The following is a 114,313-nucleotide window of genomic DNA, read 5'->3' as shown; positions in this document are numbered from 1 at the left end:
TAGAAACACCTGGAGAGCTTTTTAAACCACCAATGCCAAGGTCACACCTCATACCAATTACATCAGAATGTCTTGGGATCCAAGCCTGACATCAGTTTTTTCGTTTATTTGTTTTCTTAAAGATCCTTAGCTGACTCAAGTGTACAACTCAGTTTGGGAACTGCTGCATTCTATGTATTTCCACGCTATTTCAATACTTTATTTCATTTTTATTAAATAGAAAAATGCAAGAAAAATTGTCTAAGTTAAATAACCAGACCATATTTTTACATGAAAAGTATGAATGTGAATATAATTCATACTGGCTTCAAACTAACTCTTGGGCCAAATAAATACTAAATATGAGAAAGTGAAAAATTCCTCCTTAAGCAATTCTTAGGCCCAAATTTACACTCCCCCACAGACTTGCTTTAATACTCAAGGAGAATAAGTACAGTGAGGGCAGGCAAATTGCTACTCAGTCCAAAGTCCAAGAACAAAAGTTTTAATGCTCTTTAAAATCTTTGAAAAGAAGCATAAAAATGCACTCTGCATATCTAGTATATGCAAAAGAGAAGGTATGATCCCCAGGAGTTTTAAATTCAATCAAAGTGAACAATTAGTTAATACAGGAATCATTTTATGAGAAAAAAATCATTATTCCAGATTAAATCATAATCACTTTTTTAAAAAGCAAAGACGTAAATATACAATAATAGCAAAGTATCAAGAAAATTACCACTGGAATATCATCTCATTACTTGCGTGAGGAAAAAAAAACACAAGTAGTCATGACATTTACTTCCTGAGGACTAATTTTACTCAAGTGAGTAGATGTGGTTTTATTTTTTGCTAAAATCTTACTTTATTCTAGTAAAATCTAGAGAATTCCATTTAGAACATAAATCATAGAAAGTATCAATGTGTTTGCCATGCCATATGGTTGAATTTCCTTTGTCCAAATTAAGTAATGTAGAGCAACTCCTGTTATGATGAGTTTGAAACTTTAAAAATTGGGATTTAAAAAAAAATCAAGTGTAGAACCAAAGATTTATTTTGCGTGATGTTTATATTTTTGAACTTCAGTAATTAGCACTTATTTAATACTTATCATACCTTGTGTATCAATATCTATTTTTCTATTTCTTACTTTATTGCTTAATAGAAAACAATCTTCATAGAAAAAAAATTAAAATGAGTCAACCCACTAAGTGACAACAATAAAACACCCAAACCAATAATAGAGAAACATCTAGTAAATTAGGATTGAGTTTCTAAATTTGGGTAATTCATAGCTTAATGAGAATAAAAATCAGCCCTATGTTACTTAGCAGGAAATGAAACAGCAGTGAGGTTAGATATCAATTTTCTTATCTATAAAAATGCTTCCTCTTCTTAAATTGCTGTACTTCTCTCCAACCCCATTAATTTAGTTAGAACTGCCTTAAACTGCCACAAAATATAATTTTCCTAGATGACTATCCACACCATCCACCCCTGCCCAAACCTGGTATCATGCCAAACCACATTGTATTCGGGTGACAGCACCCACAATGCTGCTAGAAAGCTACCTCGTTTTAAGAAAACATTGACTTCAAAAAATATCTAACAAATGAGTATGTATTTCCAAACCACAGCTGTTTAACTTTTTAATGGCAGATGGAAATTAAATTATAGCTATGTATTGATAATAGCTATGCAGGAAATTACTTTTAGTCTTACGTAGAAGTTTTTTTAAAAAAAATTCTTCCAGTCACATAGATTAGCTTTTCAGAAATATTGCCTCAGTATGATTTTAATTTATGTTGATTTTCATTGTATTTTTAAATGACTATTTTATAGTTCTTTCTTGGGCAACTGAGTCACAATTTGAATTCATGGGGACAGGGAAATTTTCCAGGGTGCCTTGGCAGGATAAGGGTCAATAAAATTAGGATTTTCAGTAAACTGTCTTGTATTCAAAGCTACAGAGTTTGATAAAGTTTATTATTGTTGTGTAACTCCAGCCCCATCCCAGATTTCCTGAAAGTAACTTACAACTAAAAGGGAACCATGTTCACACAAGGCCATGGTCATGTATTCCCCCTTTGTGCACATATAGAAGTTCCCAGGGGGTGAAAACATAGCTACAGTTTAACCTAGAGAATTGGTACTTTTTATATTTTGTAGATACATTTTTATATTTGTAGAGACATCTGTTAAAGACAAAACTAAGTTTCAAATATGTCACCATAAGTGAACTTTGTGATAAACACTTTGAAGAGAAAATATTAGTAGAGTAATTTAGGAATTTTAATATACTTATTGAAAGAGAAACTAGGCAACAGACATTCCTACCTGACTTGCAACAGTGATCTACTGGGTTTTGTTAAATTGATTGTCAAATATGATGTTGAAATTTCACTTCATTCTAGTGACATCTTGAAAGTGCTCTCAGTTTAATGAGAACATATTCATAGAAAGCGTAAAGCATCCACCAGGCTGTATATTTGCATTTGCCAACATTAGAACAAAGCAAAGCAAGTCCTGCTATAGTTAGTGAAACTATTACGAAAGTAAGTGTTTTTCTGACCCCCAAGCCTATCTCTTTACTTATGGAATAAAACATTAAAAAAAATTTTTTTCTCAATAAAAAGTGGTTATAATATATTCTATTGTCCCCCAAATTTCCAACATTTTAAAAGCCAGCTTCTTCTTACAATGTTGATACAGAATATAGAATGAACAAGTTTAATAGGGAGAGCAATGGATACCTTGAACACACAGACTCATTTATGGGAAACAGCAGTTGCATCATTTGCCCTCAGTTTTCCTAGGAAAGATAAAAGAACACCTTATACTTTAGGTAATAGTGAAGAGAAGTTCATAAGCAATCTAGAAGTAAAAAGCAACTAGGAAACCAGAAGCCTTCATTCATTCAAAAGTGCCTGGAATAAAATATAGAACACTTCTGCATCTACCTCTCCCTTGTGGACTTCTCCCCTATTTTGAGAGAGAAATCAAGAAAAAGGATATACTCCATTCTCTCTTCACATGTGTTACTTTGTCTAAGGGGAGGAGAGACACCAAGAAAGCTTAAAGAAAGTTAGCTGCCAGCAGGAATTTCTTGGAGACAGAAGAGCATCCACCCCACTCATGGTTTAACAGCATCTCTCTGGAGTGACAATACATCCTGGTTTGCCAGGACAGTGCAGGCTTACGTCTGTCGTCCCACTATCAATATTAACAATCAACAATTGAAATGAACAATTGTCCCCCCTACTCTCAAATTTGTCTCAGTTTAGACAACAAATTATACAATGACCCCATCTTTGTGGCCTTTTGTTGTTGTTGTTGTAGAACTGGCTTTATCTTCTCCAAAGCAGACACAGCTTAAACTAAAAGGCCCTGCCACTTCTTTCTGACTGGGGCAGAGCATGGTGAACACAGAGGAAAGCATCATCATCTCCTCCACCGTTACCCTCAACCTACTTCCCATCTAGTTGACCCTCTACTGCCCCTTTCTGGTCCTAGTTTTCTTCCTACTGCCCTTGGGCTCTGGGTCCTGAGTTCTGCCTTTTGTTGACAGAGCTAGCAGCCACTTGGCCAGGTGGTGCAGAAGACAAGATGAAAAATAGCTATTGGGGTCATGTGCTTGCCCTGTCAAGGTCAAGAGGGTCCTAGTGCATTCGCTGGGTTCTCTCTTCTTTGAGCCAAGCAAGCTACCTACACCTCAAACCAAAAAGGACTTCTTATGTAAATCTTCACATTAAAAGGCACGTTGCCTTTTCCCTTCCTTCAGTGTTTTACAGATTTGCCCAAACACTAACTCCCTTGCATTTAACCGTGCCATTATGGCTGCTCATCACCTGTTCTTCACCCCAGATGCTCATATAATCCCATGTAAAGATTCTATTATTTTTAATGAAAAATAATATTAACAGTTTCCTTTTTAACAGGCATTCCTTTTTCATTCTTCTCTTTACTAATATTGAGAGTTAAACAAATTTTACAGTCTCCATTGATATTAACTCACAGAGTTATTCTTCATAGAATGTATGCTCAGTCTGTGTTTACTATGCAACTATTCTTATGCCAGAAACTGTGCCTACAAATACATTTTTAAAAATTTCTTCCCTCGGTGGGGTACACAGTATAGTGATCCCTTCTGCAGTTTTTAAAACCGAATACAATTGCATGCGTTTGAGTGCATCAGCTGGTAGGTTTTGTCACTTAGTCAGAAACCCTAAAATAAACCAGCTCTGTTCCCAACCTCGTTCCCACCATCACTGCCAAACACTAGGTGGGTACAGTAAGCCTTTTTAAAGACGAATTTAACTCTTGGTCTATCATTATTGCTGCTTTTAAGCAAAATGAGTTTTCAAACATTTTCCCCAGGAGAAATATAACAGACCATGCAAAAATTTAAAAAGAAGAAAAAATTGTAGTTAGAGACCCAGAAGGAGCTTTAAAACGTGGAGCTGACAAATTCACATACCGGTTTATGACGTTACTGAGCAGGGACCCGTGCTTTTTACGTACTTGAAGACAGTTTGGTTGTTAACTATTTCCATTTTCTAAATATACCTGTGTTTATGAACTTTAAAAATCTGCTTAATAAGCCTTATCTATACCTACATATTTTGCAATAAATGATCTACAATGAAGTATACATACCTTTTTTCAAATATAAATTTTATTTTGAAACGGCATTTTCTATAATAATTTATAAGAGATATTTAGGCTCACAGGCTGCAGATAAGTCTACTTAAATCAATCTTTCATTACCAGTGGTTTCAATATGTAATGTAATTACTGGCATTTTTATCCCTATTTCTTCATGAGTTCTTTTTTTTTCCTCTACTTCTCTGACCGCAATATAGCCAGATATTATCTCTTCTCTTAGTGAAAAACAGGCTGTCAGCAAAGTGCATCTTTAGTTTCTAGATGTTAAACAATCTCTTATTTTCCTTTTTGTTATTACTGACATTATTTATGTGAAGTTAGTTAGCTGAGGTACCAAAGAAACAAAAACAGTATTAAAGAGTGTGCATAAAGCACTTATTTTTGTACTTTGAGTACAATGTTTTATAAAACTCTCTGATCTACCGAAATATACTGAGTAAAATTACAACATTTATTCACTGGTAAAACAATCATTGGTTTGGAAGATATAATAGGCACTGTACAATCATAAATCACATGAAATGAGAAATAATGCAATGTTTTGATGACGAGTATAATTCCGGGATGGTAAAATGATTTTAATTGAATTTTCAAGCACCATTATAAAGTTTTAAAAAGTATCAACGTGTGTTGCTGATTCATTTTTTTCTTTCCTGAAAACTAAAGTTTTACTCTTTTTGAGTAAATACCTAAATATTAATGATCCATAATTGCAGTGTCCCTTTGGTGACTTCTTTACATTCACAGCTTTTATAAAAGTTCCCTCTGGTGCATCTTCTGAGAGTAAATGTAACTTTTAATGATTGAGTGCTTTATTTTCCACTCAATAAAGAAAACAAGAGGAATACTCAGAAACAAAAAATAGTGAGAAAACATGATGCCAGAAAGGTAAGTGGGCTTTGAAGTTAAGACTTACCCTGGGGGTATCTGTTGATCCCTTAATGGACGAGAGCAGAGATCAGCAAACCATCCCTGGAGGACCAGATCCAGCTGCCTGTGTTTTGTTGGCCCTTGAGCTAAGGATGGTTGTCATATTTTTAAAGGACTGAGCTAAGATTTTTTTACATTTTAAAAAGCTGTTTTGAAAAAAAGGAAGAATTTGTGACAATGACCATAGATGGCATACAAAGACTTTACCATCTGGCCCTTTACAAAAAGTTTGCCAACCCTGCACTAAGCGAATACCACACACTTTGACTTTTGTTACAGGTAGCCTCCCACTTCTAGGTACCAAATTCTGAATTAGCTAAAATTAAGTTTGGCTGCCAGTGACAGTACCCAAAATAGCAGTGGTTTAAATAAGATAGCAATTTATTGTTCCTCACCCAAAGTCTCAAAAGGCAGTACAATGCTGGTACTGTGCTTACAGTATCATGAACAGGAAGTATCTCTTCTTACTGCTTTACCTGCCTGGTCTCAATCTCATGATCTAAGATGATGGCACCTACATTCCACATAGGAGGACAGAGGATGGACAAAGAAGAGGAAAGGACACCTACTAGCTTTCTCTAAAGGAGATTTACTGGAAGCTGCCATACAACACTGTGGCTTCCATCCTATTGGCCAGAACTTACGCTCATAGCCACCCCTAGCTGCAAAAAAAGAATGGGAAATGTAGTCTTCAGCTGGGCAACTATCAAAAATTATGTTACTATGAAAGAATGGAAGAATGAATATTGAGGGAAAGCTAGTGGAGCCTGCCACAAATACCGACATCACAGGAAAGATGTGAGAGTTAAATAACTAAGGCACATGAGATCATTCAACACTGGGCTTGGCACATGCTTGATGCCTATGACCCTTGGCTCCTTCCCCCTCACCAAACAAAACTGTCTATTCACCTCAGAATTTCTTGAAGTGTTATCAGCCCTTGAAAGTATAGTTGTGATAGGGAGAGTTCCACTGATCCCACCTTCCGGTATTCACACCGTGAAATAATTCCTTCTCCTTGAGTGCAGGGTGGACCACGTGGCTCACTTCTAATGCAAAGAATATAGGGTATCACTTCGGAGATAAGGTTATAAAAGATTACAATTTCCATCTTGCTGGCTCACTCTGATGAAGCCAGCTGCCATGTTGTGAGCTGTGCTCTGGAGACGGCCATATGGCAAGGGACATCCTGTGAGGAACTGAGTTGGGCCAAGAACCACACGATTGGGCTCAGAAGCAGATTCCTCCTCAACAGAGCCTTGACAGGACTGCAGTCCAAGCTAACACGGTAAAGGGCAGATGATGAGAGATTCCGAAGCAGAGGACCCAGCTAAATTGCATCTGGATTCCTGTTCCACATAGGGTAAAACGTGTTATTCTAAGTTGCTAATTTCCAGGATAATTTGTTGTGAAGCAATAGATAAGTCATAAAACAGTGAAGAGTTATAAAGTTATCATGAATGCAAATGTGCTTATCATCTGAGAGTCCTTGAAGCTGTTATGCAAAATCAGAGAAACCAGCTCAGTTTTTGAACTTATGAATAACTTTGCTGTTCTCCATATGCAGGAGCATATGCCCAATACTAGGGAGGATTAAAGCTAAGGAGCTTGGAGATACCTGATTGGAGGTGCTCAAAAATGCTGGTTGAGTGGAGAGAAGAAAGGAAGGGATGGATGAAGGGAGAGAGTAAAGGATGGAGAAAAGAAGAAAGGGAGAAAGGGAGGGATAGAGAAAGAGGAGAAGGGAAAGAGAAAGAAAGGTAAGAGAAGGGAAGACATTAACACCTCTACTCTCACTGTATTGTCCCCCTTTCTCAGCAGGTCCATCTGTCTATCATTGCTTCAGTAGAGGTATCTGGCCAAATATCAACCAGAGATTCCATGCAAGGCTTTCTGGCTATGGTTTACCAAAACCTTTATCAATTCAAAGAATTTACAGGAAGCGAAAGAGTAGGAGATAGTGATTCATCATATAGACAGAGTATCATGGAGAAGAAAGAGGAATGATGTGTGCCCTCATCTCCAAAATAGAATGGGGAGGAGGAGAGAGGATGGTGAGATCTGAAGAGCCAAGGATGTAGGGAATTTGGATTCTGCATCCAAGCAGCACCCACCAGAAAGTAATAAGATCTTACCTAAAAGCACAAGCTTTGGAGCCAGTCAGAATGAAGTCTGCCCTGGAAAAAGCCCAAACGTCCATCAACAGATGAATGAATGGATAAACAAATTGTGGTACATTCATACAAGGAATTTTGCTCAGAAATAAATAGCATGAACAATTGATACATGCTACATGATTGAAGCTCAAAGTAAGTATGCTAAGCAGAAGAACTCAGACAAAATATTCATTTATATAAACTTCCAGAATATGCAAACTCTTCTATAGTGAGAGAAAGCAGACAGTGGTTGCCTGGAGGGTGGAGGTAGGGGAGAGGGAGAGCAGGAGGGATGGATTACCAAGCAGCATTTGGAAACTTTGGAATGTGATGAGTATGTTCATCATCTAGATGATGCAATGATGTCAACATGTATCAAATTGTATACGTTTATTATGTGTAGTTTATACGTGTCAACAAAACCTCAATATTAAAAATAGGTATGAAATAGTAAAAGCAGGAGGGTAATTAGAGAAATCAAGGGATGGGGATTTTGATGATCTGAGTGCAAGAAAGTATTGACAGAAGAAGAAAAAAAGGAAAAAAAGTATTGGCTCAGCTAAATTGCTGTGTAACCATCAACAGGTACCCTATCACCTCTGGGCCCCCATTTCTGGTTGTGTGATGTGAAAATGGTTGGACTTGATGCTCTTTAATATTTGTTCCACTTCTAACAGGCTATGCTACTATTTTTGATAGTTGATATCAGGATTCTTCAAAATAGACTTTAAAGAGACTGCCAGTGAGCTTCCTTTAGAACCTTCACAATCCTTATCAACTAAAGAGATAAGCATCTTCACCCTCCACACTTCTGGTCCCCTCGGAAGGGACCACACCCTCCCCAAACTGTGCAGAAGTTCAGATCCTAGGCAGTAAAATGTTTTCAAGGGAAACCTGATTTACTCTTACCTTGGTGGCTCCTACAGGCCTGAAATTCTGCTGACACAGTCCCAGAAATAATCTTCTGCTGTCCTAATGAGAACACAACCAAGGAATCTAAATGTGAGAGATAATTACCCTCTCTGACCTGGTTTTTCCAACAGTGGTGGGTAGAGTATGAACAATATCAGCCTATCTCCTCCATCTGGTAGTTATGAAAATTTAAACTCCTGTGTGGTTGTGTACAGGTTATGTTATAACTTATTAGCACTCAGAGTGAGCCCTCTAGGCTTGTTTTTTCTGATAAGAGCTGGGATAAATCATGACCCTTGGCTTGTCTTACTTATTTCCTGTTAGAGGTTGCGGGCTTTATTGCTAGCCTAAAGTGTCTCTGCTAAGTGCTTTGGGAAACATGTTCCAATGTCCAAACATAGTCCCAATCCCTCAACCAAATTCATGAGATAAAACACACCAATCTAGTGCTATTGTGAAAGTCAAAATATTCTGAGGCTTGTGAATGAACAGAGCTTAGGAGAGAGCTAGAGTCAGATAATGATCCCTCTCATCTGCTTCTGCAGAGTAGAAATTTCCAAAAGGTGCATAACCTTGATGTAACTCTAGGGTATCTGGCTCAATGCCAGGCACCAACTGGGGGTTCAAGTGGCCTGAGTTCTAGTCCCAGATTTACCACCAACTTAACCTATGTTGTTGGTCAAACCATGTAAGGTGTCTGGGTTGTCAGTCTCCTCCTCTATAAGATGAGATCCGGTGCTCCACACCCCATAGCCTTGAGGAACCAGGTGGCTAACCCCACTGAGTGAAGGACCCAAGTAAGGCTCTACAGAGTAGGGCAGGGCACCCTCTGCATGAGTGTTGCAGAAATCGGTCCGTTGAGAAACCAAGCACCACACTCGGAGGGATGGAGAACTCAGCATTATTAAGCTGGAGGCCCCAGACAAGCTAACACTCCAAAGTTCTGGGCCCCGAACTCAGGGTGAGCTTTACTTTTATAGTGGACGTGTTTACAGAGCATGGAAGTTTCCAAACAGAAACTTACAAGAGCAGGTGCAGAACATTCCATTTTTTTAGCAAAACATCTTAAAGTTACATTGGATTGCTAGGTCATCCTGTTTTTTTTTGTTTTTCTCGGAGCAGCAAGCGTATTTCACAAAAGCAAAACAAGCATGGAGTTATTTCTGGCTGAGTGTAAGTTTCTAACTTTCCTCTTCATGAGTGCACTCAAGTTCCATTAAAACTGCAAAAAAAACAAAACGTGTGCAAGACAAATTTGGCTGTGGCCTGCCGTTTTCAAACTCTGGCTCAAACTCTGATTCAAAGATCACTAAGGTTCACTTCAGCTCTAAAAGCCCAAGACTATCCAAACCAAAGTGCACTGGACAAGGTACATGTGGTAGCTTAGATCAAGTGTGACATCCAGTGGCCTATTTGGCTAATGACACTCAGAGACTTTCAATAGCCTGGGGAATTCTGACCTCTTAGGCACTTAATCTTGCTGAAAAGATATCCATTGAAGAAAGGGAACTGGAACTAACAAGTATTCTTCCCTGGCTTATAGGCACTGTGAGAGGAACTTTCCCCATTTATCCTACCCAAACTCCAGAGTGAAACCAGTGTTATTATCCACCAAAATGGAAAAGAAAACAGAAGGCATAGAGAAGAACTAACTTGCCTAAGCAACCTGCCAAGCTTGCAAGTAAGAAATGGTAAATACAGTCTGACTCCTGACTCCACGCTGCATCTATCATTCTGGGACTGTAGAGAACATGTTTCCAAATTTCTATTTTTAATGTGGAAATTAGTCTGAGGAAGGTTAAGTGATGCCAAATAGTTAACTAGCAACCAGGGAAAGGGCTGCGGCTGAAACCTAAGTCTTGCAGAAGATCCACCAATTAATTTTTCCATTATAAACTGCCCATAACAGAAACATCATTTACCTCCACCAGGGCCTGTGAAATACCAAGACCCTTTGCTTTACTTCAGAGAAAAGCCCCCACTCTGACCACTGGAAGATTAGAAATGAGCTTCATCCAAGAGTTGGCAGCAGAAAGAAGAGAAAAAAACTAATAATAACGAATTTTAAAAACCTGAATGTGTAGCCAGTACCATTAACACAGGGGCAGAAAGTCTGACACACTTTAAGCTCCCAAGGTCTCCCTCTGTACAAACTGGCATAATAATTGATGTCCATAATGATGACCCTGAGTCATTAAAGCAATTAAATTATTCTTAGAGTCTTATGTTTAATCAAGTAAGGCAATATGTAATCTAATTTAGAAAGATTTAACATCCAAAATAATAAGAGTGCACATTTTCTCCGCAGTTAAATAGCTTATCTTGAAGACTGGCTTTGGGTTGCCACGTCCTAAGCCCTTGAGAGCAGTCTACAGGAGTAGTCAGATGACATCTCCTGTCTGGCCAGAAATTCTTCTACCATTAGTCTTTGGTTTAGGCTACAAATATGGGGGCACCACTCCCAGATAAGAACTATTTTTTCATACCCTTTGCCTGTTTTGCCCTGATAAAATCTAATGCCTTTCAGTTCAGTCTCAGAGCAGAGTCACATTCAAGAAGCAATTTATAAGGAATTTCACTCCTTATATTTCCCAAGTGACTTTGAAGGGCATTAAACTATAAAGTCTACAGTAATCTTGGTAAAAGGTATCACCTGTCCTTCCTATTTACTTTTCTCACACACGGCATCTTCTCTGGGAACTACCTCTTCAAAATCCCCGGGGAAAAGCTCTCTCTGCTTCTTTACCAGCCATGCATTGTCTTCTGCCTGGAATTTCTCCTCCATATTCACCTCCCTTCTAGTCTTCTTTATGATTTCAGTCGCTTCCACTTGTCACAAGTTAACTCCTCCTTTAGGGTTTGACTGAAACACAATAAAATCTCCCCTTCAAAGAACTCCCTGTGCCTCTCATTGAGAATGAATTCCTTCTACTGCATCACAACTGCAACTTTAGTTCATCCTCATTCATTCTCTCAATTATGTCCGACATTTCAATTGTTCTTCCCATGCTCTATCTCCCTGTTAGAATCTGAGTTCCTTGAGTAAAGGAACTATATGTCTTCCTCTGTTTTGCACATAGTAATCAAACAAGAAATACTGATGAATTTTTGAATACTTAGAAGTTGCTGAATTAAACTAAGCATTTCAGAGAAACACAGAGAAATCTCCAGTAAGTGTTTTACTTGCAACATTTGTCATTGTAAAATAAGTCTGTCTGCTTTGCTGAATTATGGCATCATTGAACTCCTAACAAATAATGCTCTTTGAGGATTCTGGGTCCTTATTCATTCAACACTTATTGAGCACCTACCATGTGCCAGATTGTTCTAAATGCTCAAGATCCCATGGTAAACAAAAATTCACTTTCTCTTTTTCTCTTGATAATTACACAAGCTTAGAATGTATAAAGTTGGGCTTGAAGTTTATAAACTAATATTTACACTATATGTCAGCTTTTCTTCTATGAAATACAGACCAAAGGATGCAGTTAAAGGAGACTTCTGGAAAGCTAGATTCCAGTTAGCCGAGATTTTCCACGTTTGTCATCAAACGGAACGGAACTACCATTTCTGGAGCATCTCCTTTACTTAGATTATTTGCTAAATAGTTTTACTTTATTTATTTATACATTACAACCACTCTATGAGGTACTTGCTATTTTTACTTTGTAGATAATTAAGTTGATCTTAGTTGAAGTTAGGAAAACTGTTTAAAGACACACACTTGGCAGGTTTCATAGGCGATTCAGACCATGCCTAGTGTACAAGTGATTCTTTCCTGAAGACTGCTGCCTCTCTAACGCAAAACTGACAACAGGAAAATCTTTGGAAGTAAAATTTTCCTCTGTTTAAACTGAACAAGGAGGCCATTGGACTAATGTGGCTGTAATGCTTTGGTGGCCTATGTATGCAAACCAAAATCTAAGCCTGTAAATGCCTAGATTTGAAATAGAAACCTACAGAAAACTAACCACTAGGCTTAGGCTGTAGCCAATCAAGTAATTTGCTTTGGCGCTTTCTCTATATAAATCTTTTTCTGGGTTCCTGTGGGCAGAGAGCCCACTTCCAGTCTGGTGTGGCCAGATTCCAGTTGATTTTTCCTCAAATAAACTCCTAAAATTTTTAATATGCTTCAATTTCTCTTTTCACACCTCTAACTTAAATCAAGAAAAACCTGACCATCTAGAAGAATAAAAGTCATCCCATGTGAATCCACTAATTTTGTTCAGGGTCCTGTCCTCATTTGTTCCCTTCTCCTAAGAAATGTCTACTTGGGGATTTCCCAGGTTGTCCAGTGGTTAGGACTCTGTGCTTTCACTGCCAAGGGTGCCGGTTCAATCCCCAGTCAGGGAATTAGGGTCCCTCAAGCCACACATCGTGGCCAAAAAAAAAAAAAATCCGGAATTTCTTCTGATGAGAAGAAGTGCCCCATTCAGGCCCCTTTACCTTGTAGTTTAATTGGAGGACTACACTGTGTCTGGCCAGTTAGGAAAAGTAACTGGCCTGACAGTGTAACTATTTCTAGCACAAAACTCAGTGCTTTCCAGGGATTTTATTGTTAATCTATTGGAGTATCAATTTGACAAGTGCTATTCCATGTTGGCTTTGGATGTAAGACTGCTCATATTCATTTTCTGTTAATTCTAACAAGGGATTCTTTACTCCACCACTGCAAAAGTGATAGGTTGACTGGCTAATAATTTAGAGCTAAAACAGCAAGGAACCACTATAGACATCACCAACAAACATGGAAAGCACGTATTACTTGCATTGCCAAATCACTTTACAAACATGTATACATACGACCCTAAACTCTTATCAGAGTCACTGTGCATACACTTTGTAAGCCATGGCATCCCCAGCACTGTTCCCAAGATACTATTTGCAAAGGGGCTTTGGAAGAAATATATTAAGAGGAATGTGCTGTTGCTGCAAAGGCTTCTGAGGTGCTTCAACTGCAGTCAAGCATCTAATATTCTCTAAATGTGATTTTGGATTTGTCCCTGCTATCTTTTCATTGAAGTCTCCTGGGAAACTTCTCACTACATCCTTTTGTCTTTGTTCATGGCTATTCCTCTAACTGGGCTTTTTGCATTACATTCTGAGTAGTTCCCTTTTCTATCTTCCCCTGGAGACTAGAGCTTCTGAGTGTTTCAATCATCATCTTACTAATATTTTATCCTCACTTGCCTGACCACTAACTAGGCACTTGGTAAACACTCGAGGAATGAAATAAAATACATGTGAATTAATTCAGCTTTGTATAGTATCAGGAGATAGGAACAGCTTTAAATTTCAAACTCCTGGAAAGAACTACTTGAGATGTTGACGTGCGCAAATGAGATTTTTCTCTACCTAATGAAGACCATAAATGGAAAGAGCTGAGGAAAGAAGTAGAAAGTGATCCTGTGTGGTAGCCACACAGTTTATTAGGATTTCATAGAACTCACTCCTGAGTTGCACAAATCCTAAAATAGCACTATTAGAGTCAGCACCGTTATATGCTGTGCCTAGGAGACTCAGTAAATATTTGTAAAATAACTACAAGAGGAATAGAGCAGACACCCTATGATATTTGCAAGAGGAATTCGCAGACTAAAAGAAGAGAACAGGCTCTAGACCACCAATTCTGCTTTGTTTGTTTACCTACCACTTACTGTTCTGTGTGCCAATCTGTGTTCTATGCATTTCATATGTATTAACCCCTTCACTCCTCACAGCTTGCCTTGAGATCGTTACTATAAACCTCATGATTTAAGATGTGATAACCAGAGAAATGAACTACCTTGACAATAACCTCATAGCAAATAAGTGGCACACTCAAGTTTCAAATCTTCGCACCCTGGCTCCAGAGCTGAGGTTATTAACCACTGCCATGGCCATGGAGGGCTGCACTCAGACCTTCTTTAAGAGAACAGCAAGCATGTCATTCATGACAAGGCCACACTTCCCCAAGGCTGCCCTCAGACAGTGAGCAAAGCGGAGGTATTAGAAATGAGCCAGCATTGCCCAGCACAGGACTCCTCTATGAAGCAACCTTGGCTCAGAGATCCCCTATCAGCCTAACGAAGACTTTCTCAGGAATTCACTGTTGTCTGAGAATTTTCCAACGTAATCATTCCTTCCCTCCCTCTCTCTTTTCAAAAAGGCCAGATCTGCACCACAGCCTGAAGGTTCTTTAATCTGCTTCTGTTACCTTCCCTTAAATCCTAAACAGGTGTTTTCCCCAATAAATCTCTTGCATGTCTAATCTCATCTTAGTATCTGCTTCTTGGATGACACAGGTGATACCAGAAGTGGTCCAAGGAAACAGGCAGTATTATGCAGTTTCAGGACTGGCTCACTCACTGCTCAAATGGCAGGAATGACTCCATCCTGAAGAGAATGCAGAGCATAGGTAGTAACTGGTGCAGGTGGCAGTCCAGCTGCTGCAGGTTTCACCGGTGCTGACCTGGAAGGAAACGCTCTTAATGGTACAATGACTCAGGTATTTGAAAGGTACTGGGGGAAGTTTCCTACAAAGACAAAAGAGTTAGTCATTACCAAGTTGTCCTAATGCTCCACAGAGGAATAATGTGAAACAGGTTTGGTAGCTACTGGCTGAGTGAGAGAAGCAGAGGGCCTCTTTGGTAGCTTATCTCTGGCAGTGGAAAAGCAAACACAGCTGAGGAGTATGTTCAGCAGTTAACAGACTTGCGGAACTCCAGAGACATTTCAATAATGAACAAACAGCATTGGTGGCTCTAGAATCTGTTCTCATGTTTTGTTCGCGTCTACGTATTACTCTTGGAAGGGTGGGGCGTCCACTCTATTTCGCTTTATTCCATTAATATTAAGTGTTTACTATGCACAGTATATAACTCTGCTGACGCTTGTAGTGTGATCCTTGGATTTATGCACTTACTCCCATTTAAATACCCAACCAAAATACGTCAGGTAAGCTAAAGCCTGGGCTCTGCTTGGGAAAACACGGGACCCTGGAATATGGGATGGAGACATCTGGGTGGATTCCCTCAAGGACCTTCTCCCAAGAGCTTCCAGAGGTCACCTCCACAAGAAGAACTCCCATTTCTCCTGTATGGGAAGACGCTGCCGAAGGCTTCTCCTCCACAAGGCAACAGCTAACTCCCTAAGGTGATGCTCCCACCTCCTCCCCCGACGGCCAGGATGATAGACAGGGTTAAATGCCGCATAACTCAGCTTGGACCATGTTGGGCTTGATAAGAGAGAAAAGAAATTCTATCCCCAGAAGGAAGAGCAAGAATTACCTAGTAGGTACAAGCAGGAGGCAAAGGAGGATCCTGGGGTTGGATCGTGAGTGTGCTTGATCAGAGGGCCAACGTGTGAGGCTGGATGAGAAACAACCGATTCTAAGGCACTTTTGAGACATAGGGATTTAACACTTCGGGAAAGATCCCTAGAGTAGGGGGATACTCACACTTAGGACAGTAAACTGGTTTGCTAGCGTTGCTGTAACACATTAGCACAAACTTAATGGCTTAAAACAACTCAAATTTAGTATCTTACCCATATAATCAGAAGTCCAAGATGGCTCTCACCAGCTAAAATCAAGGTGTTGGCAAGCCTGCATTCCTTCCGGAGACCAAGGGGAAATCTGTTTGCTTATCTTCAGCTCCGAGAAGCTGCCAGCATTCTTTGGCTCACAGCCCCTTTCCTCCATCTTCAAAATCAGCAGTAAAGCCTGTTCAGACCTCGCTCTCTGACCATCCTGCCTCCACCTCTCACTAATAAGAACACGTGATTACACTGAGATACACCTGCGTAACCTCTCCATCCTTAATGTTAATTAAGGCCCTAATTTAATCACTCCTGCAAGGTTCCTGCCATGGAAGATAACATATTATCAGATTCCAGAGATTAGGACATAGACTCTGGGGAGGGGGGGGCGCCTCATACAGATGGCTCAGGTTTTTTTATTGACTTGACTATGATTCACCTCCCAAATGAGACCTACAGTTGTTTACGCAGATGACTGTAGACTGCAGAGAGGAGAACCTGAGACTCTGAAGACTATTGGACACAGAATATAAGCTGACATTTACACCCAGAGACCCCCAGAGTCACCACTGGCTCCTGTTAAAGTGGGGCCTATCAAGTGTCAGGTAATAAATGGAGACCTACTAAAGTCAAGCCTCTACCAGGTCCACAGACCCACCCAATGGTCACTGCCGTTCACCTGAGCCAGTGGTGCTGAACAATTGGCTTTCTGGGCAAAGAAAGAAAAAAAAAGTATAATGCCTGATAGGCCTCTCTGGGATCTGGAGACAGCACACCGCTGACTTAGAAATACTGCTCTAGTCAATATACGAGGTGTCAGGAGGCTGCCCGCTTGAGTGGGACCTGGAGTAAGAAAGGGCTCTGCAGCAGGTCCAGGCTGAAGAACGAGCAGCCCTGTCCCTTGGGCCATATGAACCAGCAGACCCTGTGGTGTTGGAGGAGTCGACGGTGGTAAAAGACATAGTGTGTAGGGTATGGCAAGCCCTAATGAGGCACTTGCAGTGCAGGTCCATGGGGATCTGGAGCCAGGCCATGTCATCTGCAGCGAAGAATCAGCTCTGGGCTTGTTACTAGGCCCTTGTAAAGATGAAATGCCTGGCGCCTGCTTCTCCTATGATCCGAACTAACGCAACCACTCTGTTACATTAAATCATTTGTTACAGCTCCTCTCCTGCAAGGACAAAGAGGTGGTCTGCAGGAAGCCAGGCTAGAAGCCAAGCTGAGGCCCTCACAACCTGAGGCATTCCTTAGCCCCTCCCTTGCAACTGCTGTTATCTCCCCAGCAAGATGGTGCACTGCGACCCCCTTCAGAGTGAGCTTCTTCCCCATCAAGCGCAGGTTCTGTGTTTAAATGATTCCCCCAGAACCAAAAGGAGTTCTGTAAAAAAGCTAAAATGCAAGGGTCAGTTTTCCCTCACCCCAAGCACCTGGATTCCTCAGGCAAGTAGACCTCTGGCAGGTTTGACCTTGAATCTCTGTAGTTTTGTACTTATTGCCATTTTGTTTCTTGTTTTCTGGTCATTTTTATAGTTCTTGTTTCTTTCTTCTTCTTTGGTTCACTTCCCTTATGATTTGATGACTATCTTTAGTGTTATGTTTGAATTCCTTTCTCTTTCTCATGTGTGTATTATGGGTTTTTGGTTTGTGGTTACCATGAGGTTCATATATAACTATATATATATAACTATTTTAAGTTGATAATCTAATTTGTATGCATTCTAACTACCCTACATTTTTACTTCTCCCTGCACCACATTTACTATTGTCAACATCATATTTTGCATATTTTTGTTTGTATATCCCTTAACTACTTATTGTGGATACAGAAGATTTTGCTACTTTTGTCCTTCAACCTTCCTACTAGTTTTGTGAGTCATTGATCCGCTGTCTTTACTGTATGTTTGCTTTACCAGGAAGATTTTTCCTTTGATAATTTTCATATTCCTAGTTGTGGCTTCTTCTTTACCACTTAGAGAAGTCCCTTTAACATTTCTTGTAAAGTCTGTTTAGTGGTACTGAACTCTTTCAGCTTTTACTTGTCTAAAACTCTTTCAAATCTGAATGATTGTCTTGCTGAGTAGAGTATTCTTAGCTGTAGGGTTTTCTCCTTTCATCACTTTGAATATATCCTGCCACTCCCTTCCGGCCTGCCATGTTTCTGCTGAAAAGTCAGCTCATAGTCTTATGGGAGTTCCCTTGTGTGTAATGAGTTGCTTTCCTCTTGCTGCTTTTAAGATTCTATCTCTAATGTTTGCCATTTTAATTATAGCATGTCTCGGTGAGGACCTCTTTGGCTTCATCTTGTTTTGGACTGTCTGTGTTTCCTGGACCTGGATGTCTGTTTCCTATCCCAGGTTAGGGAAGTTTTCTGCTATTATTTCTTCAAATAAGAATACCACTTTCCCTCTCTCTTCTCTTTCTGGGATCCCTAAAATGCCAATGTTAGTACACTGGATGTTGTTCTAGAGGTCTCAAACTATACTAATTTTTTAAAATTCTTTTTTCTTTTTCCTGTTCAGCTTGGATGATTTCCCCTACTTTGTCTTCCAGTTCACTGATCCATGCCTCTTTATCATCTAACCTACTGTTGATTCCTTCTAGTGTATTTTTTATTTCAGTCATTATATTTTTCTGCTCTGTTTGCTTCTTCTTTATATTTTCTCCTTGTTGACATTCTCAATGTTCATCCATTTTTCTCCTGAGTTCAGTGAGCATCTTTATGATCATAACCTTCAATTCTTCACCAGATAGATTGCTTATCTCCACTTTTTTTTAGTTCTTTCTCTGAGGTTATGTCTTGTTCCTTTTTTAGGAATGTATTTTTCTGTATCCTCGTTTTGCCCAATTCTGTGTCTGTTTCTGTGTGTTAGGTAGGTTGGTGTTATATTTCCCAATCTTGGAGACGTGGCCTTATGTAGAAAACATCCTATGTGGCCTAATAGCACACTCCCCTCTGGTCACCAGGGCTATGTGCTCTAGGGGTGTCCTCTATATGGGTTGCATGTGCCTTTCTGTTGTGGTGGGCTGACTACTCTGGGCGTGCTGGTGGGTGGCACTGGCCTCTGGCCTGGTTGGTTGTGAGGCTGTGCCTTTTGCAGTGGCTGCAAGCCTGCTGGAGGTAAGGGTAGGCTTCCTGCATGGTTGGCTGTGTGGCCTGGGCATAGAGGGGGAAATGGAGCTCATGCCAGCCTTCTGGAAGGTGGGACTGGGTCCCTAGGGCTAATAGTCTAGAAAGAGAATTCTACAATGGTACTTGCCAGAGTAAGTGTTATTATGGTAGAATGAGCTCTCAAACACGGCTGCTACCAGCATCTCCATCCCCAGGGGCAGCCCTCATGCCTTCTGGATCACCAAGTGGGTCTGACCCAGGCTCCTTTCAAACTATTGCCTCTGTGCTGGGACTTCGAGAGTGTGAGATTTTGCATGTGCCCTTTAAGAGCAGAGTCTCTGTCCCCTTATAACCCTCTGGCTCTCCCAAACATAGGCCCTACTGGTTTTCACATCCAGACATTCTGGGAGCTTGTCTTCCTGGTGCAGGACTCCTCAGGGTGGGGAGTCTGATGTGGGAATTGGACCCCCCATTCTTTGGGGAGGACTTCTAAAATTGTCATACTCTCCCTGTTTGTGGGTCACCAACTCAGGGGAGTAGGTCCTGATTATACCATATCTGCACCCCTACCTGTCTAGTGATTCCTTTCTTTGTGTTCAGCTGCGGAAAATCTTTTCTGCTAGTCTTCAGGTCATTCTCATAGATATTGCTCTGTAAGTAGTAATTTTGGTGTGTCCATGGGAGAAGGTGAGCTCAGGGTCTTCCTACTTCACCATCTTGGCCACCTCTTTCCTGATCAGACTGTTAAAATTCATTTTCTTTTTAATCCACCATTTAAGATGGGGGAAAATCCAAAACATCTTCTACAACATTGGTCAGACATACAAGTTTCCTCCACTGTGTTAATAAATCTTGTATTCCTATGTCATTGTCTTTGTTGGGTTTTATAGACTCATAAGAAGTTGGAATGGGAGAATATAGATATTTAGGATCTCATTTGGTACTCAATTCAGCCTCAAAAACTAGGTACATTCACTTCCTTTTAACACTGAGGAAAATGAGACTGAGAATCACACAGAAAGCGAGAGTAGAGCCAGCATTCAAAGAGCCCATCTTTTTCTTCCTCTGTCCTAAAGGCCTGCTCTCATCCAACTTTTCTGTATAAAGTACCCAAAATAGTCTGCCTAAAAATAGCTTCTGGACAAGTGACCTGCTGGAGTTACCTGTTCTTCAATAGCTGTTCTTTATTGGTAAGGTACAAAATCTATGATCCCTTCGGGAAAGTGACTTTGAAAATTGAATCTCAGAGAATTAGACTATAAATTCTGCTTTCATGGCTAAGAAACCCAGTGCCTAGTACAGACCTGGGAAGAGACTAGAGGTGAAGAATCTTATGCAAATTAAAAATTCCCTAGAGACATCAATTCTCTCCAGGTATTCTCTAAAACAATGGCAGCTTTAGAAGTAGATGGTTAAGTTTTTGAGGAGTAACACACAAAGACCATTTAGCACGGCAGGCCACAGTTTCTCAACCTCCAGGAGAAGAGAATCACTTGCTTCTACAAGAACAAACTTTAAAAGTGTCTCTACCCCAGGGAAAAGCCAACAACCGCTGGGCTCTTGTGACTCCCACCCCCTTGCCAAGCAGAAGATTCAGTCCTTAGCCATTTGATACCTGAAAGGCCCTGTTGAGAGACCATGTGATACAATTGGAAACAGCATGTTCTTAGGAAACAGTCAGGCCTGGGTTTTAAGTTGAATGCTGCCACTTTCTAACTATATGCTCTGCAAAAGTTGCTTCCACCATTTCCTCTGTAAAACAGCAGTAAAATTAGATGCCTAAAATGAAGCATAAATCAGTTAACACATGGGAAGCACCTGGCACTCTGTCTGGCATATGAGAGACCAATATTTGAAATGCTTTAAAATAAATAAGCTATGTTCCACTAAACTTAGGAAACATTGATTAAACAAAGTTAAATAGATTTCTTGCCTTGAGAGTGTCTAAAAACCTCTATGATCCTAATGTACACTGTAAATCTGTTGAGAGAGGGGTTGAGCATATAGTAGTTCCCAAAGTTGTTGGATCATGAAACTTTTTTCATGACACTAGTACATACAGTACCGGGAATATCAATTTGGAGCAAAATCTAATAGACCCTGAACAAATCTTACAGTGGCTACAAGGACATCAGAAATGGACGTTTGGGTTTTGAGTTTTTAGTCTTCAACTCTATCACTTAAAATAGTAATTTTAAAAAAGGGAAACAAGTGATTCAACATGTATTGACAACTACTCATGATTGTTGTTTATATGGAATTAAAAATGGTGTGAGAGTTTCTCAAAAGGGTTTACCTATAAAAATATTATAATGAAAGCGCAGCTAAATTATGAGATTAAAATATGTGGTCTGAAATGAAAAGCAGATTTCCTCTCATGTCATCTGCAATGCTTTTATAGTCTTTGTATTATTTCCTACCTGATTCAGTAGATGGCACTGCAGATTTAACACAGAGAAAATCCCAAAGAATAAATATATATTCATCCTGGAATAAATATCCTGCCTTATTTCCCCCCTCTCTCTAGTGTCCAGTGTTATCTATCAGCCAAGAGGGGAACTTGTATATTTTGCTGGGGGGGGAGGAGGGTTGAAGTAGGGTAAGAAATGGTTTTCTTCCCCTTCTGGAAACTCTACCTATATATCTTATCCCTGAAAAGGTGCAGTTATAGAATTCTGTAGATCAGGAAGGCAAAGATCATTATTTGGCTGCTAATCTGGACCCCACACGTCAGACGGTGCAAATCAATGAGATCACGCTTTCCCACTGGACCCAAACACCATCTCTCAATTCCTTTCCATACATTTCTCCAAGTAGCTACTATGAGTCAGTCTAGAAAGTCACTAAAAATGAAATCTATTTATAATACCAGTCATAGAGTTCAGAGACTTTCAAGATCAAATCCTTGATAAGACTCAGAGATACTAAGAAACTTACCCAAAACTTACCAGATGGTTTATGACAGAACCAGGACAGGGATCCAGGCCTTTTGACTCTCACTGAAGAGTTTTTATTCCACCCAGTGTTCCTCATCCTTCTGCTAAGAGCCAGGCTATTTAAGTACAAGCCCTGAGGACCAAGTCCAGATAATTAAGTGCTAGGGGTCTATCTGGTCTCACATGGACCAATTACCCACTTGGAGAGAGATGGGCTGGGAGGAGGAGGGGTAGGTAGGCAGAAGTTAAACCCAAAAGCTGTCTGTGGGGGCCTAGTATTATTTGTGCCACCAACCTGACAGGCCAACTTTATCTTGGTCCAAGAAAGGCCTGCTGTGTTGACTCAGAATGACACTGCCCTCCAGTTGCTCCTGCCCCAGAGCTCACCACCTCCGTATGCTGAGGTTTTTAATCTCAGCATTTAAGGCAATCAGGTATTAATTTTGAGTCAAATGGCAGGTCCCTTCATTAATATTGCTTTTTCAGGAACTTTTCACAATTTTTCAGCTTCTAATTTTGTTGCTTCAAAGTACATCATGAAAAACTGAGTGTGAAGCCCTTAAACTATATCCTGATACTTTTTTTTCTCAAAACTGATGACATCAGAATGAACATTTCCGGTAGGTTTGGGGGCATTTCTAGATGAAATCCAGCCAGAATTTTAAATGTCATGCATCCAAAAGTGGTGCTGTTACCCTCTGTTTCATTCCTGATTTCCATTTAGTAATTGCAACTCTTAGAGTTATTGCTATTCTCCAATCACCCAGATTTGAAATCTCAGTCATTCTCATCAGTCATATTAATTTCTGTCTGTTTTGCATCTACTCTTTTTAAAACTGTCAATACAATATTCCAAGCATATTGAAAAGGTCAAAAGAATAACATAATGGACACCCATATATCCACCATTAAGCTCTGTCAAATGTTTGTTTTGCCATTATTACCTATTTTTTTTAAGAAATAAAAGTACCATTTATAGTTGAAGACCTTGCAAATCCATTCCTGATTCCATTTCCTTCCCATTTACCGATTGTTTCAGCCAACAAATATTTTTCAAGCATCACTAAATGCCAGGCACTGGTCTAGGGTTAGAAGTATATCACTAAATGAAACAAAAACACCTGCTCCGTAGAACTTACACGCACAGAAGTATCACCATTCCATTTTTTTCTCACATCTTTTCTCATGTATCTCATTATGTACATCCGAAAATAGAATACATTGTTTTGCACATTTTCAAACTTTATAAATCGTGCTTTATACTAACATGCAGTACATACGATCTGCAACTTACCGTGTTTGCCTCATATTTTGGTAATTATCTTGAGACAGGCCACTCTAATTCACACATGTTAACTTTTCTACAGCATTCCCTTGCATGGAACACCATAGTTTATTGATCCATTTTCCCTGTTGAAGGACAGTCAGGTTATTTTGCAATTTTTCACAATTAAAAATTACACTGTAATAAATAGCCCTTCTCCCCAGTATCATATTCATATGTGTTCTTTCCTATTCCCCACACTTGGTATGATGCCTTGTTCCTAGGACCCCAGCCAATATGTGCTCTCTTGAATTTTCTGGGGTTTTTTAGGGTTGAGCAGAAATTTATTAGTGGACTACTCTAGCTTCTAGGGAGAGCTCCAGACTCCCTAGATATCTTCAGAAAAGAATTTACATACTACAAGCATAAAATTAAAATTGTGCCCCATTACTAAAAGATGGGATTGTTTTGGAAGAAGTGTAAATAAGGTGAATAGGTGCAAGGTATCGCTTGTTATCTTTGGCACAAACTTCCTTGTGTCCATCCCTCCTTTATTCTTCTTACCAATAGAGTAATAATATCTAGAACAGTGTTTCTCAACCTGGGCTGCCCATTAAAATTACCTAGGAGATGTTAAAGCCCACTGACACCGGGCCTCTTATCACAGCAATAAAATGAAAATGTCGGGGGTGGGTCCAAGGCATAAGTACAGTTTTAAAGTGTTTCTCGGGTACAGGCAAGGTTGACGACCTCTGAGCTAGGGCAGTGGTGAGCCACTACACACTGCTGTGCTGCCCTCTCTGCCAAATGCTGCTCAATGTGCAGTTATTTGGGCTCCAGCTAAAGATACATATTGTTCTTACATTCTCATTGATCACTTTTAGCAGCCTATCGTTAACTGTGCAGAACCGTTTACTGCCCTGACGGTGTACTTATATACTCCCAAAGCTAAGTCCTTCCGGGTTCCACTGATCAAGTGATATTTCTTTGGCGTTAGCTGAATGTTGTTGATACCTCTTACCTGCAGAAGGTTAAATGCCCTTTACTGCCCTACAATGTCACACAAATCCTCACTCAACTCCCTGTTCTACCTGACAGGTACAATTATTATGGCTTGTTTCCTCGTCACTAGTAAAAATAAATTGCACACATTTATCGAAGTATATGGTGTTGTCTAATCTCTCATTCTGGAATAAATACAATTTTTTTCTCATCCTGAAATTTGCTCTTTATACCAGTGATTACTTTTTTTTAAATTAATTAATTTATTTATTTTATTGGCTGTGTTGGGTCTTCGTTGCTGCACACACGCTTTCTCTAGTTGCGGCGAGTGGGGGCTACTCTTCCTTGTGGTGCGTGGGCTTCTCATTGCGGTGGCCTCTCCTGTTGCAGAGCATGGGCTCCAGGCACGTGGGCTTCAGTAGTTGTGGCTCACAGGCTCTAGAGCAGGCTCAATAGTTGTGGAGCACGGGCTTAGTTGCTCTACGGCATGTGGTATCTTCCTGAGGCAGGGATCAAACCCGTGTCCCCTGCATTGGCAGGCGGATTCTTACCCACTGTGCCACCTAGGAAGTCCCCAGTGATTACTTTTTGATATCTTCAAATGTATTACCAAAACGTTTAGTATTCTAAATATACTGTGAACCTTGAAAGATTGGAAGCCACAATCTAAAGGGCTCATATTTGGTTGTAGCAAGAAAAATCAGTCAAAATGGCTATTTTATCTGTTTTTAGTTTAGGTCAGTATTTTTCAAACTGAGGCCTTTCCAGAAGTTCAATAATAACCTTTATGAATTTTACATTTTGTATTTCAATGCCAAGCAAAGTCTTACAATGTTTACATAAGCAATGATGGACTACATTGAGTGCTTGCTATATGGTAGGCACTCTGGTAAGTCTTTAACATACATACCTTATTCATCCTCACAACAGCCATGAGATAAAGTACTCTCTCCTATTAGAGATGAAGGAAAAGCATAGAACACTTATTAACTTGCCCCAAAATGCATAGCTGATAGCTGGTGAGGCTGGGATTCAAACCCAAGCCATGTAGTTTCCAGGTTTACCTTGTAATCAGTAGTTTATGCCATTACTTGAATTATTAATAGAATGGTATTACTTTGTCCCCAGTTACTAAGAAAAGAAGACAGGCTTAACTTGTAATTGGTGCTTTGTGCCATGTGAAGACCAAGTGATTCCACAGCATTTGCTCAAATACGAAACTTTGCAATAGAACATACAGAGAAGAGTAATGATTAGAAGTGAGTCATCACCGTTCACTATAGCAGAGACAGGCAGACTCAAAAGAGCCCATGCAAGAGCAATCAAAACCACATACAAGTGGCAATTTAATTTCAGCAAAACAGCATCAGGCATCACATTTAATAACTATTGTTATTTGATTCTTACTGGTTTGTGGATTTTCAGTATATTTAAAATTTTAAGGTTTATTTAGTTTTTAGAGGTACGTAAGATTGATAAGTAAAACAAATTTATGCCTAATTTTGTTTCTGCATACTTAGCTAGTATTTTACTGAGACTTTAAGTAAAATTATGGTACCCATAAGAAATTTGTTTTTCCTTTTAACTGCAGTTAATGTATTACTCAAGTTTGATAAACACTGATATAGACTTAAAAACAAAGATGCATTAAAGTTCCCACACTTCACACAAGGTACAGTCCTGATCTCTAGGGTTTAGGACCCAAAGCCCCTATGTTGACTTGACCAGCCTTGTTCTCTCTGCCTAGATGTACTTAAACAAATTATCGGAGGCCGCTGACTGAGCATCCAAGTTTGCCAGGATCTTAACTACTTTCTTCCATTTTCTTTCCTACTTAGCTTGTCCACGGAGCTAACCCACAATCTCAGGTGACTACACTTTGAAATGAACACCTCTGTATTTGGAAAGAACTTCAGTTTCAAAGATACACCAAGCCCTGGACAAATGATTGACCTCTCTCTTCTACAGCAGACTAAGGAACTATATAATTTCTGCCTGGAGAAAGGCACCAAAAAATGCAACAGAAATTGTAGTAATCTTCTCTTCTCCTAAACTTGCATCTGTCTCTGGGCACATAAAAGACACATTCACTCATTCATTTACTCATTCATTTCATAAAAGTTATTAATCAGGCCATGATCTAGGTACTGAGACCACAAGAGTAAACAAGACGAACAATTTCATAGGTCAATTTCATAAGGTGATAAATGCTGGGAAGGAAATAATACAGACTAGAGAAAAAGGGGGAGGGAGCTACTTTAGATTGGGTAATCAAGGAAGGTGCCTCTGATAAGGGGAAATTCAATTACATGACAAGAAAGAGATAGAAGTACAAATATTATAAAGAGCAAGTGCAAAAATAAATTATTGAAAAACCAAAGGAAATTTTTCGGATAACACAAGACAATGCATTGTACAATGCTATCAAATAAATGTAACAACCCAGATAAAGTTGATAATTTCCTCGGAAATCAGTAGAGATAGACCAATCTCCATAGAAGAAATAATGTCATCAAAGAGCTTCCCACAAGCTTAAAAAAATAAAATAAAAATAAAGCCACCAAGACCAGATGTTTCCACAAGAGAATTATATAAAACATTTAAATATCATGTAATCCCTGAAATCCACAGCACAAAAAAAAAAGAAAAACATCTTCAAATTTTCAAAATTCTTTCTATAAAGTTAGTATAACATTGATACTAAAACTAGACAAATACTGAAAACATATACACAAAACAGACCAATTTCATTTATAAGTATTGTTGCAGAAATCTTAAATATTTTGAGGACACAATTTTACAATATATTAAAAAGTGTATCGAATGCAATGATTGATCATATTCATAAAGATAAGAAATGGTTTCATTTTAACAAGAAAATCTGGCACATCATTATTCCACAGTAATGTGGTCCAGTTACTTTCCTTAGTTGGGGAACCATACAGGCAAAGAGTGATAAATGAATGCATTTTTAATGCAAGTTATTCAGAAACTTTAACTTGCATGGCAAAATAATAGCTGAGTAGGATTCAGAGTAATGACTCAGAAGAACCTGAGGATAATTTTTATATTTTGTACCAAGTGAAAAAATGCTGTTGTTTGCAAGGATCTTTATTGATGTATTTATTATACCAATAACTAGAACACATAATCAAATAAATTATCCCCTACTTATCAAAAAAAAGTACATCATTACAAAATTATTTTTATTTCAGAAATGCAAAGGTGCTCAATATTAGTTAAACAGAAAAATCATACAATCACTCTACAGATGTCAGGAAGACATTTGACAAAAAAAAAATCATGTTAAGAATACTCAATAAAATAAGAATTGCTATATGTTCTTTAACCTAATAAATATATATGCATCAGCAAAAAAACAACATAAGGCAACATTAGAACAAGACCAGAATGCTTTCTTTTCCCTTGTTCTTCAATACTGTATTGGAGAGCTTAGCCAATCTAATTAGACAAGATAAAGCAATCAGAAGTATTAAGAATCAGAAAGGGAGAGATAGAACTATCTCTAGATGCAGATGATATTTTTATATTTAGAAAAGTCAAAATAATCAATGGATAACTACTACTAACTGTGAGAAAATTTAGTAAAGTAGTAGGATGTAAAATTAGCATACAGAAATCCATTAACTTTCACATATGAGAACAATAACCAGTTGGAAAATAAAATGAAAGAGAAAAGCAATAACAACAAATAGACATAATAAGAAATATGTAAAACTCTTGAGGAAAACTAGAAAACACTCCTTGAAAGACACAAAAAGAGACTTGAAAAACAGAAATTCCTACCACATTCCTAGATAGAAGGACTCAACATCATAAAAATGTTGATTCTCCCTGAGTTTGCTTATAGAATTAATGAATACTAACAAAATAACTTCTACTTTCTTCAGGATCCTAAACAAGTTGACTAAAGAGCTCATATAGAAGAAAACAACAAGCCTGAATATCCAGAAGTATATTGAAAAAGAACAGTGAAATGGAGAGCTAACTCTACCAGCTAGTAAAATTTACTATAAAAATCTCTATATTTAAAATTGTGGTATTGTAGCTTAAAAAAAAGGATGAGTGGACTAGAATATTGTTGTCACTTTGTTAAATTAACACTTAAGTAGACTCTGGGGTGTGGAATGGTGAGCCATCAACTTTCAAAAAAAGATCACAAGGGGAATTAAAATAGAGAAGTTTATTACTTCTGGACACCCTGGCAAAAGTTCACAGCATGCCTCCAGGGGCCATGCAAGGAAGTCAGGGCAGAGCGGCAGAGAAGGAGCCCTATGACCTGAGGCACATGCCTTTATTAAGGTCCTTTGGTGGGGTGCTTTGGAGTGCTTAGGCTAAAGCCAGTTTGGTTAATTAAAAACCCGAAAGACCAGGGTTTTGGTGACCTCTACAGGGTCTTACCTAAGGGGCACAAAATGTGAGAGCCCTGGGAAGCAAGGGACATTGTCTATCAAGGGGCCATTGGGGGAATCATATAATTTACATTTACTAGTGACTCTGTGGGCAGTTATCTAGAGCATGTGCTGAAGGGTCTAGTGTCAGTTGATGGCCCCTGCAGGCCACATGGCCACACAAAATGGATGCCAAGGCAGAAATATAATGAAGTTTAACTAAACCCTCAACAAATATCTAGAAGTCCTAGTGCGTTAGATCCAAGTGCATTAAAGATTTAGTAGTTAATAAAGACAGAATCTCAAATCAGTGAAGAAAAGATGGACTTCTTAAGTTAGTATTAGGACAACTAGACAGTCATTTGAAAAGATAGATTGGTGTATGATCCCATTTATCAAGGGAAATTCCAAATGGATTAGATTTCTAAACGTAAATAATGAAGCCAGGTAAGCACTAAAAGAAAATTTTTTAAAAATTCCTTTAAAGCTTAGAAGGAGAGAAAATTTTCTTTACTTTCACTCAAAATCCATGCACAATAAAATAAAAAGTAATATGTGGGTAATAAAAATTTAAATTAGCTTGGAAAAAATTACTATAAGCAAAGTCAAAAGACAAGTGACAAACTGGGAAAAACTTTAATTAAATTCCTGATGAAGGGCCAATACCAAATACATAAAGATTGTCTAAAAATTAAGAAAAGTATCCCTGATTTCAAACTATACAAAGTTATAGTAATCAAACAATATGGTATCGGCATGAAAACAGACACATAGATCAATGGAACAGAACACAGAGCCCAGACATGAAACAATGCACATATGATCAAATTAATTTACAACAAGGAGTCAAGAATATATAAGGGGGCAAGGACAGTCTCTTCAATAAATGGTGTTGGGAAAACTAGACATGCAAAAGAATGAAACTGGACCACTATTTTACACCATACACAAAAATAGATTCAAAATGGATTAAATACTTGAACATAAAGCCTGAAACTTCAAAACACCTAGAAGAAAACTATATGCAGAAAGCTCCCCAAGTGTGGTGAGGATGTAAAGGGAACACTTGTGTACCATTGGTCGGAATATAAATTGGTGTGGCCCCTATGTAAAACAGTATGGAGCTTCCTCAAAAAATTAAAAATAGAGCTACCCTATGATCCAGCAAAATCCACTTCTGGGTATTTATCCAAAGAAAATGAAAACATTAACTTGGCAAGATATATGCACCCCTGTGTTTATTGCAGCATTACTTACAATAACCAAGGTATGGAAACAACATAACTGTCCATCAATGGATGAATGTGGTATACATATATATGTACATGTGAATACCACATTTTATTATTAATGATATTTTATTGCATATTTGAGACTTGCTAGGAGAATAGGTCTTAAAAGTTCTAATTACAGGAAAAAAGTTTTTTAACTATGTATGGTGACAGATGTTAACTAGACTTCTTGTGGTCATCATTTCACAATATTTCACAATACATACAAATATCAAATCAATATATTGTACACCTAAAACTAACATAATTTATATATATTTATACATTAATATAATTTATACCTCAATAAAATAATTAAATTTTTAATTTAAAATTTTTAATTGAATAAAATGAAAAGAGAAATAAAGACACACAACTAATTAAAAAATGGAAAAAATATATCAACAGTGAATAGGGGGAAATGTAAAGGAAATGTGATCTCAGTCTTAATAAGAGAAACCCCAAATAATAGCATTGAAATACTGCCATTAGCAAGAATTCAAAAGCCTGATAGTGTATACTGTTAGCATGGCTCTAGGAAGACATTCTCATTCAATATTGAAGAAAATGTGAAATGATACCAACCCTGTGGAGAGAAATTTGGAAATTTATCTTTATATCTTTATTCTCTTTATAGCTTTACAATTGCCTATGCATTTATCTTTTATCTAGCAATCTCATATCTAGGAATCTATCTCAAAGATATACAGGCAAAAATATACTTGATTTGTAATAACATAAGACTGGAAACAATCCAAATGTTTAACAACAGGGAGTGACTGATTAATACATTACGGCATATGCACAAACTGTGGTACATATTGGGAAGCTATAAAAAATAAGAAAAACATCGATATACTGAAATGGAATTATCTCTTGGTGTATTTTAAGTGAAATAAGGAAGATACAAAGGAGAATGTATAACATGCTACCTTATGAATAATGAAGGAACACTCCCGAAATCATAATATAAGGCCAGCATTATTCTGTTATCAACACAAAAAGGACACTGCAAAAAAAGAAAACTATAGGACAACAACCATGTTGAATATAGATACAATAATTCTCAACAAAATATTAGCAAATTGAATTCAAAAGCACATTAAAAGGATCATACCAAAAAAAAACAAAAAACAAAAAACTAGCCAAGACTAAAAAAAAAAAAAAAAAAAAAAAAAGGATCATACCCCATGTTCAAGTGGGATTAATCCCTGGGATGCAAGGATATCCCTGGGATGCTTTAATATCTGCAAATGACACAATGGACCTGGAGAGCATTTTTCTAAGTGAAATAAGCCAGACTGAGGAAAAAAAAAAAAAAACACAAAACTGAACAGTATCACTTATATGTGGAATCTGAAAAAAAAAAAAATTGAACCCATAGAAACAGAGTAGAATGGTGAATTTTGCTAAGATAAATAGTCTGAGGATCTAATGTATAACATGGTAACTATAGTTGATAGCACTATATTGTATAGTTGACATTTGCTAAGAGAGAGTAGAATTTAAGTGTCTTCACCAAAAAAAAAAAAAAGTAAAAAAGGTTAAATGTGTGAGGTGATGTATGTGTTAATTAACTCAATGGTGAGAATTCTTTCACCATATATACATATATAAAAGCATCTTGTTGTATACTTTTAATATATTACAATTTTGCCAATTATACCTCAGTAAATGTAAAAACTAAAATTACTATTTTGTAATCCCTAAAGAAATAATGGATCTAATTAATACATCTGTGGCTGTGAAAACCAAAGACCAAAGGTTGACAGGGACTTTTAAGATGGATGGATCAGGCTGACAACTCTTGAATGTCATGTCAATCCAAACATAAATGGGACAACCAGACATTCTGTATCTCATGTTTTATGAAATAAAAAATAGTCCTATAAACAAAATATTCTTGCCAAAAGAAAAAAATTAACTTTTAGATTTATCTATTGTTTATAGGAAACAGCAAGGATAGACAAAAAAGTTAAAACACACCAAGAGAAAGCAAAAGGTCAGAATATGGGAAAATATGTTAGACAAACACTTGTGGTTTCTTTATTAAACAAGCAGCATGCAGAGGGGGTAGTATGAAGAGAAGTGTTATGTATTAAGAACAGTATGAGATAAGTAAACCAAATGCCACATACAGAACTTTTGACCCTTAATAAGCAAACCCTCTATAAAGCATTTTTTAGACAATCAGGAAAATTTAACCATGGACTGAATAGTGGGTGAAATTAAGGGGTTATTGTTCATTTTGTCAGATATGAGAGTGCCCTTGTGGTTGACTAAAAGAAAAATATCTTTTTCTGTTAACGAAATATAAGAAAGTATTTAAAAGGGAAATTGTGCGGCTTGAACCCACCCTGACCACAGAAAATGTGAAGGGATAGGAGAAATGAGATCGGGAAACTTTATAATTTCTGCAGCTAGATGATGGAGTATATGGGGGTATTATTGTACTATTCTCTCCATGTGTTTATATGTTTCAAATTTTCCATAAAAAGTTTTTTTAAGATCTCAAGAAATTCAATGATAGTCTAACCTTGGAATCATGGTGGGGGCACAAGAAGGACAATTCCTATGGGAGCAGATGATCGGACTTTACTGTGTGGGCTTCACAGCCCCCACCAGAAGGAACCATCATATTTCCCATGGGATCCCATTAAATTTTATGCTAAAATTGGGCACTGAGATGCTACTTGGTTAATCCAAAGAAAATAAAATGCCCTCCAAAAATGGGAAGATTTCTCTTCAATAGTCTTGAAAGCATTCTCTTATTCATAAAAACATTTCTTGAAATAGAAACTATTCATTTATTTAAACATCAAGTTAATCACCCATAGAGAGAAAAACTTCACTAACTGCTTTGTGCAATAACTTTCTACAACACGAATACAACCATATTCTGCCTTCATGTAAAATTGGCACAAATTCTTGAAGTCTATCATGATTCCTTTCTAGCTCTGCCTCCATGTAAACAGAAAATATGGACTCTACACTGATCTGTCCCCTATTTGCTGCTGAGCTTATAACACTTGCATCATAAATTTGAGAGGAAAAAACCAACTCAGTTCAATGAGAACTGAGAATAAACATGCATAATTATGTGTCCTCATTCTGTCATCTTACAAGCATATATATAGATACTCAGAGTCTTATCCATAACCCATGAAAGATCAATTCCCAAATTATAGAATGTTTATTCTCCATCAAATTTTAGTTAGAGCTGCATCATAGCGGATTCATTTGGCTTTTCATTATATGTAAATTAGTTTCAGAATTTACTATAGTCTTTAACAATGATAGAGAAAACTCATAGGCAATCCATGATCGATGAGACCAGTTGCCAAAAAGTGACCATATTATCCGAGAGAGTAAAGGACATAGCTTCTAGGTCCTCTAAACTGGGAGGCTCCCAAGAATCTCTTTTGTCAAGTGGCCTAAGGGGTGGACGTTAATCCACCGGCCAGCATATTTGTTTCCTAGGACTGCCGCCACTAAATACCACATGCTGGGTGGCTTCAACAACAGATATTTATTGCCTCATGGTTCTGGGGGCTGCAAGTCCAAGACTGAATAGTCACCAGGGTCGGTTTGTTCCAAGGGCTATGAGGGAAAATCTGTTCCTTACCTCGTTCCTGGATTCTGGTGGTTTACTGGCAACCTTGGCATTCTTTGTCTTACAGACACAGCACTCTGGTCTTCGTCTTTGTGTTCGCGTTCACATTGTAGTCTCCTATGTACATCTTTTTACACGGCATTCGTTTTATAAAGGTACCAGCCACTTTGGATGAGGGACATACGCTACTCCAGTATGACCTCGTCTTAACCGATGACATCTGCAGTGATCCTATTTCCAAATCCCGAGGTACTGGAGCTGAGGACTCAGCATACCTTTTTGGGGAATACAATTCAATCCGTAACAACCAGAGAGTCAAAACATAGAAAGAGGTCACCACACTATTTTCTCCAGGTCAGCTAGTAAATATCTGCTTTCTGATTTTGTACAAATATGTTGATACTTGTTCTAGCCACAGCAGAAGAAAGAGCCTAAATTCTAGCCCTCAGGGGGGTTATCATCAGTATAGCAGTGAGAATATAGCAGGTGCCATCTGTTCTAATAAAGAAATGTAGCAGTGAAAGGGGAGGTGGAAATTCATTTTCTTTTCAGTTAACGATCTGAGCATAAGCAGTCAAGGGATGATTTGACTATCAGGTACTATCACGGACCCAGGCAAGTGTAGAGTGGTAGATTGCCTGTTCTCCTCTGACTAGTGTTGAGCCAATACCCCAAGTTTCTAGTTTTCTTATTATCTTAAAACACAGCCAGAAAAAAACAAAACAAAACAAAAAAACACACAGAAAAAAACCAGAGACGAGTAATTATGCATGCCAAAGTACTTTGAAATTTATGTGGGTGGATCAATTTTTTAGTATTGGATTGGCCAGAAAGTTCATTTGGGTTTTTCCTACAGAATGAACTTTCTGGCTAACCCAATACTTTTAAGTACTTATGAGATCTAGGATAGAACTCTGGAATCCATGCAAAGGGAGAGAGTGGTCTTCATTGACAGTACTTGACAACTCAGCAGGTATAAAAAAGCAAAAGGAACTCAAGATTTGAAAACATGAGGTGCACAGAAGCAAAGAAGTATCTTACATTCAATTCTAAGAGACAAGTTTACAGTCCATGAAGACAGGACAGTGACACCCAGTATCACTAGATACTGAGAACCAAAATCAGTTTCCTTGGTTATAAACTATGTCTTTTACTAGTATAGCAAAGGGAAAATACATTCAAGCACATTTGTGTTATAAGTGAAGAGTTTCAAGGAGGAAAAATGCTAATACAAATACAAAACCAAATTGCTATTTATGAAGGCAAAGTTCAATGCTGCATCTCTGACCTCTCTGCCCTTGCACTCTAACTACAGCCTTGATAAACTACTTGATGTTCCCTCTACCTGGAATAGTCTACTTCTCTTACACACATGCAAGTACACATGTACAGGTACACACACACACACACACACACACACACACACACACACACACACATACTCACACACCTCATTACCTTCCTCCTAGCTAATATCCTTCAGGTCTTAGCTTAGATGTTACTTCTTCCAGGAAACCTACTGCAATATCCCAAGACCATCTAAGGCGCCATCTCTAACACCCTAAACTTCTGTAGCAGCATAGGTCACTCCACACAGAATTGCTTTTTCCATTAAACTCCAAGTTCTTTGATAGCAAGAACTCATGGTGCCTTCATCATTATTATACCCTTAGGGCTTAGTGTAATGCTTGCCACAAAGTATGTAAGAGCTCAGCATAAATTTGCTGAAATGACTGCTTGCATTTTGCAATATAGAAAGCAAGTCCTGTCATTCAAACATCCCTTATGTTTGGGTGGTTACTTACAGAGGTCATTTATATCACTTTTCAACCTGATTTACATGTAATCTACAACCATTTCTTCCATCTCTTAAAAAGAAAAAATGGCTCATTTGTCTACACCTCTCATTAGAAAATAATGTCCCAAGTGTAATTATTAATTTATTAAACATTCTATTGAATACTGACAATTTACATAATACTCATTGAAAAGTATAGATGGATCATTCAATACTTTTTAAAGTCATAGCATCCTTAAAACCAGAGTGGACAGAGTATAAGAAATAAAACACAGACACTTTGACATGAGAAACAAAATCTTCTCCAAAAGAATTCTCCCACCCACCCAAACCCCTTTTATACATTCACCACCAGTTTCAATTTTCTCCGCATGCTTTGGCTTCAATGAGCCAGGAACAGCCCCAGACACAGATTGGATCTGTTTTTATATTAACAGATCAGATTGGCCTTCATGTGATTTTTTTTTTATGCTCAAGTGAAAAGCTACAGTGTTTATGATAAAGGGATCTGGTCTTATTTTTACATACTGCAGAAATGGAACTTTATCAGTTGGAAGAGATGGCAGGTAGTGAGAAAACAGGTTTCCGTTGGTTATGTGGGGCCAAGAGCACTGGTGGCAGAGGGTGGGGTGCAGAAGGATCAGCAGTAGGTAAGAGAATGGCTGCCTTGGCACAGCTGCAAGTACACAATAGGGAATCATAGGCCGGCTGAGAAAAGCTGCAATGGTAGGTATGGAGATGGTGGAAAATAATTCAAAAAGTCTTCTGAGTTGTAAGAAATACTTTTAAAAATATTGTCATCCTTGAAGACACGGGGTAGGAGGCGAAGGGGAAGCTGGGACGAAGTCAGTAAGTAGCATGGACATATATACACTACCAAATGTAAAATGGCTAGTGGGAAGCTGCTGCATATCACAGGGAGATCAACAAGATGATTGGTGATGATTTAGAGAGGTGGGATAGGGAAGGTGGGAAGGAGTCATGAGAGAGGGAGGGGATGTGGGGATATATGTATAAATACAGCTGATTTACTTTGTTGTACAGCAAAATCTGACACAACAGTGTAGAGCAATCACAATCCAATGAAGAGCTTAAAAAAAATATTGTCCTCGATTCTAATATAATCTGTCTTTCTGGGGTCAACTACTTTCAGAAGCACTGCTCTTTTAGACCTTTGAATTTTTATCCTAAATAATGTGGTGTCATTAGGAAAAATGATCACTACCCATTGAATGCTAATTAGTTAATTCTCCAGCAATTAACCTGCACAGAAACAGCCTCTAGAGTACTGATTCATCAAAATATGTTCCAGGTTCATTCTAATACAATATAGCATGTTTAAGTCTTACATCAATGGATGCAAATGTTACTATTAATATCATTATTTTCAAACTTGAAAGCTTTTCTAAAATAAAAGTTGATTTTTCCCCCAAATTCTAAAGCTTTCACATACATACAAAAGCATGACTCAGTTTTTGGAAATTTATTTTGCAGCCTGGGAGCTTCTAGTTAACTTGAATAATTTTAAATGCAATTAGTACTTTCAGGCAATCAATGTCAGATTGTCATATATCATTCTTTGGGATATCAGACTGGGTATTTCACAATACCCCCAAATAACTTTCAAAACAGCTTTTTCCAAACTGTCTGAAGCCTATTTACCCCCAAATTAGAGTATCCAACACAGGTGATATGCAAGATGTGGCTTGAAGATTACTGATTTTTCAATGCCTCCCCAGAATTTACGCATTAAATTGAATATTTTCTCCTTTAAAATAGTCCCATTTTGACACTTACACATTCATCCTAAATATGATCTCACTAATTGTCAGAGTTATACTGGTACATGGCTGGGTATGAGAGTAAGCCTTAATAAATATTCCATGATTGAATGGGTCCATGAGTGAGTGAGTGAATAGGTAATGACAGATAAATGAATTCAGAGCCTCTTCTTTGAGGACTCCCTTTCAAGCCAGTATCACTTTCATTTTAATATCTATACTAATAGCAAAACTTTGTGGGTTTGAGGGAATTTGATTAGTGAAAACAATCAAAAATCACTTAGAACAAGGCTTGGGAATGTGAGACACAATTCAGTGTGATAAGGCCACTTCGGGAAACACAAGGCATGATCAAAATATTACAAGTGTGACTTTCTCATAATTGGGCTCTGAAGGCAACTTCAGGAATGATTTGAACATCCACAAAACTCTGTATCAGCCATATCAACTCTGGGGTGACTGTTTTGAAAAGCTACGCTCAGTGTAGAAAATCTGACATGCTGATTTTCTCTAACTGGACTTATACATTTATGGTTGGTGTTTATATAATATTTCTTAAATGTGGCTGAGGGGAAAGGTCCTAGCCTTATGCTAATCTTAAATCCATAAAACTTCATTTTCCCATCTGTAAAATGAAGGAGCCAACTAGATGACCCCTTCAGATTTTTTAAGTGCTAACATTCCATAATTCTATAAATAAATAGTTTAAATATTGTTCACACATTTTTAACCACTCTTACTAATATTTTGGAGGTTTCATATTGAGGGGAACTGTCTTTTTAAATAGCCACAGGGCCCCAAGGGAAATCATGCTTTAGGCAGCAGACCATGAGGTAAAAGCTACTAGAGCAAGGTAAATGGGACATACACATCTCTCTCTCCCTCTCTCTCTCGCTCTTTCTCTCTCATGCACACACACCCACACATACCTGTCCCATTAGCAGTAAACTATCTGTCCCCAAACAAGGACAATTATTGAAGTCATCATAATAGGTTACATTCACATGAAATCAGTTATTTAAATTATACAGAGAAGAGCTGCTCTTTATATGATTTGTCAACTTTTCACCAAGTAGTTACAACTTCAAAAGTGGAGGGAGTGCTTTCAAATGAAAATATGACAGCGGTCTTGAGTAAGTCCTGCTTCCGATTGTGTCCAAAGTATCTTATTCTGTAGGTTCCAGGTTGGGCAGTGTCTGGAATGTGCCATTGTATTGTTGCATTGCTAAGACCCCATGATCCCTTGTGCCAATAGAAACTGTTGGTAGGAAACAAACAAACCCAGTTTTACTCTTAAAAATGTGTGATTAGAAAAGTGTATGATTACCCATTAAATAAATATGAAGGGAGTACCTATCATAAGCAAGGCACTATACTAGATATTGAGAGGATAGCAACGAACAGCACAGAGATAAATACTTCCTAGAAGCAGACGTTGGAGAAACAACCATTTGTAGAAATATCTTTATTTGTTCTACCTAACTGCCTATATTCTATCTATCCCAGGTAGCCTTACCTGATACTCAGAACACAGGCTGTCCCCTGCTTTAGAACTGCCATAACATCCTTTTAGCCCTTGCCATCCTCTGCTTCAGCTTGACACTTCTTTTTGCATCTAGAATTATTTGTTCAAAATACATATCTCATGAGCTCATGGGCCAGGCTCTATGCTGGAGGTACTGAGAATTCAGTAGTGAGTGAGATAGACATGGTCGAAAGTTTCACGGAGTTTATGTTCTACTAGGACAAGGGTAGGAAGAAAGCAATAAACAAGTAAACCAACACATGATTTTAAAACTGGTAAGTGAAATGAAGAAAGTGAGAGAGGTAGTCCTAAGGAGATGTTATTTAAACTGAACCCACATGTGTCTAGAGGAAGAACATTCTAGGAAGAAGGAACAGAGAATGCAAAGTGTCTGAAGCAGGAGCACACTAGGTACAATCAAGGAACTGGACACAGGTGAGTAGGATCAGGGCAGAGTGAACTGAAGAAGAGTGGCTGAGATGACAGAAACAGATGGAATCAGATCACGTTGGTCCTTGTAGACCATGGCAGGAAGTTCAGCTACTCTTCTAGATATAGTGAGGCATCCTGGGCTAACTGATTGATACCCTCAGTTATGTAGAGGGTAAATCCCCTGGGCAGAGAGGGTGCGCTCAGCATCCTATGTTTCCTCAGTGACAGGTCCAGTGCTCTCAGTAAATAGCTGGTGATGCTGCTGCTGGTGAAGAAGGCTGAAGACTATACTGACTGCTATTCTGATTGTGGGCTTCTGAAAATAAATCATCCTTTTTTTGTTATCTATATAACCTTTAACAATAAATATGTATATGTATTACTTGTTTAAAGATTACCTGTACCCTAGAGTCCTAAAGATCAGAAGAAAAACCATGCCTATATTTCTGTATGGCTATCAAATAGGCCACAAGTTCAAATCTCTATTTTCAGTCAACCATGGGAACCAAACCAACATACAAATAATCACTTCCTTTGAGGTGATTTGAATTAGACACGAATAGCCAAAAAATTTGCCTACGTCCATGCTACTGTCATGTGGTATGAAATTTATAGAGTTCGGAATGGAAACATTTTCTTATTTCAAATATATTTTCAAATCTTCACATTGTCTACTTAGCTTGGGTATCTGATAACAAAAAGCACAGAGAGATGTTTCTCTGAGGAAACTCCATAAGCACATTCCTTTCCTCTTTGGCTCAGTAAGAGTTAAACAAACACTCAAGCTTCTTGTGTTTTAGTAATTGAAATGAAGAATCACTGACCATATAGGAACATGCAATACATGGTAGGTATAGACTTGTTATTCTCCCAGAAGGAATATCGGGCTCTACAGAGCCATCTCAACACCTTCACCCAGCACCACTTTCAACCACGTTTCAGGAAGCCTGGCCAGCTTTTAGGGGTAATGTCTGTGCCCATGGAAAAAGACAAAACTAACAGATGTTTATAAGAATGGAGGTCATAACCTCATTAGCACCTAGTCTTACAGAAGCACACACCACATTGTTTTGTAGAAAAATAGGATCAAAATAAAATCTAATGAATCAACTAAATATGGCCAGAAGGCTCCTTGGGACTTTGATATCATTAATATCATGTACTGAGCCAGTCTTCCCATTTGTCTTCTCTGTATTACTAATCAACTCGTTTCAGGGCTTGAAAGACAAAATTTTCAATAGACATGCTCACCGAGTCTCCCAGGAGGCATCATTATACATTATCTGCCATGTTGCTGATGTGGCCTCATATTTCTCCACAGTGAGGAAGGTCTGATGGGTCTGAAATACAATTAATATAACTGACCAGACACTGCACAGTCACAGAAGAAACCTGTCTGTACATACCCCTTACTCCCCTTTGTTGACCACTGCTAACCTCCCAATACCTGGTGTGAACATGTATTGGAATTTCATGCAAATCCTCAGGTGTTCCTCTTAACATTCTATGCAATGTCTTCAGACTGTTAATTCATCCAGTCTATTAAACACTGTGACTTTTCTTTAGAAAAGTGAATGAAGCATAATTTTAGTGCTGATAGCAAATTTTGGAAATGAGGGCAAAGAAGAGATGAAATAAAACAAGATTTAGAAAAGGCAGCAGTCAAACGTTTCACGACATGTTTATTAACCTATATTCCAAGACTTTCTCTAGTCACCTCAAGATTTAGGAGGGAAAATGGGAAAATTTCCTCATCTTTTCATCTCCAGGTAAATGAATTATTAGTAAACATCCCTGCTGGAGTAAAAGAATGGAAAAGGATGAATAAAACTTCCTGCTCCTGGGGTGCTAAAAGCAACCCTTACATTTTGTCATAATGGGTTCCTAGAAACCCACATCATAAGCAGATTTTATTTTCCCAGTGGAAAATAAAAATTTCCACATTGGTTTATAGTAATTTGTTTTAGACCAAGAATTCAGCTTCAAATAAAGTATATATTTAAATAATACAATAAATTAAAAGATACAAAGGCCATAAATCTAAAATTTTCCTTAAAAATCTTTAGATTGTGGTCCTTAAGGGCAGGACTGTGTCTAATTCACCTTTATCCATCACAGCCCTGTCATTTACAGGTGTCCAAACAAACCTTTGCTGAGTAGATCACCTATTTATAGCTGGACCATGGGATTATTTTAAATGCTTCAATGACTCATATAATGAATTATATTCAATAAAAAAAGTTTTCATAACCGTGGTGATTCTCAAAGACAACTGCTCTTGGCCATTTAGGGTAGAGTGACACTGGGAAGCCCTTCGATGGAGAAGGAGATGGGGTGGGCCCCCGTGTATAGGTCTAGAGTGCAGATCAGAGAACAACGGGAGGCTGCCAAATGTGTGAACTATGTGACATCCTCTCCCTGCCTCCCAGTCTTAATCTTTTTCAGATACACAATTAGTTCATACAAGTCACTTAATCTCTCTAAGCCTCAGTTTATTCATCTGTAAAACTGGGATAATAAAACATAACTCATTGGATAGCAGGGAGGATTAAATTAGATTCATGTGATGATGTATATAAAGCCTTTAGCCTTGTACCTGCAAATAGTAAACATTCAACAAATAGTGGTGAGGATGTGATGATTACTAATAATAAAGGGTACCAGAAATTGTTTTATGCCAAGTCCCAAAACATTCTTAGAAATTAATTTTATTCTCATTATAGGGCTTTAAGCAGTTTAGTCTCTTGCTTCTCCATGGCAATAATGATGATAGTATTTCTCTACCCTAAGGATGTCAGATGACAGCTAATCCTGCAGTCTTGCTACAATACTTTAATATCTTTAGAAAATAACATTGTAAACATGTAAATATCCTGACATGTTGACTACCTAGAGAAATTATTTCAAACAGGTGCATGCTAACTACCCAAGCAGTAGAAAAATTTTCCCCAATATTATATTTGACAATGTTATATTGTCACAATTTTTATCAAAGGAATAATCATATTTTAATAAACAGAAATGGGAAGGCTTATTTGGAAGAAAGGTATTTTGGACTATAAGTGACAATGGGCTCTGGGAAGAATGGCTCATGGATAAAGTGAATGCATTCTCCACCACAGTAAAAAATCTGACCTTGAAATCACTTTCATAAACTTACTTTCTTTCTCCTTTACATATTTTTTTGTTGTTTGAGTTTTTACAACTAGAATGTGTCTAGTTATTGCTTGTGTAGTTATATGAACATTCCAAGGGAGTTAAAGAGGAATAAAATGACTTCACTTTATTCATAGATACATATACTTTATCATATATATAAATACATATATATGACAAAAACAAAAACTACGAAATGATATGTTACAAACTGTCGACAGCGATTACCTCTAAAAATGTTTATGAAAGGAGAGGTACTTTCACATTCTATTTTAAGCACTTCTATACTGTCTGTTTTTACATGGGATCTGTATTTCTTGTGTCATTTTTCAAGATTAATAAATAAATACCCTATTAGTGCCAGTAGCAAAGAGTAGGGAAATGGCCAATGCAAGAAAAAGTAAAGTACATGGGCCAGGGCTCCAAGCCAGTAGAGCATCCACCCAGGGAACCATGACCATTCCACAACAGTAGAGTCAGGACCAGAGTCAGGATTTCAGGAGAAGAGGAGAGGAGACAAAGAGTGGTAAGAAGCAAACAAAGATACATGTCATTCTGGCCCTTGGATTATTTTACCAACTTCAGTAGGGTTTTTAAACTGGAATACATAAATGGGAATTGTATGCAAATCTACATCATCTCAACAGACAATGCAGTTCTCTATGCATTGTGCTATGTGTGGTCCTAAGTAGAGCCAGTTAAATGTTTCCTGTGGGCTTTTTTTCCCAGACTCAGCTCTACATTAACTGTTCCCACTGAAAATTCTCTCACATCTACAAAATAAGATGAAAAGCAAATTGGAACATTTTATCTTTATGTTGTTAACCTCCATTGGGATACTCAAGAGAATGAAAGGCTAAAAAGTGGACTTAAATTTGTACAAAGAATCATTGGTGCTTACCCGGTTTTCTGCTGAATTCTTCGGGTTAGCACCTACAAATGTAACTTCAACAACTTCTCCCTGAAAATAAAAACTCATTTTATGAGTTCTAATAAAAATATTTTTTGCTGTGCTCATATTTGGGCCATTACTTATGAAACATTTCTAGGAATCTGGGTTACCTGTAGAGATCGTACTCTGTTGGGTTGGCAAAAAAGTTTGTTTGGGTTTCTCATAAGATGTTAAAGAAAAATCTGAATGAACTTTTTCGCCAACTCAGTATTTAATCAAGTGTGTTATCTTCTGAGAATATTAGAGAAAACACCCTTGTAACTATGGACACAGGAATTTGGGGGCAACAAATTACTTCAGAATTTTGGGCCAATGAATTTGCTTTTGGTAGATTCAGGTGAAGATATAGAGCTATGGTTCAAATTAGTGACAGCACATTAAAATGGCTTCTTCAGCCTTGGATATTTTCTTACACCTCCCTCCCACACACATTCAGGAAACGGACTAAATTAAATAAGGAAAGTCAAAACTTTCCATGGATGACTTTTACTTGCACATATACTTACACATAAAGATACAAGATGGATTCACAGGTTGTGTATTTACCTTTCCACCTGAAACAACTAAAAACACTAGACAAATATGTATTAAAGAATGGTTTTAAAGACAGTAGGCATGAAAACAGTGATCCTTGAGTGACAGAAAATGAAAAAGATGAGCCCTATAATTGCCCCAGTTTTAATCCTTCAGAGAGTTTACAAGCCACAGCACAAGGAAACAGAATCAAGCAATGCTAGGCAGTTTATGTAAGTTAAGGAATAGATGTGGGAGCCCATGAAGACCAAGTGGTCCTGAGTTCACAGGGTAGAGTAACACAGAGAAGAGAGGACCATAGAGAAGAAAGCTACACAGAGAGAGAAATCTGGAGATTTGCAGAAGGCTCCCTTCAACTCTGCATGCATATAAGGGAACTACCGAAACATAGGAAAAGAATCATTTAAAAGAACTAGAGAGAAAATACAGGCCCATAGAGAATTGTGAAAAGTTCCTGTTCCCACCAGCCAGACTGGGAAACTTCATAACTCAAAGGAGTTCTACCTCAGGTGCATGGTGGAGAGATTTTCCCTAGAATAAAAACAGCTCTGGCCCTGCCTAAAAACCTCCAAATCAAACTCTTCCCAAATAATTCAATAACACCCTAAAACAAAGTTAAAAAATATTTATAGGAATAGGAGAAGATCTAGCACCTAACAAAATAAAACTTCACAATGTCTAACATCTAAATTATCAAGCATACAAAGGAAAGCAAAGCACTTCTCATAATGAGAAAATGCTCAATCAAAACGACCCATAGGGACCTTCCTGGTTGTCCAGTGGGAAGACTCCATGCTCCCAATGCAGGGGGCCAGGGTTCAGTCCCTGGTCAGGGAGCTAGATCCCACATGCATGCTGCAACTAAAGATCTCACGTGCCACAACTAAGACCTGGCACAGCCGAAATAATAAATAAATATTTTTTAAAAAACTGACCCATGAATGAATTAGATGATAGAATTAGTAGACAAGGACACAAATAGTTCTTATAACTATTCTGTGTTTTCAAAAAGCTAGCAGAACAAATGAACATGTTAAGTACACATGTGGAAGATTTTTATTAAAAAAGACCTAGTACAAACCTCTAGGGATGAAAACTATAGTATCTATAAAGAAAATACACTAGATGGAATTATCAAATTAGACATTGTGGAAGAAAAGATGACTGAATTTGAAGACATAGCAGTAAAAACTATACAAAATTAAAAAGAAAGGGGAAAAGATTGAAGGAAATGAATAGAGCAGCAGTGAGCTGTGGAACAACTTCAAGCTGCCTAAATATATGGGTAATTAGAGTTCCCAAAGCATAGAAGAGGAGAAGCAATTCAGAAAAAAATAATGAATAAATAATGGCCAAAATTTTGCAAATTTGCTGAAAACTATAAGCCCACAAATCCAAGAAGCTCAATAAACCCCAAGCACAAGAAACAAGAAACGTAAAGAAAAAGACATCAAGGATTCTTAAAATCAAATTGCTTGAGACTACAAATAAAAATTTAAAAATTCTAAAAAACAAGAGAAAAAAATGACACATTACAGAGAAGACCATACACAAAGGTGACAGCAGAATTTTTTTTCCCACAGAAAACAATGCAAACCAGAAGACAGTAGAGCAACATCTTAAGGTCTTAAAAGATAAAACTGCTAACCAAGAATTCCATAAACAGTAAAAATATTCTTAAAAAATGAAAGTAAAATAAAGACATTTTTACATATATAAAAGAAGAAAGAAAAATGTTAAAAGAAGTCCTTCGAGGAAAGAGAAAATTACACTAAGTGGAAATTTGGATCTACAAAAAGAAATGAAGGTCCCCAGAAATTGTTAATGTGTTGGTTAATATTTTTCTCTTATTATTTAAATCTCTTTAAAAACAATCTACTGATAAACCCATGCACATATGGGCACCTTATCTTTGATGAAAGAGGCAAGAATATACAATGGAAAAAAGACAGCCTCTTCAATAAGTGGTGTTGGGAAAATTGGACAGCTACATGTAAAAGAATGAAATTAGAACACTTCCTAACATCATACACAAAAATAAACTCAAAAGTCATTAAAGAGTTAAATGTAAGGCGAGACACTATAAAACTCTTAGAGGAAAACATAGGCAGAACACTCTATGACATAAACATAGCTAGATCCTTTTTGACTCACCTCCTAGAATAATGGAAATAAAATAAAAAATAAACAAATGGGACCTAATTAAACTTAAAAGCTTTTCCACGGCAAAAGATACCATACACAAGACAAGAAGACAACCCTCAGAATGGGAGAAAATATTTGCCAACAAAGCAAGGGACAAATGATTAATCTCCAAAATATACAAGCAGCTCATACAGCTTAATACCAAAAAAGCAAATAACCCAATCCACAAGTGGGCGGAAGACCTAAATAGACATTTCTCCAAAGAAGACATACAGATGGCTAACAAACACATGAAAAGATGCTCAACGTTACTAACCGTTAGAGAAATGCAAGTCAAAGCCACAATGAGGTATCACCTCACACCAGTCAGAGTGGCCGTTATCAAAAAATCTAGAAACAAATGCTGAAGAGGGTGCAGAGAAAAGGGAACCCTCCTGCGCTGTTGGTGGGAATGTAAATTGGTACAGCCACTATGGAAAACAGTATGGAGGTTCCTTAAAAAACTAAAAATAGAACTACCATATGACCCAGCAATCCCACTCCTGGGCATATATCCTGAGAAAGCCATAATCCAAAAAGAAACATGTACCACAATGTTCATTGCAGCACTATTTACAATAGCCAGGACATGGAAGCAACCTAAATGCCCATCAACAGATGAATGGCTAAAGAGATGTGACACATACATACAATGGAATATTACTCAGCCATAAAAAGGAATGAAATTGAGTTATTTGTAGTGAGATGGATGGACCTAGAGTCTGTGATACAGAGTGAAGTAAGCCAGAAGGAGAAAAATAAATATCGTATGCTAACTTATATATAAGGAATCTTAAAAAAATGGTACTGATGAATCCAGTGACAGGGCAAGAATAAAGATGCAGATGTAGAGAACAGACTTGAGGACATGGTGGGGGTGGGGGATGAAAGGGAAGCTGTGGGTGGGGGGAGGACAAAAGGGAAGCTGGGATGAAGTGAGCGAGTAGCACTGACATATATACACTACCAAATGTAAAATAGATAGCTAGTGGGAAGCTGCTGCATAACACAGGGAGATCAAGTTGATGATGGGTGATGATGTAGAGGGCTGGGTTAGGGAGGTTGGGAGGGAGTTGCAGGAGGGAGGCGATATGGGGATATATGTATAAATACAGCTGATTCACTGTGTTGTACAGCAGAAACTGGCACAACAGTGTAAAGCAATTATATTCCAATAAAGAGATAAAACAAACAAACAAAAAACAAAACAAAACAAAAAACAATCTACTGTTTAAAAGTAAGAACAATCTGTGATGGAGTCTGTAATTTACATAAAAGTAAAATGTATGACAATAGCACAAAGACCAGGAAAAGATAAATAGAATAACACTACTGGCCACAATGATCAAGAGAAAAAAAACAGAATTCACAAATTATCAGTACCAGGAATAAAATAGGGGACATCAATACAGATTCTACAGATATGTAAAAGATAATAAGGAAAAATTGGCAATGACTTTACACCTGCAAATTCAAATAACTTAGATGAAATGAAATGGACAAATTCCTTGAGCTATAGAAACTACTAAAGATCACTCAAGAAAAAGTAAACGGCATTAATAGTGAAAACTTACCAAACTGTACACTTTATATATGTAGTTTATTGTATATCAATTATCATCAATAAAAATATTTTTTAAATAACTAACAAACAAATAAGTCTTCACGTGACTTACCGTGGTATACAAGACCTTTTACAGGTAATTTCCCACCTGCTACTCCACCTTAATCCCTCTATAGTCCATGCACCTAGAGGTGGTATGTTTTCATGTGCTCTGTGAACTCCTACTCATCTTCCAAGACCTAGCTCATACTAAAAACAATTTTTAATAAAAACATCCCATGGATTCATAATCAATGATGACCATCTAAACAGAGATGTGCTGCTCAATTATTTACTGTTAACTCCCCTGAATAACTATCATCAATTTATTTTTTCTAATTTTCTTCATTTTCACCAGTGGGATCATCAAATTAGCCAGTCTCACCAATGGCTAGCAAAATGTTTCAACAACAATCAGAATTTTCTGCAAAAATCGGCATGTTCTTTATATAGAGCAATTAGCTCTGCAGCCAAAATCATGGTTCACTTAAAAAATAAAATTTGTATCTGGTTAGCCAGATTTTCCTAATCCTTAAAAGTGTTCTTGTCCTTGATTTTTTTTCCTACCATCACAATTTCCTGTTTACTCACACTCATCTTAACAATGAGAGACAACCCCACTACAAATATAATGTGCCAATTCAAATGGTAGTGGTATAGAACAAACATTTCTTATATGACAAAGTGAGAAGGTCAATAGGTCCTCTCCCTAAAAAGCAACTATATATATAGACAAAACTGTCAGAAATTACCATTTTAAAATTTTATTTCTTGAAATACGCTTGACTTATAATGTTATGTTAGTTTCTGGTGTACAGTGATTTAGTTATATATTTTTTTCATATTTTTTCCATTATGGATTATTATAGGTTATTATAATACATTGAATATAGTTCCCTGTGCTATAAAGTAGGACCTTGTTGTTTATCTATCTTCTATATAGTAGTTTGTATCTGCTAATCACAAACTCCTAACTTATTCCCTCATCCCTTTCCCCTTTAGTAACCAAAAGTTTATTTTCAATGTCTGTATGTTTCTCTTTTGTAAGTTCATTTGTATCATATTTTAGATTCCACATATAAGTGATATTATATGATATGTGTCTTTCTCTGACTTACTTCACTTAATACGATAATCTCTAGGTCCACCCATGTTGCTGCAAATGGCATTATTTCATTCTTTTTTATGGCTGAGTAGTATTTATTGCATATTGTATATATCACATCTTCTTTATCCATTCATCAGTTGATGGACATTTAGTTTGCTTCCATTCCATATCTTGTCTATTGTAAATAGTGCTGCTATGAATATTGGGGTCACTGTATCTTTTCAAATTAGAGTTTTCTCTGGATATATGCCCAGGAGTGGATTGCTGGATCATATGTAACTCTAAAAATAACCATTTTGGCACATCAATTATCAACCAAAAGCTGATAAATGTTTGTTCATTAAAACTACTAAACTTAGGGAAGCACAGTGCAAGTTTTGGGTGTTCTTACCAGGGTTGCCCTCATCCTCTGTGGTACTATATTTCAACCTATGGGGGAAGGCCATAAAATCAACAGTTTTTCTGCTGCTGCCAGAAGGAAATCACTTAATTTGGAACATAGTCATTTAAAGTGGTGATCTCAATGGAAGGCAAACATGGAGGGATAGTAGCTACACTGGTAATTGGTGATTTAATAGTCTGGGGGGAAGTAAGATAACTATCATGGTTTTAATAAGCTCTTCTCCTATCCTGGACTAACCAGAGGCTATGATCATACACAGCAGAGAACACAGCAGGCCCAAGCCACTCATATATCCCTTGCCAATGTCTGGATGTAGGTGCAGAGGAGATATAAGAGAGCCCAGTGGAAATTAAAATTTGGAGAAAACTGAAAATGTTCTGAAGTTTGAATGCATACCCTAGACCACACTGTTCTATCAGCAAAGATTGAAATTCTTACTCCTTGAGGCACCTAAGTAAAAACTCTGACCAATATTCAGCTGAACGTTAATTTCTATGATTACAGAAGTACCACTTGAGAGCCAGACTTAAAATCAAGAATAAAAAAACTGAGCAAAAGATATTAGTAGCCATACATTGTAAAAGAGACAGACTTTACTAATTAGTCAAGTTTTAAATGAGCAAACAAATAAAAATAACAACTCTGGGGTGGGGAGGTCAAGCTAGAATCCAGAGTTACTACAATGTATCAACAAACATGCAGTATTCAAACAACAACAACAAAATGAGATGTGCTTACAAGAAAGTATCACCCTTACCAAGGGGGAAAAAGGAAGAATTGAACCTGCCTCTCTGTGCCCCAGATTTGGATTTAGCAAAGACTTCAAAGCAGTTGTTATTAAAATGTTCTAAGAACTAATATAAATCATGTTTAAAGAACTAAAGGAAAGTATAGTGATAATGATTTAGCAATAGAGAATCTCAGTGGAGAGAATTTTCTGCAGTTGAAAATCACAACTAAAGTGAAAAACTCACTAGAGGGGCTTCACAGCAAATGTGAGATGACAGAAGAAAGAATAAGTGAACTAGAATTTATCAATATAAACTATCTTATATGAAGAATAGAGAGGGACAAAAAGATTGAAGTAAAAGTAACAGAGCCTCAGAAACATGTAGGACAAACCAAGTGTATTGACATTCACAAAACAGAAGTTCCAAAATTAGAAGAAAGAGAGAAAAGGACAAAAATATTTTTTTGAAGAAATAATGGCTCAAAACTTCCCAAATTTGATGAATGTTACCTTATAGATCCAAGGAACTCAAGAAATTCCAAGTAGGATAATCACAAAGTGATTCACATTTAGATATATTGTAGCAAACTAGTGGTAGACATAGACAAAAAGCAAATTTTGAAAGCAGCAAGAGAAAAGTGATTCATTTCTTACAGCAAAATTATAAAATTAACAATTGACTTCTCATTAGAGAGTAGAGTACAGAAAGTAACAGGATAACATATCTGAAGTAATAAAAGAAAAAAATTTTGAATAAAAAATGCAGCAAAACTACTCTTCAAAAATAAAATAAATCCATTCCAGATAAACAAAGTCTGAGAAAATTTGTTATTAGCAAAACTGTCTTACAAGAAATACTAAAGAAAATCGTTCCAGCTAAAAGAAATGATGCTGGATGATAATTCAAATTCTTAAAAAGAAATAAAGAGGGACTTCCCTGGTTGCACAGTGGTTAAGAATCCTCCTGCCAATGCAGGGGACACAGGTCTGATTCCAGGTCCGGGAAGATTCCACATGCCGCAGAGCAACTAAGCCCATGCACCATAACTACTAAGCCTGCATGCTAGAGCCTACACCCCACAACTATTGAGCCCGTGTGCCACAACTACTGAAGCCCATGAACCCTTGAGCTGACATGCCACAACTACTGAGCCTGAATGCCACAACTACTAAGCCCAGGTGCTGCAACTACTGAAGCCCATGCACCTGGAGCCTGTGCTCCACAACAAGAGAAGCTACCACTATGAGAAGCCTGCACACCACATCAAAGAGTAACTCCTGCTGACCACAACTAGAGAAAGCCTGCATGCAGCAACAAAGACCCAATGCAGCCTAAATAAATAAATAAATAAACTTAAAAAAAAAGAAAAGAAATAAAGAGTACCAGAACTGGTAAATATGTAGGTAAGTAAAGATTTTCTATAAATATATTTTTTATATCTTTTCTTAATGTCTTTAAAAGACATAAGATTTTATATAACAATAATTATAACACTGTATTATTACATTTACATGTAGATATAATATGTGACAATAATGTCACCAAAGATGGGAAAGGAAAAAAAAGATATATGGGAAGAATCTTTTTGTATTTTTTGGAATTAAGTTAGTATTATATTAAAGTAGGTTGTGATTAGTTAAGATGCATATTATAGCCCTGTGACATGAGACTATAGGTATATATATGTATAGTCTGCCTCCATTTCCTGGCACACAGCTTCAAAAACCCTTGGAATCTCTGCTAATGTGTCTTTTTGTATGCTAATAAGATGACTGTTGGCTAGGGGCTTCTACCTAACCTCAGAATGGGAGCTAGTTGCCAGGGGAACAGATCCCGTGATTAGAGGTTTAGAACTTTCAATTCCAACCCCCAGACCTCCAGGGAAGGGAAAAGAGCTGGAGGTTGAGTTAACCACCAATGGCCAGCGATTTAGTCAATCATGCCCACGTAATGAAGCCTCCATAAAAATCCCCAAACTATGGGGTTTGGAGAGCTTCCAAGCTGGTGAATGTGCGGAGATCCTGGGAAGGTGGCATGCCTGGAGAAGTTCTGAGTTCCTTCCATACCTTGCCCTATGCATCTCTCCACTGGTTCTTCCTGAGATGTATCCTTTTATGATTAACTGGTAATCTTGTAAGTAAACTATTTTCCTAAGTTCTGTGAGCTGTTCTAGCAAGTTATTAAACCTGAGGAGGAGATCATGGGAATCTCCAGTTTATAGCCAGCCTGTTAGAAGCACAGGTGACAACTTGGGTTTGCCATTGGTGTCTGAAACACATACGTATGGGGAGCAGGAGGTGAGGGTGGTGCAGTCTTGTGGGACTGAGCCCTTAACCTGTGGGGGTCTGTGCCAACCCCAAGTAAATGGCATCAGAATTGAACTGAATTGTAGGACATCAAATTGGTGTCCACAGAGAACAGGAGAATTACTTGGTTGGGGGGAAACCTCCATGCATCTGCAGTCAGAAGTATTGAGAGTGGAGTGTTAAGAGATGGAAGAGTTCTTTTCCAAATCCCTAAAATAACTACCAGGAAAATAGCTAAAAATATACATAGTAAAAAAAAAACAACAGAGGAATCAAAAAAGGACACTAAAACATAAAAATAACCTAAGCATCCACCTTGAGAAATGAGAAGAAGAGCAAAACAAAATCAGAGCAGGCAGAAGGAAAGAAATTAAACACTAGAGCAAAAATCAATGAAACAGAGAAACAGATAAAATCAATGAAGCTAAAAGATGGCTCTTTGAAGATGAAAGTCAGCAAAATCAGGAAGAAAGAGGGGGCATCATTACTGACCTTACAGGAATTAAAAGAATTATAAGGGAATATTATGAACAAGTTTATCCCAATACATTAGACAATTATATGAAACGGGAAAAATTCCTAAAGACAAATTAAACTCCTAGAAAGACACATAATTGACTCAAGAAAAAATAAAAGGACTGAATCAAAAAAAAAAGGAAGGAAGGAAGAAAGAAAGGAAGGAAGGAAGGAAGGAAGGAAGGAAGGAAGGAAGACAAAATAGAAAATCTGAATAGGCCTAAAACAAGTAAAGGAATTGAATTAGTGATTAAAAATTTTGCCTTAAAGAGAAGCCCAAATTCACATGACTTTGCTGATAAATCTGATCCAATATTTATAGAAGAAATAATACCAATCTTTTGCATACATTTTCAGAAAATACAGGAGGAAACACTTCGTACTCCTTCTTTGAGACCAGCGTTACCCTGATACCAAGGGCAGACAAACGCAACACATGAAAAGAAGACTACAAATGCCCCTCATGGACGTGAGTACAAAACTCTTTAGAAAAATATTAGCAAACCAAAGTATTACATACCATTACTAAAGGGTATTTATTTAATATCTGAAATCAACGAATACATCCTATTAATAGAATAAAAACTAAAAACCACATGATCACCTCAGCAGACACAGAAAAGCATTTGAAAAAGGTGAGCATCCTTTCTTCATAAAAACTCTCAACAAACCAGACACAGAAGGGAATTTTTTTAACCTGGTAAAGGGCATCTACAAAAATTCTAAAGAAAACACTACACTTAATGACTGAATACTTTTCCTCCTAAAATGAGAAACAAGATAAGGATGTCCAGTCTTATCACTTCTTTTCAACATTGCATTGGGCACTCTAGTCAATGCAATAAGGAAAAAAATAAAAGGCATCCAGAAAGGAAATTCAAAAAGGAATAAGTAAACCTGTTTTTATTCTCAGATGACCTATTATATAGACATTTCTAAGGAATCCACACCAAAAAAAAAAAAAATCTATTGGAACTAATAAATGATTTAGCAAAGTTGCAACACACAAGATCTATATAAAATAGTAGTGGTAGAAATCCTGCTTCAATTGTGTGCTTTTCCTATCCTGGATTTAAGAGACAACTTTTCTATGCTACAATGAATGGTTCCATGACGATCCCTTTAAAAAGAAAAGGGATAATTTGAATTTTAGAAATTCAATTTTCCACAATTACCAACTGAAAAATAAATACTTCTCCCATTCTCATGTTTGCAGAGCGTCTGTAGAGATAAGAACAATTTTCTAAATTATTGCTAACAGCTGGTCCGAGACATGATTCCAGGCGGGTGGTGACATTAAGCAATATCTTTCCCCCACCCCCACACAGGCTTCTGAAGACCTCCAAGACCTCTTTGCAAGTCTTACCACTCCATATTTTGGGTTCGCTGGCTGCAGGATATCCCCAAAAGTTGTGCCTGCAGGTGCTCTATCCACAACATCAAGAATTAATGGGGCCATCAGGCCTGTGAAAAATGGGGGCTCCGGACCACTGCTCAGATTGGCTACTGTGTCCTAGAACAGACAGCATTTGCTTAAGAAGCATGCAATGTAGAGTCAAGACCCTTTCACCAGACCCCAAAACAAGCCTTCATTAAAGCAAACACATACACACTCTCCCCCTTCCCAAGAGCTAACAACTGTAACAAAATGTGAGGGGAACTTGGCTGAAATGGGAGCCTAGATGTCCATAATTTAAACTTTTGTGACTAGAAGAAAGTTTCACTCACAGGTAACACGTTCACTCCCCTAGGCAGTATAATCTAGAGCATAAGCTAGGAATCATGCTACATGAGTTTAGATTCTGGGAGAGCCATTCTCTAACTGTGTAACTCCAGACAGGAACACACGATAAGCCTCTGTAACAAGACACTGTAATTATTCTTTTCATGTTTAAAAAAAGTGTTGAGTCTCCCTTATGCAAAGTCACTACCAAGTTTTTTCCTAAATCCTGCTCTGTGCTAGTTAAGGAATATAATAAATATATTTTTAATTTAAAAGTTAAGATCAGCCTATATCATGACTGGTTCAATCTATGTTTTCCACAAAACTTGCCACCTTTAATAGTGTCATCAAAATTCTAATCTCAAATTATAAATAGCCCTTCATATGTACTTAATGTACTTTAATCCTTGCTTTATACGTTTAATCTTTACAACAGCCGTATAATCTACGCGGCATTGCTCTCATTTTGAAAATGGGAAAATAGGCTTGCAGATAGTGTTTTTTTCCCCAAGATCACATAGATAGTCTTAGATACATAACCATAAAATTCTGAAACAAATTTCCACAAAATGAATCACACTTTTCTTCCTAAATATCACTATAAAATTTGATGACTCTACTTCCATGGGAAGAGATATAAACCTGTAATTGCATTGAAAGTTAAACAGCGGTTATCTCTAGAGATGGGTTTTCTTTATAATCTGAATATTCTACAAATAGCTATAGCTTTTATGATGAAAAATAAAAATAGTTCTGCTTTGAAAAAAAAAAAGTATCAGACCACTCAATTCTGAAGCAACTGGAGAGAAACCAAGATTAGAAAGCACTGGTTCAACTCCCAGTTACAGTAAGCTTGATCATTTCTCGTCTCTGAACCTATCTGCTCACCTGAAAAATGGGGGAAATGATACCTCCACACTTCACATGATGATTGGGAGGATAATATGAGATAATATGTATGAAAAAAAGTGGTCACTACCAAAAGATGTTAACTGACTCAATTTATGTTACCAGTTTCATTTCTTAGAGATACCTCACAGCTACAATATTTTTAAATATAAATATTTTCAAAGAAACTGAACACTCAAAGCTAAGGTCTTTTTTGCTTCCCTCTGCATCTCCCCAGCCCTGAGACACACACACATACAGTTTTTGATTACCGTGGCAATGGCCTTAGCAAGGACTCTGAAAAGCTGGATGTAAGCAGACAGAGTATGTGGTCCATAAATTGTGGACGCCGCCTCATACCGCTGAGCCTGCAGGAGAGGCAGAGTAGAGTCATACACCATTCTGCTTATTTCGATTCATTTACAGAGGACTGCATTTCAGTGAGGGCTGGTGATTGGACATCGTGCATCATCAAAACTGACATAAATCAAGACTAATTATGACAAAGGAGAGAGGGCATTTCCGTTTACCAGCTAAAGTACATGGCTTCCGTCAACTACCTGTTAAAGGCAGGGAATTCTCTTGGCTATGCCATTTGGACTGTCAGTCCAGTTAGTCTGAAAGACGGTAATAGCTCCTGAGTTTATGTCTATTTTAAGTACTTGTAATAGAAATGTGTTCCCCCAAGGAGTATAGGAGGAAAAAAAAATGAGGGAAAACGAGAGTCTTAGTAACTCCTGGATAAACTGGGTGGTGTTGGAACTATCTGGAGAACAATTAACTCATCATAGAATTACAAAATAGGACCAAATACAACTCCTTTTACCTGAGCACCAAGGCTTTGGTTGTTCCACAGAAACCTCCAATTCATCAAATCTAATATGGAACTCATCACGCCAAATATATCAGCTTTCCCTGCAACATTCTTCATCTCAGTGAAGGCCACCCTTCCAGTCTCCCATGCCAGGATCATCTTGCAGTCACCTTAGACCCTCCTCTCTCCTTCATCCTATATCCTATAAGTCTCCAAGTTGCCATTCTTTAACATGTCTTGAATTCTTTCATTTTCCTCTTTCTTTACTGCTTTTACCTTGGTCGATCCCTTAGCTCTTACCCAGGTCATAACCACAGCTTCTTAATCAGTTCTCTGCCTCCACACTTGCCCTTCCAATTCACTTTCTACACTGCCATCCTAGTGACCTTTCTAAATCACAGATTTCATCAGAGCATTCTTTCCTTTGAATTCTACTGCAGTTCCCCAAAATCTTCCTCATTGAGTCAAAGCTCTGCAGCACAGCATATAAGATTCTCCACTGACTAACCCTTGCCTCCCACTCCAGCCCCCATCTCACTACCCTCATCATGCTTATTCCATGCTACTCAACTAATTATGGCCCCTTAAATATACTAAGTCTGCCCTCTGGACCTGTGTGTATGTAGCTCCCTCAATATGGAACACCTTCCCTAACTTTTATTTTCTTAATTAGTCCTTACTCATTCTTAAGAACTCAGTCAAATGCTACATCTTCATGAAAATCTGCCAGCCAGTCCTCAACTTCAACTACCCAGTCTAAACTGCTGCTCTTTCTCTTTGTTTTCATAACACCTTGTGCATCCCTTTCATAGAAATATAATCATCTACTTTTTTCTATGTCTTTTACTGGCACATAAATTCTAGTGGTCTTGAGGGCAAGGCATTGTTATGCCCAGAGAGTGGCCAGTACAGTATCTGTCACAAAATATATCTGTTGAATAAATGAGTGAATAAACAAATAAACTAATACTAATGTTTGCCTGTCCCTAACCAGGAAACAAGCTAGTAGGGGTTCCTAACTTTATTTGTGCCTCAACTTTGGCAGTCTGTTGAGGCCTGTGGGACCTTTTCAGAGCAACGTTTCTAAACACATAAAATAAAATACATGGGTTGACAAAGGAAACCCATTCAACTGAAATCAAACAACAATAAACTAATTTTGTGACAAAGTTGTGTTTGTGCTTCCGTATGATGCTATTAAATAACAAGCTCTAGTAGCAGATCTAATAACTACTTTTAAAATAGCAATGAGAGGAAAAGATATTTCCAGATGTGCAGTAACTATGTGTGATGTGAAAAATATCCATGGTTCTTGTTGGTGACAAAAGTCAGAGGTGCTGCTAATATTACTGTCATTTGTTGCCTACATTCATAATTGAAAGAAATGATAAATGACAGTTACAGATAAATGAAAAAATGGATCCATGAAAACTTATTCCCTTCCAAGTTTAACCCAGTTAAGAACCTTTATTCAACAGGATTTTCTAGAAGGCAGAGACCTTCAGTAAAGTCAACAGAGGGCAGCAGGACAGACTCTACTGCTGGAGTTACTGAGTATTTGTCAAGGGGTAGCCTATATGCCACAGTACAGATTGTCAAGTTATACCTGCAGATGAATTAGAAACCATTTGTTGTGGAATTCTACACTGTTTTCACATTTGTTTGTTTTTTTTCACGTTTTTAACTACTGTTGTTTAAAAGTACTTGGGTTACTTTCTGTACTATTTGTAAACAAAAAAACATTTCCAGCCACCGGCCTCCCTAATTTTTTTGAGGCTCTGTTTCTTAATCTGTATCATGGATATAATAATACTCTACTTCAGTCAGGGCTAATTGTGAGGATTACATAAGATCACATTTGCAAGACGCTTAGCCAGTGTATTCAATAAATAGTAGCTATCAATGGGAATTTTCCCAGGTTCTACAGAAGCTTAAGGCACCAGAAGCATTATGGATGGAGTTAGGAAAGCTGTATGCCATAACCCAGGCTTATTATCAGTGCCCCTGACAAAGTAATTTATTTGAGGGAAAGTGGAAGTCAGTGAGACTAGAATTCTGACCTGAACTTGGAAATGGTCAACCTAGATCTCCCAAATACAACCTCTGGCTTATCCTTCTCCTCCCTGCCCTAAAACAAAATCATCTCTCAAAAACATGATTAAGGACGTCCAGAAAGAAAATCTGCATTTGACACAATAGACTTAACCTGGGTATAATTCATTCAAATGATGAGAGCTTTTTACTTTACCTGGTATTCTTCATAGGTGGTAATGTAATGTGTATAAACATTGCATAGACCTGAAATAACGACAGTCATATTTGGCATCCCATAAGTTGCAAATTCCTAGGGGGAAAGGGAGAGTGGAATAAAATTACTCTTCATCTTAAAGTGTATTATCATCCTAGTTATACTTAATATACAATTATAAATGTGAATCATTAGTGTATGATACCTATCTTAACAATATTTTTCCTAATGATCAAAACTGCCTAGGAATACAGGAGAATTAAAGGGTCCCTTATGAAAACTTAAAGCCATAACTCTGCATCATAGTTGGGCAAGCCAATGGCTCTATGAACATCTTAATGATTGCATTTGTAGATGCAGAATCTTCTTATTACCAAAATACAGATATTTTATCAATTTCCTAAAAAGTATAATGGGAACATATAAGCTAACCACAGTAGTTATTTCCAGCTCCAAATAATAAGGCATTTGTTGGGCTTCCTAGGTGGTGCAGTGGTTAAGAATCTGCCTGTCAATGCAAGAGACACGGGTTCAATCCCTGCTCTAGGAAGATCCCACATGCCACAGAGCAACTAAGCCCGCACGCCACAACTATTGAGCCTGCGCCACGGCAAACAGCAAAAAGAGACCCAACACAGCCAATAAAATAAATAAATAAATTTATTTAAAGAAAAAAGACATTTGTTGATTACATCATTTTAGAACCATTTACAATACTTTCTGAATATAAAGAAAATCACAAATATAGGTAAAATACAGCATTTTCAATGTGTTAGATTTTTATTTACACAAGACTTTAAGGTATTAACGTACTTGGGTCATTTACCACTGAATCCATAAAAACCATTATCAATTTTTAAATTATTAGTACGTAAATACAAATAAAATATTTTAATCCTACTATAGTTCCTTATATTTTTTAAGTTGGTTCTTATGCCATCAATATTTCATATTCACCTCTGTAAAACTCTCATCATCTTAGCTAGAATTAATTTAAAAGGTACCAGATCACAGGGCTAGGGAATTCTTTTCTCTTTTCCAAATAAAAATGCATAGACATTTTATTTCATTTTTAACTTACTTCTCTAACTGCTGCCCGAAGTCTTCGTCCAGACATGGTCCTGAGTCAAGAAAACAGAATTACCTGAGTGTTTTCCTATTCAGAATGGGCGCAAGGTATACAAAAAGACTTGTAGTGAAAACCAAAAAGTTAGCCTGACTCATCACACAATAGTAAAGTGTGTAGAAAGAATGCAAGTTAAAGTTGAACTTTTTTTCTCACTTCCTTACCATCAAAACAAATCCTAAGATAAACAGACAACTTGAAGGAGGAAAACAGAATCAATGAATATCACTGGCAAAAAAATCACAATCATTTTTCATTCGCTGAGTCAACAATTGGTTGTGATCTATGCTAATAAGAGCTGAGACAAGTATTCCTTTCTACAAAGAACATTCATTCATTTCATCCTTCAGTAATATACTGGACACCTACTACATGCCAGACGCACTTCAAACTGCTAAGGATTCCAACAGTGTGGCGGTGACATTCCAGAGAGGGAAGATGGTCAACAAGCAAATAATAAAGTGAGATGACAATAAGTGTTATGGAGAGTAGAGAGTAGGATAAGGATGAAAGAGAACGGTGGTGGTCAATGTGGTAATGGTGGTAGTGATGGTGGTGTTTGTGCTGATGCTGTAGTGATGTGGTGGTGGTGGGAGGGGTGGTGGTGTTTGTGCTGATGCTGTAGTGATGTGGTGGTGGTGGGAGGGGTGGTGGTGTTTGTGCTGATGCTGTAGTGATGTGGTGGTGGTGGGAGGGGTGGTGGGTAAGGACAATGTTATATCGCGTAAGCAGGACTGGCATCCCTGTTAGAGTTTTGAGCAGAGAATTGAAAGAATAAAAGAGTTGGCCACGGGGATAACTGGAGGGTAAGTGTTTCAGGCAGAAGGAACTATAAGTTCAAAAGTCCTAAAATAGGAACATGCTTGGTAGTCTGGGAATTGCAATGAAGCCAAGGTGGCTGCAGCAGGGGTGATCCAGGGGAGTGGTATGAAATCAGATCAGAGAGTTTGCTGAAGACAGGATCGCATAGGGCCCTGTTGGATAATTATAACTGGTTTGAGAATTTGTCTGGAGAGTTGGGAAGCCATTGAAAGGTTTTGAGTAGTGACATGATTTACCTTATGCTTTATAGGGATTAATTTTGGTATAATGTTGAAGAGAGACTATGGAAGAGTAAGGGAAAAGCATGAAGGTGAGACAGGACGTTACTGCAGTAATCTAGGGGAGAGAGAGTGGTGACTTAGAGCCAGGTTCTGGGCAGGGCTGGTAAAGAAGGATGGAAAGTGTGGAATAGAACATACAGAATTTGCTGAAGGATTGAAAGCAGGGAAAATTGAAAAAGAATTCAGGGATAACTCTAAGATTTAAGGCCTAAGCAACAGAAAGATATAAAATCACTACTTACTAAGGTAGGAAATATGGCATAAGGAGCAGATTTAAAATGTGTTTCCATGCTTATCATACCTAAACAGATTGTTTCACATTCCTATATTTTGATATTATTTAAAGTCTTTCTACTGACATAATAGATCACTGCATAATTTTAATTAGGAATGATAACTTTTCAAATTTCTATGTTTACTTCGAGTTACCCACTAGTAATACGCATAGAGAGATTTATTCTTCAGAGGCTCCACCAAAAGAGGGTGGGAACATTTGTCACTGTTGCCAAACATAGCACAGTAGGATACAAAGGAGTCAGTACAGAGTTATCTGCCCATGATAAGAAGTGATTCCAACAGAAACACATCCACAATTGCACGTGTAACTGCAAAATGAAAAAGAGGAACTTACGTAAACTCCCCAGGGATGGCAGTGATGGCCAAGAACCCAAGGGTAATAATCTGCACATCGACAATGGCTGGGTGCCAGGGATGAGGTTTTGACAGCTAAGAACCAAAAGCATGAAAACAGTGTTAAGAATAGTACTCTTCCTATGGTCAAAAGACCGAGGCTGCTCACAGAAGTTCCTTTATTAAAGGATTTTAAATGTTTCCAGCTGTTTTGGGGGTGTCTTATCCAACTATCATTTTTTTCTAATTAATCTAGTATTAAATATTCTATCTATTCAATAGTAATAACATGAATCTCAAATACCAGTGTCACATTAACCTGTACTTATTTTCTCGCCAATGAAGTTTTTGGTAGATTTGTCATTGTGGAATCACAAGGTGTAACAGATAACCAAGAGTTCTTCTATATTACCATGGTGACTATCCTTATACAAGATAAATAAGGAATTACCATCATTTGGAATAGCTTAAGTTAATGATTTCTCTTTTTACACTAATAGCACTTCAAATCTTCAGTTACCAAGTCTTGCCTTACTTTTTTTTTTAGTTTTCTCCAAGAGAATCTATCCTTTACCATATTCAGATTAGTGTAGAATCTTTCCCTTTATTCCTTTGTTTCCTCTCTTCTTCCTGAAGAATTTTAGTTAAATATTAGAGAAAAAAACTCTATTTAAAATTTTTTCTGCATCAAAAATCTCATGATATTGTGAACACTAGCATGAATATGAAAATTCATGTTCCAAAGAGTATTTAAAGAATATTGCCTAGCTAATAATGTTGCCTGAGTTGTGAGAAAATAACCTAAGATGTTTTTCTCTGCAAAGAATTCTGTGTTCACTCCTATCCTGGAGTCAACATAAATGAATCCTGAATAAGATAAATGTTCATCTTATTCTTCCTTTTCCACTGTTCTAATTGTTTGAGTTACTTACTATAGATGTAAAAATTTAAGCCAGTGTATTTAATAATCATACCTCTTATTTCTTAGAGTTAGACTCATAGCATCCATATTTTTAATATTAAAAATTTGTTGTAGGAACATTTGAATAACATACAGATCTAATATTCAACACAGAACTACTATTCATTTCTGATAATTCATAAATTTAAAAATAATAATATACTAATTTTACCATGATAATCAAAATGTATTACCTCTCCAGTATGAAGAAGGATTGGCTTTGGTTTATGGCATTCTTTGATTTCTTCAGATGGCGTGCCCAGGAGCTGATCCCGAACACTGTCCCAAAGTGGATCCCCTTCTGTTGCCCCTATTAGGAATGTTATGATTAATATGATTCCAACCCTCTGAAAAATATCATCATTTTGACAAATGTTGTACAACAATGCTTTTAGGACTTTGAGAGATTTTTATTAAGGTTGTTATTCAATGATTCCAAATAGTTTGCATAATAGAAGAGGCAAAATTTCCTGTACATCCTAAAGTAGGAACCATTATTTGATTAGATCTTTGGTGTGGCTGATAGAACAAAAGAATATATATGTTCTACATCTTTATAATGTTTTGTTTTTATTGCTCTTCCTCAATCATTTTGCAAATAAAAAAATATGATATAATTAAATGTAGGTCTATGAATTGAATCACCTTTTTCCTATTTTGAACACTATAAAAAACACCCCCAATTTGAAGTACCAGTTGTTTGACTTGTGGTCTCTAAAGACCCTCTCTTGAATCTCCACTTAATTATGTACACACATGCACACACACGTGAGCAATAAAAAACAACCACCAAGCCTAACACCCATAATCTTTGGGAAAAATCTATATTAATTACAAAACCTAAGAACACAGAATCTATAACCCATTAGGAAACTATGAACATATATAACAGAGCACAAAAATACATGAACAAAAACTGACAGAAATAAAGGGAGAAACAATCAATAATAATTAGTTGGAACTTCAATAACCTACTTTCAATAACAGATGGAACAACGAGTGAGAAGATCAATAGGGAAATATAAAACTGGAACAATAGAAGCCAGCTAGACCTAACAGATACTAACAAAGTACTCCATCCAATATTATATTCTTCTCAAGTGCATATGGAACATTACCCAAGATAGACCATATGCTGGCCATAAAACAAACCTCAATAAAATTTTTAAAGTATAAATAATACAAAGTACATTTTCAACCACAATGTGATGAAATTAGAAATAAATAACAGAAGAAAATTTGATAAACTCACAAATATATGGAAATTGAGCAACATGATTATAAATAGCTAATGGTCAAAAAGAAATCAAAAGAAAATATAAAAACAGTCCCAGATGAATGCAAATGAAGACACATTATATCAAGACTTATAGAATGCAGTAAAAGCAGTTCCCAGAGGGAAATTTATAGCTTTACATGCCCATATTAAGAAAAGAGAGTGATATCAGCAAGATATCAAAATAGAAGATACTAGCTTTCATCCCCCCACAGAATACAATAATTAGCTATCCACAAAAGAAAATAGCCCTGGGAAGGTTCAAGAGTCTAAAAACCTACAGCAACACAGTGGAGCAAAAAGCAGATTAACTGCATGAAAAGGATTACTGGGAAGGTTGGCTTAGCTGAGACATCTCAAGATAGCTAGGAACAAGAAAGGGAAGAAGGTATCAGTGTCAGCCACATAACAGGTGCCATTATGTTCCCACCCCGGCAATTCTTGCCACTGAGACCTTGAACAGCCTCTACAACAGATTCTCTGCAGCTTTCACAAAAGAGGACAATGTCTGTCAGTGAAAATCCCAGAAGCCTGCTCCACAGAGGACACAGCAGCTTTTGTGACTAAGGTAACCAATGATCATTTTTATCATGGATCACCTGGGAAGAGCTGTACCTCCCCCATAAGGGGCTGCTGTTGCTCTGCCTTGGAACCAGAGCTGTCAGCCCCCCAACCCCAAACCCATACATGCCCCTGACCCCAGAGCCATGGGTATTCCATGTACTCCCATGTTTCAGACCCCAACTTTGTGACCATGCTGTGTTTGGTGGGCTCCAAACCCTAGATCTGCAGCTGTCCTGCAAGTACCTGTATCTCAGGCACTGGAGCCACTGCAAGCGGGCCTGAACCCTAGAATCACTGTCCTCTGCCAGGGCATGTGTTCTAGTCCCCAGCTCCATGGTTGCTCCACATGTGTCATACCTCAGGCACAGAACTGCTGGTGAGCCAGTGCCCTTGACCCTGAGGCATGGTTGCTCCACAAGCACCCACACTCCAGATCTCAGGTATGTCACTGTCCCATGGGTGCCATGTATGATACATCAGTGCCACCACCACTGTGAAGGTACCTGCAAGCCAAACATAGCACCAAAAAAGATGCCCTTGGCCATGACATCCTCCAAGGGAGAAAAAGATGTCAGGATGTCCCCAGCAGTGTTTACCACTGAAGATCCGAACGGCATCACAGCAGCGGCAGATACCCTTAGCATTGGCCTTTGAGGACCCATACAATCTTCACCAATGATGACCTGAGCTGACAGAGCTGCATGGAGACTATGCCATTTGGGCTGCTCTGGAGCTGGAACCACCACAGTCACCCAGCCAATGTCTCTGCAGCCACCCACAGGTGAAGGGATTTCCCCACCAAAACCAGTCTGTAAAGTCTAGAAGAGGTGACTGATCCACCAAATGCACAGACAAAATGCAATTACAAGAGACAACAAAAATCAAGAAAACATGTCACCAAAAACAGAACACAATACTTTTCCAGTAACTGACCCCAAAGAATTGGAAATCTACAAATAGTCAGACAAAGAACTGAAAACAATTGTTTTAAAGAAGTTTGGCAAGCTACAAGAGAACACAAATAGACAACAAAATCAGGAAAGCAATTATGAACAAAATGAGTTCAACAGAAAGAACCATAAAAAAGAACCAAACAAATTCTGGAGCTGAAGAATGCAATGAATGAAAAGCACATTGCAACAGAAAGCATCAACAGCAGATTTGATCAAGCAGAAGAAATAATTTGTGAACTCAGAACAAGTCATTAGAAATTGCTGAATTAAAAGTGAGAAAAATGAAAAAGAATGAAGAAAGCCTACATGAATTATGAGACACAAAATGCTAAATAGAGTTCTTCAAGCTGAAATGCAAGGATGCTAATAGCCCATAAAAGATATGAAAGAACAGGCATATCTAATTTTCTTGCACTTTGCTGATATTGTGTTTTTTTTGGTTTTTTGGTTGTTTTTGGGTTTTTTTGTTTTTGTTTTTTTTTTACAAACTGAGGGTTTGTGGTAACCCTGCATTGAGCAAGTCGATTAGTGCCATTCTTCCAACAGCAATTGCAAACTTCATGACTTTCTGTCACATTTTGGTAATTTTCACTATATTTCAAACTTTTTCATTATTGTTACATTTCTTATGGTGATCTGTGATCAGTGATCTTTGATGTTACTACTGTAATAGTTTGACAGCACTACAAACCACATCCATGTGACAGCAAACAATTGATAAATGTATGTGTTCTGATTGCTCCACCATCCCTCTTCCTCTCCTTAGGCCTCCCTATTCCCTGGGACACAACAATATTGAAATTAGGCCAGTTAATAACCCTACAATGGCCCCTGTGTACTCAAGTGAAAGGAAGAGTCACACATCTTTCACTTTAAATCAAAAGCTAGAAATGACTAAGCTTAGTGAGGAAGGCATGTCAAAAGCCATGATATGACAAAAGCTAGGTCTCTTGCACCAAATAGTCAGCTAGTTGTGAATGCAAAGAAAAGTTCCGGAAGGAAATTAAAAGCACTATTCCAGTGAACACACAAATGATAAGAAAGTGAAACAGCCTGTTATTACTGATATGAAGAAGGTTTTAATTATCTGGATAGAAAAGCAAACCAGCCACAACATTCCCTTATTCCAAAGTCTAATTCAGAGCAAGGCCCCAACTTTCTTCAATTCTATGAAGGCTGAGAGAGGTGAGGAAGCTGCAAAAGAAAAGTCTGAAGGTAGCAGAGGTTGGTTTACGGGGTTTAAGGAAAGAAGCCATCTCCATAACATAAAAGTGCAAGGGGAAGCAGCAAGTGCTAATGTAAAAGATTTGGAAAATTATCTAGAGGAATAAGCCAAGATAATTAATGAAGGTGGTTAAGCTAAAAAACCATATTTTCAATGTAGGCAAGACAATCTTCCTTTGAAGTAAGATGCCATCTCGGACTTTCTTAGCTAGAGGGGAGAAGTCAATGCCAGCCTGACTCTCTTGTCAGGGGCTAACATAGCTGGTCACTTTAAGTTGAAACCAATGCTCATTTACCATTCCAAAAATCCCAGGGTCCTTAAGAACTGTGCTAAATCTACTCTGTCTGTGCTCTATAAATGGAACAACAAAACCTGTATGACAGCACATCTGTTGACATGGTTTACTAAAAATTTAAAGACCACTGTTGAGATCTTCTGTTCAGGAAAAGATTCCTTTCAAAATATTACTGCTCATTGACAATGCACCTGGTCAGCCAAGAGCTCTGATGATGATGTACAAGATTAATGTTTTTACGCCTGCTAACACAACACCCATTCTGAAGCCCATGGATCAAGGAGTAACTTTGACTTACAAGTCTTATTATTTAAGAAATACTTTTCATAAGGCTATAGCTGCCACGGAGAGTGATTCCTCTGATGGATCTTGAAAAAGTCAATTGAAAACTTTCTGGAAAGGATTCGTCACTCTAGATGCCATTAAGAACATGGAAACATGGTTTATGGGAAGAAGGCAAGATATCAACATTAACAAGGGCTTGGAAAAAGTTATTTCAACTCTCGTGGATGACTTTGAGGCATTTAGGACTTCAGTGGAAGAAGTAACTGAAGTGATGCGAATAGCAAGAGAAGTAGAATTAGAGGCAAACCCTGAAGATGTGACTTAACTGCTGCAATCTCATGATGATAACTTTCACAGATGAGGAGGTGCTGCTTATGGATGAGCAAAGAAAGCGGTTTCTTGAGGTGGAATCTTCTGGTGAAGATGCTCTGAAGACCATTGAAATGACAACAAAGGATTTAGAATGTCATGTAAACTTACTTGATAAAGCTGTGGCAGGGTTTGAGAGAACTGACTCCAACTTTGAAAGAAGTTCTACTGTGGGTAAAGCTCTATAAAATGCATTGCATGCTACAGAGAACTCACTTGTGAAAGAAAGAGTCAATCAATGCAGAAAACTTCATTGTTGTCTTATTTTAAGAAATTGTCACAGTCACCGCCACCTTCAGCAGCTGCCACCCTGATCAGTCAGCGGCATCAACATCAAGGCAAGACCCTCCACCAGCAAAAAGATCATGACTCACTGAAAACTCTGATGATGGTTACCATGTTTAGCAATAAAGTATTTCTTATTAAGGAATGTACATTTTTAAGACATAATGTTATTGCACACTTAATAGACTAGAGTATAATGTAAACATAACTTTTATAAGCACTGGGAAACCAAAAAATTCATGTGATTCACTTTATTACAGCATTAACTTTATCGTGGTGGTCTGAAACCAAACCCACAATATCTCTGAGGTATGCTTATATAAAACTCACTGGTAAAAGTAAGTACATAGTCAAATTAAGAATATTCTAGTACTGTAATAGTGGTGTGTAAATCATTTAACTCTAACATGAAGGTTAAGAGACAAAAGTATGAAAAATAACTAATACTACAATAATTTGTTAATGGATACACAATATAGAAAGATGTAAATTATGACATCAAAAACATAAAATATGCAGGGGAATAAAAGTATATTTTTTGTATGTAATCAAAATTAAACTATCAATTTAAAATAGACTGTTATGGACTTCCTAGGTAGCGCAGTGGGTAAGAATCTGGCTGCCAATGCCGGGGACATGGGTTCAATTCCTGCCCCAGGAACATGCCACATGCTGCAGAGCAACTAAGCCTATGTGCCACAGCTATTGAGCCTGTGCTCTGGAGCCCGTGAACCACAACTATTGAGCCCATGTGTCGCAACTGCTGAGGCCCACACGCCTGGAGCCCACGCTCTGAAGCGGGGGAGGCCACCGCAATGAGAAGCCCGTGCAGCACAAGGAAGAGTGGCCCCCACTCGCCGCAACTAGAGAGAGCCCGTGTGCAGCAGCAAAGACCCAACACAGCCAATAAAATAAATAAATAATTTATAAATAAATAAATAAAATAGACTGTTATAATATGTTTTATGTAAGCCTTATGGTAACCAAAAAGCAAATACTTATAGTAGATACACAAAAGATAAGCGGAAAGGAATCAAAGCATACCACTACTGAAAATCATCAAATCACAAAGGAAGACATCAAAGAAGGAAGAAAGGAGCAAGGGAAATACAAAACAGCCAGAAAAGAGTTATAAGATGGCATTAGTAACTCCTTATCTATAAATAATCACTTTACATAAAAATAGATTAAATTCTTCATACAAAAGGTATAGAATGGATGACTGGGTAAAAACAAAACAAAAAAACAAACACAAAACAAACAAAAAATGGTCTGTATTTATTAGTTTTTAAACTAATGGTTCAAAAATATACATATACATAAAAGATAAGAATAAATGAAGCCAACATACTGCCTGTAAGTGATACTCTTCAATTTTTTTTAACTTTATCTTCTTTTCAATGTATGTTATTACAGTGACAATCAGGATAAAAGTATAAAACCTATAATAATCAGTTATAAATTCATGGAAATACACAGAGGAAGAGGACCCAAGGCCACATGTTTTAGGCTCCTACCAGCTTCTGTTCTGAGGAATTTGGGCTCCACTAGAGGAATCCAGGAAAGAGACACTAATAACCAGATGGGAGGGCCAACTCACGTTGTTGAAGTTACAGTGACACTCCCGCTCTGCACCACTCCAGCTCCACCCCAGCTCCACCCCGATTTAAAACTGTTTCCCCACAGATTGGAATGCAAAGAGAATCTCTGATTCTATTTGAATCAGTGGAAAGCTACGTTTTGAAAGATACCCCTGGGAAATCATGTACAAACCTGGAAAGCCTGCATGCCCCCAAATTTAAAAAATAAAAACAGTGAAAGTATTGGCGACGTTGAACACTGTTAGGGATCAGCACCCTGCAGTTCAGAACCTGGAACCATAAATCGTCAGACTGCACCTCACCCTGCGTAAAATTGAGGGTTCCAAAGCCGTCGATTGTGCCAGCTGCGAAACTGTAGCCCAAGGCTGGTTTACATGTTTTCGCCTAAAGGAAAAAATGTAAGAAACAAAACAAGAATGAAACATAAACAGAAAAAAGAACATAAGTTGAACGTCAATAATGAGATGGGCCCAGAACTCTACCTCAGTGACACTTACTGTGTGTGTAGAATTGAGCCAGACGGTGACATCTGTCATATTCACCCACTGATGAGCCGAAGCCAGGGGCCCAGTTACCTCCTGGGAGGCCGAGGCATACAGTTCCTAGAAAACCCACACGGCCTTACCATTAAGAGCAAAAAAGCTAAAATGAATACCATCAACCATACCCAAGAAGTGCCAATTTGGAAAAGTGTCTTTCGGTCAAGTTTTGTTTTGCTGGCTGGTTAGACAGCATGTGCATCTCTCCACAAAACCTCCAGTAGCTTCCCAGAAACTGGAAGGCCCTGAGACTGTTGACCTGTGTCTATTTCCCACAAATATGAAATTCTAGGGATGCAGGCTATAACACAAAATGCTCCCATCTCAGTGGAAAGACAGTCAAGAGAATTTAAGGTTAGGAGTAGGTGGGCCAAATTAACTTCTTTGCCAGAACAAGAGTGCATCCTCGGGGACTCTCATGGAGTTTTCCCTCTCACAGTCCTTGACTCCTCTGGCAGGGCTGGTGCCAACTGGGGGCTTGAAAGGCTTCAGGACCCACTTCATCTGCATCCGTTCCCCCACCCACTGTTCACCTTTTGATGTTCTTTTTTTTTTTCCCAATATGGTCAACTGATGCTTTTTTAATCATATGGGAAATGTGAGTCAAAATATATTTAGAAATGTTTGTTTTTATTGATCTGTGTCATACAGTAGAGGCAAACCCTGCTTCAGCGCCAATGCTTTTGCCTGACATCCAACTCATTTCTACGCTATTGCCATTGCAGTTTCCACAGCCACAAGGGAACTCTCAAGATTAAGTTGTCAATAACACCAGTGGTAGCCTGCCTGCCTGATTAAGAGGGAAGTTGTGCCTTGCTGAGAAGAGAATCCAGAAGGGGGCACAAAACTCTAGGGCTCCCGGGCTCAGAACGGTAACGAAACTTCTAACCCCAAATTGTGTGTGGGGTGCACGCCCTAAATAGAATCTGTTAATTTAGAACAACCCACTGATAATGCCACAGTAATTAAAAAGAAACTGTAGCAATTAGGCTGGCTGGTAACTGATGTTTTTAAAGGTGTTTTTGTTCTTCCTTAATTGCTCCTGAAACATTTTAGAACCCTTGAGACAAAATAATTACTTAAATGTTTGCTCGTGCTGGCGGGCTCTCATGCTCTCAAGTGCATGCTCACTAAAGGTATGGATTGTGGGAAGACATTCGGGAACCTTTTTGATGTGGGCCGAGCGATGGGATTCTTGAGCAGTGGAGGAGCTGAGGGTGCGGGGCGTGGAGACTAATATCACCCTGTTTGGTCCTGAGGGATGGCTGGTTAGCCAAAGACGGGTAAGATTCCTCAGAGGAGGAACAACCTAAGACAGGCACAGCCGCAGAGGGGCCAACAGGGGTGGTGCATAGAACCTTCCTTATATCACCCTGTTTGGCCCTGGAGGATGACTGGTTAGCCAGAGACGGGTAAGATTCCTCAAGGGAGGAACAACCTAAGACAGGCACAGTCGCAGAGGGGCCAACATGGGTGGGGCACAGACCCCTAATATCTGAGAGAGGTCTCCTGCCCCCAGGGCTGTTTTGCTCTCCACCCCCAGCTCAGATCCACACCTGCTCAACTCAGACCCAGGAAGTAAACAAAGATAATTGCCTCAATCATGTGAGGCCTTTGACTGTTTAGGAGTGTAACCTGAGAATGTTAGCCCACGAACTCAATAAAAGCAGCCTGGGATGAGTCAGCGGGGCTCTTGATCCGAGAGGTCTTGAGCCCCCCGGTCCCACTTTTCTCTTCAGTCTGTGTCTGTGTCTTCTTCAAGCTTGCGGCACCCGTCACTCACCTCGAGTTGCCGAGCTGGTCTCGGCAATGGATAAGCTACAAAAAGGCAGAGATTTAACCATCTTTATCAGAGATGGCTCAGCTCAAAGCCAGCCTTTGTCTTTTCCATCAGAAATGTCTCCATAGGAGCTGATACAAAATATGTCAGCAAAATGGAGGATAAAATTTAGGAGAGAAGGAAGGTAGAGTAACTCATAGTAAGCCTGCCAGAGATCAGATTCTCTTCATCAAAAAACCTTTTAAAAAGAAAAGGAAATGTAAGATGGATGATCTTTGCCATATTAAAAAAGACCAGGGACTAATCTGAATCCTAATTGCAAGAACTGGGAGTGGTTGCCACTCAGCTTTACCTTGTCACCCAAGGAAAAGTTAAGAAATGGTCAGGTGACTTGGCAGGCAAAGGCCCGAGAGACTTCTGAGAATTTGGGTCAGTCTGGTCACATCTGATACCACATTAGTTGAAAACTTTACAGTCTGTCATCCAACTGCCTGAAGAAAGCATTCTGGCTGAAAGAGAATGATTTCCTAATTACTTGCTTTTAAAAGTACTTCCTATAAGAAGTTAGACGAAGCAGTCACAGAGAGGTTCCTGTGTGGTTTGTGAAAGCAACCTTCCTGGTTGACAATAAACAGCATTCAGTCTTCCAGACTTGGTGCAGCTTTAGCTCCTGCTGTCTTCCTTACAGTTACCAACTTCCTAATGAAAAATGTCAGTGGATTTTAAAGCATAGTTTTGAATGAAGAGGAAAGAAGCAGGGCCCACAGCTTACCTTTGCTTTCTCATATATTATCCGTCCTATGATCTGTGTGCTGTCAAACATATCCTGCCCGGGTCCCATAGCAATGCACGTGCTAGACTGGAACAAAATGACACAAGATGTGTTCTTAGTGAAATAAGCTATTCTTTTAAGGAATGGAAAATGACAGGTGAATCTAAGCAAATAGATTTTTTAAAGCCACATTCCAGGATTTCTTTTCAGATGTTTTCTAATTTACAGATTATGAAAAACAGAATCATTCATGGAATTATACCAATGAATATTGCTAGAAATCATCTATTCCAGAAACTTACTTTTAAAAATAAGGAAACTGAGGCTCAGGTGGGTTAGATTTACCGGATATTAATCGGGTAGCTAATATCTGAGCTATTACCTAAAGCCAGGTCTTTCCAATTGCTGCACATCTTTCTATTTGCTGGTTCTTGCCTATGGCATTTGTTCATGATAGCTTTCAATTGAAACTCAGTTAAAATTATATTGGAACAACGAGCTGACCCTCTGGGAAAAAAAATCATTAAATACATCTGGTTCTATATTTTACTTCTTACACCAGAAAAATGTGCAAATGATAAGATACTTCAATATTATAAATGGTACCCAAAATATATTAAAAGGAAAATATGGATGAATATATTTTAAAGTCTAACAATGTAAAAGGCCCTTCTAAAAAACTTATATACAACATGCTTAAACATTTTAAACATCCATATTGGGGGGAAAAACATAAGACTGAAAGACAAGTGATCAATGAGGGGTTGAGGGATGAGTTTGTATGGTTTATGACAAACTAAGCCTTCAGTATATTAGGAGGTTTAAAAAGTCAGCAAGAGGGGCTTCCTAGGTGGCGCAGTAGTTGAGAATCCACCTGCCAGTGCAGGGACCCAGGTTTGATCCCTGCTCCAGGAAGATCCCACATGCCACAGAGCAAATAAGCCTGTGCGCCACAACTATTGACCCTGTGCTTTAGAGCCCGTGAGCCACAACTATTGAGCCCATGTGCTGCAACTACTGAAGCCCATGCACCTAGAGCCCGTGCTCTGCAACAAGAGAAGCCACGGCAATGAGGAGCCTGTGCACCACAACGAAGAGTAGCCCCCACTCACTGCAACTAAAAAAAGGAAAGCCCATGCACAGCAAAAAATACCCAACACAGCCAGTAAAATAAATAAATAAATTTGTATAAAAAAAAGTCAGCAAGAAAAAATTACCCTTATTAATACATTTTGATTCATTCATATTGAATTGGGCATTCTCTTATTTGTAGTAAAAATCATCACATGATATACCTTAAACTTAAATGATATTATGTCAATATATTCCAATAAAGCTGGAAAAGAATAAAAGCAAAAAAAAAAAAAAAAGCATCCTAATGGATAACACCATGGATAGGTAATTCAGATACACTAAATATAAATGTAAATGGCCATTCAATATTATAATATGTTCAAACTTGATGAATAACTAAATGTAAATTTACGCTATGAATAGCGAACTCTTCGCATTTGTGCTGGCAAAAATTGAAAGACTGACAAACCTGGTGGTGGTGAGTATTTGGGGAAAGTGTCAGTCATGCACTGTGGGTGGAGACATGATTGAGAGCATTTGGGCAATGTGTCGAGTATATGAGAGGTGCCTTAAGAAAAAGAGCAAACTCATTTTTAAGAATTTGTTCTAAGGTGAAACTCATAGACATGTGAAAATATATATGACAAGCATAGTGACCACAGCATGCTTATATGAAAGTAGAAAATAAGATGGGAGAGAGGGAGTGAAGGAGAAAAGTGGGAAAGGAAAGAAAAAATAGTCATCAGCAGGGGATTGATGAACCAACTTATTGTACTTAAAATTAAAAATTACAAAGTTTAAATAATGTCAAAGTATATTTACTGGAAATAAGGAAGCAGCGCATAGAAGAGCATTACAGTATGCTCAATCTATGTAAAATTATACATATATATATGTATGGATGCATAAAAAGTTGTCTGGAAGGACATTTATTAAAATTTTAACAGGTTGGGACTTCCCTGGTGGCACAGTGGTTAAGAATCCGCCTGCCATTGCAGGGGACATGGGTTCGAGCCCTGCTTCAGGAAGAATCCACATGCCTAGGAGCAACTAAGCCCGAGTGCCACAACTACTGAGCCCGCACGCCACAACCACTGAAGCCCAAGCGCCTAGAGCCCACGCTCCGCAGCAAGAGAAGCCACCGCAAAGAGAGGCCCGAGCAACTCAATAAAGAGTAGCCCCCACTTGCCGCAACTAGAGAGAGCCTGCACGCAGCAACGAAGACCCAATGCAGCCAAAGTAAGTAAATAAATAAATAAATACGTATTTAAAATAAAAAATAATTTAAAAAAATTTTAACAGGTTAATTGTGGGATGAAGGGGTGCTCCACATAAGTTTTATTTTCTGAACTTTTCAATATTGTGTGGATCTTTAACAACCACATATTTTTAAAAAACATTACAGCTATTTTCTAAATTAAAAAAAATATTTTTAAAGAAATCACATTAAAGCAGAAGACATGGCAACATTCGTCCATTTCCCTCTTTCTCTTTCTTAAGCAAAATCTGATTTTGTTCAGAAACCTATCTCTCTCCTTGCAGTCAGTGATCCCATTCCTCACTCCAAATGAGTCTAAGACAATCATGGCAATTCCCTAGGCTTTGCCAAAGGTTGGTCAGGAATCCAGCTTAAGCCAATCAACACATACCATTTCTCCAGAAACTGTTTTGGTCCAGGGATGGACATGTGACATATACTGACAGTCAAACTAAAGAGAATTCTTATTCCCTGGTTGGAAGAGAGGTGCTCTCTCCCTCCTACTGGATATGAGGGGAAAAAAGCACACACCTTCCTCACTGATGACTGGCATCTTGCAAACATGAGGGAAGCTAATCCAACATGAAGGGAAATGGAGAGAAACAGAATTGTGTTGTGGGAGGGGGTATGATTTTGCTATAATTTTTTCTAATTATGAAGTATACTTATTGTAGAAAAAGTATTAAAAAGTTTAAATAGAATTAAAATAATAAAAAATAAATAGAACAAAAACTGCCTATAATAGTGCCAAAAAGAGAAAACCATGGTTAACATCTCAGTGTGTTTCACTTTGTCTTTTTATGATACATTTATTTTCAAAACTGCAATCGTGATGAATGTGCAATACTAAACCCCGATTTCCTTAGTCAACATTCTGTATTATGAGCTTTTTCCCACATTAAGTATTCCAACATAAGACATAAAGTTGGCACATAACATCCTATTACAAATAAGTATGATAATTTATTTAGACATTTCATCTATGATTTTTGGAATTTAACAAGTAATCTCCAAATCTAACATGAATTAATAATGAGCAAAAATTTTGCAAGTGAAGGGTAACAAAGACTTTTTTTTCATTGAAGTATAGTTGATTTACATTGTTAAGTTGGTTTCCGGTGAATGAAGACTTTCTATATAAAAACAGTAATGTATAATGGAAAGTATAATTGTTAAAAATATATTTCTCATTGGGTGGGGTTTACTGGGATAAGATAAATAGCCCAGAAATAGTGTTTAATAAAAGCAATATCACAGGTGAGATAGTCTATAAACACAAAGCATAAGAACCCAGAAGCTAGCATCTGCTGCTCATGTCAAATTTGCAAAAGTGTAAATGAAGATGGGGGAAGAAGTTAAATAAACGGTATACAGCCTTACTTGTTGCATTTAAAACTTATCACATAGAACTATATATAGTCATAAAGAGATTTTTTAAAAGACAAATTAGGTAGAAAACTCAAATCCTGGACAAATAAAAAAAATTAAGTAACTATAAAATGTTGTTCATGAATGCATAAACATAGGAAGAGGTGTGAGACTGGTAACTCTGGGGAAAGGGAAAGGGTAGAGGGGTGGGAGATGCACAGGGACTTACAGTTTTTTACTGCTCTCTGTGCTTCCCTTGTGGTTTAAGTTTTTGCACCAAGATTTTTTTTTTTTTTGCTTGTAATTTATAAGAAAGGAAAAAGAATTTTGATCTTGTATTTTTAGAAAACCCATAGACTTTATAATCACTGAGAAATGTCTCAGGCAGGCAGTTTTTGTACTACATTGTGAATTCAGAAATGCCAACGCAAGATGCTTCAGGCTGTCCAGTTTGGGGAAGGATATTTAATCTCTGACATGTACTAAACTGTCTTACCGTTCAAAACAACATAACAATCAAAAGGAAAACTATAATTTTATCCAATGAAAATTTAGTGGGTGCTTCTGAGAAGAGCAAATGCTAATAGAAAGTAGGCCAGAGTATACTTGAGGAGAACATAATTGTAAATGAATGGAGAATAAACATAAAATGTACATGAGATGCAAAAACAGATTTCATGTCATTATTACCTACCCCACCAATGGGACAAGTGCTATTGGCGTTATCACAAGACTCTCCCGTGTTGATGCAATGCGGGCCAAGAATATTGGGGGACACATCTCCCAGGTTTGATGAAGAAAAAGCTGCTACATATGGTCCCTGCCAAAAGAAACATCCAATTGCCTTTTATTTTTTCTTGTTTACCACAATGAGTTCCATTACAAAGGCAAACATTTAACTCACTCTGGTGAACTATTTAAAATCATTTGTATACGATAAAAGAAGGATATACAATATTCTGAGGAAAATTTTCATTTCTAAAAAGGCTCACATTGCAGTCAGCATACATATTATTACTCATGATAATTCAATCATCGATGAAGCTATTTCAAGTAGGAGAGTTTCAAATTTGTGTCTCCAACAGCAACATTGTGACAAGAAATACAGTGTGCAATGAGTTATAAAGTGCTAACCCATCAATCTAGTGCCTGGCATTGTACCCAGAGCTCAGAGATCCATTTTCCCTTTAAAAATAAACAGCCTATTGGCTTAAAAAGAAAAGAGCCAATCCGGGTTTTTCTGTTGCACAGCTGAGCCTAAATATAGCCTCCCCCCATTCAGACTTGCCCTCCATGAATCTTTTCTCTCTCTCTTCAACCTGACATAACAACACATAACCTTTTAGAGAAGGGCAAGGCCTTAACCTCAACCCAACTGGCCTATCATTCTACCTTAAATTCTTCAATTTTCTTAGGAAAAGAAATAATCAAGTATAGGAGATTATGTGTCTTCTTTTATACTAAAGAGATAATGGGAACATCCTTTCTTTTCCCTGAAGCGCAGGGTAAAATGAAAAAAAAAAAAATAGAGATCTGTCAACAAAGGAGCTAAAATATCAGACCAAATATTGCTGGGCTAATATTTCCATAACAATGTACAGAAAACCCCAAACGAACTTTTTGGTCAACCCAATATCTTTATAACGGAACACTTATTCTAGGCAAGTCCTGGGGTTCTCATCCCATCATATATTCTTCTGCATTTAGGAGTTGGATGCTGGGGTCAAGCAGAGCAGGGTCCTTCCTCACCACTTATCTGCAATTGGTAATTTACACAGAGCTGATGGAGTACATGGACCAGGTTCCTGGAGACCCCCAATTCTGATCCCATCACTCACTGCATTTTAAAGTTAAAAATACAAGTCTAATGGATTAGGGTTGTCTCTGACTTAGGCCATATTTCAGGAAAGTAGAGCAAAGTCCTTGAAAGGAAATTAAGAGGGAAGTCTGGACCAGAGAAAAGGACTCATTCCCTGTCCTCATTCAGATTCCTATACCATTAAGAAGGTGTTTAATAATTTTGTATCTTTGAAAACGAAAGTAAACATCAACAGTTTATCATATTTCCAAGTTAATCGAAAACTATTATATATTAATTTGCCCTTCCTTATCCAACTAATTTTAACTTGATGAAGTCATCACACTGGTAGTATTTGACACAAAGTTAATAGTCATTTAAAATATTTCTTTCCCTATTAGGGAGGATGGAGAATTCTTTGTATCACAGCATAGCAGTATGTGGCATCCATGATGACATTTTCCTCTGAAAATTTGAGTCAGCTATTCTGAACACTGCATGGATGATGATCCTCAGTGAATTAAGATGAAGCTTTCAATGACATGAATTCTCACCTCTCCGGGTAGATATCCTTTGTTCTTCTCTTGCTCAAAAAGGTAAGACGCATAGCCCATATTGTCGCTGTTTACAAGATGATTGGTATTGTTCATGCTGACTGGGTGGATGGCAAACCAGCTGTAAAGGAACAGGAAGCCCTAAGTTAATGAAGAGAACCAGATAACTGGGGTGAAAAATGGTAACTGGGAGCTTAAGTTTTCTCCAGCAGTAAAAAAAAAAAAAAAAAGTTCCTTTGGAGACTTCCCTGGTGGCATAGTGATTAAGAATTCACCTACCAGTGAAGGAGACATGGGTTTGATCCCTGGTCCAGGAAGACCCCACATGCCACGGAGCAACTAAGCCAGTGAGTCACAACTACTGAGCCTGCGCTCTAGAACCCATGAGCCATAACTACTGAAGCCTGTGTGCCTAGAGCCCATCCTCTGCAATAAGAGAAGCCACTGCACTGAGAAGCCCAGGCACTGTAATGAAGAATAGCCCCTGCTCTCAACAACTAGAGGAAGCCCATGAGCAGCAACGAAGACTGCATGCGGCCATAAATAAATAAATAATAAATACTTTTTAAAAATTCTTTTGATGATAGGCACTCTATCGAAACATTTAGGTTCTTCCATTGTTGATGAACTTAAATCACTAATAATATACTCAAGAAGTCTGACCACTTACTTAAAAATATTTCATCAGTCATCTTCATCATAAGCTTTTAACAAGAGCCAATACTGATTAGTTACCAGATGATATACCTAAAGAATTGTATTGACATCGACTTTATCCTTCAAGACAGGTACTCACATAATAATTATTTAGATCAATCCTATCCAATTCAATAGACATTTACTGAGACTCTGCTCCGTGCCAAGCACTGAATAAACTGCAGTTTACTCTAGAATCTTGCAGAAGACAAAGAGGTAAACAAATGGCTTTGATACAGTGTGACAAATAAGGAGGCATAAAATGTTTGGGGACCACAGATGACTAGCAATTAATTCTTAAAGGCATTCCAGAGAGAAAGAACAGCAGAATAAACGCACAGGGGTGTGAAAGAGGATGTCAGGCATGATTCAGCATACCCTGAGGCATAGTAATACCTTAAGTGTAGAGCTATAGAGTTTACAAGTTAATTGCACATCTGTTACCTCCTTTGAACTTCACAACAACCCTGAGAGTTAGGCTGGTATTACCTGCACCCCACAAGGTGTCTCAGAGAAGCAATATAGAGGCCCACTTGTCATAGAGGACCAAGGCTAAAGCTTGGGTCTTGTGACACATGGTTCAGTGACCTTTGTAGGAGCAAACCTCCACACAGGTGAAAAAGGTGTTTACAGGATAGAAAGCTGTAAAGCAGGTTAGCAAGAATATAACTCAAGAAACGAGAGATGCCAATTAATAAATTTTCAAGCTAATTTAGGATTTTTAAAAATCTCTCATTGATTTGTGTTCACTGAAAGCTTTTAAACCATTTCTACTTAAGTAATATGGTGCACAAAAATGAACATTGACTTAAGGACTAGGGATGTTTTGGGGCTTCAAGCCACCATTCAGGACTCAATTCTCATCACCCAACAGATGTACATATAGGTCCGAGGTGGCCAGCACAACACCCATGGGGGCTGGGTAGGCAACACAGGAGTTAAGCTGGTTGGTACAGTATGGACTGTGAACTGGAGATGTGGAGGCACTTGCATGGTCTAAGGACCATAGTCTCTACTGGGCTGCGGCCAAATGCTGCCGGATGGGAGCGTAAGCCGGTGCTGCCAGACCTTCTACAAATCTGTGGTTTGGTGAAAATTTATTGATTTAAAAATTCTTAAAGAAGTAAATGGCACAGAAACAAAGGAGAAGAACTGTTACAAGTTAAGAGACTTAAGACACAGAGCTAACAAATATAATTTGTGCACTGTGTTTGGATTCTGACTCAGAACAACTGGAAAAAGACAATACAATAAGGGAAAACGGAACACAGATTGGGTTTCAGGTCTTATTAAGAAACTATTTTTAATTTTGTCGATTGTGCTGATGAACTGTAGTTATATGTGTCTACGTTTTTATCTGGTAGAGATACACACTGAAATATTCATGAGTAAAATGATATCTGATATTTGCTTTTAAATACTCCAGCAAACCAAACAAACAAAAAGGAGAGGAGGGATGAAACAGAATGGCAGAGAATTGCTAATTATTGAAGCTGGGTAACTGTTACATGGAGATTCATTAGACTAATCACTCTAAATTGGTATAAATTTGAGATTCACTCTTAAGAATTTTTGTATGTAATATAGAGCAGTACTAATTGTATTTATCATGTTGTACCTTATATCCCTAGTACTTATAAGTGGAAGTTTGTAGTACTTTTTAACTGCCTTCATCCATTTCAATTTTTTTTAATAGTGTTAGACCAAATCACCAGTCTTTAGGCTGCATTCAGCCCCCAAGGTGTGTATTTGCCACTGTGCAAAGGTACAGAAGTTTAGATTGAAGGTAGTTCTGAGGTCATTCCCTAGAAGTTACTTGCAAGGTTTCTATATTGTTTAAAACCTTTATATTCATTTCTTTTTTGTGGTTTGTCTCTTTCTCCTAAGACTCGTGTGCCAAAGGACGTTCTAGTCAACTAGTATTTTCCAGTTAGTTGAAATCTGCTTTTCTGTAGTTTTACTCCATTTAGTTTGGAAGGAAAATAAGGTGGTGGCTGAAACAGTTCCAAGGCTCTCCAACCAAAATACTTCCAACACGGTCACAGTGAGGTCAGCCAGAGTCAGCCAGGCGCAACCTCTCCAGTGTAATCAAAGGAAACCCATAGAACGATTCTATCAACGTTAGACTATCATTTAGTACTTATTGGGTGAAAAATTTATATACAGGTTCTCATTTTATTCTCACAAGAACACTTTGAGTCATATGCTTTCCTTATCCTCATTTCAAACCAAGGAAACAAAGTCTCAGAGTGATGAAGTAACCTGACCAGGGTCACAGAGTTGTAAGTCAAGAAGCAGAGCTATGAATCCAGGTTTGTCAGGCCACAAGCCCATGTTCTTACCCACTGTGGGACACTGGCTCTATCCCTTCTGTCCATTCACTCGCTCACTCAGTGTACATTTAGTTAACTCTGACTCTGTGCCAGACGTTGGCGACATAGAGATGAATGAGGCATCATCTCACCCTTGAAAAATGCTTCACAGATGATGTGACATTTAAGCTGGATCTTAAAAGATGAGTAGGAACTTGGCAAGGGGATGACTGGAGAAAACTCATTGGTAGCAAAGGTATGGAGATGGGAAGGAGTGCAGCGTGTTCAGAGACTGGATCGTCAGGGTGGCCGGAGCAGAGTGGATGAGGGCAAGGAGAGAAGGCAGTTGCTCCTTTCATTCAATCAACATGAATATATTAGTAACCAAGCGTGTGTTTGGTATTATGTTAAACCCCAAGGAACACAGGAATCAGGTGTGTTCTCTATCATCCGTGAACCACGGTAACATCTGGGAAGAGAGCAAATGCTAAGACTTTTGGTCTACTAATTCAACTATAGACTTGAGTTCTTATTTTATTTACTTTCATTTATTTTAGGCCTTAGCAAATTAGTTGAACGTTTTCTCTACAAAACTGAAAAAATAAGCATTCCAAAAGTTATTTGCATTTCAGAATAAGAAAATGCTGTATTTTCCCTCCTCTGCCCTTTAAAATATATGCTATAAAAATATCAGGCTTGTCACAGCAACAAAAGTACTTTGGTAAGAGATGAATATTGATAAAGATATGCAGGAAAGTGGTCATTTTAATTGAAGCGTGCTTACTTAACAGTTTATTTTATCTAGTCAAAGAATATTCATCAAAGCAAAGCAAAGAGAGGAAGAAAGGTTTAGGTATTTTCAAAAGAAATTAGAATATAGACATAAAAGAATGACTATGTCCTTGATAATAAAGATTTTAAAATAATGATTATGTCACAGCTAGGGCAGGGATCTACTTGAGTAAGCATGATGCAATCAAGGTACTGAGGAAAGTCAAGAGATATGAGATCTTATCATTGTAAGCAGAGACGTTAGGTAAAATTTCTAGATCCCTGTTTCCTAAGACTGAAAAATAGATTTCAGCTATGCTTTGTGAATCAATAAACAGCAAATTATTACATAATATGTAATTATTCTCTCCGGTGTAACTGAGTCATTTTCTAGTGTCTCTTTCAATTCAGACGTTGTATACTTCCTGTTCTGAAACAGAAAGCCAAATGAAGAATTGAGCTTCTTAAACATTCTAAAAAAGTAACAACCCATCCCAGGTTCCACTTTCTCAGATCTGAGCTGCCCTGTTCACATGGAGGCCGTGCTCTGCACAAAAGTGACTGGCAGAGGGGTCAGTGGAAGCTGAAATCCAGCCTCTGCTCAGCTCCCTGAGAGAGACACCACAGTCAGCCCAGAGAAAGGAGCGCCTCTGTGTGCTCTGCACCAATTCCTGTGTGCTAGGTGTGACCATCTCCAACCTAAATGTCCACCAATAGGGGAAGATAACATTGTGCCTCCATTCAAAGGTAATGTTCATGAAGATGTGTAATAACACAGGAACTCTTTGCACAAATACAAGAGAAGGTGCTGTGGTGTTCAATATGCCCCCACCTCCACCACCAAATTCATGTCCACCAGAACCTCAGAATGGGACCTTATTTGGAAATAGTCTTTAGAGATGTAAACAAGGTAAAGATCAAGGGAAATCACATTGGCTTAGGTTGGGTTTTAAATCCAATGCTGTCCTCATAACAAGAGGAAACGGACAGAGAGACACCCAGAAATAGAGATGTAGGCAATGTGAGGATGGAAGCAGAGATTGGAGTGATGTGCCTACAAGCCAAGGATTGCTGGCAGCTACCAGAAGCTAAGAGAAAGGCATGCAACTGATTCTCCCTCAGAGCCTCCAGAAGGAACCAAGCCTGCCCACACCCTGATTTCAGGCTTCTGGCCTCTTGACCTATGAGAGAATAAACTTCTGCTCTTTTAAGCCAGCCACTCTGTAGTGCTTTGTTATGTAAACCCTAAGAAACTAATATAGAGGCCATGTATTTTAGTGGCCAAGAACTCTGGAGTCAGACACAAGTTGCTTAACCTATTTGAAACTCAATATTCATATCTGTAACATAATGATAATAGTATCTACCTCACAGCATTTGACAATGAAAGGAACAAACACATCTGCAGGGCTTAGCACAAAGACTGGTCTGTGCTAAGAATGGAATAAATCATCACTGACGATGTTGATGATGTTGATTTTGACACTGCTGCATCTGATGGTGATGATGATTGTGAGGGGAAAAGATACAAAGCTGTGTGTATATTTAATAACATAAATACAGTATTAAAATATATGATGCATGTACATGTGTGTATTCAACGCTTGTATGTATTCACCCCATATGAGCTTTAAATAATTAAATGAGGAAACCCTGCCCTCTTGTGGAAGAGACTTGAGGGCTTATAAAATACCAATGTGTCCTCTATTTCCCAGTCCCACTGGCAGGGTGAGGCATGTGAATCTGGCCAATAACATATGTGCAGAAGGACCACCCAATTTTTACTAGACTGCATGAGTGGGAAATGTGCACATTAAAATCTTTGTGTTAAGCCACTGTCGTTTCATGGTCTATTACATCACCTGACATTAATTAAGACACCTATTAACACACACCTAATTAACACCCTCTTTTTCACCTGCCTTACCATCCTCCTCACCCCACCCCACTACAGACTATTGGGAAAAAGGAAAGCAAAGGATATTTCATTGTGTTATATTGAAAGGGTTATGAGGCCCAGAATTTTAGCCAAAGGGCAACCTGAATTTTAAACAAGCAGAAACAATGACTACAGACCAGGCAGCTCAGATTAAAGAAAGACAATGAGCTGTAGCCAGAGGATCCCTTCTAAATTTATAGGTACGTTTGGTGGCCAGCATCTTGAGAATCTTTCCACATCTCTGCTCCAGGGAAGAGATGTCCATTCTCAACTACTCATTTTGTTATCTTCAAAAGTCCTGGATTGAAAAGAAACCCTCTCAATAATGTTATTGGAGAGATTGCTGGTTTGGGTGGATTTCATTAAGTTCATTAAGTTACTGCAATCAAAATTCTTGCATCCTAAATAGTATTATTAAGCAATCAACAAAAGTAAAACAAAAAGGGGCCAATAAGAGGAGTTTTGTTTTGTTTCTAATTCAGCCTAACTACCCAGAAACTGAATAAATTGAAAGGAAAACAAAAGTGATTTGGCTTTTTTGGGTCTATTACTTAACATTTGTAAAGCATAATAATACCAAGATTGGCAAGAGCACAGCAAACAACATTCCACTCTTGCTTGGGTGGAAGCAGTGTAAACCAGCAAAAGTTTTCCAGAGGACCATTTGGCAATTTTGAGAAAAACTGTAATAAAAATATTCCTCTACTGGCTCAGCAGTCCCACTTCTAGGAATTTAGCTTAGTGGAATCATTGGCAATATATATAAGCTACCTGTTCATGAATGACTTTCACAGTGTACTTTATGATAGGAAAAAACTATAAATTGAAATGTCAAATGATTGGTGACTCGTTTGGTACATTATCCTGCATATAAAGGAATACTATGCAGCAATTTTAAAATGGTGATTTAAAAAATACTAATTAGTGCTGAAAGATATTCCTAAAGTATTTCTAAATGAAAAAGTTACCAAATTGTATGTACAGTAAGGTGTCACTTTAAAAAAATAAAAAACATATAAACATGATTAGGAAAAGGTCTGAAAGGCTACATGACAAAATACTAGAAGTTATTGAGTCCCAGGATTACCTGATGATTTTAAATTTTATTTTATTTTTGTTCACTATTGAAATTTTAGAAAATACATGAACAAAAGGAACAAGATTTTTAAAAACCACTTGTACAACACTGAGTGAACACTAACGTTCATTACAGACTCTGGTTGTTACTGACGTGCCAACAGAGGTTCAGGGGTGGTAACAAATGCACCAGTCTGGCGGGGGCAGTTAATGACAAGGGAGGCTGTGCGTGTTTGGGGGCAGGTGTATACGGGAAATCTTTGTATTTTCTGTACAATTTTCCTGTGAACCTAAAACTGCTCTAAAAAATAAAGTCTATTAAAAAAAAAAAAAACTATCCCAGCCCTGGCACAGAGTCACTTCTCTCATCTTTTATTGATCAAAGTGGTCCCAGGGCTGGCCAAGTTTCAGGGGCTAGAGAAATCTCCACCTTTTGATGGGGCAAGGTCATCTGTATAGAATATGTGACATAAGAGCTATTGTTGCCACCATCTTTGGAAACTATAATCTTTCATTTAAAGATTTTTTTAAAATCTCTATCAAGCCTAAAAAGATAGGAGAGGAAGAAAAAGCATTGGAAAAGTGAGACAAATAGCACAAAGTGAAGACATAAAGAAAAGTCCAGATATATAATAATCACAATTCATAAAAATAAATTCACTCACTAAAAGAAGATTGTCAGAGTAAAAAACAAAGCTATATGATGTTCATAACAGACAGCTCTAAAACGTAAGAGCAAATCAAGTTGAAAGAAAATGATAGAAAAAATGTACATGGCAAATTCTAACCTACAGAGAACTGAGTTAGCTATATTAATGTGAAAATACATAGATTTTGAGACAAAAAAATCATTATTAGGTAAAAAGAGAGTCACTACAAAACAAACCAAAAAAGAAACACTTTAGTCTCAGTACATGGAGATAATATTAATATTTTTCACAGTATTTTAAAGCTTCTAGTACCCATAGTGTATGAAACCAAGAGAGCATCTACCTTTAGAGAATGACCTCTTAGTCATGCTTATTTCTTATCATACATTCCACATAAGGAAATGGGCAGAAGACAATGTACCTGCGTATTAACCACGGCTGACTTTGGGAAGTAAGTCCAATGTCTTCTGCTGGTTATGACAAATGGCTTTTACAGCTTTGGTTTCTAAACTCGGGACAATTTAAATTAATAAGCAAGATTTATCCCTGTTATCAGTCAACTATCATCCCTCTTGTCATCAGAAAGCCCTTATTAAGCACCTTCACTTTACATGGGGATGGACTAGACACAGAATGAAAACTCACTACACAGCCAAGGCCTACACTTCACTGGAGAGGAACAGCATAAATAAGCTGATAGGAAGGTAAGCTGGAGCAAGAAGACAGCGTCAAGCTTCACAACAGCACAGGAGAGGCAGAACAGCAAACAGAGACTAAGGATGTTTCTAAGAAGAAGCTAAGAAATAGCAGGGCTTCACAAACCAGAGTGAAGACTAACGCAGAAGGTGTTTAGAAAGACATGATGATGAGATGAAGAGGTCAGGAATGGCTGGTGAAGGGCAGTCACTGAGATTTCCCCATTTGCTGTCGACATGGGGTTAAGTACACTGAGGGGAGAATGTAGGGGGTAGAATGGAAAGCCACAGACAAGAAAGAGTCAGAAATTATAATTCACAAAGTCATAGTCAGAGATCGTAGAGAAGATTTACACACACACATCCCCAAATTGAGTTCTATAAGTTAGTATCATTCAAATGAATTAGTTTAATTTCATAAATTGGGTTTTTCTGTGTGTACGTAAATTATGCAAATAGGTTGAACAAATCACTGCCCCTTGTTGTCTTTTGAAAATGTGCCTTGAACGGATAACCCCTTTCTGTACGAATAAAAGGATCTGCAATGTGTAAAGCAGAAGGCAATAGAGAAGTCATTCCAAAACCTGCTCAGACCTTCCTTACAGCTCTGACAAATGGGAGTCACGCCATGCTGACTCCTAGAGGGCTAAAAAGGTGAGGAAAACAAACGAGGGTCCATGCCACTCCTGCAAACTTGAGGAAGGAAACTTGGCAGACGCAAAGAGATTGGAGAAGAGAAGAGAAGTAAGACAGGGCCTGTCCTATTGTATCATACTTGAGGAGTCAGTCTTCCCAGCTGCCACTCCCCGAGCCGCCTACACTAGGCTGACTGTGAGCAGGGGCTCTCCCCGACTCAGAGCTGCCATTCAGATTATCTGCCCGCCCCTATGACTCTCCTTTTGCTGCAGACATTTGAAACCTGTTTTGTTTTCTCCCTTCATCATTTCTTCATTCCATGGTAGCTTACTACATCAGGATCTCCCAGGACTCCATGTCATCTTTTCCACCGGATGACAGACTCCTTCTGTGAGGTGCCTCCCAGAATCTCCCAGAATTCTGTGACTGCCACATAGCTTATATTTTAATTCAGAATATCCCAAATATGTTCTCCATGTCTGGAGAAAAATCATTTACTGTTTCTGCATATAGTAGTACCAGGCAAAAAGAAATATTTTCCTTGTCGATATATCAACTGAGGCAAATGCTGGCCTCACAATTGTAGAGGACTTAAAGGTTTATGGAATAATTTCATGCACATAATTCTTTCATTCCTTGAGTCACTACTCTTCCTAAGCCTTCAAGAGCCCCCAACTCCCTACCCCAGCTTAGAACACTTCACTGATTTTCTATTCCCCTTTGTATAAAGACCCAAATATGTATCATGGCATCTAATCTCTGCCTCTAAATTTAATTCACAACACCCTGCCCCACTGTCCTCTGCACTCCAGTCACACAGACCTATCAGCTCCTCAGACAGGCCACAGGACTTTTGCACATGTTTTCCCATCTGTGTTAAATGTTCTTTTTTACCCCCTAATTTGACAATTAGTTCTTACCCTTCCCTTGGTTTTCAGTTCCATTGTCTCTGCCTCAGGGAAGCCTTTCCCAATCTCCTGACCAGGTCAAGTCCCTTTAAAATAGCTCTACATGCCTTCCTTTCTTAGCAGTTAACCCAATTATAATTATACATACATTTATATGACTATTTGAATACCTTCTGTCTTCACCAGTAGACTATAAGCTCTATAGGAACAACAACTAGGACATCAATTTTTTTCTCAGTGTACCTGTGAAGTACTAGTTTTGTTCATGACACGCATGTTGCACAATATTTAATAGATGAATGAATGCATAAAAATCTATGTGGAGACATGTTGCATCTACATTTGAGAAATGTGGAAACTGAGTCTCGGAGATTTTAAAGGACTTGCTCAAGGAGCACAGACCCAGGTATTTGACTCCCAACTTTATGACTGTTTACTGGAAATGCATCATTCCAAGGACTGGAAAGAACGGCCTGGCACATAGTAGGTGTCTGGTGCAGACTTGTTGAATGAAGAAATGATAACAACATGAAAGTGCAAGGAATAAATTTTGAACTTCAACATGGTTTTCAGGGTGAAGAGAATAGTCTTGGCTGTGACATTGGGCAGGTTGCATCACCTTTGAGGCCTCAGCTGACATTTAAACTTTGATGATCTTTATACTCTGCAAATGTGAGATTCTGTGGTTCCAAACTCTTCATACCTTGGAATCCTATCTAACAGCAGGTACCTACATCTGGTGGCTGAGTTACATAGCAGCCCAGATTTGACTTCATGTTTTGGGTCATTTTTAATGTATTCAAAGAGCAATTATCCCTATGCAACAAGAGGCAATTGCAAGGGCAATTGCATCAAGGATAACATATGGTGGCTATAGAAACAATAGAAAGTTACTGCAGGCTGTTAAGCACAGCAGATGGAAAAGCGTTGTTATAAGCTTGACAGCTGACCCTGGGACTTCCAGATATGGTATATACTTATATGCAGGGAAACAAAGAGCATCTGGCCCCCAAAATATCATTTTGAGTGTCCTCTTATCATTGTTTGATGATTCAGAAACTAATAAAAGGGAATCATGAAAGGCCTCAGTCATTCAGCCAAGAGTGAAGTAGAAACTGTAAGGGAAACTTACTTCTCCTAACAAACTGCGAATTCTCTAACTAGTCATACATACATGTTGTTATCCTGACTGTCTCCTAACCAAATCCCCACTAAAGTGCTCCAAAATCAAGAGCTAGCTTACCTTTCCAGATCCATCTCTCAGCCACTCCCTGACCTACACTCTGGCCTCACAATGCAGATTTTTCATGGCTCCATGAGAAATCCCACGGCTCCTTCAGGTACAGTTCAAATGTCATTTCCTCTTTGAAGCCTCCCACTATGCTCCCAGGTAGAGCTCAGCGTTACCACCTCCAAATTCCCACAGCATTTATTTATGCCCAGGTGATAGCCCTAATGACCATCTGATTTATGCCATGTCTGTCTGTCTCTGTCTCCTGCCCAAATCACCCCACTAGCCTATAAGACTAAGATATGGACTATGCTCTACTCATAATAATATACCCCAAGCACACAGCTGCATGCCTGACATTTAGAAAGTCTATTGAGTTAAACGCTAGGTGGCAACTAATCAGTAGATGTATTAACTGTAATCAAAGAATGAGTCCTATTACATCAACCTACATAATAAAGTTTATTTTATCAGGGAATTTTTAGTGAACTCACTTTAACCCCAAAGAAGTAACTGCATTGCTAAGAATTTCAAACACCCCAAGATGCCAATAATAGCGTTTTTAGAAGAGGTAGAATATTATTCTACTTCTTACCTTTTAGCTAAAATTATTAAACTCTTTCTATGCTAGGCATAGAACTAGAGTTTTGCATGCACTATCTCATTTAATCTTCAAACAACCATATGAGGTATCATCATTTCCATTTCCAAACAAAATACTTGAGGTGCAAGTAGATAAATGACTTTCCCCAGGCCACAGGGTTAGTAAGTGGCAGAGCTGAGATTTGAATTCAATTCCTAAAATCTCTAATATTTAAACCCTAAAACCCAACCTCCTTACCACCATGCTGTTCTCCAGTTATAGGACTAACCCTAATAGCTGAACTGTGGGTCAGTTTTCAATGTTTTCTTCACCTCTTATTACTTTTGATAATTTTACTCACATAGAAACTTTCACTTAGATATTTTATAATCCTCCCGGCAGACTCCTACCACCTTTATGAACCGTTATTATCAACATTTAAGGGCTCATTTTATCCCTCAATTTTAGAGTAAGACAACTTAGACACAGAGCAGTTAAGTAACTTGACCAAAGTCACACAACCACTAAGAATGAGAGCCCAGAGTGAACCCAAGCCATTTGACTCTTGCACCTACACGCTATCATCTGCTTCCTTAGGGCATTTCTGTGTCAATTTGGAAGTCCACAGGTCAAGGTGTCTGGGACTGTTACCCACCCAGGCAATTCTTGAGTCAATTCAATCGCAGCAAGCGAAATCACACGTGAATGCAAATGCCTTCTTTTCAAAGAAAACAAAATCCACGTGTTCTCTTACATAGAAAATGGAGCTAAAATCTGTGCCAAGCTGTAATTTCACCTCATCTACTTCTATTAGGTGGTCACAGTTCTGTTTTCATCACTAATTGGCATTGTCCTACATTAGACTTAATCCTTTTAGAAAAACACAGGTAAATAATCTCAAACCCATAATCACTTGCTGGTTGGTTAGATTGTTTTCTCATTTCCACGAGCTCATTGTCCACCAGCATATGAGATCTTGATACAGAAATAGCCACCTCCACATATGAGATCTTGATACAGTAATAACCACTAGCATTTACTGATGCTATCATATGTCAGACATTATGCTGAACTTCTTCACCCAGATCCCTCATTCACATAATCCTTTTATTAGCCCTGTTATACAGGTGAGAAACTAAGCCCTGGGATGCTAAGAACATTGCCTGAGGGCCCATGGCTGGATTCCTAGATGTGACTCAACCACTCAGCTTATTCTCAGCCTCTGCTGCCACTATTCTGGTCTCTTCTTTTCCTCCTGTAATTAAGGAAAATCATCCAAACACAATTTTTTTTAAGTAAATAGAGTACCTGATAAGACCAAGGTCGTCTCCATTCAAATCTACCATTTTCAAGAGTACCATTTCCTTGTCTGTATTTGAAGAATACCTAGTCAGCAAAACAAAGAAACTTAGTGAGTTCTAGGTTAGAGCCTGGCCCTCATGTATAACAGAGTAGAAGCTGACACAAAAACAAAAGCCAAAATGGCTTTCAGTAAGCAAGGCTCCCTGACACTCTGTAATTCTACAAACTGCATCCAGGATATCATTTCTTAGCTAAAGAAATGATTTGCAATTGTGATCGAAGGGGCATTAGGTCAGCTAACTGGAGATGAAATATACATTTTTATGTAATATATGCAATATTATATAACATGCCATTTCTTACAAAAAGGATTTGTCTGAAATTTCTACTCACATCAAATTTTAGTGAATTCTTTTAAAAATAGCAGGGAATGTGCAGAATCAAAGGCATTCCTGACCTACAACATAAAGGGTTCTTTTATGTCCTTTCAAGGGAAATCAGATTATATTTTCTAAAAATCAACTCCTTTGAAATCTATTGAAAAATATGGAGACTCTGCCATAGTAACCAGGTACTTCTCTTCTGTCACAAATCTGGCTCATTACATAAAAAATTTAAAAATAATGGTCTTCCTTAGTTGTCCCATTCAATTATGCCAGCTTTATGTCTTGTTCTTCACACCAATTGCTTTATTCTTTTGTCTCTTCTCTCTCACTACGTTTTCCTAAAATGATTTCTTCTGAATAATGTAATAAAAAGAGCTATTCATTAATTGAACAAATATATGTTCTGCATATTTTTATATTTTGCAGATGAGAAGCTGAGAGCCAAAAATTAAGATTTAAGTGAATCACTAAAGTGAATCAACTAGGAAGTGATAAAGCTAAGATGAGCCCACAGCTATGCCTGATCCGAAAGCCCAGAGTCCTCCAAACATTCACATCTGACTCCCGCAACTAGCAAAGTGGGAAGATGTGTGCATAGGCTGGTCTGTGCTTCTGCATTCTCTTTCTATTTCTGCTTGTCTTAGGTTATAAATATGTTTTTAAATTATTTCAGCTTTAATACTCTTTCAGGATCTCACCATACCCATCAAGTAACAACCTTGTTCTTAGAGTTTGTTGCTCGTTCCTAAAGGAAACACACGATTTTATTTTGATAATCGTCTCCTCACCTTGCTCTCTCTGACTGTGGATTCCAAAGGTAAGAAGAAGGGCTTCGATTGATCTGTGCACCATCTACATTCCCTTTATTGATAAAGATTTTGCCTGGTTTCATATTTGCATGTGCTATCTCAATGCTCTATGGGTTAAAAACACAAGTTGTAAAGTTAGAAATCCTGGTGGGCATTAGGCTTAGTTGATATAAACACAAGAGCCCCGTGGACAATTTCTTTTGTCTCCAACTTGTTCCTGCTATGGGATGAAAGCTGGAGAACCACAGGGCTGGTGTCATCCTGGGGGTAAACAGACATGGCCTTCAGGGTTGAGATGAGGAAGTGATGTGCATAGGGAAGCACCTGAGTCTCCCAGGACTGCAGAGTCAGGAACCATCTGCCATTTCAGATGGCCAAAATGGGAGACTTGACCCTACAACTCTCCACCTCCTGCCCACACCCTCTAAGGCAAAGTTTTTCAAACGTTTTTGCCCAAGAAATACAATAATTAATACATTTTTCATAACAATACACATCAAGATATATATCCTAAAACAAAAGTTCACAAAACAAACTATACCCTGTGTCATGCATTATGTTATTTCCAATCTCTTTCTTTTAGTTCCTTTTTTAAAGCTTATTGCAACCTATGAAATTGATTTCATAAAGCCATTCATAGATTGTTATTCACACTTTGAAAGACATTTCTTTCTTTTGCCAGATGGATCCCTGGATTTGGGGGTGGGGGTAACTTTATGAGAAAAAGTAGAGAGAGACTAAACCTGAGAGACAAAGAAATGAAGAAAACACTGGCAAGGATTCTATGAGAGAAAATAATTACCTGGAAGATAGGAGAGAGAGGAGTAAAAGCTACCCAAACCAGGAATGGGAGAAGAGTTTGAGGGTATCAGTTCAGAGACCCATGTCAGTCTAGAGCTGCAATAGAGGTCTTTTTTTTTTTTTTTTTTTTTCCCAGTAGAGGTCTTAAGAAATGAGGGTGTGCAATATAAACTGGATGCCCTTCTATGCTCTTTGAGGAATATAAGGAAGGCTTGAAATTATCTGTAAGTACTTTGAGTTCCTTGATGCGTTTCTTTTCATGTGACTTTGTGTGGAGAACAGACTATGTGGGATCCTATAATTTATAAGGGTTACATACAAAAATGTTTTCTGTCTTTAAGTGACTGTTTGAGGCTTACTGCCATAGAACCCTCTTCTCACAATCAATCAGTGTCTCAGGACTAGCAGCCCACAGCTCAGGACCAGAAGCCACAAGGGAGTCAAAAAGGAGAAAGGGAGATAGGTGCTAAGACTGTACTCAGACTGAGATCCTATAGGGACTCTCCCTGTCATACCAAACCACTCCTAAAACACTGTAAGCAGTGCTAAAGAACAGCTGCCTCTGAGGTTCTTTGCCTACCTTCACGATGCCAGTGACCATGTACTCAAAAGTTCGATTGCTAAATCCTTCACTGGCAATTACAAATGTAGTGTACTGGAAAAATCCTGCTGGACCTGAGTGTGTGTGAGTACCACTCAGGATAACGTTGTCTCTTCTGTACAGGGAGCCATATTTATTCTGCAGCCTGTTCAGGACCTTTAAGAAATAAAAAAACAAAACCAAAACAGAACTGAGAAGAGGAATAACATAGGCGCTTAGCCTGAAAAAGCTCTGATGAGTCTAATCACTGAGCCATATCAGTGACATCACTGTCAAGTGACCTTTCACTCTATGCTTGAGTTGATCATCTCAGTAACATCAACAGTAATTGCGATCGTTAACATTTTACAGATTCTTGCTGTGCGCAAGCACAATGCTAGGTATTACATACTTTATATCACCAAGAGGTAGATATTTTTAATCTTATCTTTTAGCTGAAAACATTGACATGTACAGAAGCTAAATAATTTGCCCGCCGATCTAATAAATAGCAGAGTCAGAGTCTAGATCCAAGTCTAACAATAGAACCAGTACTCTCACCTGTTAATTGTCTAGCCCCTATTCTAAGCATTAGGGATATATGAGGTCCCTGCCCTGCAGAAGTTTTTATTCCAATGAGGAAAAGATAAATAAATATGTAATATTCTATTATATAGTGATAAAGACTATGGAGAAAAATATTGCCAGCTAAGGAAAAAGAACATGATAGGCGTTGGTGAGGAAAGATCTTTCCAAGGACGTTACCTTTCATCAGAGGCTTAACTGAAGAGAGCAAACTGGTCACACAATACCAAGGGGGGAAGCATCCCAGGAGCAGTGAACAGACAGTGCAAAAGTCTTCTTTACTCTACTGCCTCACTTCCCAAAATGAAGAACTCAATATTCCCAGACACAGATGCTTACATTTATTGGTCTGGGAAAATCACCCACTGTGACCTGAGGACACCCCAGCAATCCTGTGGGGAGGCCCATGTGGAAAGGAACCCTCTTGTCAGCACTAGCCGTTTGGTAAGCAACCATCAAAGGTGATCCTTCAGCCTCAGCCAAGCTTCAACCAACTGCAGCCCCAGCCAACATCCAAGTTCAACCTCATGATATAAAAGTACCATATGAATACATGCATTTAAGACTATAAATTCCCTTCTAAGACATGCTTTTGTTGCATCCCACAGATTTTGATATTTTATCATTATCATTCAGTTAAAATATTTTATAATTTTTGCAGTGGTCTCTCCTTTGACCCATGGATTACTTAGAAATCCATGTATTTGGATATTTTCTAGTTATCTTTTTATTTATTTCTAGCTCAATTTCACTGTGGTCAGGGAACATAATGCATATTACTTTAATCTTTAATAATTTGGTTGGGCTTTTGCTTTGTGGCCCAACAAATGGTCAAATTGGTTCACAAAAATAAATATGCAGTTGCGTGAAGCGTTCCATATATGCCCATACATGTTAATTAGCTGAATTTAAATTGTTCATATCTTCTATATCCTGACTGATTTTGTGTCTCCTTGGTTTCTCAGTTATTAAGAAAGGTGAATGAAAGTTTTCCACTATGATTGTATACCTCTCTATTTTTCCTTTTAGTTATGTCTTTTTTAACTTTATGTATATAGATATATTTTTAGTGCACATTAAACTTAGCATTTTTAACTTCTTCAAAAAAAAAATAAAGGAATATATGACTTATTCTAATATGTCAGAATCATCCAACCTGGCCATTCTAGGATTCCTAACCCACCAAAATTCTAAGCCATAATATGATTATTGGTGTTTTAAGCCGTTGAGTTTTCTGAATGAATTAGGTATCTATTGCTGTACAGCAAGTCAAAGAGACTCAGTAGATGTTCATTGAATTAAATGATGAACATCTAAATGAATAATTAATGTTTTGGGATGGTATATACACATCAAGAAAACAACAGAGAAAATCAGTGATGTTGCTGAGCAGCTTTTTTTTGGCTCAGATGTCTCTTTTTTATTGAAGTATAACTGACTTCAAATACATTAGTGCCAAATATCTATTTCTGATTATGCTTTAATTGGCTGTAATCTGCAGTTTGGTATTACTGTGGTTTCTTTGTGAAAGATGTTTTGACTTCATCTCAAAAATTACTCAAATGTTCCAGCAAAAGTGTCAACCCCAAAGCAACCTTCCTCAATGCAAGATACTATCACCTAATACCAGGGACAATGATGAAAACTCATTTACGGCAGAGCTGGAAAATACCGCTTATCTCACGCACTCAGTCCTATTCATGAGTAGTTGCTATCAGAAGCATTGCATTTGGAAGGATTCTGAATCCAAATCTGGGTTTAGCAAAAGCAGTGTCCTTTTTTTTTTTTTTTTTTTTTTTTCCCGGCCATGCAGCATCTTAGTTCCCTGACCAGGGATCAAATCCACTCCCCCTATAGTGGAAGCGCAGTATTGTAACCACTGGACCACCAGGGAAGTCCCAAAAGAGTGTCTTTGTTGATTAGCAATGTTGTTCACCTTGAGTATGGTATAGGCAGTATTATGCTGATAAACTGTTTCTCTGAAAGAAAAACAAAAACAGAACCAAACGCCCTCATTTGTATCGTCTGCCAATTTCCGTGGTATAAATACACTCACCACAGTGAATTTCAGCCTACCAAAAGTTTAACCACCAGCTTACAAAGTTCCTAAATATTTAACAATCAGCTCTCATGAGCTGGTACAAGCCAGTTCCAGCACACCACTGGTACGTAAGGACACAGCAGCAACCGGTGTGCTATATACTGAACATACATAAAGACATCCATTCAACCTCTTCTATTTTAGGTGAAGAGCTCCACCACCCTCATTCTAATCATGTGGTCATTGAATCAGGAAGGAGATTCTACGAACCATTTTGCCTCATTATCCTGTCCATGCCCCAAACACTGATTGCTAGGTTACCACATCCACATAAGCAACCATGCAGTACCAGGCAAATGTGGAAAGGAAATAGGCTATAACTAGACCAACATTACCAGCCCACATTCTCCATCACAATAAAATCCAATGTTCCTTCTGTTTGATCCTAACTCCAACCCCAACTCTTCATCACTCTTACATATTCTTTCACATCGTGACTATTACTGCTTCATGAAGAAGAAATGTCTGTAGGGAGAAGGGGAACAATCAATGAATGGACACCGTGAAAGCTTAACTAACGTCAAACGCTGATGTTCTTACAATTCTATAACCAAGACAAGAAGGTCACAGAAAAGAAAGAACTGCCAGTCAACTTTAAACTTCCCCTTTCCCACTCATTTTTATTCCTAAAGAACCGTAACATTAGGATTTTTAGAATTAAGTGCATTTTTTCAGGTTTATGCAAGAATCAAGCTCTTGAAAACACAGAAATTATGAACCTCGAATTCTAAAACAAAAGAGAAAGACTACAAACAGCTTAAAGAAATCTTATCCTAAACTACAGTCTCTGATATGAAGTCAGACACGTGGGACTTCTGGGGAAAAAGAAACAGATTAAAAACTCAATCATCTAAAAGCAGTGGCTGCCAATAGCCATTATAAGTAGCATGCTTCCTACTTCATGAAAGGAGGGGTATTTTAACATAGAGTGAAGAAGTAACATTAATGTCTACAGCTCACTTCTTTGACTTCAGTTTCCATTCCATTTCCCATTGCTGACACTCTTGAGAACGTGACACAGAGAGAGTTAGAAAAGTCATTCTGTTTTCCTGCCCTGCCTCACTACTTGGGGGATCTTCTTTAATCTTTATTCCATGCTGGAAATTTCATCAATCTAAAAGATGAGCCTGAGAACCTGACTAAAACCAGGTGTTATAATAAGCTTAATGGCACTAGTTTAGTTACATTTATTTTTCACACTTTCCCCTTGGATTAGCTTGGGATAAGTAAGTGGTTTCATTTAAAGGTCTTTCCCCTGGGTGTCAGATTGTAGCGGGAAGTAAAAATAGGAAGAGATGGTTAAATGATGCCCAGTATTAACTTAGTGGTCTACAACCCAACACATTAACCTCCTATCCCCTCTACACTCCACACCAAAGTCTATCTTTTGACTCTTCTATTTCTACTTAATGAATTTCCCAGTCAGAACAATTTTTGATTCCTCAGAAAAACAGTATAGTGCTATGGTAAAGAGCATGTTCTCCAGCAGGAAGATGTCAATGTTTGAATTTCAGTTCTGACAGTTCCTAGCTGTGTACTCTTGGACAAGTTACTTGGTCCTCTGCAACTCAGTTTCCCAACCTATCAAATGATGTAATAGTAGTACCTCCCTCATACAGTTGTTTGGAGGATTAAATGAATTAATATATACAAAGCACTTAGAACAATACTTGGCTCATCACAGGAACTATGTCAAGTGTTACCTTTTATGCCAATTCATCCCCAAATCTCATTAGCATTTAATTTGGCTTTTTACCACAATATAATCTCACTACCATCCCATTGGTTTAACACTTTAATGCCAGCATTACATAATATAGGGGAAATTGTCAGGCAAAGTTAAAATCACTCCTGCAATGCTAGTTTCCCTTTCTAGTTCTTTCAGCCTTCTAACACCTTGTAAAACTCCCCCATATTAAATCCCCTGTTTGAAATGCCTAGTGTGATTATGGTTTTCCCAGCTGGAGTCTCATCAATAGAGCCTTGGTGTTAATTTAAGCAGTCTCCCAATTTGTGTCCTCACCTCTAGCTCTAGTCCACTACAATCTACCTCAAACACCACTGCCTGATTAATCATCCTAAAGAAAAATTGTCTGCATCGCTCCTCCACACAAAAGTTTTCTAAGAATCCCCATCACCCACAGAATTAAAAACAATCTGGCATCCCAGGACCCTAAAAACTACGACCAACACACCATTTCTCCCTATGTCTCTGTGTCCATGCTGTGCCCTCAATTTGATAGCTCTTCCTCCCCTTGTCAACCACTTAAAATTCTGCCCATTCAAGTGTCACTTCCACTTTGAATTTCCCTCTAATTTCCATTTCCTGAACCCCTGTGTTGTGGTTTTAAAGTACTGCATGTCCACAAATTCTTTGAGGCCCCTGGCTTCAAGAGGTGAAGTATAATTTTCCCACCTCTGAGTGTGAACTGGACTTGGTGATTTGCTTCTAATGATAGAACAGGGTGAAAGAGATGGTGTGCATCTGCTGAGCCTGGGTTATGAAAGGCACTGTGGTTTCTTCCCTGCTCTTTTTTTCATTGAAGTAGAGTTGATGTACAATATTACATGTTACAGGCATACAATATAGTGATACACAATTTTTAGAGGTTATACTCTATTTACAGTTGATATAAAAGATTGGCTATATTCCCTGTGTTGCACAATATATCCTTGTAGCTTATTTTATACATAATAATTCATACCTCTTAATCCCCTAACCCTACCTTAACCCACCCCTCTTCACTCTCCCCACTGGTAACCATTAGTTCGTTCTCTATATCTGTGAGTCTATTTCTTTGTTATACTCACTAGTTTGTTATATATTTTAGATTGCACATATACATGATAGTATACAGTATTTATCTTTGTCTGACTTATTTCACTTAGCATAATACCTTCCAACTGCATCCATGTTGTTACAAATGACAACATTTCATTTTTATGGCTGATTAGCACTCCATTGTGTGTGTGTATACAGCTTCTTTACCCATTCATCTATTGATGGACACTTAGGCTATTTCCACATCTTGGTAAATGTAAATAATACTGCTATGAACATTAGGATGCATATATCTTTTCATATTAGTGTTTTCATTTTTTTCAGATATTTACCCAGGAGTGAAATTTCTGAGCCATATGGTAGTTCTATTTTTAATTTTTTGAGAAACCTCCACACTATTTTCCACAGTGGCTGTACCAGTTTACATTCCCACCAGTAGTGTATGAGGGTTCCCTCTTCTCCACATCCTCCCCAGCATTTGTTATCTGTGTTCTTCTTGATGATAGCCATTCTGACAGGTGTGAGTTGATATCTCATAGTTTTGATTTGCATTTCCCTGATGATCAGTGATGTTGAGCATCTTTTCATGTGCCTGTCGGCCATCTGCACATTCTCTTTGTGAAAATGTCTATTCAAGTCTTCTGCCCATTTTTTAATCAGATTGTTTGTGGGTTTTTTTGATGTTGAGTTGTATGAGCTGTTTATACACTCTGGATATTCACCTCTTATCAGTCATATCATTTGCAACTATTTCCACTGACAAAACAAAAAGACAACCTACTGAGTGGGAGAAAGTCCCTGCTCTTTTAAGTTATTTGCTGTAAGGGAAGCCAGCTGCTCTGTCATGAGGATATGGACAGCGAGGGAACAGTCAGTAGCCACATGAGTGGATCATCTTGGAAGTGGACCTTCTAGTCCTGGTCAAACCTTCGGATGACTGCAGCCTTTGCCAGCATCTTGACTGCAAGCTACCCTAAGTCAGAACCACCTAGCTAAGCCAGCTTTGAATTCCTCACCAACAGAATTATGAAACAAAACAACAAATATTCATTAAGTACCTATTTGGGGGAGGTATTTATTACTCATGAATAGATAACTAATATACCACCAATATGTCCTTTATTCCAGTAAATTGTAGTTATTTGTGTATTTCTGGTACAGTCCTTTCTCCAAACCCCCCTAGGTAGTGAGCTCATAGGAAATGTGGGTTATGACTCACTTAGCTGTCTGCCCCCCTGAAGTGACCAACAAAGTGTCTTACAAAAAGCAGGTGGTCAATGCTATTCAAGGTAATAGGATGACCTCACTTTTAATAATGTAGACTCTGGTATCAGGCATATTTTTGTTCAGAATTCAGTTCTACCTTTAGCTAACTGTGTGAACTTGGGAAAGTTACTTAAACTTCTCTAAGACTCAGTCTGCTTATCTGTAAATTGGGGGTAACAACAGACCCACATCACAGTTTTGTTGTCAGTGAAGGGGTGGGGAAAGCACTTAATCTTCTGCTCCTTATGTTTCCACAGATGGGAGAGACTTCCATTCTACTCCGCACAAGGGGATGACGTTAGAGAAATGATTTTAGGCTTCTCATCATTTCTTTCCCTGCCCCCTTCACACAGCAGAAGGAGCAAGTGTTTATTTAGTAAGGCTGATAGAACATGACACTGAATAATGGACATTTAACGGTCATTATTCTAGATGTTCCAGACTCTCCTCTTTCTCACATTTGTGAATATGTGAGCAGACAATAAGAGTACACTTTCTTTCTGTGACCTGATCCCTGCAGAAAATATAACTGGATCAGGGTCTAGAAATTTGCTGAGAGAGAGAGACCTGGAAGTCCATGTGTCTATAACTATTTTTCTCTCCCTCCCCTCCCCCTCTCTGCATATTATAAGCTACCTGTTCAGGACCTCCTATGTACCTTCTGTTAAGCTCAACTTTCCCCACAGGTGGGTAACATGGTCTAAATTGGGAGAAAAATCAAAGACGAGCCTGCCATAGTCTACAATACAATTTAGAGATTAAGAGTGCTAACATCATATTCTTTTAAATTTTTATTATGAAATTTTCAAACATGTACAAAAATCATCAGAATAGTATAATGAAACCCCCATGAGCCTTTCACCCATCTTTGGCATTTATGGCCAACCTCATTTCAGAGTTGCTTTTTAATTCTTTTTAATTCCTGGCTTCTATTCTCAATTGTCTAAAAACTTGAGGGGAGGGTTAGTGACTAATTGGCGCTCTCAGACGTCTAACAAAGAGGACTAAATGAGAGCGTGTACATGACAGTTACCTGGGACATAATAAGGCTGCAAAAAATTAGCATTAATAATGAGGATGGAGCCATCGGCAGAACTGGAAGCAAGTTCTGACCAAGATGACTTGGAATAACATAATAGGCTCGTTCTCCTCACTCAGTTATCTGCTGGATCGTCAAGAGCTTATAACCTTGAGGGTAGTAGAAACTCACTGGCTGAGAAACCAGGAGGGCTTACTTACTGTCACATTCACCCGCAGAGTTTGCCTTTAAATCATGTCATCTCTTTCTCACCTCCATCACTTACCTCCAGCCTGAGTCGCTGGGATACCATTCCTATCTCGATGCTGACAAATACCACTCGATTGGACCCATCCGGTTCCGCCATGATGAATGCACGACTGTACAGCCTCGTGAGGATGCCCTGTGCATTCTGGCCAGTTTTGCTGAAGCCCATCTAAAGAGGAAGAGAGAATCAGAGCCACTCCTCTGCACTCCCCTGCCACCAAACCCAGGCACAACCATACAAGAATAGACTACTTAGGAAAGGCAAAGGAACGCAATCCACGTGACACTGTGGCTCCGAGCGAGACAGGATATGTGTTTTCAAGAGTAAAGCCAGCATCACAAAACAGGCTTTACTGTTCTGAGCAGAAAAAGACAAAGGCAAAGTAGTGGTCAGGTTGGCAGAAGCTATTCACTGACCTGTGGGCAAGAAAGGAGCTGGTGTGACTCAGGAATTCCATTACAAGGCTGGAGACCTTTCAGGGCTTCTCTGTTCTTTGAAACAGGACATTTTCTCCAGCCTGTGTAAGGTACCATCAAAGGAAACAGTTCCCTGGCCATCATCACACATTCCCAGGAATACCCTGAAGATTGGAGGCCCCTTCACTTTGGTTGTTTGGTGTGTGATTTTTTTTTTTTCCTGAAGAAAATGATTTCTTTATAACTAATCCTTATTGAGGGTACCTCACCCTGGCTTTTACCATGTTGTGCCTCCCTCAGCCAAGTCAGATCAAATACATCTATCTTAAAGTCCTCTCTCACCACGTCATACAACCCACTTTCAAAAGCTGCGCCCAGGTCTTCAACATGGTCCTGCCTCTACTGCTTGCTTTAACCCTCAAGTGAGTGTTCATTTAAGGTTTACATTCCAAAATCACTTTTCAGAACAGACAACACGGAATAATTCCTAGAATCTAATGATTATTTGGTAGGAAGGAGAAAAATCGCATCAGGCAACCGCATGCTCTGTTTCCCTAGGGAAGTGTGGCTAGAAATGTGTGTTTACATCACAGCCAGGAAATTGCATGCCAGCAGCCCATAGGGCACACCTGACCTAGAGAAATGTTTTACTTGGCTAATACACTGTTGGCCCACACTAGATTTCCAGTTTTAACTGGAGTTGCTTACATTTTCCAATTGAGATTTTTTTTTTTTTTTTTTTTTTTTTTTTTTTTTTGGCTGCATTGGGTCTTCGTTGCTGCGCGTGGGCTTTCTCTAGTTGTGACAAGCGGGGGCTACTCTTCGTTGCGGTGCATGGGCTTCTTAGTGTGGTGCCTTCTCTTGTTGCGGAGCACAGGCTCTAGGCGCATGGGCTTCAATAGCTGTGGCTCGTGGGCTCTAGAGCACAGGCTCAGTAGTTGTGGCACACAGGACAAATTGCTTTGTGGCATGTGGGATCTTCCCCGACCAGGGATCAAACCCGTGTCTCCTGCACTGGCAGGCAGATTCTTAACCACTGCGCCACCAGGGAAGTCCCCAATTGAGAGATTTAAATTCTGAAAACTTCAATCCAGAAATTTCTGGCTTCTCTTGAAAAAAAACTATAAAGTAGGGCAGCCCGAAGTCCACACTCTTATGTGGCAATGATCAGCTAAAGCCATGCAACTTTCTAGTTGCACCACAGTCTCCACCACTTTCTGTTGCCCCCCAAACTGAGGACTTATTAGACATTTATCATCTTATACTGGCCTGCTTCAGTCATTTATGGTACCTGCCCATCACCCTGTAGTAGTGGAGTTTGCTGGCCCTGCCACTCCATTCACAAAAAAATGGCCAATTGAATTTACAAGGGAGTTATGGTTAAATAAAAAGTCCTCTCTTCCTTATAGTACAATATCCATAGTGTTAGACAGCAGTGAAGTCAATAAAAAGTGAAAAAGAGATTATGACATAATAATTAGGAATAAATACAGGATGCAAAATAATAAAATTACTTGTTCCACAATCCTCTCGTGTATCCCATGATTTACCTACCAAAGTGATATCTGCTACTTGTCCTGTGCAGTCAGCTCGCCCAACACCAATATGGTAGCCACTGAAGTTCTGAAATAGAGTAGGCTCTGGGGTGCTGGGTGTTGGAGATGCCTGGGCGCTTGTGGGGCCCTGGGTGAGCACTGAGCCTTGAGGGGCTGTGGAGCCCTGTGTGGCTGGAGGGCTCTGGGTGGTCGGAAAACCTGGATCAAAAAACAGAATAAGATATTTAAGAAGTCACATTTCAGCCCATGCACTTGTCGGCATCAATGAGAACTCAGGTTCCTAACGAAAAATCTGTGTATATTCACTCACATTTAAGGTACACCGTGAGAAAACATCTCAGGAACTCGTTTTATATCATAATCCCAAGGACGATCTTTTTCTTGGAATGGAGATGTTTCAGCCTAACAATCAAGGTCTCTATCAAATGTTATTCAGCTTCTCTTCACAAGCCATTTCTGTCAAACCTGTCGCCCTTCATTCACCTAGCCTGCACTTCTATTCCAGCCAAACAAATCAAGCACCAGGTTCCTGGCACACAGCCTACTAAATCTAGCCTCTGGGTCTTGTTTCTACCACTCTCTCCATCCAGAGACCTTACTCCTTTCTGGTCCACCAATCAACCTCCACTACCCCTTCGGATTGGTTCATTTCCATTACACCGAGATCCAGCTCAACCCCTCACCTCCAGGATGCCACCCCAGCCGTCTCTACCTTGCTCTGATCCCCCTCAACCTTCTAAATCTTCTATTCTTAGTGCAACCTACATCATTGTACACTTGTACACTTATTAACATAGTACTGCCTTATTTTAATTATTCTCATATCACCATATACATATGCATATTAATACATATATCCTATATGAACATCACACACACACACACACACACACACACACACATGAATATCAAAGGAGGCAGAATGGGATAGAGACTAAAAGAAAAGGTGCCAGAAACAGCCCGGGTTTGAAAACTAACTCTACCATTTACTAGCTGAACAAATGACTTAACCTATTTTACTCTAACTTTTCTCATCTACGAAGAAAAGTGACAACTTTCTCATAACATGAAGATAATAATACCCTACTTCCTAGAGTTGATTGACAATAAATATGTTAATATATATTCAAAATTTAAGACAACAGCTGACATATAGCTTTGGTTTAGTTTACATATTTAGACATCTTACTTACATATTTTATTTGTTTGTTTCCACCCCAGACAACAGCCAGGGGTGGCCAAGGCGACACATGTTAGCATCACAATGCATTAGTGGTCAGAAAGTACTTAGGCAAGAGATTAACAGCAGACTCCTTCTGGGGTTCCAGAATTTTGGTGCTCAAGAAAGTTTAGCGATCGCATAGTCCAAACTCCTCCATTTTACTTAGAAGAAAACTGAAACCCAGAGAAATGACTTAAGCAAGTTTTCATGGAGAGCATAGGATGAGTCAGTTGCCTAATCCAGATCCTCCAACTCAGAATCTGCTGCTCTTTCATCCACATTCTAAGTGAAGTGAGAATCCATGTTTTCCCATCCCCGAGCCCATGTTTTCTGCAAGACATCGAGTATTGCAAGGAAGGAAACGGGCACCTTTGCTATTGCCTCACTGATTTCAGTGTAGGAATGTGATGCCAACCGACATCAAACCTAGTCATGTAGCCAAGGGGATTCTTTTGTGAGAGTCTTGGATCTGTAAGGTGGTACTAAGGCTAGCACCTACCTTTTGGGGAGTTTTGTGAGAATTAAATGAGAAATTCGCATAGAATGTTTACCATAGTGCTTGACACAAAATAACCATTCAATAAACAGCAACTTCTACTATAAAAATAGTGACTATAATTATTAATGACCTCCCTGAGCCTCAGGCTCTGGATTCTCTAATTTTAAAAGAGAAACTAAGTCCTATGGATTCTTTCATTTCTAGCAGTCTATATCTCATTCTGTCCACTCCAAGAAAAGAGGATCTCTGTTCCTCTGGGTTTGTGGGGAATTAATTCAAAACATGAGGACAGGTAGAGAATACATTAGAAAAGAGAAGAGGCCACAAAAGAGAAAGCCAAGGTGAACAACGCTGCCTCCTTCTCCACTGGGCCTGAGGCCAGCCCTCCCTTTACCTTGGTCAAAGCATGCAGTCCCCACCTGTCCTCTCTACTGTTTATCAGATGTATAACCATCATCAAAGGAGAGGCTTCATCAAAGACCCATAGACCCGATATTGCCTGTAAATGTAGCCTGGACAGTTTTCGAAAACTAAATTTCCAACATTAAAAAATCAGAAAAAAAAGTCAGATGTCTAAACCGCCTTCCCCAATTTCCAGCTTCCCTTGAAAACTCAGGAGAGCTGAGTTCACGGGACATCATGACAACAAACAGCTAGCACTCAGGAGGCCCTGTGGACCCTCATCACCAGAAATATACCCACCCCCACCCTGGGCTACCTCCCTACCAGCTCATTTATGGAACTTGATTGGCCCTCCTAGGATTTGAATTCAAGACCCCTTTCTCTAAAGCTTTCACAGACTAATGGACATTCAGTGGGTCTTTCCCTCTCCTTTTACCCGCTCCCCCACCCCCAACCCCTGAGAAGATGATGCCAGAAAGAAGGCAAAGAGAAAAAGAGGCTCAGGGCAAAAGCTCATGTTACAGGGCCTTGAAGAATCCTGAGTTAGACTTAGATCTGTGGAAAAGTGAGACAAATAATTGCATGTCAAAATGCTGCACTGGCTATTTGGGGCAAAAGTAAACTTAATAAAAATTGCTATCAATGCATAAAGGGAAACAAATGTAAAGGTTAGATGACCATCCCAGGCTGCTAAGTACACATTGAACTGTCATGTTATCAGCATTATCAGCAGACACTGTTTCTTGCCTTGGTGTCCCCCACAATGAAAAAAATTCCTACAGGCTAGGAATAGCATCCAAGAGAACCCGTGATACTTGCCTGTGTGGTTTTCAATGGTCCCACTGGTGATAAACAACAGGCTGAGAAGAGCCACTGTGATCCCTGTCATCATCACAAGGAGGAAAATCAGGAATATCTCTAATGTGGAAAAGGTGCGTTTGGCCATTTCTCCTGAGGAAAAGCGGAGATGGAAGAACTATAGAAGAGACAGAAAAAAAGACAGAACAACAATTTGAAATACACATGCTTCAAGCTGCCCAAGGCTAAGATGTCTTAGCTCTTTCATTTGAATCGACTGTACCAGGAAAGCCAGGTACAGTGCACACTTGCCACTAGGTCCATATTCCAAGCCTGTGCAAGACAAGACCAATCAATTACAGCACTCCTTGATGAATTCACATGCAGCTTCCAAACGCTTTTTGGCACAGTGCTTATCCTGGAAGCCACCACCCATCATTTGGCATTGGCAACTAAGCTAAAACCTATTTATATTCCTTGGATACGGCATACTGCTTTCATTTATGGCAATGATGCTCTCTGTACATAGGTCTAGTTTGGAGCACTTCTGCCAACAGGAATGACTAATGTACCCACAACAGCTTATACTTATCAGAAAGCTGGCTGGGGTTAGGGCTGTACTTTGTGGCTATGGATTAGGAATCTTGTCCACAAGGAGGTGAAACGTTGGCCTTTAAACTTCCTGTTCTAACTTTCAATTGCTACCTGAATAGAAATGGCATGGAAAAGGAGACTGGCATCTCTGATCTCAAGCCAGGCATTTGTAAAATTTCCCTCTCCAGTGATCAGAAGGATCCCACACATTTTGCAAACTCCATGTCAAAGGATGAGGATAAAGATAATGCCCTTGTGTGCTACAAAAGGAGAAAACGCCCTTACAGGTTCCTTTAGATACTTCAGGAGTAGAATTCATTATAACTCAGAGGGACTATAGAAGCTAAAAACTCACATAATGTAGCAGAAGAAAGTACAAGCGTGAGTCAAAAATTATCAGCACTCTGGCTGTAGAATTTATTTTAATTAAATTTTAGAAAAGACAAATACATCATTTTTCAAAATAATCTCCTTGATTTTCAGTACACTTTGTCCATTCATCAACCAGTTTTCATATTCCCTCATTAAAAAATGTTTTAGGCTGAGCTGCGAGCCATGAACGCACCACTGTCTTCATTTCTTCATCAGAAGTGAATCTTCGTCCTCGTAGGGCTGCTTTCAAGGGACCAAACAGGTGAAAGTCCAATGGAGCAAGATCAGGACTATAGGTGACCTACTTCGTGACAAAGCACTCTCTCCATACTGCGCGCTAAGTCTTTGTTAAATAATATAGCACCAGGTACACTCTCAGACCACAGAAAAGGAATCCCTGCACGCTGCTCTTCTCTCATGCAAATCACACGCAGGGCATCCATTTTTGCTTGCACCCCAGTTACAAATGAACTGATGTAACACGTTCACACCTGCAGAGCAGTGACTGGTGAGACAGTAGCCTTGAACAGAAAGTGCTGATGAGACAGTGTGGCCAACAGAAGTTTTAACGTAACCGGAGTGGGGATAATTTTTGACTCACTCTCGTATAATATGATGGTTAAAAATGGGATTCTGAAGTCTGGTGCCAGAGTTCAAATTTCATTTCTGCCACTTACTAGGTGACCCTGGAATATCATCCCCAACCCTGAGCATCAGTGTCCCCATCTATAAATAGGCATGTGACAATGAAGATAATTTTAGTACCTATCTCAGAGTTATTATAAAAATAAGATGAGATGATGCAGTAACAGTTTGTTTCATGGACTGTAATAGGTGTTCAGAATGTTAACATTTATCGTTAGGTTCTAAAACAGCAAAGACTCTGTGCTCCTCACTGGCCTTAAAGGGAGTTTATGCGAGACTAGTATTAAAGAATCAAGAATCACGAATCACAGGTGGGAACGTCAGAGTCCATTTTCCTAACCTTAAGGAAGCTTGAGCAGTGAGATGAGATTGGAGTCCCAAGACTTGCCCCACAAATGGGTACGATGTGGCTAAGACGCTGCTACCCCCAAGAGCTGTAAATTGGCAACAAACAGATGTGTTTAGTATGGCCCAATTTTTCATTTCAATTTGACTTAGTCAACAAGATAGAGCTTACAATGTATCTGTAGAAATAGAATCTACATTTACAAATATGAAACTTCAGGCTTTCTTTCAAAATATTTCATAAAATATGGCAACACTGATCCAGCATTTCCATGCTCCAAGGGCTTTGTAAAATTTAATAGTCAGATGATTGAACTTGGTGTACTCCCCCCAAAATAATAAATAAATAAATAAAATTTAAAAACAACAAAAAAACAAAAACAAAAAACAAAAAAACTTAATAGCTGCTGTTCCTTTTAGATGGGGCAAACTTTCTCCAACCTGCCACTGCATCTACCCCATGGGCCTTATCTATCTGGTCTTTGTAGTCATTTTATTTTGCAGTCCATAGACTAAAGGTTAAAAATCAGTCTATAGCAAACACTTCAGAGGTAGGGCTGAACTGGGAGTGGACCAAGAGCCTGGAACATCTTCCCACATTTCCTGCTTGTTCATTAGCAGGCTTTCCTCAACCAATTATCACCACCATGATCACCTTCACCACCACTGGTAGGGACAACTTCAAATTTAGGGCAAAACAACTTTCACTGTCTGCCCCAAATCAGAAATCACATTTAAGATATGCCTCTGAAACTTTGATGATTCAAAGAGGTTTACTAGTCATTAGCTATTGTTTCAGTAGCAAACTTCAAACCCTGTAGACCTGGTTCTTGCACACAGCTTTGGTTTCTATGAGCCTTCCTGCTAGCTGAGATAGCTTTCGCACAAAGAAGGCTATTAAAAATGGATGACTGACAGCTGGACCCCTCAACCCCAGCACATACATGCAGATCATGTATGTAAATATGGCTATGTGGTAAAAGCCTATGTAACAGACATGACGTGAAATATATGTGTATGCGTGTGTGTGTATATAGGTTTTTTTTTGCTAGTTTTGCTCTGCTGAACTAATTGCCACCACTGACCTTTTACACAAGTCAACAATAGCACCTGATTTAATGTCAGAGTTTCCACCTCTTACTTGGATTACAACAATGTACCTGCTGTATTTCACCACTTCAACAATACCTCGTGTATGTCACCACTATAACAATACTTCCTGTATTTCACCACTCTATTTAGTTGCCAGAATTACCACCAGCATATTACCATTCTTTTTGAACCCATCAGCGTTATTTCTTATAAATGATTAGGATCTCCATTTAAACGTGAAAGCAAATGCCTTGTATCTCCCTTCAGAAGGCAAATGTACCTTGGAAAGCCGAACCAATGATTACATTTTAAAGGATTGTACATTTTCAAATAGTTCCCACTTAATCTAGCATAATCCTGCAAGGTCTGTGGTGAGGCTCTAATGCCACAGTAGCAAGCCACTTGCTACATCTTTACCACGCTGAGGTCTCCTATTTTTCAAGACTGTGACAGTAAAAAGTAATATTTTGGCAAAATGGGTTTCTAAAGCTAAGAAAATGAGTTTTCATCAAGATCTCTGAGACAATGGGATGATTCAAGATCCCGCCCTCCTTCTCCAAGACAAGACAATACAGGCATTCTTACCTGATTCAACCACTCGGAAGAACTTGTATATCCTGGTAAAACAAGTGATGGTACAGAATATTGCTTGCCTTCCCCTGGAATGTTGCTCAGCTGAGACTTCTCAGCACGTTCTGAAACCTACTGAGGAAAAATTTTCACAGTCATGTCCAGGAGAGTTCGAGTTCTCCTTAGCACAGCTTTGTGGGTTTGGTACATGGAAGAGATTAAAGTGTATTGATAACAAATGACTTATCAGTCAACTCTCCCCTGGGACAGTCCGATACTGAGGTCCTGAGTTGCAGAAGGCTGCCAGGCTGAAGGTCATTTCAGATTTCAACACAATTCTTCCAGTACATCAAGGTCTGTGTGAAGCTCCCACCCGGATCACACACAAAAAAATAGCACCTGCTTTGTTTATCCCTAGTCCCTCAACCAGTGATCAAGAGGAAGAGATAATATATGCTGGTCATTAGTGTGGGCTATGGGCCCCATCAGGCAATATTTACAATAATTTCAGAACAGACAAGTGAATTTTTAGATTCTCATATATAAAAAGAATACAAAGTTTTAGATGAACTAAGAATGTGAACAATGAGTATACAAAAGGGAAAGAATGCACGCAACCATTAAAAATTATATTGAAGGAAATAATGGAGGGGATATGGGGATATATGTATAAATGCAGCTGATTCGCTTCTTTGTACAGCGGAAACTGGCACAACAGTGTAAAGCTATTATACTCCAATAAAGATAGGAAAGAATAAGAATTTTTCATGTCATTAAATTATTTTAAGTTTGCAAACATTATGATCTTCATTTTTGTAAAGTATACACATTTATATGTGTGTGACCATAAAGACTGTAAGAAAGTACAGCAAAAAAATGTTAAAAAGAAATTATCTGGTGATAAGATCATGGGTGAGTTTTATTTTCATCTTTTTGATTCTTGACATTTTCTATGATAGCCATGTAGCATTTTTGTAATGAGGAAAATAAAATGTTCTAGCTCATTTCCGTGAACGTACACTGTATAACATCATGAAGTTAAGCAATGATCCACAAAAGACAAAGAGAGAAAGAAAGAAAACAAAGTTCTTTTTCCCTAGGAAATCCAAGCTGTTCAGGAAGCAACTTGAAGAAGACCAATAGGGTACTGAATTCCACACAGAGTTTTAAGAGAGACCAGCCCCAAAGTTCCAATGGAAATATTAGATTTAAGTGCTTTCAGATAGGGCATTTAGTAATGTGTCTTAGCTATCTCTCTGCTACAACAGAGGGCAACAGGTTAAATTGTGGTATTAGACAAGTTTTTTTTTTTTTCTTGTCACGCATATATGTTTGTTGCTTGACACCAAGAATTCTGAGACCAAATCTAGCTAACTTAAAGCAGCTAGGGAAAGAGAGAGAAGAAAATTCAGCAGAAGGCAGCAAAAGAAGTTGAAGATATATGCTCAGGAAGGCCAGAGATCAGGGAAGCTCTGAGGATCTATGTGGCAGGAGCTATTGAACCATCTCTTCAGGGCATCACCATCAAGATGGATGCACTCCAACTACCTTAGGTCTTTACATTGCTCCGCTCTGGATTCAGTTCCTAAAAGACAGCAACTGACTGACCTAGCCCAGATCATATACCTATCCCTTCCACTGAGGGGATATTTAACAAGACCATACCCAAAGAGGGAAGGGTAGTTCTCCAAAATAAAATCAAAGTAAAATAAAAACAACAGATACCCACTAGTGACTTTGCCTTTGGATTTCCTTCTCCCATCCTTCTCCCTTACGGTGGGAGGCCCTCTAAGCTGGCCCTGCGATCTAAAATGTGTTCTCTTCTGGACCTCTCCAGACACCTTTCTCCCAATAAAAAGGAGCCATGCCAAGCTCATTCCTACTGAGACTAGCCAGATGACCCACAATTGAGTCAGATAAGCTCATTTTAATCAGGGTGTTAATAGATAATCATGGCATAATATCATTTTTCCTAGACAACATTTGAAGGCCCATACCTGAACACTAAGGAGGTGAGAATCAAGGAGATTCCAAGCACCGTGGAAGAAAGAGTCAGTGAAGGAAAAATGTTGGGCCAAGGGGACTTGTGGCGCCCATCAAGACAGCTGACCCCTATAGCCAGAAATAAGACTACATTGGGGTGAGGGGAAGACGTAATCATTGTAAACATTTCGTACATGTATTTTATTTCTGTCTGAATGACCATCAGACAAATCCTGTTTGCTAGAATAAAGATGACTATCCTTCTCAACTCATCACCACAAGACACTCACTCATGTTCTACCCATTTTACAGATGAGGAGACACACACAGAAAGGTTAAAGGGCTTCCAGAGCAGGAAAGGATGGTTAAAGGTGAACATGATTAAAACAATAATGATTCTAAGATATGAGCCCAAGTCTCCAGATGCCCAGACAAGACCTCTTGCCTTTCACCAAACTCTTGCTGTTTATATCACTTCAACCCTGACCCTGGCATGGCAGCTTCTGAGGATAGACAAGTCATGTGTTCACTTCTCATTAGCAGATGATGAAGCAAACCATGTCCTCTGTCTCTTAACATTCTAACACTGAGGCGACTCTCTGAAATGCCCAACTCCTAAACCATTAACCAATAATCATTAGCACTACAATTTCTCTTAATATTTTACTTATGCCTACAGGGTAGGGGCCTTAAAAGGCTTGATGCTAATTTCATATGCTGCATGCTAATGGTCACATCCTTTTTTCATTCTTTAATTCTTGGAATAACTGAAGAATTACTTTAAAAAACCATATCGTATTTGATTTAGCACCCAGATGGTGATCTCTAAATATAATTCCTTGCTAAAAGCAACAAGAGATCCTTGAAGAAATGGCTGGTACTGGGTCTGGGGTAGGAAACACATGAACCTGAAATACTTTTTCATACCAGAAATCAAGGTAGTCATTGAGATGATTATAATTGTGTCAAAAAAGAACTAGGATTTCCCACTAGCCAAAAATGGGTCAATTTGAACAATTTAAAAAATAATAACTGCAATAGACAAGCAAATCAATTTTGCTTAAATCCATGAAGTCATAATGAAATTTTTAAAAATCTCATTGATTACCTTTACAAGATGCTAGGGAACTAGTTTTTTTCTCTGAAAACTGGTAAGAAAAAAAGGGGGAGTGGGAGGGAGGATCAAGAAATAAGAATAAGAATAAGAATGTACTTTGCTTTCGCTGTATAAAGGGTAACTTAGGGAGAGGTGCAACTACTTACAAAGCAACTATTGATGAGAAAGACCAGAAGACTATTGGAAAAGATCTTGTACAAATAAAGACATAAAGAAGGAACCACAACAAGATGGGTAGGGGGTGCAGATTCACAGTATAATCAAGACCCATACCTCCAGGTGGGCACCCCACAAATGGGAGAATGATTACAATTGCAGAGGTTCTCCCCAAAGAATGAGGGGTCTGGGCCCTACATTAGGCTCCCCAGCCCAGGGGTCCTGCAGGCTTTGAAGGCCAGTGGGGCTTACTTTGGGGAGATTAAGAGGACTGTGGGGAATAGAGTCTACAATCTTAAAAGGTGCACACAAAATCTCACACACTCTAAGACCCAGGTCAGAAGCAATAATTTGGAAGGAGTCTGGGTTAGACCCACCTGCTGATTTTGAAGAGTCTCCCAGAGAAGCAGGAGGCAACCGGAGGAGCTCACTCTGGGACCACAGACACTGGCGGCAGCCATTTTGAGAAGCTTGTTCTACCAGGAGGACACTGGTGCTGGTAAGTGCTATTTTGGAATCCTCCCTCTAGCTTATTAGCTCTGGGACTCAGCCACATGCAACAACCTTTCTGCAGCAGTACTGGAATGCCTCAGGCCAAGCAACTATTCAGGCAGAAACAGCCCCACCCACCATCAGGCTGGTTGCCTTAAGATCCCTTAAACCCACAGCTGCCCTGGGACCCAGCCCTGTCCACTAGAGGGTCCAAGACCTGGCCTTGCAACCAGAGTGCCAATACTAGCCCTGGGACCCCCATGGCCCTGCAGCCAAAGACCCTGGAACCTGGTTCCAACCACCAGTGGGATGGTACCAGACTCAGGAGCTCTGGGTCACAGTCCAACCCAACAATGGGTTGACATAGCAATTC

At 38.5% G+C, this 114,313-nt stretch overlaps 1 protein-coding gene across 2 annotated transcripts; it reads right to left on the bottom strand.

Annotated features, from left to right (window-relative positions):
- Nucleotides 1-37,602: 37,602 nt before the first annotated feature.
- ASAH2 (N-acylsphingosine amidohydrolase 2) lies at nucleotides 37,603-113,885 on the bottom strand. 2 transcript variants are annotated; one of them, XM_057735595.1, is made up of 22 exons: nucleotides 113,826-113,885; nucleotides 110,208-110,327; nucleotides 106,596-106,752; nucleotides 103,652-103,851; nucleotides 101,700-101,849; nucleotides 93,662-93,838; nucleotides 92,260-92,387; nucleotides 91,092-91,169; nucleotides 78,286-78,406; nucleotides 76,628-76,753; nucleotides 72,234-72,320; nucleotides 69,640-69,744; nucleotides 69,445-69,526; nucleotides 62,484-62,599; nucleotides 61,330-61,424; nucleotides 59,551-59,590; nucleotides 58,470-58,565; nucleotides 55,680-55,775; nucleotides 54,163-54,309; nucleotides 43,361-43,420; nucleotides 40,555-40,643; nucleotides 37,603-38,604 (listed from the first exon to the last, which is right to left on the bottom strand). In XM_057735595.1, the coding sequence occupies exons 3-22, from the start codon at nucleotides 106,720-106,722 to the stop codon at nucleotides 38,412-38,414; spliced, it is 2,313 nt and encodes a 770-aa protein (XP_057591578.1). In that variant the 5' UTR covers nucleotides 106,723-106,752; nucleotides 110,208-110,327; nucleotides 113,826-113,885; the 3' UTR covers nucleotides 37,603-38,411. The 2 variants fall into 2 exon arrangements, with proteins under 2 accessions (XP_057591578.1, XP_057591579.1); XM_057735596.1 differs by lacking the exons at nucleotides 58,470-58,565; nucleotides 59,551-59,590; nucleotides 61,330-61,424; ... (12 more) ...; nucleotides 110,208-110,327; nucleotides 113,826-113,885 and having other exon boundaries at nucleotides 54,163-54,247; nucleotides 55,692-55,765.
- Between the last annotated feature and the right edge of the window lie 428 nt (nucleotides 113,886-114,313).

The sequence above is a fragment of the Hippopotamus amphibius genome, chromosome 5 (assembly GCF_030028045.1).
Source record: "Hippopotamus amphibius kiboko isolate mHipAmp2 chromosome 5, mHipAmp2.hap2, whole genome shotgun sequence".
In the NCBI taxonomy this organism is placed as follows: Eukaryota; Metazoa; Chordata; class Mammalia; order Artiodactyla; family Hippopotamidae; genus Hippopotamus; species Hippopotamus amphibius.
The sequence above is the reverse complement of the archived record's forward strand: the minus strand, read 5'-3'. Positions and strand labels throughout refer to the sequence as shown.

Excerpts from the sequence above, each read along its gene's own strand:
- ASAH2 (XM_057735595.1), bottom strand. The coding sequence starts at position 106,722 with ATGGCCAAACGCACCTTTTCCACATTAGAGATATTCCTGATTTTCCTC. Across the intron at positions 69,745-72,233 it reads TAATATATGAGAAAGCAAAG|GAACTGTATGCCTCGGCCTC; the intron begins GTAAGCTGTGGG and ends TGGGTTTTCTAG. Across the intron at positions 40,644-43,360 it reads AGAATTCAGCAGAAAACCGG|ACCCATCAGACCTTCCTCAC; the intron begins GTAAGCACCAAT and ends ATTGTATTTCAG.